At 39.7% G+C, this 141,102-nt stretch overlaps 11 protein-coding genes and 1 non-coding gene across 19 annotated transcripts; 7 read left to right on the top strand and 5 right to left on the bottom strand.

Moving 5' to 3' along the window:
* Positions 1-2,702: 2,702 nt before the first annotated feature.
* dnajc4 (DnaJ heat shock protein family (Hsp40) member C4) lies at positions 2,703-8,357 on the bottom strand. 2 transcript variants are annotated; one of them, XM_022760231.1, is made up of 8 exons: positions 8,289-8,357; positions 7,697-7,758; positions 6,948-7,069; positions 6,666-6,756; positions 6,079-6,260; positions 5,219-5,386; positions 3,966-4,052; positions 2,703-3,831 (listed from the first exon to the last, which is right to left on the bottom strand). In XM_022760231.1, the coding sequence occupies exons 3-8, from the start codon at positions 7,037-7,039 to the stop codon at positions 3,735-3,737; spliced, it is 717 nt and encodes a 238-aa protein (XP_022615952.1). In that variant the 5' UTR covers positions 7,040-7,069; positions 7,697-7,758; positions 8,289-8,357; the 3' UTR covers positions 2,703-3,734. The 2 variants fall into 2 exon arrangements, with proteins under 2 accessions (XP_022615952.1, XP_022615953.1); XM_022760232.1 differs by lacking the exon at positions 7,697-7,758.
* Positions 8,358-9,924: 1,567 nt separating this feature from the next.
* Positions 9,925-14,529, top strand: nudt22 (nudix hydrolase 22). The gene is made up of 7 exons (XM_022760131.1): positions 9,925-9,996; positions 10,571-10,741; positions 11,230-11,935; positions 12,014-12,112; positions 13,278-13,375; positions 14,114-14,207; positions 14,356-14,529. The coding sequence occupies exons 2-7, from the start codon at positions 10,653-10,655 to the stop codon at positions 14,500-14,502; spliced, it is 1,233 nt and encodes a 410-aa protein (XP_022615852.1). The 5' UTR covers positions 9,925-9,996; positions 10,571-10,652; the 3' UTR covers positions 14,503-14,529.
* Positions 14,530-14,847: 318 nt separating this feature from the next.
* Positions 14,848-20,104, bottom strand: LOC111232555 (heterogeneous nuclear ribonucleoprotein U-like protein 2). The gene is made up of 11 exons (XM_022760130.1): positions 19,480-20,104; positions 19,175-19,251; positions 18,828-19,052; positions 18,573-18,685; positions 18,201-18,467; positions 17,515-17,637; positions 17,204-17,305; positions 16,688-16,856; positions 15,875-16,102; positions 15,735-15,787; positions 14,848-14,947 (listed from the first exon to the last, which is right to left on the bottom strand). The coding sequence occupies exons 1-11, from the start codon at positions 19,971-19,973 to the stop codon at positions 14,870-14,872; spliced, it is 1,929 nt and encodes a 642-aa protein (XP_022615851.1). The 5' UTR covers positions 19,974-20,104; the 3' UTR covers positions 14,848-14,869.
* Positions 20,105-20,769: 665 nt separating this feature from the next.
* Positions 20,770-25,402, bottom strand: LOC111232341 (transmembrane protein 179-like). Its single transcript, XM_022759805.1, has 4 exons — positions 24,873-25,402; positions 23,737-23,874; positions 23,262-23,340; positions 20,770-22,823 (listed from the first exon to the last, which is right to left on the bottom strand). The coding sequence occupies exons 1-4, from the start codon at positions 25,193-25,195 to the stop codon at positions 22,626-22,628; spliced, it is 738 nt and encodes a 245-aa protein (XP_022615526.1). The 5' UTR covers positions 25,196-25,402; the 3' UTR covers positions 20,770-22,625.
* A 2,869-nt stretch (positions 25,403-28,271) lies between these two features.
* trnaf-gaa lies at positions 28,272-28,344 on the bottom strand. Its single transcript has one exon. It is a non-coding gene; the product is annotated as a tRNA-Phe (tRNA).
* A 1-nt stretch (position 28,345) lies between these two features.
* On the top strand, positions 28,346-31,360 carry LOC111232639 (heparan-sulfate 6-O-sulfotransferase 2-like). Its single transcript, XM_022760244.1, has 2 exons — positions 28,346-29,485; positions 29,968-31,360. The coding sequence occupies exons 1-2, from the start codon at positions 28,905-28,907 to the stop codon at positions 30,794-30,796; spliced, it is 1,410 nt and encodes a 469-aa protein (XP_022615965.1). The 5' UTR covers positions 28,346-28,904; the 3' UTR covers positions 30,797-31,360.
* Positions 31,361-32,531: 1,171 nt separating this feature from the next.
* On the top strand, positions 32,532-61,048 carry LOC111232641 (muscleblind-like protein 3). 6 transcript variants are annotated; one of them, XM_022760245.1, is made up of 10 exons: positions 32,532-32,620; positions 32,878-33,002; positions 41,023-42,050; positions 49,235-49,399; positions 49,905-50,108; positions 50,202-50,444; positions 51,588-51,741; positions 54,688-54,798; positions 57,068-57,162; positions 58,710-58,810. In XM_022760245.1, exons 3-10 carry the CDS (start codon positions 41,877-41,879, stop codon positions 58,725-58,727), a joined length of 1,164 nt encoding a protein of 387 aa, XP_022615966.1. In that variant the 5' UTR covers positions 32,532-32,620; positions 32,878-33,002; positions 41,023-41,876; the 3' UTR covers positions 58,728-58,810. The 6 variants fall into 6 exon arrangements, with proteins under 6 accessions (XP_022615966.1, XP_022615969.1, XP_022615972.1 ...); XM_022760248.1 differs by lacking the exon at positions 32,532-32,620 and having other exon boundaries at positions 32,731-33,002; positions 58,707-58,792; XM_022760246.1 differs by lacking the exons at positions 32,532-32,620; positions 32,878-33,002 and adding an exon at positions 40,559-40,649.
* Positions 61,049-66,819: 5,771 nt separating this feature from the next.
* On the top strand, positions 66,820-70,768 carry LOC111232452 (ras-related protein Rap-2c). The gene is made up of 3 exons (XM_022759981.1): positions 66,820-67,755; positions 68,591-68,876; positions 69,456-70,768. Exons 1-2 carry the CDS (start codon positions 67,483-67,485, stop codon positions 68,867-68,869), a joined length of 552 nt encoding a protein of 183 aa, XP_022615702.1. The 5' UTR covers positions 66,820-67,482; the 3' UTR covers positions 68,870-68,876; positions 69,456-70,768.
* A 3,810-nt stretch (positions 70,769-74,578) lies between these two features.
* alg13 (ALG13, UDP-N-acetylglucosaminyltransferase subunit) lies at positions 74,579-78,154 on the top strand. The gene is made up of 4 exons (XM_022760316.1): positions 74,579-74,764; positions 76,131-76,293; positions 77,566-77,704; positions 77,800-78,154. The coding sequence occupies exons 1-4, from the start codon at positions 74,684-74,686 to the stop codon at positions 77,909-77,911; spliced, it is 495 nt and encodes a 164-aa protein (XP_022616037.1). The 5' UTR covers positions 74,579-74,683; the 3' UTR covers positions 77,912-78,154.
* Positions 78,155-82,797: 4,643 nt separating this feature from the next.
* LOC111232723 (sestrin-3-like) lies at positions 82,798-95,630 on the top strand. The gene is made up of 9 exons (XM_022760357.1): positions 82,798-82,980; positions 89,725-89,922; positions 90,165-90,347; positions 90,681-90,926; positions 91,846-91,960; positions 92,153-92,277; positions 93,078-93,244; positions 93,379-93,523; positions 93,665-95,630. The coding sequence occupies exons 1-9, from the start codon at positions 82,915-82,917 to the stop codon at positions 93,752-93,754; spliced, it is 1,335 nt and encodes a 444-aa protein (XP_022616078.1). The 5' UTR covers positions 82,798-82,914; the 3' UTR covers positions 93,755-95,630.
* A 1,628-nt stretch (positions 95,631-97,258) lies between these two features.
* On the bottom strand, positions 97,259-106,331 carry LOC111232497 (forkhead box protein O6-like). Its single transcript, XM_022760054.1, has 3 exons — positions 104,070-106,331; positions 101,340-102,867; positions 97,259-100,651 (listed from the first exon to the last, which is right to left on the bottom strand). The coding sequence occupies exons 1-2, from the start codon at positions 104,508-104,510 to the stop codon at positions 101,368-101,370; spliced, it is 1,941 nt and encodes a 646-aa protein (XP_022615775.1). The 5' UTR covers positions 104,511-106,331; the 3' UTR covers positions 97,259-100,651; positions 101,340-101,367.
* Positions 106,332-110,677: 4,346 nt separating this feature from the next.
* On the top strand, positions 110,678-120,384 carry LOC111232761 (ubiquitin-like protein 3). Of its 2 annotated transcripts, XM_022760407.1 has the most exons (7): positions 110,678-110,834; positions 111,405-111,515; positions 115,130-115,270; positions 115,398-115,506; positions 116,053-116,139; positions 118,005-118,082; positions 118,464-120,384. In XM_022760407.1, exons 3-7 carry the CDS (start codon positions 115,223-115,225, stop codon positions 118,514-118,516), a joined length of 375 nt encoding a protein of 124 aa, XP_022616128.1. In that variant the 5' UTR covers positions 110,678-110,834; positions 111,405-111,515; positions 115,130-115,222; the 3' UTR covers positions 118,517-120,384. The 2 variants fall into 2 exon arrangements, with proteins under 2 accessions (XP_022616128.1, XP_022616129.1); XM_022760408.1 differs by lacking the exon at positions 115,130-115,270 and having other exon boundaries at positions 118,464-120,383.
* Positions 120,385-141,102: the final 20,718 nt, after the last annotated feature.

The following is a 141,102-nucleotide window of genomic DNA, read 5'->3' on the forward strand; positions in this document are numbered from 1 at the left end:
CCGCATATTCCTCTTCCCGGCTCGGTCACAGTCTCTCCACACTGTCGCTCCCACTGAAAATGTGACGTTTCCTCCCCAGGCGCATCTTCTTTTTTTTATCCTCTTATAAATAAACCTAGAATGATATCCTCCACTGACATGGCAGCGCCGCTACAGCAAAGCAGGGTGGCCCACAGACAGACAGACAGACAGACAGAGAGAGGTCTGGAAAGGTGGGAGTCTTCATTTGTTGTTGTGATCGGTTTCCTCATTTCCTTTGCCCTTGAGACGCAGGCGGCGTAACCATTGCGCTGCCAACTTTTTCCAAACGGGACAGGCGCACTGCATACAGGTGTAACGTCTCCTCTGGTCCCAAAGTGAGGGGTCGGGGGGCCTCCAGGGACCCCTTACAAGTGGGGCACAGGGCTGCAGCTGTCACTGAGGACATTGAGGTCATGTTCCCAGCATTTCTCTGTAAATTTCAGGGGGTTTAGGATGGTTATTTTGTATGCTGATTCTCGTATTTAAATATGAATATAGATAATTGATTGGTCAAATGACTAATGTTTTGATAATAGGTTAATTCTTTATGACATTGACTTCATGACATTTTAATTAGTTTTCTTACTCATCTCTAATAGTAAACTGAGTATGTTTTTAGACTGCTGCTCGGACAAATCAAGCAATGTGAAGATTTTTCCATATTTTCTGACATTTTATAGACCAATTGATTATTTGAATAAATAATTGTTAGTTGGAGCCCATTATGAATATATTTAAATTCGACTACATATTGTCAAACAATTTAAAAAAGGACTCTGTGCTGTATTCCTGGCATTGTCAGGAAGGCTGTTTCAAAGTAATGAAATCTGGTAGGACTTTGTGTTTTCCTGATATTACATAATTTCCCAAGGAAGTTTTCTGGAGAATGCAATGTCATTTGTTAAAAAGACATTTCTCTGGAAAACAACAACTTATAAACTAAATACAACTATCAACCAGACTGTAGTGAAATAGCAGAACCTTGCCTCTGTAGGTTTTATTCACAGCAGACATAGTAGTAAAAACACAGGTGTTACTAATAACATTAACGATGGCTCTGTTCTACTCATGTGTCCCTGTAAGACATGACAGTGAGTCAGCATGTACAACACCACGGCCCTGTAACTGCTAAATGGGATTCAGCCATCATTAGTTTTATTATTCACACCTGTGCTTTTTCTCCTGTGACATGAGAAAATGTCACATGTATAAAAAAGGCCTGTTTGCTCTATAATTGGTATCAAATTACATCTGGAAACCTCAAGGGAAATTATCAGGAAATTGACCCATAAAACAAAATTGTATCAATTTTGTAAAATTTATAGAAAATATAGTTGTCCAAGTTGAAATATGAAAACCCAACCAATTAATAAAGGTTAACCTTTTGATGTCAGGAAGTGGGCTGTTGTTATTATTGTTGGGGAGACTTCAGCATACATACATCCTGACTACGGCCCTGGTGGAGAAATATTATTATGTGCATTATATTTAGACTCTGAACATGTGAACATCCTGCCCCCAATCAACATATTCAACTCTCACAGGTTTTTCTGAGACAGAATCACATCAAATAAGACAGCATGGTGTAACAGTCTGAGGGTCAATTTGTTGTCGACCAAGTCAATGATTTATTTTTCCACTCTGTATCACTGTCTATTGTTTTCCCAAATAATAAATCGGAGGGCATGTAAGAGTATTATGTCATGTGCATGATTTGACAGTTTTCCTCTGCAGCACATTAAACTAGATGAAAATCAATTGAAATTGTCTTCATAGCTGGTTTTCCTGTGTAATAGCTCCCTCTCCCATGAGCCTTGTCTTCCACCAGAGTGTGTGTGTAGGTATGCTGACACCAGAGTCTCAGTCATTATGGTGTGTTTGGGTTATGACAGGGCACTCACACGCCACATGAGGGTGAGGGTGTCTGTATGCTATGCGGGGATAAGTTATCTCCTGCTGAAGTCTCAGGACAGGGGCCGTTGGTGACAAGAAGACAAGACTCACTGTGAGAAGGAAAAAGGCAATAAACAGTTTGCACACGTCTAGGACTTTTTAAGTTCAGTCCATACTCTTACCATACTCTTTAAAAAAAAAAACAAAAAAAAAAAAACTATAAACCGAGCGTTTTCTTCCATGTCATTTGCAAACAAATGCCATGTATGCAGGGAAAATTTATGAATTGCTTCATAACCAACATGAATAACAGCTTTCATGTGAATTTAAATATGTAAATAAACAAGATATGTTCTGTATCAGCAGAGCCAGTTTTCAGAGAATCACATCTGCAGCTCCAAATGTGAGTTTAGAGGTTTAAAAGAGCTATTCAAATTCACATTCTCAAATCCTGACCACTGAGATAATGGAAAATAAACATTTGAATTCTAAAGCAAAGCAGATAAATAATTATCTTTTCTGTGTGGTTGCTCATTAAAAGATCTGTCTACAGCTGGATGTTGAAGCCTCTCGTTAATGCTGCCAATCAGTTAACAAATTTCACCATACAAAGATGTCACTATCATGTTTATTTCCCCAAAATAATCTTAAATTTATTGGAGTAAAATAAGCAAAAATGTAAAGGAATACATTAAGTTTGGAACGGAACAACTGCAGACTGTTCTGTATCGCAAAACCAAAGCATGAGAGAATGAGAGATGGAACAAACCGTAACAGGAAGTAATGACTGATGAGAAAAAGTTGATCTTTTAATCATTTCACTGACATCCCCCCAGGGAACAGACAAGGCAGTCAAGAACAGGAAAATAACACACTCTAATATCTAAAAACTAAAAGGCCAAATGGTAAATGTTGGCTATGGAGGTTGAAATAACTTTCATTCAATTTGTACATTTTCATAATCTCAGTACTATTATTAATATTATTTGTCTACAATTGAATGACGCAGTGTCGCTCTTCAAGTCATAATATTGATCAATTATAATTTTTGTCTCAATCACATGCGTACTTTTATCATGAGGAGCTGAGCAGCAATGTCCCAAAATTCAGGCCAAGTAGCTTTTCATATTTCCGTCACATAACCTGGAAGAAGATGAATGCTTAAAATACTTTGCATGTGTTATAAAGCACCCTTCGCAACTGTCCCCCTAAACCAGTGAGGCTCATAAAACCCAGGAGAACATTAAACTGTGTCCTCTTGTGCGCAACCCAAGACATGATTTTAATCAGTATCAGTTTCTTTTAGCACCAAGAAATGTATTGGTGTTACAATCAATTACACATGTTTGCCGTCATGTGCCATTAGTCACTGTTATCTGTGAGCCCTGCATGCTGTGTACCACTAACACAGACATGAGGCTGAGAACAATAAATAACATGGTCCTGTGAGTTCATTAGAGGTAATTTGATAGTGTTCATTGTGGCTCCATTGGACAAACAGAGGACAAGGTCTGAGAACATTCTTCCAACAGTACAATCGATGCTATTAACTACAAATGGTTCAGTCCAAGCTGATATATAGCTCAGCCTGGTCAGGCGTTCACACCTCTGTGACCAAATGAAATCCTCCTACATCACACCCACGCTCTCGTCTACCTTCAGCTTCTCAGTATCACATCTGAAGACAAACTGTGGTTCTTTGTCATGTTTAAATACGCCAGAAAAACCTTTAAATCCTAAAACTCATACCACATTCACTCTGCCACCTTCCACCTGCTGACAGTTCAAACTCCCTCATCATAGAGCACAGTTGGAGACTCCTACTTGTCCTCTCCATTGTTCTGGTTTTTGTATTTCTCCAGGAACTCCGCATGTTTGTGCCGGAGGATTTCTGTCTGTTTCTTAAAACCGTTGATCCTGGAAAACAGCAGAAAAGACACCTTCAGGCTCAGCTTCATATTCAGGCATCACAAAGCTCAGACAAATTTACTGTTACCAGACAAATGTGCCATGAAAGAGAAAAGAAAAACTCATTGATTTGGAGGACTTACTTGGCTCTCTCTTTGGAGTCATTATAGATTTCTGTGATGATTCTATCTTTCTCGTCCATGAAGTTAGTGTGAATGTCTTCCAATTTACTGAAAGAGTCGAGAGAGACATTTGATTAACAACAATCTTAACAGAATAACTTTGCTTAACCTAAAAACTCAGAGCTCAGCAGGCGCTCTGTATGCTCAGTTGTATTTATGAGTTTGTGCAGCTGTTATAACAGCTCTTCAGACCATAAAGAAGTGAATCTCTACAAACAGAACTGGCACAGAGTCAGTGTGTGAAAACAAATACGACGACACAAGCCCTGAGGTTGTGTGAAGACACATGGCAGAGGGACGTGTCCACAAACAATCTCATTCATCTGGGTGTGAATGTGCAGCAAAGAAAAGTCAGGAGTGCAGTAAGGGGGAAACATACATTAAGGAAATAAGATGAAGGGGCTGCTGTGTTTCCCCTATATCCATCCATTATGAGTGCCGCTGCTGATTCTTTAATATTCACAGTGAAACGTAACCACTGCATCGTGTGCTTTCTACACTGTGCTCAGCTGACTGGGGTTAAAACAAAGGGGACCCAATAGGGGACCCTTATCACAGACCCACATAGAAATACACACATGCACAAACATATACACGCACACAGGGACGTCACAGGAGAAGCAGCATATGGCAAAAAGATAGACCTACCTACCACCTAATGACCGACCACACAAACATGTTTCTGACAGTCCATGGTGAAGTGATTGTTACTGTTACCAGTTCATTCTGTGAAGCTGCTGTACGTATTAACACCGTTGTGCAGCCTATTCTGTACACTTCTGTAATACCTGCACATTTCGCATTAAATGGGCAGATTGGGCGTCTGATTAAACAGATATTATGATGGTGTATCGCTTTTCTGAATTCTGTAGGGAAGATGTCACTTTGTTTGTGCACACAAAATAAAAATGTGTGCTCGCACCATTTTTGAAAAAGTAAATATTCACATTTTAAGCATAGGACTATTATCTCGGCAGCCCATGAAAACCCATGACTCTCAAAGGTCAGATGGCCTCTCAATTGTTATAAGGATTTATTTATCTGATGTGTAATTCTCATAATTTGTTCAAGTTCAAGAATGATTATTACATACTTTAATGTTACATTATTTCCGACTAATCTTGTATTTTATGATATTCATCTTTGAAAACTAATCATCTCTGTTTATAAAATAATGAAAACATGGTGAGTACCACATTGTGTGGGTTTTTTACCTGAAGAAGACTATGTGGGCTCCTATGCTGAGCACCATGGTTAAGACACAGTAGCCCACCAGGCGGAAGTTCCTCCTCCTCTTCTTCTGCCTCTCCTCTGGCGTCATCTGAGCAGTATGAGACTGATGAAACTGCTCCCAATAATAATTGTTGTCCTGGTTGTTGGCACTGAGGATGAAGTTGTTGAAGAGGGATCGTGATTGGTGACATTAAACACAGAGGAGGGACAGACGGTACAAAGTAAAAAACAGACTATACTGGAGAATTCTTGTGGCGAGCCTGAAAGACTACGTCAATGTATTACCAATAAATACTTTTATGCATTTTACAACTACATTTTTGCACAATCCTACTTGCTGTGCAACCATACAACGTACATATCTGTATCCATCCGTATATTTTTGTTTTGGACTCTTTCTGTATGTTTTTACTAGCTTTGAACTGTATGTTTTTCCACTGCGCTGTGAAGGACAAATAACTTCTTCTTATTCTTCCACCTGACTGTTGAAAGACTCACAGATTTTCTGGTTTCCCTCAAAAATGAGACAGTACATCTCAAGCAGTTTACCCTGAAATATAGTCAATTTAAACAAAAACACACAATCTGCTAAAGAGTGATTCTACAAAATGAAGACGAATTCTTCATTCTGTGTTTCTGCAGAGGTGGAGGTTTCAGGTGTGCAGTACTTTCAAGAATATCATGTCCTGTGTGTGTGTTACAACAAGCAAACATAAGCCACATGCTCATTGTCTTGAAATGAATTATACATCTTCTCATAAGAACATCAGAAAAGGTCTTTGTTCTTCTCCACCCTAACAGTGTCGGAGTGTGGAAACTGAGAGATTGTATGTATCTTCACCTGGCTCTGTAGGTGGTGTGACTGGAGGAAGATCTGAAGGTCTGGCCCCCACTGTATCGATGTCTGATTTTGAAGTCGTACTCTTTCCTACTTGGCTCTTTGCTCAGCACACGGTAGGCCTTGTTCAGCTCCACAAACTGGCCGTGCAGCGCTGGGTTTGATGGGTCGCTATCTGGGTGCAGCTACAGTAACATGGGAGGAGTGGGTCAGTCATCATCACATGTACAAAGCAAACCATTCAACCGAGAGATACTCTGGTGCTCTTATGAGTTTATCTGGATATGGATACTTGCATTAACACACAAAACTCTTCTGACTTCCTCTGTTGAACAAATGCATGCACATACTGTATATGGTTTGCACTCACAACCAAGCTTTTTTCTTTGAGGGGTGAGTTGCCTCAACCCTCAAGGTAAATACACATGTCACATCCATATTTACATTGGAAGCCACAACATGAAAACAAACAGTGAGGAAGCCCACTGTGGGAACAGTTAACAAGCAGAAACCAGGCTGTTAAAGGCTGCCCTCAAGTGGCCAGACATTTAATATTAAATGCACAGCTTGTTAACAAACAAGAACCATACCTTCCTAGATTTGTCAAAAAATGCTTTTTTAATTTCCTCCAAGGTGGCATCAGATTTCACTCCCAGAAGATCATAGTAGTTCACAGCTTTTCTGTGGTGAGAAAGGAAGTAACTCAAAACCAAACATGCATTCGGACCTGTTCAAAGCAGAGTACATCACCATAATCACTCAGTTGTTTCAGGAATTCTGATTAACTTCAACACACACACACACACACACACATACACACACACACACACACACACACACACACACACACGCACACAAACACACATACACACCTGTGTGCAGAGCTCTGAGAGAGCAGACGCAGTCCGCTCTTGCAGCACCAAAGACAACTCTGACATAGTCGCAGCTGAGCCTCCAACTGCATGATGGGAAATTTCTAAGATTCCACACAGACCTGTGCATAGAATTTAATATTGTTTTAACATTGCAATGTTACAAAGACATACCATTATAGGAGAAGCAGAAAGACATTTAAACCAAAATATGAACTACTAAGTGGGCAGATTCCAGACCAAAGCCTCAAGGTGCATTTTTTGATATGTTTATGTTGCACTTGAAGTATACAAATCTTAGAAATCTACTTCATATGGAAGGATATAATCTGATGTTTTATGACTCTGAAGTTGGAGGCAGTGGGCTTAAAAATGGCTGATCATTTTCATATTTTCTAGACTTGCCTATTAACTTTGTCATATTGGCAAGAGGTCACCATAGAGATAATTAAATTATTTGTTATATTAGTTGATTGTGTTTTGCTATATTACAGTGGGGATTATGGCCCAGTGTGAAAATCTCTTTTAAAAAATTTTGGCTGCTAGAAACAAAGCCATGTCACTGAAATAGTTTCAAGCAAATCTCCCAACCACGTACAAGTGGAATTCAATTGTCAATGCAGATATCAATTAAAGATCATTGTACCATGTCAACCCAACCAGTTTGTTTGAAAACATATTGATCAAATTAGAGTTAAATAAAGACGTAAGCTGTTAGTGGAGAAAAAAGGCTGTGTTTCTGTCTATACCTTTCAGTGTGTTTCCATTGAAAATGTGGAGTCAGCAGCTCATCCGCTAACATGTGACCTGTCTGGGGACCACAACAGATGAGAAGGTGAGTGAAATATTTTTTAAAAGAAGGACTTTAACACTAACCAACTAAAATTACTTCTGTCATAATCTGCTGAGAGATAACACACACAGCCTTTCATTCACTCTAACACCATGCAGTTATGTTTTTGGGGGCGTGTTCATCCTGTAAAATTTTAGTTCGTTTTATACACTGTAGATTAAAAAGCACCTTCATTAGCTATATCGACGGCTACAAACTGGCTGCTAGCTTTGACCGGCTTGACTGATTATATAAGTAGTCAAGTTAAAAGTAGACAGGCCTCTTGAATTTCCAGGAGGAACACTTTGTTCTGCTACCTGAACGGACAGGCTAGTGTTAGCCGGGGTTAGCTTGAAGTCAGTCTCTGCTACTGTTATTGCTAAATGCTAATGATTATCTAATAAAGGTAGAAGTGATGGTTCTGGTAAACATAAAAAACAAACATAAGATCTTAATTCAAAACTGGATCAAGTATAAAACCAGCATTTAAAGGAAGAAGAGTGACATACCACAAATGCTCAGTTTCACAACAGTACAGTTGTGCAGCGAGACCGTTGCATAAACTCAACAGCTTCAAGCTAGCTGAAACTAAACCGGAAGATGGGAGACTTTCCTTCAAAATAAAATAAAAATAAAATAAATGTTCATTAACGAAAACAACTACAACTATAAAACACAATATTCATCAGAGCAGACAATTATGTTTAATTACTGTCTTTGTCAAAGATCACAAAAGCAAAAGTTTGGACTCTCCTAGGCAAATGACATATTTTGTTGATTTCCAAGTGAACAGATGAAAATACAGCCTCTGCAGCAAACAGACATAGATTGAGCTTTTCTTCGAATACTAATGCACTGTTACTTTTTATTTCGTGAACTTGAAAAAATAAAAAATGTTATGCATAGATATGGAAATTTTGTGCATTTGGCAGCCAGTAGCACAGCAAACATTGCACGGATGTGAAGGAATGGGAATGAAGTGAAAGCTCATTTTTAATATCTGTTTGCAGCAGGGTTTACTTCTTTCTTCTCAGAAATTAACACAGTTTTAACAAAAGTTTTTCCAGGGTTTTAACCCTGTGGTTGCCGTGTTCACCTATAGAGTGTGATTTATGCCAAGTCCTAAAAAAAACAACAGTATACCTCGAATTGAACATAACACATGCGCCGTTTCTAAAATACAGTCAAAAGTTTGGTCGCACTTTCTCATTCAAGGAAGGCGTGTCAAAACTTTTGACTGGTGCTATATGCACATTCATTTACATTTTACACAGACGCAGAGGTGGGATGTAAGTAGTACATTTACCCAAGTGTAACCCCAATATCTTGGTTGGTAGCGTTCTCCGTTCCCTCCGGGCTGTGGGTGACAAGCGGGCTAGAATTTTATTTGAACTGTCTTCTACAATCACCACCGACATGGCAGGACAGTTGACACAGCTTTATTCTGCTCTCTTAGCAAGACATGTTTATCTAATAGAAGTGAATAATATAATAAACTCAAATAATATTACACCAGTTAATGTACAACACACATTTATATGGTAATCTTATAATTAAAATACACGTGCACAATAATTAAGGTTTACATTTTATGCTGCTTTATACTTCTACTCCACTATATTTCAAAGGGAAACTCAGTAGGCTACTTTTTATTGCACTACATTCAACTGGCAGCTTTAGTTAGTTGGTTTACAAATTAAGATTTTTACATTCAAAACATATAAAGAATTTACAAAATATGAAATTTGTTGTAAATTAAACTATTCAACAGTAAATACAAGATCTGTTGTTCCCGTTCGCGGAACGTTCGCTGCCCCTGAACTTTCCTGAATCACCTCAGGGACGCTCCCGGAACAGAACATTGTGAGCTAGGCTGTACCATAGACTGCATATAAAAAGAGATGTACTTAAAGTATTAAAACTAAATGTACCTGATACAGAAAAATGGCCCTAGTGAGTATCATGCTCTATATTATTAGATTAACATCACTGTTGCATTAATGTAAAAGTAGCATTTCACTGTTGGTTGAAGTGAAGATAATTTTAAATGTTGTAAACTGATTTTAGTACTGTTACTTCAGTAAATGATCTGAATGTCTTCCACCGCTGCAGTTCGTACTCTTTGTCACTAGGTGGTGATAAGTAACACACCGTGCAATCTGTCAAAAAAGAGGAAGAAACTGCTCCGTTGTTTTGCGAATACTTCCACCCAGGAAGGTAAGTAAAACATTTTTTTCAGCTTTTATGTCAAAATCTGACCGTTGATAATCGCTGTCTAAACTGCTTTTGTAATGATGCACGCCACTAAAGACTGGCGGGTTTACATAATGATAGTCTCTGGTTTCTCTGTCAACGCTAAGGTCCAGGATGAATTAATTGAAGTTGTTTGTGATCAGTTAACAGTCCTAAAGTTTACAACATTTAGACTAATTCAAGCGACTCTAACAAACAGCGCCAGCACTGTCACTGTCACCGGTACGAAACGTGAGGTGTCTCTCATTTCACTTTTGTCACATGTTGAATCTTTTCACAAAACTAAACACTTCTTCTCCCAGATAGCTGTTTCAACTATTATCCTTTAAAGGTAAAATAAGCAATTAACCACATTCTGCCGCTCTAGTAAATGTTGAAATGTCCAACATTTCTGCACTGCTTGCAACACCATCCTGTTTTATTTTGAAGTTACTTCCATATGTGTCTGTTGGTTGCTGATCATAACAGATTGTGCTTTTTACATGTGCTCTCTGATGAAGTCAATTTATTTATATTTTTCGTGTGTAATTTTCATAAGGGAACCTCCAGAAGTGAAACTATTAAAACTGCAATGCTAGGAGTGAGGAGATAAGCGAAGACTTTGATGATAATCTGCAGAGATGATGGACCCTGAGGTTTCTTTGCTGCTGCACTGCGCAGACTGGAGGGGGCTGCTGGAGTCCCAAGTAAAAGTGGAGCTTTGTGAAAGGTAAAGTAACTCAAGGCCTCTGGACTGGGTTCAAACAAAGTCAAGTGTAACTTTTTGATCAATAGTGACACTCAGTAAGTGAGGAGCGGCTATATTAGGGAAAGGAAAAAAGGTGCAAAACAACTCATAGACACTATACCCCACACATTATGTTAGGGCTACAACAGTTATTTTTATTCTCAGTTAATCTGTAGATTATTTTTCTTGATTAATCATTTTGTCTATAAAATGTCAGATAACCCTAGTGCTTGTTATAATTTCCCATTTTCAGATGTTTTGTCTGACCAACAGTCCAAAACCTGGAAACAACAAATGTTTAGCATTATTTGATTGTAGAAATAGTTGCAGAATAATTTTCTCTTGATTGACATATTAACTGTTGCAGCATCGCATTATATACAGTCAGTTCAACATGGAAGTTGGAGGGGGATAAAATTTAATTGCAGCAATCTGATGAGTTTGTTTATCTTCCATTTTCCCCTCCTCAGATTTAACAGGCAGACAGATCCAGCTCTAGAGCTTCACATAGAGGAGGTGTGGACAGAGCGGGTGTCCAGGGAGCCGTGGCTTTTCAATGGGGCCAAATTCAGGCTACACTCTTTCTGCTTCGCCTCCCTAGAGTGTCCCTCATCATCCTGTGCTGCTTCTGAACATCTGGCCTGCACTCAATCATCCGAAGAATGCTCCTTAGTCTGTGTGGAGGATCAGGAAGGCAAATTACCTGTCAGACAGAGACAGGAGGATTTGTGCGATTTGGATCCTCTGCATAATGGTGCTCAAAACAGTTTGGACCTTAGAAACACGTCTATAAATCAGACAGAAAATATGGGGGATGTCATCCAACAGACAGCTAGTTCATTGGAACAAGACTCCTCTATTTGTAGAGCAGCTCAACTTCCTTCCCACTCTGATAAGAACACACATGACAAAGACACAGGGCCACTCCTCACTCTGAGACTTGGCCTTACGTGCTACAAGGACTATCTGGGAACCAACTGGTCTTGCAAGGTGGCAGAGCTCCGTCAGCGTGGGGAGGCGGAGTTCAGCGATTCTCTGGCGCTGCTGGCTCAGCCTTTGGGTGTGGGCGGCGTCCTGTGTACAGATGACGGACAGGTGGTGTTGATCAGGAGGAGCCAGAGGGTGGCAGAGGCAGGGGGGCTCCTGGACATCCCTGGAGGTCACCCAGAGCCAAAGGTGAAATGAGATTTTAAAAAAAAAAGAATGTCATGTGAATGATTGTTGTGTTATTGACACCATCACTGCTCTCTTCAGGCGGTGTGTGAGGAGGTCAGCATGGTCATGATACAGCAGAGGCGGGAGGCCGTCGTCTTGGAGCTGTTCGGGTCAGTGTGCGCTGAGATCAGAGATGAGGTGGGTTTGTCTGCCAAAAGAAGTCAACTGCCAACCTGTTAATCCAGGGCTGATATTTAGCTCTGCAGGGAGTTATTGTCTGGCTGGATTTAAGGATGAAAGGGATGTGTGAATGCTGCAAGGTGCATAAAATAAAAGGGAAAACGGGTAGATCTAATGTCACATCAAAGACAGACAGAGTAAATCTGAGATTGCCAAAATTTTATAGGCTGGGACCAGCTGAGCCCGACTCACCTGCAAGACAAAAGTGAAACAGTGAAGTTAACAAGCGAGGTTACAATCAGTATTCAGTATTCACTCCTCTTAAATTTCTCTGAAGTGCTGCAAAAGGCAGAGTTTGGCAAAATGACTTCACAAAATAAAAATCTGAATTTACAGATTTTTGTAGTATAAGTGCTTATACATTATATTGGCTGATGGTTTAGTCTATAAAATGTCACAATAGTGAAAAATGTCCATCTAAAGTTTCCATAGGTGATATTGTGATATGAAGTGATATCACTTGTTTATAGTGATATAAAATAGGGAGAAGCAACAAAGCAGAAAATATTTGGTGCTTTTAGCTCGGTCAGGCTGTTCCTGTCCTTGAGTGATAAACTATGAAACCTGCACATGAAAGAAAAGCTCAAAAGACTCAATAAAAGATCAATAAAACAGGGAAGAATAACTACACTGCTGAAAAACTCTCTGCTGCATTCTTAAAACTTAAATTTGTATAATATTAAGTGATTATAACATCTTTCTGGTTTGTTAAAAAAATAAAATAGAGATAACTCTGGTGAAAACTGGTGCAGAAAATCATTTTCAGATCCTATGCATACTGGTTTTATGGATCATGTCTGTGTTGATATTTTACTTTACTGATTGTTGAACACTAACTAAATACTTGGTAATAGCCATTTCAACACTGTCACCACATATACCCCTGACAGTGTCTCTGCTATGTCGATTATGTTATGTAACGTTAATAAATCAACCAGATCTTGAATTAACACAAGGAAAATGGAAAATAATATTCACTGAATTAGCTTTTTCCAAAATCCTTAGGAGCTCTGTCAGCATTTGAAGAGAAAGCCAAGACTAAAGTCATGATATTTACTTTAGAAAGTCTTTGGAAATGAAATGTTGGACATTTCACTTCTCACTTCCCTCCGTCATCCTCCAGGTGAATGTTCCTCTGAGCTGCCTCGGAGAGCCTGTCCTGATGGGTGTCGCTCTGAATCACACCAGTGCAGGAAGACCAAGTGCTGAGTTCTACGTCAGGTACTTGTCTCTCCCATTTTAATCCTGATGGCGAACTGTAGCACTGTTTCCACTTAAAGCAGTGTTTCCTCACAGTGGAACCGAGAGTATAATCTGTATTGTACAGTGGCCCCGGGGTGCAAAACACAACAAAGTTTGGAACAAAACACAGAAACAAAATAGAAAACACAGCAGCAACAATGATATTTCAGAAGGCAGAACAACAAAACCGAATGTGCAACTTTTTTAGAAAACATAATAAATTAGAAAACAAAACAGCATTTTAGAAAACACAACAGGAAACAACATACTTTAAGAAAGCACATTTAACCAAACAATTAAAGGAGTAAACTCTGAAATGACTCGGGTTCTGTCCAGTCATGAGCAAGGATTATTGTTTCTACCATATCCTTTTTGTGTAATGTTGTTTTCACTTTTATTGTTGTGTTTTTGTTCTGTTGCTGTTACTGTTTTCTCCAATGTTTTTAATCTCAGGGCCACTGTAGAAATTTTCCTGTCAAATAAACAAATGTTAAAAGGAGGTTTTGAGCAAATGTATTTCTACTTAGGGGTGTATAATATGAAAATATGAGTATAATATGAGTAATCTTGCCTTCTGGCCTGTAACACACCATCTGTTTAGAATTAAGTGTCAAAAATGCAGCTGTACCTATTCTTAAAGTAACGTCAGAATCTTTACCCATCAACTTGATATCAGTACAATGCAATACCGAGTCAGATGTATCTGTGTGTCCTCAGTTGCTCACTGACATCAGACGAAGTCAGAAAGTTGTACTGGAAAGGAGGAGCAGAGGCCCATGAGTCCACAGACATCGTCTTCCTCAGCAGAACAGTAAGTAAACTGTAGTAACAGATGTGTAAATGTCTGCATAGCAACTCCAGAATGAGCTTTCTTGTTTTGACAGCTGCATTAGGAGAAGAGTACAGTTTCAGAGTCACACCATAGTAGTAGTTGGCATTTTTGTTGTCTGTTTTTACAGGAGGTGTTGCAGCTGGACAGGAGCAGCCCTCTGTGGTTGGAGCTCTGTCCTTCAGCTAAAGGAGCAGTGCTGCTTTATCAGACAGTGAAACCTGACGCAGAGCGAGACCGGTGCAGTCGACAAGACGCTCAGCTGACGCACAATTGATCCAGTGTACAACCACAGACTTTTTCATCAGAGTTCAGGGATTTATTAACATTTTAAGCACTCCCTGACCAATACTGCTGTTAAAACTGTGCAAAAATACTGTATATTTTTAATCATTTGTACATTAAAAACAAATTATAAAGTTTTTTAAATGTTTTGAATAAAAATCCTAAAAGAGTGACCTGTTTTTTATTTTTAAAATTATTAAATACTACAACACTGATTATCATTGACTGGTCAAAGCAGGAAGTACAACACACATTCTGTAGTCCTCTTGATGATTTAACCAGCTCTTTGTTTTTAAATGAAATGACTGATCAATAGACTTGTCCTTGTAAACACAGGTAATGCAGCAGCATCGGTTTCTTCACCAGTAACCCTCATAACCACTGGAACCAAAGTCTCTGTTGTAGTTGTAGCTCTGGTCCTGATGAGCCACGTTCCACTGAAATGTAAATGACACAAAAGGACAATGTGATTTTGTTTACTCTGTGAAACAACAGGCTGTTGCTGTGTCACTAAACGTCTGACAAGCTGAGTTGAGGTTCAGAACGGACTCAACAAACCAGATATAGCTAGGTGTACCTTTATAAACTGGCAACTGACTACATAATAAAGAAGAAATGGTAATTAACCTAATTAATCAGTCTACTCACTGCTGTGAAACTTGTACCCAAACTCATTGGTATATCTCTCTGTCAATCAACATATCAATAGCCCTGATCATTATAAGCAAAATGAGCTTGTAACCCCCTCGTGAGTTTTTACACAATCCAATCGACGTGTGAGCATCAAAGTTTAATTGTGTCTAATTCTGTTTAATGGGGAAAGAGGCTGTAAAGACTTCACTGAATAGTTTCCTCTGTTATGTAAATGATTAGCATTCCAATAGTTGACCCTAGTTGTAGTGACGGTTTGATTTGAGTAAAACCTGAGTAAAAGTTACACAGGATAAACCTTTGTTTATTTTATTTATTGATTATATTAGCATAATCCCCACAGACATCACTGTTCAGCTGGGTTACTGTTCTGTAATGAGCTTTCATATTTGTCACCTGCTGAATTCTGAACAGTATACATTGCAAGTTAAACAGATGCAGTGACACAGGAAGAAGCAATGATGTTTAAGAGACCACGTGATTTTGTCCAACACAGGTTTAACCCCCAAAGAGAAATGATGTTACTGAGACGTTTGGCTTGTTCGGTGCATTGTGTTGCTGCAGGGTACTCACATATCTTGGGTGCTGTTTCCATGACTGCATGTTGAGTCTTGGGTCATTCCACCCTACAAAGGCAGAAATGAAAATCACGTCAACTATCATCTTAAAATACCAAGTCTCCCAAAAGACTGTCCATCATTTTTCATGCTGACCATTTATCTGAGTCCACTGGATCCTATGTGATGGTGGAGGGCCGTAAGGGTGGGGTCTTTTCTTGTGAAGTCTGGGTTTCTTCTTCTCCTGTTTGGGGATGGGGGGGAGCAGCCTGCGAGCACAGTCTTTGTACTCCTGCAGCAGTGTCTGTGCTTGTTCCTGAGGCAGCTCGACATACTGCAGCTCCTCCAGCAGGTCAGTCTGCTGCTCTGGAAGACTGCAGCTCACTGGAGTCACAATTGAAGAGGCATTTACACAGAGCGTAATTCTTAGCCTGCAGTGAACTCATTTGAGCTTTTTCAGGTTCGTGTCTAATGGAAAGCCAGCTACTAAGCCCATCTCTCACCTCACAATGTGCTTGGGAAGAAGGGGCCAGTGTTGATGAGTGTTAAAAGACCTTTTAATACTTTCTAGGGCTTTTTTTTAAAGGAAACCAAATTCAAAGCTTTTGAGGACTTTTTGAGAACTACAGATAGTCTGGAAAATGCATCAGTAATTCAGTCTGAATATCAGGCTAATCCACCTCTGTTCAGTCACTAAATTACACAAAATTACATAAGTACCTAATGAAGTTAAGTATCAGTTCTCGGTCTGTCATCATTAAATATCATGTCCTCATTTAACCCACTCCACACGGAGAGAAAGCAACAGAGAAACAGGAGAAAAGTTTCCATTCCTAATAGAAAAGACTTTCGATCAACTGCCAACAGACGATTACCTCACTTCACAGTTCTGCTCTTAATTGGCAATGAGCCATCCTCTCATTAATCACTTAGATGTTAAATTTCCAATAAAATGTGCACAAGTCAGACCTTGGAGTTTAAGCAGGGCCGTCTCTGGGATCTGCTCCTCATCACTCGTCTGGTGGTGTGACAGTCGCTTTTTCCACTCGTCTGCAGATGGAAAAACCACCACCACCCGCCGCCTGAAGCCTGTGAACAGCTGCAGCTTGTGACGGCGTGCCGAGAAGAGGATGTTGCACTGGAGAGACGACAAAGAGAGGAGAGTAAAATAACTGAGGGGGCAGAGTACAACATAATGGCTGGCCTGAATTGAACTACTGCTGTTATGTCCAAACATTTTTCAGCGCTTTAATGACTTAATTAATTCCACATGCTTATGAGGACATGCACAGTGATGTCACTTTCATAGTCATGTGACACAGTAGCTGACATTCTGTCTCACATTCAGGTGCTTTGAGGTACGAAATTAAGAAAATGGTATGGGGATAATAGGTAGATACATACAGGTCAGTTTCACAAGACAACAATGTGAATTAACAGAGTTTTCAGAGTTAAACTGATACATGTTTCGAAGTGAAGGGTTACCTGGTCCAGGATGTAGTTACCAGGAGTCTGAGCAGCCAACTTAATTAAATCAGTTAGACACTGAGAGGCCTGCCGCTGCCTGCTGTCCCTCTGTCCACCACTCTTCACACACACACACACACACACACACACACACACACACACACACACACACACACACACACACACACACACACACACACACACACACACACACACACACACACACAACACAACACAATGGTATTTAGATCAGTTGATCAAAGGTTGAACATGATGATCTTTGAATGTGGATATAAAACATGAATAGAGAGACAAGAGGTTTGACTGACAATCGTACATGCGAGCAGCTCCTCTGTGCCCAGAAGCCTGTACTGTTTCTCTGGATGCTGCTTCATGTGAGTTCTGGCCCAGTGGCTCTTCCCAGAACCAGGAAGACCCACCATCAACAAAACCTGGAGGGAGGAAGAGAAACATCAATGTTTACAGGCTGTACTGTGCACACAAATAAAAATTCCTTAATGTGATAAATTTGAATTTTGGTCATATTGTGCCATTTTGCCTTTCCATAATACACATAAAAATACTTTGGAGAGACCTTTTACAGCAACAGAATATTTTCATCCTTCAGAAATCCTTTTGGTGGACCTAACACACACACCCAATACACAACTTGTTCCCCTAATCATCCTTCTGAGTCTCCAATAGATAGAAATTATCTTGGAGCTCATTTCACTACAAAACTCAACTGTTAATCTGAGAATCTGCTGAACTCGTGTCCAGTTATCTGTTGATTAAACCAAATTGTTTGAAACCTTACAAACTTTAATTTTTATCACCCTGATCACTTTACCTTCTCCTTTGTTTTGTTTATGTTAATGTTTTGTTTTCAAAAGGCTGAACAGGGTGGATGCATGTATATGTATGTCTTTTGTATAAGTATTGACATTTTAATTTAATTTGTAGAAGAAAAAAAAAAACTTTGCATGGAAACCCAACTATTAACCCCATCTCTCACCTCACAATGTGTTCGAGAAGAAGGGGCCAATGTTGAGCGTACCCTCTGCCCAGCAGGTAGAGCTGCCAGCGGTGTAAAACCTGGAGGCCCAGGGTACCAGGGAGGACTGGTGGGGTCAAGGAGCAATCTGACTGAACAGCTCTTACAGAGGACGTGAGGGACGAGAGCACGACCCTGCAGCACAGAGGCGCCCAGGGAGAAGGCCACACCCATGAAACGACCGTTCTTATGGAATGAGAGCTGAACAGCACCATCTGTGGAGAAAGACTGTGGGGGTATAAAACACACAAACACACACGCACACACTTAGATCAGAGAAAACTTACCCTACAATTGTATTACAGAGATTATAGAGAGAAAAGTGTAACTCACAGCGTAACAGCCAATGATATCCCCCTCTGAGAAAGGTTCTCCAAACTCCTCTTCCTTTCCATCTGATACTTTTTTACTGCGCCCATCATAAGCAAAAGAGAGATCATCTTCACCTGGTGTGAGACAGATTGAAAACCAATGGGAAATAAAAGCATGTTACCATTAAAGAGATATTAACAAGAACAAAAACAACTCCAGAAATGGGGCCTCAGTTCAACTGACTTATCCTGAGAAAGAGAATGAAATCCTCCTCACCCAGCAGCAGAGAGGCGTCGGCCACCGACCAGCCGACTCTCAGACCACAGGGCTCCATGACCTCTTGTTCCAACCTCCTGTCCAGCCTGACCTCAAAGCTCACCCTACCCTGCAGCACCCCGTGGGTGAGCCTGGAGCCTGACCACAGTGAAGGGAACTGAGCCCAGAACCGTGGCTGCCCACAGGATCCATCAGGATCCACCTCAAAATGGAGGTGACTGTCATCTGTGAGAAACAACAAAGAAAGATTCAAAATACTGCTGTTATGGCTTTAATTTTTATTCCAAGAAACTACATATTTCATTTTTCTCCACCAGGAAGGTGGTGGGTGTTCTCCAAAGACTCACATGGATCTAGTCTAACTTTATCTTCATCCTTCTCCTGTACTTCTTCTCTGTCCACTGGAGGTTGTGGTGATTTGGCTCTGGTTGAGAGGAGATACACCGCGAGGCATGCTGTTTTATAATACCCATTTCATAGAAAGATATAAAAACTCTCTCATGAGATATTCACAGTCCAAGTTCAGGAAAGTTTCACAATTTTTTCTCTAAAATTTGGGCACAGAATGTACTTGTAATCTGAACCTGAAGCCTTCATCTCCTCTGTGGCTGCTTTCTCACAATACTATTAACTACTGTGCAGCTTGCATTACCTTTTATATCGTATCTCCTCTTTGAACTCGTAGAAAGCTCTTCCCCTGCCCGTCTCCTCTGATGACAGAGCTCTGTCCTCTCCGGGACCATCCACCTCTCCCCCCTCAGCCTGGTGCCCCCTCACGGGCTCTGACACAGACTCCGAGCCGTGTTGTAGTGTAGTTACACCGGCATCAGTCTCAGTCTGTGTACCGGCGTCTGTGTAATCTTTGGTGCTGTCTGGACTACATGGGGCAATGACACCCGCTTCAGTCGGTGGTGACGGGGACTGAGCGCGTGCCTCAACCGTCTCCGTCGCTGCTGAAGGTGTCGGTGAGCTGACACGTTGTAGTGTTACCTGTGTTTCACCGTCTCCCCCGGTGTGTCCGCTCTCTAAAGCAGACCACAGCCGGCCAACCAGCTCAGCCTTCAGTCCTTTACTGTCCAGCCCAACTTCTTGAAGTCTGAACCGCAGCTCCGCCACTTTTAACTTTTTGATATCCGTTAGCTTCATTGTTGCCGTGTGGCAATGGATTCAGGTGTTCTCTTATTCAAGTTGTGACTTCTTTAAGTGAAAACAATCGCCCAGAAAACTGTAGTAAAAGAGCAAATATTCGGATCAAAACAACAGTTCAATATGGTGCCCTGGTTTGTGATTGGCCGCTTGGATTCGGAACACTTTACTTCACCCTTATAATTACTGGCAGGTTAAACACTCGCAGGACTCTTTACTGCCACCAATGGCAAGAAATGACACCTTTCGTTGAATCACGAGGATCCCCTTTTTTAGGCTTTCTGACTATCTTTTTCTTTTTAATTTCATTAAAGCTGCAAGACTTACAAGGAGGTGATGTCGTCACCTGTGTCTGTTTATTTGTCAGCAGGATTAAACAAAAAGCACTGAAATAATTTGCACCAAATTTGGTGGAGGGATGGGGCATGGGACAGGATAAAACCTTGGGGCAAGTCAGAATTATTTACTTTTAATCTTAATACTTTAAGTACATTTTGCTGATAATACAAGATTTTATTACAACACTACATGCTGAATTTCTTTGGGTTCCTGACTGTTATTTGGACAAAATGCAATGTCACCTTTGGCTTTGGGAACTTTTAATGGATGTTTTCATTGTTTCCTTGGACTTTGGGAGGGTGTGATAGGCGTTTTTCACAACTTTTTTACATTTTAGATCAAACCATTAATCGAGGAAATAATTGGCAGATTAATCAATTATGTAAATAATCCTTAGTTGCAGTCATATTTTAAAATAAAAACTTTTCCGATATACTTTGTTCACTACTTATGAGTTAGGACAACATTCTTTTATAATGGGAAGCTCTTTATTCAATGAACAAGACAAATGCAAATACACAAATATGAATAAGCACAAACAGGTATAAGAGGTAAAAAGCAAGACCATTATCAGTTATAATACAAAAAACATTTCATATGTTACAATTCAATTCAAGTGACAATGCTGGCTCATCTCTACTTCAGATTTCTTGCTCTGCTGCCTGTGTGTCATTACAACCACTTGGGTCAAAGAGAAAAACCTTAAAAACAACTTAGAATCATTCATTTAAAAAAAAACTCTTCAATGACCCTTTTGCGCTCCACATAAATCCCTCTTAATTGGAAACTCTCACAGATCCTTGAAAGTTTACCTCCTAATTATTCTCTACAGACTCTACACAGATCATTAGAGAAGAGTTCATTGCTTCATTAACGCCCTGAGAGCGGCTGTGTCCACACAAACAGCATCATAATAAAAATCGTCAAAAGAAGAGAGCAGGTCAGCAGCAATTTTTCTGTTGCGCAACAGAACATTCAGGTCATGCTCACACAGTGAGCCTGTTTCACGTACACGGTGGCTCAGTCACACTCTCACCACATGCTTCACAATAAAAGCGCCTCAGTACTAACATCTGAATATTACACTCAGAACAAGTAAACAAAATGTATTCTCCCTGATGAGGACACAACTGTGCAAAATGTCAAGACCCCAGCAGAACTGTAAACAACCATGCATATTAAATATATTGAAAACAGAATGTAGGATAAACACCACCTGGTTGTGTGTAGTGCCATACGTCTAATGCATGAATTCACAAAGTCAGGATCAAATGACAAAGATAAGCAATAGCTTCAAAGTAACACTGTGGTTGTTAGATCACTGAATACAGATGCTTCAGCTATCCCAGTGTGTGTTTCTTTGCATGTTTCTTCTTCTGTAAAATCCCTTTTATCCCAAGAAAGACTTGAGAATAGTCCCAGTTTGTGCCTCACATTTCCAGAATCCTTTAAGACTCTTCTAGCCACATAGATAAAAAAAAGAAATTCAGTCGAATATGAATAGAAAATCCAGGAGTCACAACTGGAGAAATTATTTACAAATCTTTTTTTATCGTGCAGGGGACAGAATATTTTTTCATCCAGATGGTTAAAAGAATCTTTAAGAGTTTTAGAAATGGATTTTTGAGTGTTCAGGAAGGATCAATTAATATTTATCAGAACAATGGATGCTTAATTCTGTGACAAAAATGTAATAAATACATAAGAGGTACAAACTGGTGCTAAGTCATGGTGTCACTATGAGGTGATGGGTACTTGAGTGAGGCAGTGTTATGTAATCTAAGTGATGTTGGGCCTGCTCAAACATCATATCATTATATAATATAGCCTGTTTGATACTGGATTTCTGAGGCAGATACTGATATCAGTATTCCAGATTTTCAGATGACAACAGATTCTTAATTTGCCGAGAACACACACCATAAAAAAATTCTCATGAGTATTCCTCATATTTGGTTATCAAAGTATTTTGACCTTTTTTACAGTTGATACATAAACTTGCCACGGCTCTCTGGAAGTCAAACTACCTCAAAATGTCTTTGCCTGTTCTGCAATGTATCATTACTTATTGGCTGATACGAACTCCAATATGATTTATCACTCAGGCTCTATTATATAAGATGCAGGATTATATCAAAATATGATGATACCTTTAATATTATGTTGTAAACAATACGTAAAACATTCACATTCTACATGCAGGAGCAAGAACTGTCGAGTGGACATTATCAGTAGTGATAAGGGGAAAAACAGAGGTTTAAAACTTAATTTTTATAGTGTAACACCTAATATCACTACCTCATTCACTCTCAGTTAGACGAAGATGGTGGGTGTCGCTGGAGGATGTGGAGGTGAGGGGGAGCTGCTGACAGATGTACTGTGTCCCAGCAGCAGCTCCTTCTCTCGGGGAAGACAAGGCCCGCTGATGTGCTGGCTGTGGGAGTGGTAGAGCCGCAGGAAAGCCAGGATGGACTGAGCCAGCCACAGAGCCGTCACACACCACAGAGACGCCTGAGGACACAAGGTGTGACTGAGTCAGTCTTACAGTTAACTGACACAAAGATGTACTTTACATGGATGAACATTTCAGAATATATGAGTCAGGCAATAATTCAATTGTTGTTTAATTGTGGCTGTGCTAATTATTGTACCACATTTTTTTTTTATCTGTAATCACTATCATTCAATTTGTTTTATCATTGAATCTGTGTACTGACTTACATAGTGAAGGTAAGACCTATTGAATGTTAATAAAATAAAACATTATATAGACAGAAAATCCCAGCATCATGCCTCAGCATTTTAGAACTACATTAAAGAAAAAAAAATTCACAAATACATTGTCCGATTCAGGCTACTGGAATAGAGGCTAGGTTGAAAAGTGGGTGTGACCTTGGCTATCCATTGTGCACAATGTGTATGTTTGTGTGCAATTGTAAGCACTCCTACCTGTGCCAGATTGAGCTCTGTGTAGAAGAAGGAAGTATCCACATCCAGGTAAAGTGGAACAGACTGTGACTCTGCACAGCTAAACACAAAAAAACACGAGGGAATGAAAGAAGATTCCCAACCACACTCACAATATGGTAACAAATATTAATGTAATACAGAAGCTATCCCTTTTACCTAGTTAGTGTTGTTACAATTAGTCGGTTAATCAATTAGTTGATCGAGACAACAATAATCAGTAAGTATTTTAATAATCAATTTCAGTTGTTTTTTAAAGCAAATACGTCAAAATTATCTTGTTTCTCTGGTCTTCTTAGTCGTCTATGACAGTTGAGTTCTGGACTGATTATCGGACAAAACCAGAAATTTGAAAACATCACTTTGGACCATCTTGTCGCGATATCACTCCTGCAACATTTACAGTATGATGATCCACCAGGACAGTATCAAAGAGGTTTAGTACCAGACTACTTACCTGTATGTGCGTGTGTTGTCATCAGTCACTGTGTCACACCATGAGACCAGACCCAGAGACAAGATGACACTGGCCCCTCCAGACAGGAAGAGCACACACACACTCAGCAGCACCGTCAGGAAGGACGAAAACAAGGTGCTGAGCAGAAACACACAATACAGATATTAGACATACTGTGCAAACAACAAACGGACACTAATGATTAATTATCAATGAATCCGTTGATAAGTTTCTTGATTAAGCGACTAGCTGATTGGTCTATAAAATGTTAGAAAACTGTGAAAAATGCCCATCACAAAAAAAAGCCAAATCCCAAAGTGACATCTGCAGTTTCTGTATCAAAACTTTAGTGGGTATTAGCGCTCCAATGACTTATCATTTTGACTATGAAATGCAAATAAATTGTGATTAAGAGCACGTTGATATGTGAGTGATAAAATAAAATGATACTACATTTTCTGTCGATTAGTATCAAAGAACAATCAATTAGTGTACCCACCATTTTTATGATTTTTATGAGCGATGAATTGTTTGTATCATTTTTCTAGCAAAAATGCTACAAAATTCTCTGGTTCCTGCTATTCAGTGAGGATTTACTTTTCTTTGTCTTTACTTTTCCTTGTCTCCTAATTAACTGAATATGATTGGGCTTTGGGCTGTTAGTTGGGTAAAACAAGGAATCTGAAGACATCACCCATTGGGCTGAGAATTATTAATATGCACTTAATTACAATTAATTTTCATTTCACAGACAAAACACTGCAAACCCCACTAAAGCTGCAACTACTACTATATTAGTTCAATACTTGCAGCAAATACCACTGCTGCAGTAGTAGATGTAGAATTAGGTCGGTAGTACAGTTATCATATCAGTAATAGTAATCAAAAATGCAGCCACCGTCATTAGTGTTACCTCTATAATAACTGCGTGTATATTTGTGGTGGAAGATGCATTCAAATAATAGTTTAGTAAGATTTAGAATATTTCCTTCTGAAATGTAGTGGAAGATAACATAACAGGGAAATGCTCAAGTAAAGTAAGTACCTCAAAACTGTACTTATGTACAGTACTTGTGTACTTAGTTGCTTCCCACCTCTGTGTAAATATGTTGTTTATGTTGTGTCAGCGAACTCACTCGTCATGTCGTCCGTGCAGATAAAAGAGGCACCTCCAGCCCTGCGCTGCACCGTACAGCACTGTGAAAATACCGACAAATGTGGCGAACTGGCAGGCTGCCGGTGGACCCCACTGCTGCACCACCAGGTGAGAGATGTCTCCGGGCTGCCCTGTCAGCTCGGCCCGGTCCTCGGTCCTCCAGTAGCCGGTGGAGAAGAGTGCGCAGCGGCCTTTAAAAGCGGAGCCATTGAGAGCCATGGGGACGACCACCAGCAAGCCCGCCACGATCGACAGGGCGTGAACCGCACAGTGGGCCAGCAACAATCGCCGGTCCAGCTCCATATCAGAAGTAAAACTAAACTAAACGGTGAAAGTATTCACGTTGTTTAAAAAAAAAGTATCAAGCTATATCAGCACATCCCCGTTTATGTCCCATATAACGGTTCACCGTGGTGGTGGGTATTTAAAGAAGTAAGGGCGGGGACGGACTCCTCCGTTACACAACAGAAGAGGAGCCGAGAGGTCTCACTCCGCCGCTATCTCCAGGAACTAGAAAGAAAGAAGAAGATTCATCATAATTATTGTCATCATTACATAATAATAAGTTGTAACATTATCAATAAAAACTCCGTTTATTTGATAGATTTGCAAAATTCAGAATTCATGTCTCCTCTCGATAACATCAGAATATAAGAATAGAACAACAGTATATTGAATCCAGAATATTATGATATTACCATAGTTAACTAATCCTGTTTAATGCATTTAAATTCCAAATATGGGCACTTGTATGATCCACAGATCAGTTTCAATAGTGAGGTCCCTTTTGAATCACTGGCATGATGGCAGATCTAGTTGTCATTAGCTGGAAGCTTTCCAGTGGCAAACCTGGAGGACTGCTCCCTTTTCAATTAGTGCTAGGCTAATTTTGAGCAGAGTGATATATCTGTTTATACAAGCCATCGTTTGGACTACAAATTCCTCCACTAGTGACGTAGGTCGCGAGGACCTGACGTCTGTTTTCACCAGCTGGCCTCTTTATATCAGCTCACGCAGAAGAGGATTTAATCAACCTGCAGATTGCTGTGTGGATGATCTCACTGATGAAAACTCTGATCAGTTACGCCAATCGGCAGACATTTAAGGCCTGACAGCAGTCAAAACTCACCGCTATAACCTTAAAAAAAAAAAACTAAATGAACATTAAAAAAAGGCTAATTTCCATAATTTTCTTAAATAACCAGCTTTCTTGTACTTTAACTTGTACAGTTAAATCATGAACTAAACATTTGGACTTTCTCTCTGGTTGCTTACATTAATGTTGTGTTTTATAATCCTGATTACATATAGCGACTCATCTGTTACAAGCAATGTTTTCCCACCCCAGCATCCCAGGGAATCATGCTGGTTTCACTGCTAACACAGACATACTGGGTCACCATGTGAGTCTAATTTCCAGCTAAAGAATCTGGTAGGACAGAATAGCAAAGGTGCTCTGGGTTTAGAGGACCACAACTGACCATGGTACTGGAAAGAACACACTGCATTTTAGGTCTTTTAAATTTGGATGTCACAGTTTAGTAGAGAGGAATGTGGGGTGGAGCTGGGGTGAAATTCTTCTCTGTAGGAGAGACACTGGTATCCACTCACTGCGCCCCCACCCCCTTCATCCTACTGATAAACAAGAGTTGCTGAAGCTTTAATGCATATTCTTCTAAAATTATATGGAGATGTCTTCGGTTTTCATAATGTCGCAGACCAGGGCACTCAAAATCACTGAGTGAAGTACACAACACAAACTGTGCAACTGAGAAAGGCTGAAAAAAAAACATAAATTCAGGAGCTGAGTCAGAGGTGTGGTCGAAGCCACCACCCCCTTGGATCTGTGTTTATGAGCTTCTGAAAAAGCTTCTCACTTTGACTGATCGTTCTTTTGTGCCCCCTCCACCAGAGTCAGAGGGTTGGAGGTAGTTGGCCTATTAGCATGATAGGTGGATTACTAAACAAGACAAGACTCTGTATGAAGTGACAGTTAAGATTTCCAGTTGGAAAGTCAATAAAATTACTACAAAGCCAGAAGCAAAATAACCACAGAGAGACGCATATCCTGTGCAGAAAAAGATGCAAAAGAACCACAAAGAAATGAAAAACGAATACACACGGAAAGAAAATTCCCACAAATGACACATCTCATATAGGAGGTGTGGGAGGCCTTTTACATATTGGTCTGCAGGACCTTATTACCTCATGGTCCATCCATGGCTATAGGCTATTTAGGGTAAAAAATAGCAGCTGTTTATTGATATTATTTAGTTTTTAGAATATGTAATGGTATTTATTTGGCATTCTTTATTACACTGAATAAACAAACAAACCACTGATAATGTAGAGTTTATTAATGCCAAGAACCACAGGCCAAGTCTACTAACAAAATTACGCTATGTGGAACAGTTGTGAAAATCATGACCATATCAATCATGAAATATGTAAAAATTGGGCAAATTGATGAAGCAAGTACAAACAAGTTAAAGGTCACCCTCAAGTTGACCTTAATGGGAAACTTACTGCAAGCCAAGTTTTCCAGATTGAATTAACACAGAACTGACTGAACACGATGTCTGTTTAACAAAAGGGAGTCTCATGAGGTTGTTGTCATAGGTTGTTATATAGGGCAGGCAGCCATTTTAGAACAAGGCCAATACACATAGCTGTATCAAAAAGTCAGCTGAGAAGTAAGGAATAGTGGATTGAATTGAATTGTTAACAACCTGTCAATTGATGGATTTTTTAATAGATTATATTACTTTATGTTAGGTTAATATGATTTGTATTTATTAATACAAATGCACATAACTGTGCAATTTACATGGCCTTTGGTCAGTTTATTACATAATAATTTGTTCATAGTGTTGCTTGTGATGGCTTTACAGTTTGTTGGGTTTTTTGCAATCACTAACATGCATTTCTCGGTACTGAGTTCACTTTTTTAGAGCAGTCAGCACTACAGAGGTCAATGTGGACTTAACTGTGGATCACTTTTCATTGCTTTGATACAAAATGCATTGAATGATCAATGTGAATTTTTTTCTCACCCAAGTCAACCACAACCAAAACACAACACAAAATTACTATACACTAGATTGCAATTTGTTACATTCTGGTACATCTATATCAAAAGAGAAATAGAAAATAAAAATGCAGAAACCTATCTACCTGTTTTCAATACATGATGACGTTTAATGTTTAAAGATTTCCCCTGTACTATCATATTTTTTTATGTATTCATTTCGAAAACCAGTTTCTCTACATGTTCATCTACCAAAACTGTATCTATTCATCTGTCTGCTTATAATTTGTCTAATTAAACGATTTAACGACAGTTGATCTCAAAAACATGATATTTGTTTCGAAACGAAAATGCCGAAACCCGGGATCGAACCAGGGACCTTTAGATCTTCAGTCTAACGCTCTCCCAACTGAGCTATTTCGGCGGTGACCACATGAAGATGGACATACCAGATTTAATTACACACTAAAACTGACAACAACTGTGAATAATAGTTTTTAGTAATTAACAGGCGCATAAATGGTGACAAAGCCCTAGCCGGTAATTGGGGTAACTTTGTGTCTCTATGGCTCTTGGTCGGCAGGACGTTACCCTACATGATGACGTAACTTCACACCCACATTCAGCGAGCGCAGAGGCTGATGGGAAGAAAGGTCAAGAATCACAAGCTGTTGAAGACACGGATCTAGTGCTGCGACAAAGATTATCTAATACTCCAGGTGAAACTAGTCTGTTATTTTAAATGAGACCTGTACGCTTTGCTGCTAACAATACAGCAAAATTACAATACGCTATCGCACGGTTCTGTGTGACTCGCCGCCGATACAGCACTCTGGCTCAATAGCTAACGTTAGCTGGCTAGCAGCTGCATTGTTATTGTTTTCGCTTTATTTGGGGGCAGTATATACACACCTCACAGAGGTTCCTCAGCCGAGACAGGGGCCTGGACTACCTGAGTGATGGTTTTCTGTCCGTCCCGGGACAATGGATGAGAAATCCAGCAGCAGCAGCAGCCACCACCGGCTTCTCATCGTCCTACTCATGGCGTTGCTCTTTGGCGTCATGATGATCCAGTACGTGTGTCCGAGCAGGTCTGAGTGCCAGATGCTGCACCAGCTGGGATCCTGGTTGAAGGTCGGTGGTACAACTGGTTCCCACAGCAGTGGCAATGAAGTCCAAGATGGGCTCTTAAAGGATCCGTACATTGCAGAAGACGGCGCTCTGGTCCGCTTTGTCCCTCGCTTCAACTTCACCAAAGCCGATTTAAATCGTGTTGTAGACTTCAACATCAAAGGGGATGATGTTATAGTTTTTCTGCACATTCAAAAAACAGGTGGCACGACGTTTGGTCGACACCTGGTGCGGAATATTCAGCTGGAGAGGCCGTGTGAGTGCCACGCAGGTCAGAAGAAATGTACCTGTTACCGGCCAGGTAAAAAGGAAACCTGGCTCTTTTCACGTTTCTCCACCGGCTGGAGCTGCGGGCTTCATGCGGACTGGACTGAGCTAACCAGTTGTGTCCCGTCACGCATGGACTCACGAGAGGCTCCTAAGAACCTGCCCAGGTTGGTGACTTCACATTTCTCTTAATAATGATTATGTAACTGCACAAATGTATAGAATGCAGGGATGTGACAAGGTGTAAACTAAAATGTAATACAAGTCAAAACGTTTGTGGAACAGTTTACCCTGGCCCGTTTGACCTGGTTTTAACACGATCTCTGAGTAGAGAGATTTTTTTTTTTAAATCTACATAAAAATTGTGTGTGTGTATTATGTCAACTTGAACCTACTACACAAGTGCTCCTCCACACAGCAAATAAACAGTTCACATAATTGCAGGACTTCTCAGTTTCTTTTTGTAATTTTTGCCAAATCAGAACCAACTGAATATGAATCAGTTTCTAGTATTTAACACCTCCTTCTCTGCTTAGTCTACCTATTAAATAATTGAAAAGAACATTGAACGCATAAATTGCAATGACTTAGTTCAGTTTAGTTACTTACTTACTTTATTGCAGGCCTAACGTCCTCTTTTTCTTTCCAGAAGGAACTATTATTATATAACCATCTTAAGAGACCCGGTGTCACGCTACTTGAGCGAGTGGCGTCATGTGCAGCGTGGTGCCACATGGAAAGCCTCCTTACATGTGTGTGATGGACGTTCACCAACACTGTCTGAGCTACCAAGCTGCTACTCAGGAGACGACTGGTCAGGTTGCTCCCTGCAGGAGTTCATGGACTGCCCCTACAACCTGGCCAACAACCGGCAGACCCGCATGCTGGCTGACCTCAGCCTGGTGGGGTGCTACAACGTCTCTGGTACGAGTGAGGAAGAGCGGTGGGCAGTACTTCTGGAGAGTGCTAAACGTAACCTTCGGGGAATGGCCTTCTTTGGGCTAACTGAGTACCAGCGTAAGACCCAGTACCTGTTTGAGCGAACCTTCAACTTGGAGTTCATTGCACCCTTCACACAGCTCAATGGCACACGTGCCTCCAGTGTTGACGTACCTCCTGAGACGCAACACAGAATCCGCCAGCTAAACCAGTGGGACGTAGAGCTATATGAGTACGCCCGTGACCTTTTCCTGCAGCGTTTCCAGGTGGCGAGGCAGCAGGAGCGCAGGCAGGCCAGAGAGAGGCGGCAGCAGGAGAGGAGGCGGCTCCGTGGACGGCTCACAACAAAGCAAGGGAGGCAGCTGAAGCCCACAGAAACACCTCATCAACATGACAGCCACTCTGTAGTAACTGAGGAGCAGCAGAGGGAGAAGGCTGGTGAAGACAGTGTGGAGTCAGAAATGCTTCTCCCAGAGTGGTGGGATCTGGATGAGAATAGTACCATTGAGGACTATATGGACAATGTGGAACAGTGGTAGTTACGGGAACAAGCAGTAGGGTCTTAATACTAAGTGTGCCAAGTTCTGCCTTGTCTGTTGTTAATTAATCCAAGTTAATTTTAGTATTTGCCTTCCACTATGATTTTTGTCACTATGAACTGTTTTAAAATGACACATTTATTTATTGATACCAATTGTATTTCTTTGCCTCAACTGACATTCATAATGGATACATTTTCTTGACAAGAAGAAAGGCTGCTCTAGTTACCTGTTATCTCATACCTTTTAGTGTTCACACAAGCCTTCTAGATTGTTCTCTTGGCTTTTAAACACATCTGAAAACTTGTGATGTAGCTTGAAATGAGGGTAAATAATTTTCTTTGTCAAAAGGAACAATGTGACACTTGTTTCTATTTAAAATATGCTACTGTTTGTGATTAACAATCTATATGTTTGCCAGATTGTTGTCTTGTATGAAATATGTACATTTTGAAATGTACCTGTGTTTTTAAGTGTCTCTTAAGTTACAGAGGAGAATGGAATTTTCATAGATACCTCAATGTGTTGCATTAACTGCTAATGTTGTAAAATTACTGAATGTGTCCCAAGTCTTTATATAAAATCCTTTTACATTTACCGAACTGCTGTTCTATTCTTGCCACACAGATATCTTCTTATTGTAAATATTCTTTTGTCTGATCATTTGCAGAAAAGACTGCAAGCTTTTGTGTTGCACTTGCAAGCCTCTGGAACACCAGCAGGGAGTGCTGAAGTACTTTTAATGAAATCTAAAGTTACTGAATGGGGATACTGAGGTGATAGTTGACATCACAGCTTATTCTTAAATTTGGTTGGGTAGGATTTGAACCATTTATCAGTCTGATCCTCAAAGGATTTAATAGAGGGATCAGATTTGACAGCTGCGCCTAAATTTTGAAGAATTATTCTGCAATGTAGTGAAAATGCTTAAAATTTTATAGAGGTTATTGGATTGTTAATGGCTGGGATTATTTTATCAGTAGAGTTGTATTGCCAGAAATGGTTGAAGGATTAGAACATTTTATATATGGTCTTAATTGTCTACATTATACTAAAATATGAAAACTAAATTTCAGTCGATGTTTAAATTGGGATTACAGCATGAGAAAAGTGAATCGTGTACAGATTTGTTAAACATTTTTTGGTCACAATTAGAAATTGATGTTATTAACCAGTAATAGAGCCATTGATTATAGCTTTAAACCCTCTACACAATAAATTAGAAAGTGGTACTCATTGTCCAAATTGTCAAAGAAGTGATTGCTGGTTTTATTGTGAAAAACCATACGGCGACCGGAAATACTGAGTCGGTATAAAAGCAACGTCCTAGCATCAGGTAGAATAACTAAAGAGCGCTCCTGTACTGTCATATTTTGACTGACATTTAAATGTAAATACTATGTACTGATTTAATGTGTGTTATGTTTTAAAGTGTTAAAAGATCGAGAAACACAGACACCCCCGTCTTTGTTTACATGTATTCTGAACGGTTGCTGAAATGTTCAATAAGGCGGACGTTAAGTTTTAATTTTGAATGTTAGTTAACGTTAGCTGTTGCAAAACGCTAACTTTAACGGGTCATTTTAGCCCAACCGCTATCCTGATGCAACGCCTTTAAGTTAAATCTTTAAAACGGCAGCACGTACTTTGACTAACATAATGGCTGAATCTTTTGGCTCTCGTTTGTTCTACCAGGTTGGCACAAGGCGACATATTATGTATATATACCTCATAAGCTGTACCCACCTGCGACGTCTTCACGGCAGCCTACCTTTTTGTCGTGACTCTCATTTCCACCAATGCTAATGATGTTATCTTATAAACGTAAGCAAACACACACGCCCTCTCTGCCAACTCCTCCCTCACCATTTTGCCCTGCCTCTGATTTTTTTTGAATCTGTCATTCTGCTGTGTTGCAGCCGAGCATATTTAGTTGCAGCTAACATTTCAGCTGCAAGCTAGACCCCTCGCCTCTTTCTTTCTTTCAGTTCGCGACGGCAACACGTTTTTCTTACCTGCTACGATTTTATTATGTCTAGCTAGCGATAACGCGCTTTTTCTTTTTCTTCTTTCACTTCCAGGTAATGCTGAGTGTACACTAGACCAGCAACGCGCCTTTGTGGAAAATAACCACCAAATAAACATTTTAACCGACGTTCATTTAGGAGAAAACATTTGAGTCTCAATCCGATTGGACTACAAACAGGTAAGAGGCTGAGCACGTCTGGCGCAGTTGACTTTGCAGCAATATTAATGCTACCTGACGCATTTAAATAACTAAGGTTAGCCGTGAATTTTATATTTCATCCATATCAGTTAAAATGCTTCTTACAGTCTGCCTGTTGCGCAGAAGCTCAAAGCCGCCTTTGTTATTCTTAATAAGGGCGTAATTGTTGTGTTACACATAGGCAAAACTGTAACAGTATTCACATTTAACATGCACTGGGCAGGTCTGCTGAGAGCTGGCGGCCATGCTCTGTAAAGATGTAAATAATGCTGAAGCAGCTGTCATATTTTAGTCTGGTATCTGCACACGAGGTTTTGATTGAATGCAATATTTTTTGGATTTTATTGGATGGCTTTTGATATCATGCCAGAGAGTGAAGAGCAAAAAAAATCTATGTTAAATTACTTTCTGGGTCACTCAGTTCACTGTAATAGTGGGTTTAAATCTATTAAGTGAGGGGCACTTGCAGCTTGCCTCCTGGTTATCTATGTATGTGTGCAGGATTTTGCAGACAATATTAATGCATGTGTGCAATCAGTGCAGGAGTTTGAGTTTTGTCCTTGGTTTACCTTTAAGGGGTCAGACACTCGAGCCACCATGCTGTGTTGTCACTACTTGCCGACACACATTGTATGCATCTACAGTGGATGTATTGCCAACATCTTGTCTTAGTTAACAATACAGCCAGTCAAGACAAGTTCACACTCCCTCCAGGCTGTGGACTCACCACCAGTGTAGCTTGTTTTTCTTTACTTAATATAAACACAGATAAACTGACACACACTCACACTATAGTTATGAGGACACTTGTTGGCATAATACGTACCCCAAACTATTACCCCAACCGTAGTCTAGACCTAATGCCAACCTTATTCTTAAAACCAAATCTTAACCCTAAAACAGCCATTTTAAGTTGTGAGAATTTGCCAGAATGTCTTAGGAATTACAAAATGTCCTCACAAAAATGGGTTTGAACTAAAATTTGTCCACACAACCATAGAAAGACGTGTATACACATACACAAACAGACACAAGCAAACAGTCATATTTCCCGCATAACCTGTTTTCATTTCCCCTCTGACACAGACAACTACCTGGGACGCTCCATATTTTATGGTACAAATAAAACCATTCACTAACAATGTAGCAGCAATAACAAATCAAAAATATTTAGCTGACAATGCATTATTGGCTCAGCTATAATATGTACTGCTTTTCCACACAGTTGACTTTCATTATTTCACTACAGGGATGTGAAACCCCCAGCTGAAACCAGTATTACAGCAAGTAAAATGAATTCTACACTTCATTCAGTCTTTTCTAAAGTAAAACTGTTAAGTGCAACACCCAAGTTATGCTGCATCATTCTAAGTATTCATGCTTTGTGTAGTTTATATGGTCCTGTATGATGGAATAGGCTTGTTGTATGCTTGCTTGAATGGGAGCTGTGGTGCTTTAATGAGCTGAAAGGATTATTGATACTTAACCTAATTACTTTGCTCCCTCCCTTCAGGCTGCTGGCTTTCACTCTCACTGTGATTTATGGTTCTTTCACCTTGTGCTTTTTAATCAATCACCTGGTCATTGATGTTATCCTGTTTCGCACTTGACCTTGTCACAGCTCTCAAAAGAGTTGTCTGTTTAGTGAACTGTAGCACATCAGCGATCAGAGTTGTGTTTTCACAACTTCAGTATTCGTTATTAAACTACCTGTGCTTCTAAAAATGGAATTCACCAGACTTTTGGGAATGGGGAAACTCCATATTAAAAAAATATTCCCACAGGAAACACCACAGATTCTCGTGTGAAACCAAACTGACACAAAGATCTGAGCTCAAGTGTTTTTCCCAGTGTGTAAATACTAAAATCCCTCACTGGCTTTCCTCAGTCTGTGAAAACTGAAGTCCACAGTTTTAGGGTCCTTTTGTCCTCTCTGGAGACCCACTGTATAAGCCTATAACACTTCACATTCCCATTTTACACATTGGCACAATAATCTAAAACAATTCACCAAGTCTAACAGTAGAGCAAGCTTAAATTTCTAGACATTGACATTTCAACTTGTTTCAGTGCTTGAAATTCAATTGAATTTTCTACTTTTTTTCAGCACTTTCACTTGAGCTGATACTTCCCCTAAAGCCAGTGCTCACACTTAAACTTACACTGTCAGCTCTTCCATTTTAACTGTCATGTCAATATAATACTTCCAGTGTTTGCATTTAGGCTTTCGCTTCAGCCCAAATAAAATCAGTATCTCAACTATTTCAAATATTTCAACTGCAAATGTTAATTTTTCTCAAATTTTCCAGCAAAAGTGAGGTGTTAACCCATAATGCCTCACATTCCCGATTAATACAGAGCAGTTCACAAGTTCACCAGTAGAGCAATCTTAAATTTCTACGTAACATTTAAACTTGCTTTTAATTCAGCTGAAGGGTTAACTCTTCTCGGCATTTTCACTCCAGCTAATGTCAAATTCACCCAGGACTCATGTCATTTCAACTTTTTAAAACACAGTAATTGTATTTCACTTACCACTTCCAACATTTCAGCAATTTCAAGTGTTTCTAGTTTTTTGTAGCGAGCACACTTCCTGTATTACCCTGTAACACTTTACATTCCCATTTATTGCATTTGCTCATTGCTCTTAATTTAGAGGAATTCAAAATAAATGCGACAGCAGAGCAAGCTAAAACTTCAAAACCACCAAAACTGCCATCGGCCACTGGCAGATAATCACACAAGGCACTTAAAATATCCCCCTGCCTATAGAATGATTGTGCAAAAGAAAGGACTAAAAAAAAAGATCCAAAATTAGAAATAAAAGGGATATATTTTCCTCACAAGTGTTATTGTGTAACCCTGCCTTCCACTGAATGCATGTCTGACACTTTCCAGTTTTATTGGTATAAAGCTGTCTGTTAGTGTGAGCAGATAAGGTGCAGGGCAGTCTGTCTAGGTGGCATACAGCCTACTCACCAGCCATAATGCAGACGTCAGAGCTCTGGTGAAGGTTACACGGTCGGTAGCCCTTTGGTGCACTGTGTTTGATGAGGGACGCAGTGCGCTGGAGTCAACAGCAGCCAGACCCATCTGTCCTCCTATACTTTCCCACATCCTGTTCCACCCACATGTTGACCCCCACCTACTGACTACTGACTGCTGGAGCCCCTCTTCTCCCTGCAGACACCTGGAAGACAGGCAGCAGCATAAGGGCTGTTATAACTAGGGCAGTCTATATTTATTCATCATTCTGCATCCCTGCATTTGACTGTTTACTGTAAAGGTCGTACAAGTTCAAGTAGACCAAAATTATGTACAGAATGTAGACTCTTTAATACAGCTGGATTTAAGATTAAGTGGGAATTAAATATAAAGTTTTCAAGCAAAAATGTGAAAGTTCTTCTGGTTCTAGCCTCTGAAATGTGAGGATTTGCTACATTTACTTTATGATTTATCATGTGATATTAGATTTGATATCTTGATTTTGAGATCTTGGTCAGATGAAAGAAGCAACTTGGATTCATTAAAGTGGGCTCTGAGAAATGCTGACCAGACATTATGAGTAATTGATTCATCAAGAAATAATGAGAATATTTATCAGTACTGACAAAAATCTGCAACAATTTTGGTATTTTGGATTAATTGTTTTCATTCATTGATTAAGTGTTTTCTTTAAGCAAAAATAACAAACATTCACTGGTTCCAGCTTCTCCAATGGGAGGATTTGCTGCTTTTCTTTGTCATATATCACAGTAAACTGAATATTTTGAGGTTTTGGACAGCTGGTTGATTGAACAAGATATTTGAATACATCTCCTTGAGCTTATAATAGAAAATTAGAACAGGCACTTTTATATTAATATTATTAATATATTAATTGTTAATTTACTATCCTAACAACATATCTAAAGCTTATTTTCATGCTTTCTTTTATATATTTTGCTTTTACTTATGTGCTTTAATCCATTCATCAGACTTGCAAGTTACTGAGATAGCGGTGTTGTGTGGGCTGCAACTGCACAGTAATGCAGCCTCAAGCATGTGGCATCAAAACCTTGTCTTTTGAACAGTTCTTGGTCAATATTTAGCTGTAAGAGTTCTTCAAGCAAAACTTCTACATCTTTCTTTTTTTTCACTCCTATCATTTCTTCGTCTGCACCTTAATTAGTTGCTCCTCAGCTGTTTGCTAAGGTCTGTTTGCTGGCCTCCTATGCTTGATCTCTGCTGTGGTAGGTAGTGGTTGCAATATTTCAGCTTGGCAGTAAATGTCTGAAGGATCTTTTTTTCTAAAGAGTGCTATCTTTAAAAAAAAGACTGCTGATGACAGCACATAAAACATAAAATAAATGCAATTAGGCATATTGTTCTTAATACACACATTTCATGTGACTGTTTTGGTACATTTTGGGAAACTGTAACTATATTTGTTGGGTTTTTTAAAAGTTTGTGACATCTTCAAAGACGGTCATCTGTATGTTTTTTATCCTGAACCCTGAATGTTAGGTAACTATGCAATGTACTGTTGGATTGACCCCTGGTGGTTATATTTGCCTTCTGCTGGTGCTGAATCATTTATCAACTAATGACAGATTAGTCACAAGGTGTACTTTCACAGTGGAGTCATCAAAACTCTTGGTGGGCTGCCTGCTTTTTAAACACGCTCGAGTCATGGCTCTATGGATGTCGGTCTGTCAGTCTGCTTTGGTCTAGATTGAAATATCTCAGCAACTTTCAAATGGATTGCCATGAAATTTTCATTGTCCTCAGACATTTTAATCCCAATGACCCTTATGACCCCCTGACTTTTCATCTAGCGCCACCGTGATATCCTGTGGAATATCTACTCGATAGACTGGCACAAAATTTGGTACATTCATAACATTCATGGTTCCCAGGTGTTGAATCACATCGACTTTGGTGATCTTCAGACGGTTCCTCTTGTGCTAGCATGCAGTTCATATTTTTGTTTTTTAATTTTTGCATTTATTGAAGCTTGATTGACGAGAATATAGATAAGTTAGATACGATAGATAAGTTACACAAGTTAACTATGTGTCAGAGCATATTTTAGCCCATACAAAACTCCCTACATGTCCAAATAAGGATATTCTTCATGGGACCACAGCACCTATCCATACATGTGTGAAGATTCTGTTGGGTACCAAATCCTCAACATTGAATCATGTTCCCCTAAGACACGTTGCATATTTCATGCAATACTCTACCAAGGTAGCCTATCCTGGAGCTGGAGGGCCCCTGTGTTATGACTGTTCACTCCCTCTCCCGGAGGCTCGGTCCATCATATCTTTATGACCTTGGTTGCTCATAGCAACTGCTTCTGTGGACTGGGCCAGCTTGACTCTATCAGTGTCTTCACGGCTATCCATGAGACAGACAATGAACTATTGCTTTTAGGGCTTACTTGTAAGTGACCTGTGAAAACGTTGCCTAATACTACTACTACTACTACTACTACTACTAAAGACCTAAGAGAAGGAAAAATTCCTTAACAGCTACGAAATTTGGTACACACATTCATGACTCCCTCAGGATGAACTGTAATAACTTTGATGATCCCCTGGCTTTTCCTCTAGAGTCACCATCGGATCAAAATTGGATTATGTCCAGTACTTTGGTTTATGACCAAATACCTGCAAAACACATGACATTCCCATCAGCTTCAGCCGTATTTTTCTGTTCTAATTAGCAAATATTTGCATGTTAACACACAAAACATCAGCATGTTGGCATGCTGACATTCATATTTTGCCAAAAGTGCTTAAGTATAGTCGATAGTCAATCCTTAGTACGAACTTTGTACTGTGAGTCATCTGTCCATATTCATGTCCCTACATTTCTGCATTCGGGAATAAAGAGGCTGCAACCACTTATGAGTAACTAATTAATAAAAACGTATTTGCTGTCTTGTCTGAATGTCTGATCTACTTAATTACTTATAGCTCTCACAGGTCGCTCTGTCTGTTCATGAACATGTTGTAACAAACACAACCCCCAAGTAGGCATGTCACATTTAACCTACTTACACATTATGCCATGGCATGATTTCTCTATTTTTAACTGTCCCCATTGTCTTCCAGTAGCCGTAAAGGCCCTGATAGAGGCCAGAGGCAAAAGCTAACAAGGAAAAGCTTGGTTAAACAGTTGGTGAAATTTTCCAGGAGGGTGAAACTCCTGGAAAGCATGTATCAGTGATAGGTCATTGCTGTGCATATTCAAAGGTACAGGATGCAGTATAAACTGGAATGGCTTTGGAGGAGAGCCAGTTCTGCTGCGTAGCTTTCCAAGAATGGTTGTAATGGCAACTGTGCGCCATTTGGTGTCTGGTGTGGCAATAGCGAGGAGAGGAAGTGTGGAGCGTTGCTGAGGAGCATTTTGATGATGCGGGTTGCATATTGCTGAGCTGCGTCGTCAGGGCGTGCGTAAGCAAGAGCGCTTGACACTGATGTGGTCGTGAATGCAGGACAGGCAAAGCTGCAGGAGGAGTGCTTGTCTCGTCCCCCCAGAGAAAAGTTTCTATCGATCTGTAGGTAGGCTGGGAGGAGGAGGAGGAGGAGGAGGCATAATGGTTAAGCAAGCAAAGCAGTTGCTGTACCTGCTCATCTCTCATTCCTGCCTCTTTTTTTGGGGTTGGGATGTGTCTTTGTTCTTGTGTTTGAAGGTGGGTGTATCAATTCAGTTCCCACCTCCCCCTTATCCCTCCTTCTCCCACTCCACTGCAGTGTGCTCCTACTGGGCTGTCTAGCTGCATGCTCTCATATACACACACACACACACACTCGTTCCCTCACACTCTCCCCCCCGTCGCTTCCTCCGTCTGTGTCTGCCGCCATCAGACACAGGGACTGATAATATCTGCTCCAACCCCCCTCTCCTCCTCCTATTTTTTTGTACTCCTCCTCTCCTGCATCTCGCCTATTGTTTATTCACTTTGTGCATTCATGTACTACCATGTATCATAAAGGGTAGCCCTCCTTTCTCTTTAATATCTCTCATGTCCAAAATGCAGTTTGGACTTTGCCTTCCCCTGGGAAGCTAAATTGTAGTTTCTCCTCTGTGTGTATCTTTATTGAGCCACCTCACTGATTGTTATCTGTATTCAGTTAGTGTCCGGACACGTCACTCTGCTCCCTCACAGCACGCGTCTTCCTTGCATCACACTGCAGTATAATCCACTGATTGAATAAGACATAACTTACTCCTCCTTGTCTGTGAGGAGACAAAGCTGTTTGGAGTCAGCTCAGAGTTGTTGTACAGTTTGAATATTACCATGTGGCTCAGCCATGACTGTGCTGTACCAGTGAAAAAAGCCTGGGAGGAACAAGGACGGGCTCTGTGGAGGGAGGAGCTGCTGTGGAAACTGCCCTGTCATTGGTTGGTGATGTGTACTGCCTGTCTGCAAAAGTTTTCCCGATTGGCTGTTGCTCTGCATTGAGCACAGCAGCTGCAGTTGTGAAGAACTACCTCTTCTCTTTCCACCCTGTCTCTCTCTTTCCTGCTTCTTCCCTTCACATTAATAACTGTCTGGGAATCACTGGTGTCGACCACACGTGCCACTTCAAGGACACCGCTTTTCACAGTATATTGCAGCATGATTCATATCAAGTTAGTCAATTACTTTCTGCTTCGTGGACCTCAGGGGAGTTGAAGTGACGTCTCTGTCCTGCCTGCAATCTCCCTCCATCCCCTCTCTCCCTCTCCCTCTCTCTCTCTTGTATCACTTAATCAAGACATAGCTTGCCCTTTGCCGTTCATTGCTGCCTCCCTCCCTCCCGTATGCTCTGCTCCCGTATTTGTTTGTCCTCGCTTTATTCTCTTTGGCGCTTTCCCTTCCACCCTCCTGCCTCGTGGTCCTCATCACCCTCCGTTTAAACAAGCTCCACACGAGGTTGTAGCTTTACATTAACAACGTTTTCTCTTCAACAGGCTGCTGGTTTGTTAATGCCTTGGATTAATGTTTGCCCTTCTGTTTTTACAGTCCACAGCAAGACAACAAGCAAGGACATGCAGAAGAGAGGTCAGTGAGGAGGATGACAACAGAAGAATAAAGGATGGCGAAGGAGGGATGAGAAAGAGACTGAAGTAAGAGGAGGAAGTAGAACTCTGAAGTGCCTACTGCGAGGGGTTGTCTGCTGCCGCTGTCTGACTTTGCTGGATGAGAGCAGGACGGGGCTCAGTGTGTGTTTGGCCTTGAATGGAGGCTATATTTTATCCAGACAGCCACAGAGTCATCCATCCCATGTTGCTGAGCTGCAGTCCCTACATACCCTGAGCTGGGCTGCCACCTCGTCTCATCAGTGCAAGGAAACCATCCCTATAAGGTTCTGCTTTTTTGTTCTACAGAAATCTTCCTTTTCAGGCTCTTGAAACATAATTAGCTCTACAGAGACTGCCACAGCCTTGGCCATGTTGACTTGAATGTAACAGTGACTTAGGGTGGGTGTCAGTTGATTCAGGTGAAGGCACAGATGCTCAGCGACATATCCAAGCACTGTAGAGTGATGTCCTCAGAGTAGTCTCTGTTTTTTCTCTTTTTTTTTGAGACAGAGCTGGCCTCTGCTCACAACCAAGCCCCTCTATCTCACCCCAGTGAAACCTCAGCTGCCACATTTCCCAGGAAAAACTAATAAACATCCCCCAAAATACTTTGACTAAAAGGACTCGCTGCCTGTTTGCGCTGAAGGAAAACTGAAAATATTTTTTGCTTCTGTTCTTCCTCTCTGTTTTGCTGGGGATTTCTTTTTTTGCATCACTATTAGTCACCCTTGCACTCATCAGACAGTTTTCCGTCCATCTATCCCCACCACTGTTCCGTGTTTGTGAGCGTCTCTGATGGCTGTCAGCATGACCATGGGACGGGACACCAAATGGCTGACCCTGGAAGTGTGTCGTGAGTTTCAGAGAGGTACCTGCTCAAGGTCTGATGCAGAGTGCAAGTTTGCCCACCCTTCCCGGAGCTGCCATGTGGAGAATGGCCGAGTCATCGCCTGCTTTGACTCACTGAAGGTAACAATGCAACAGACATTTCACTCACCACCAATCCTTGCCATATTATATCATGTTTGTTTAGACACATGCATTATGGTTAATGTCAGGGTAGTTGGTTCCTTTTGGCTCTGCGTAGTATTGTATAAATACTGAAGTTAAGGTGGTGCCCGCTTATTTAACACTTAAACACAAACACACCCACATATAGGCCCACACACAAACCACAGTTCCCTGTAGTGTTTTATACTGGAGGTGGTCTTTGTTTCAGTCGAAGTGGCCCAGATTTAAGGAAACAACAGAGGTTGTATTTCACGTATCAAAAGCCATGAGTGTGACCATGGTTAGGGGTGTCATCTGCTAGTTAAATTGTTCAAGTGAGAAAGATGCGTCACAATAAGCTCAACGTTTTCCTGGGGTAAAACCTTGCAAACTATGTCAGTTGGTCAGTTGATCCACCCTTTTTACTGCTACTAAAATTTTTAAACACTATTTTTGTCAGAATCTTATACGTTCTTGTGATTCTGGGACTGGGCACTACAGGGGTGTTCATCATTATTTTATGTCCTTGTGATTATGTTGTTACTTTTAAATCCCATGAATTATCATGAACATGTTTGTTATCTAGGTTTATTATTTAAAAAGTCACATTTAGCCCAGAATGATTTTTAAATTCTTGAGAATACCAGCTGAAAATTACATTTTTGACCTGTCATCATGCAGTCTGAAGCAGTTAATTTCAGCTAAGCGTAGGTAATATGGATATAATAAAAAAAAATATCACAGTTTAGCAATTCTATTTCATGATAGCAGTATATTTTACTGTCATAGCACGTATAAAAATTTTAGATGAAATATCTAATGCAAGGGCATTTTTCTTTGAGCTGATTTTTGTCTTCATCAGACAGAATACTGTTGAGAGACAGGCAGGAAATGTGAGAGACAGGGGGATGATATACAGGCCAGATCATAACCAGCAACATTGCAGCTACACGGTACGTGTCCTGCACCACTAGGTTACAATGGTTTCCAATCAAGGTACTTCATTGCACCAATTAAAAATCCTGTAAATCCAATATTGCCAATAAGTGGTCTTGCTCACTGATTTGCAACATTACCTGCAATGATAGTAATAATAATGATTAGTAATACAAGCACATATATTAATGGGATAGTTACCATTGTATAAATGGTGGACGAATTTTGTCTCATGGTATATGTAAGGGATAACTCCCAACAAGTTGTATGTCTGTAATTGCCTTGGAATAGCTTACATTATTTCAGAAGTCTTCTCTCTTCTCCTACTGTTAGTCTACTTAGATGTCCTGACTCATGACATGTTTGAAATTAATTTTTCATTGCTCTCACTGTGCAGCTATTAAGCTATTTTTTTATTGGTTACACAAATAACCTAGCTCTAAGCTCTTTAGCTAAGCCTCATTGTTGCTATCGTTACTTATGGTTTAATATTGTCACATTAATTTAGAACTGAAATCAAACGTACATCATAGGTGTCCACTCATACTCTCTGTTCACTAAAGGTCAATCCACACCTTTCAGCCAATCAGAATGGAGGATTCTCAGTGGCCATGGTATAAATTGTCACGTAGACCAACTTCTATACCTAAACACATATAGATGCGTATTACAATGTCAGAAAAATGTCCTCTGTTATCTAGATATTTATGGTTAGTATTATGCCCAGACATAATCTGCTGCTCTGCTGATGGTCTGGTTCTCCACCACTGATGTGGGCTAGTCGGTTGTGCTGCTTCAACATCGCTGCAGCTGCTGTCCTGACTCTCATCCTTTCTCCGGCACAGAACCACAACACTAGCACTACTCATACACAGCAGAAAAACTAACAGTCTGACAAGTGATGATGCTTTACTGTATTTTAGAAGAGCTCCGACTATCAATGGCCGATTGTGCTGAAATCGAGAATAGACGGTTGCTGTGTCGGCGTGTGCATATGCGTCTGGATGCACGTGTGTTTACGAGAGGTTTTGCTCAAGCAGCTTTCGTGCAGCAAAAAAGTGAGACCCAGACAAGGGGCTTTCTGTCTGAGTGCAGCTGCTGTCTCCTCGTTTATTGAGTTAGAATTTATTATTCAGCCATTTTTCTGTGTTATGTCCTCCAGAGCAGGAGGGAGATGGAGAGGGAGAGAGAGGGAGAGAAAAAGAGAGGGGGCCTAGCAACAGCACAGGAGTGCGTACCCATTGGATAGTTTGATCTTCCTGAGTGGCACGGCTGTTTTTAGCACAGAGCAACAGCCTGGCTCTGTACTGGTTGCATTGATGGGAGAAAGAGGCGAGCCGCTTTGTACCAAAGGCAGTGAACAAGCATTAAAGGCCATGTTTGGCTGTTTGAAGCCCTGGGGTCATGTTGTTAGTTTGAGAAAGAACTGAAGTTGGTGACAGTTGAAGGTCAAAGCGGCTTTATTTATCAGGGGCTGCAGTAGGGCTTTGGTGCCAGCACAGTGTGTCAGCAACCACCTCTTTACAACAGTGTTTCTGTCCTCATTGTTGTTCAGGATTATACTCAGCTGACAGTCGTTGTTTTTGGTCCACTGACTAGAAAAAACAAAGAAGCACCACACGGTGTCCCGAACAGAGCCGCACTACAGCATCACTCCTTCCCCCTGCTCCCCGCCCGAAGAAGGGTGTTTGTTAATTTCATGGATTTATCTGCTAATGGCTTCCCTCCTCACTTGTCCCTCCCATATCTGGCATCTCCAGCCCGGTCCGAGCCGACCGCTGTCATTCCCGCTTTCTCCTCCATTAGCTCTGTCTGGTTGGTCTGAACCTGCTGCAGGGAGGGAGGAGGGAGCTCACCGCCTAGTTCTTTTTACCTTGTTAACTGGAGTGCTGCTGTCATCTCACATGATTAGTGTGGACATCACATCTGCGCGACATACAGTAGATTTAAGAGCAATGTCGATTTTGAATGACATGACGGTAAGGGCTGCATCTAATGATTATTTTCCTTATCAATTAATCCACAGATATTTAATTTTTGGTCTATGACATGACAGAAAATAGATTTAAAGAAATGGCAGATCCAAGTTCTCAGACACTTTTAAAATGCTTCTTTTGAACAACCAACAATTCTAAACCCAAAGATACTCAGCTCATATCGAGATTGAAATTGAAATTTGAGAAGCTGATACCAAAAATTTTCGGCCTTTTAATCTGAAGAAATAGCGTTTACAGCCATGCTAGCAGCTCTTTGAGGCTGTACGTCAGTGCTTTGATCTAAGGTTTGCGTGTTAGCATTTTAGTTCTAAACACAAAGTACAGCTGAGGATGATGAGAGTGCCATTCATTTTGCAGGTATTTGTCCATAAACCAAAGTAATGACTAAATGTCTTTTTTTTTAGTCAGGGAAACATCATCATTGGAGCACCTGATGTCATACCAAATGTCATTGAAATGTGTCAAATACTTGTTGAGATATTTCACAAAAAGTACCCAAATGTCAGCCTTAATGTTGACACAAGATGAAAACTCAAAGTCAGTAGGAGTCATGTCCTGAGAACCATGACTGTCTCTGCAAAATTTCATCTTAATCATCCAATAGTTGTTGACATATTCAACTAATTGATTAAGCAAAACTTTTTTTGAGTTCTCCATCACTGTCACATACGAGAATAAGCCTGAACTTGAGTGTGGTGAATCTTTAACTGCAGAAAAAGAAACCCATATTAATAATGGAAATAATATGGCTTTAAAAATGTGTGTAAAGGTTTAGATCTATGCAGCGATCCTATCTATCAATGTTCCATCTCTCTCCTCTCACTGAGTGTACCGACAACACACTACTGTACTTACAGGGACTTTTTCTGTGTTGTGTAGTGTGTTGCTATGGTTACCAAAAGGAGATTCCTGACCCAATACTCTCCTCAACACCACTTTTTACTGGCCTCTTTCTCTACGCCAGATTGTATAGCTTTTATAAAGCTGCTCAATATTTGTGCTTTCAGAGCACAAAATTCAGACAGTAATTTGGTCAAACTTTTGTGTTTTGGAGCACACAATGCATAAAGTTCATCTTTAGGCCCATTAATAGCTACTTCTCTTTCCCTCTGAGCTTGAGCAGGCTTGCTGGGCTCATGGGCCTCACTCTTCATTACAGACTCATCCCTATACACGCAGCTTGCTGACGCAAAGTTAGTTTGCATCTCCAGTGTAGGCGAGAGTGTTTGTGTAAGCCTGTGAACCATCCTGAACATTTTTCAAGCTGCTACATGTTGTAAGCTTGTATGCTTTCTGTCTGGTGTGTGAGGTCATGTGAATCTCTCCTGGGTGCTGGTATGGGAGACAGGTTTCTTCATGCCCTATATATGTAGTTCTGCTGCTGCTAAATGCTTTTTATGTGTCCTCATCTCAGCATGACATCATCCATCACCGTCAGAGTATCTGCACCATGACGTCAGTTTGCCCTTAGAGTTTTTTATTTTCTGTTGCTTTAGTGCTCTGTCAGTTGTGCAGAATGCTCGTGATCACCTAATGCGAGCTGTCTTGTGTGGGTGTGGTGATTACGAAGCATGTGGCTGATGCTCAGTAGAGGTAGTTTAGCAGGTTAACAGCTCATCTGCAGGGGCAGACAGCTGCTGTCGGCCCAGGGGTTTAATGGAGACTGCAGTTCCTCCACTGAGTGTGTGTTGACCTGCAGTGTTCCTGCAGCACCATCTTCACCTTCCCCACAGACTCTGGCAGGGACGAAGGACACTGCTTCAACGACATTCTAGGGCAAAATGAATTGCTTTTAGATACGTGGCTCAAAATCTGATTTAGGATTTGTCAAGCAGCCAAAAGTGACAAGTAAAAAGGAGTATGAAGGATTACTTCTGATCAAAATGGTTTGTGGCAGTGACTGCTGATGCAGGAAAAGCTTCAGCTGACTAAAATATAGAATTATATCAACCTAAGATAAGATTCATTCTTTGAAACATTTATTTTGGATCCATAGTTTCATTTTTGGATGTAAAATATTCAGAGCTGAAACGATTAGTTTATCAACAAACTGGTAAATGAATCAGCAATTATTGTGGTCATTGATTAATTGTTTAAGTCACCTTTCAAGCCAATGCCAAACATTCTCTGGCTCAGTGTAACGATTTGCTGCTTTTCTTTGTCTCAAATGATTGTAAACAGATTTTTGTTTGGGGGTTGGACTATTGTTTGGACAAAATAAGCAGCTGAGGATTGGTTGTTTGGTCTAAGAAAATTGTAATTTTAACTGTTTTGATTGATCAAGAAAATCAGCAGATTACTGGGTAATGTCTTAATCATTAGTTGCATCCATAATAACATTGCATTGATTACAGGGTTTAAGTACAGTTTCCCATATCACTGGAAAATCTGAGAGTTATATAGTTTCATCATCCTGCATCGTCCTACATTGTTCAGCTTTCATTCAATAACCAGTTTAATTTATAATCCGAAACATTTGTTATCTATGTGACCTCTGGAAATGTTTTTCATAACCATTTCCTGCTGTTTCATTCACATTTATCATAAAGGGCATCTAGTTTGCTCAAATATGCGTATTACTTTGGTTTTAGTCATACTATCTGTCTGCTGTTATTGTGTAAGCCTGCATGTGTTGAATGAAGCTTTGCATAAAGGAAAAATAGAAAAGCTTGGACTTTGCGCACACATGCAACAGACGAATACAGACTGTTCAACCAACATGTTTCATGATGTATTTGCCAATGCACACTCATGAATGGTGCCGTGTTCGTTAGATTAACATGTTTGACAAAATCATGTTAGAGCAGGTATTTTTAATATCTAGTAATAAAGCTACCACAGCTGTTTGTGTGTGTATGCGTTTTGAAAACTCCTTCATATGACTGCAGTTTAAACCTCAGCAAGCAGTCCCCCTGCTTATGTATCATTTAGCAGGACATTTCTTCCCGGCTTCAGGTGTGCTGTTTAACCTTGTTCTGACCTCCTGGAGGCGAGGAGTGATAAAGATTACGAACAGAAACCAACATATATATGCATACACACACAGTACAGTAGAATGCATTTACTCAAATACTGTCCTTAGATATTATTTGGCACTTTATGTGTTTTACTCCTCTACAATTATTTGACATTTTTAGCCATTAGTTACATTACATATCAAGATATTACATACAAAACTTATGATGAGTGAATAAAATATGTTTCATTGTGATTTAACTGTACAACAGTATGTAAGATTGTTTAAATTAATTCCAGCTAGATTAGCGAGAACATTAAGTCTAGTCTAAAAACACTATGCTAATATGATAATATACCATATTATTATGAAAAGAGTAAATTTACTCCATATTCTTCAATTAATCCCATCTTAGCTTTTCTCTGAACTAATCGAGTGTGTGCTGCAGTTAGGCACGAATACGTTGAAGTATTTGCTTTTTCTCTTTCTAGAAAGTAGGTTATTTATTGGGCTGATAGCTACCAGGTAGAGATACAGAATCGGTCACACAGGACGGTGAGAGTCGAGCATATGTTTTCACTCTCCAGCTTTATCTCTTGTCAGTGTGGTTTATTTGATTTCTGCTGTGCCACTGTGGAAAATCCGAAGCTGGCTCAAATACTACACCGGTCATTCCACATTGCATTGAAAAAGACTTATGAAATCAAATGAAATGTATAGTTTGATTGAAACTAAATGTTACAAAAGGTTATCTTCAAATGAAATGTGAAAATGTGTAATTACTGTGTATATTTATCCATAGAAACAAAAAACAACTTTAAATGAGTGGTGGTTAAATTTGTTGTTGATTCCAGTGTAACATACTCTTAATGCGATGAACACTTTTAGAAAGTGTTGCATGAATTATGCAACATAAGATCTTCTGGGACTTCATTAGTACTTTATTTCAACATGATTTACAAGACATAGTTCTTAGACGGTTTGGGAAAACACACTTAACTCTTGATTTTTATCTTAACAAATTGCACTTGATTGTATAGTTCTCTACTAAACTTAGATCAGCTGCTGCACTAAGGTGAGCTTTTTATGTTTGGCATTAAGTGGTCATTGTCGTCTGCGTAAAGGCACACCCCTTATTGATTTAGCCTCTCAATCACATTATTCTCATCTCCCAGCTGTGTGACTTCATCTCCCTTCACTAAGAGTCACTATAAAGTGTCACTCCATCTGTCTGCTCTCACACTCATCTACCCTCCCTCCTCTATCCTCCTCAGGGGCGCTGCACACGTGAGAACTGTAAATACCTGCACCCACCTCCTCACCTGAAAACCCAGCTGGAGATTAACGGGAGGAACAACCTGATCCAGCAGAAGGCCGCGGCAGCCATGTTGGCTCAACAGATGCAGTTCATGCTGCCTGGAACACAGCTGCAGCCCATAGTGAGCAGCCCACTCTAAAACAACGACTTTTTAATTAATGCAAGTGCCACCGGTCATGCCTGCAGGCAGAGCTTACCGGCAGAAGCTGAATCTTTCTCAACAAAAGGAAAAAGAGGATTCTTCTGACTGTTTAAAGATGAAAGCTAAACTTACTTGCTTTAGCTTTCTGTTCATTTACAATGAGAATTATATTTAGAAATCCCTGCCAAATATAACCACTGGGTATTTCCAAATAAAATGAAATTGTTAATACAATTGTTCACTTGGACTTCACGATAAACTGAGTAGAATTTGGTGGTCAAAGGTCAAGGTTACTGTGCGCCTTATTCAATTCTTTAAAAGGAAGTGTGGACTTGCCTGAATGTCAAAAGTGACCGTTCTTGTTCTCATTACTTTGAAAAAACCCATAGTACCGGTTATGTTACCGCCAAATCTTCTCTAGCTTTCATTAGCTAGTAACCGTAACTTGTTGTCTTGCGTCTCTGCCATTCCCTCCCTCCCTCAGACAACATTCCCGGTGACACCCTCCCTGGCAACGAGTCCCAGTATGGCGTTCAGTCCATATCTGAGCCACATGGGCCCAGGCATGGGCTTGATGCCTGAGCTGCTGCCCAGTACTCCCCTGCTGGTCCCTGGGAGTCCCACCAGCCTGGCAGCCATGGGCAACGGCACCTCCGCACAAAAACATGTGCGCACAGACAAGCTGGAGGTATGCAGCCTGCGTGCAGTTGTTGTGTTTCTATGTTTGGCCAAAGTATGATGACAGGTAAATGTTGACCAGTGCTCCCGCTCGCCCTGCCAGGTTTGTCGAGAATTCCAGCGTGGTAACTGCACACGGGGTGAGAGCGACTGCCGCTACGCTCACCCCCTGGAGGCCGGCATGGTGGACTGCAGCGAGAACTCCGTCATCGTCTGCATGGACTACATCAAGGGCCGCTGCAGCCGAGACAAGTGCAAGTACTTCCATCCTCCTGCTCACCTGCAGGCCAGGATCAAGGCTGCACAGCACCAAGCCAGTCAAAACACAATCACCAACACAGGTTTGGTGAGTCCTTCTCAACACTGTGACAGGAACAGAACTCTATTTTCTTTTTACCAAAAGTAAACATTAGGCAAGGGGTTGAACATTTTATCAACTGCGTTTCTGATATGTAAAATCGTACAACAGAAAAACACAGGTGTAAGCCAATGCTCACCTTCGCAAAAGTTACAAATCTACTTTCATCATATCTGCTTAAACTGCAGTGAAACAGTAGAAGTTTTTCTTGTTCTGGACTTTGATATTGCACTGATGCAATGAAGGATCAGGGTGTCACAGTATCCCTCAGCTAGCTTGAAATTTGATAATGTAGTCTGCGGATTATGTTTTTCATGAACATCTGCTACTCTGAATGTTGCTGAACCTGTATCAGTGAAGCAAGCTACAAGGGCTAAAGTTAGCATTGTTAGCAGCTGTAACTTAATCAGGTTGATCTGCTGTGCTTATGCAGAAAAACAAGAAACACAATATTCAAAAAAGATATGAAATGAAGTCATAAAAAGAAAGGAATTAGAAACAAAATGGGTCCAAGGTTTATACAGTCTGGCATTATTCAGTTGTTGCTGCTGTGGGTGCTAATACTGTATGCTATTGACATGCTGAACTGTTGCTGTTACTACTATTCTGTATAGTCACCAGCTGTTCACATTTCCACATATTTAATCTGAGACAAAGGTTGTACAGTTAAAATCATATTCCTGCATCAGCCTGGGATCACATCCTACAATGCCATATTGTGCCATTTGTTTTCCCACACTCATGTTATATTTATATGTTGCTAACATAAGTCCAAAGTTGTCTTGCTTATCTTCCACTGCAGTTTGATGTTTCAGCACCGGGCCCATTAGAGAATGAAATCATAGCAATCCTGTTTTGCTCTTGGCCTGACCTCTGGATTGTCCCACATCGTCTCAGCTAATCTTAGATGCTGCAGTGTCCTCTTGTGGTGGTAAACAGAAACATCCACGTCAACACAATGTTGAGTCTAAAGAGCACTTAGAAATACCACAGTATATTTACTCTAAGAGAAAACCAGAAAATGCAGTTGTTTGTTGCATGGAAAGTGTTTATATATTGCAAGGGCAGGTTTTGTTGCCCCTGCAGGAGCCAGTGATGAAGAAACATTTCTATTTTTCTCCTGCTGGCCAGGCTCTGCCTCCAGGGGTCATGCAGCCGCTGCCAAAGAGGCCGATCTTAGAGAAGAGCAACGGAGCCGCTGCCGCCGTTTTCAACCCCAGCATGTTCCACTACCAGCAAGCCCTGGCTAACATGCAGCTTCAGCAGCCAGCCTTTATCCCCACTGGTGAGTCTCTGAACACATCAGCAACACTGAGACACAGTCCATCCATTGTATACACATATAGGGGCTAAATTATTGGTCATGGACCCTTGGAATTGATTCAAAAGTGCTACGGACCGACAAACACAAGGGTTTTTATGTTAGACGACTAGTTAATATTATGGGATACGGGAAGTTACAGCTGTAGTGGTAACAGTATGCATGCTATGTCCGTGCAAGGCTTCTCAACTGTGTAACATGCACGCTTCTTACTCTGCTATCACAGCATGCTTCCCTTCCTACAACTGTCTGTTGTGTTGCTTGCATTTGATTCCCTCTGGCTTGATGTGTGATGAGAGGGGTTGAAACCATAAACAAAGTTAGAGAACACATGTTACAGTATCAGTACAAACATGGTCGGTGCATGGATTGCTGGGTGCATGCTTTGCATGCAATCAGAGAGCTTGGCAGTCATTCTAAGTTGCATGTGTTTTTGATTAAAAGCAAACAAATAAGGTAAGACAGAACAAAGTACAAAGCCAAAACAAGCCCTGCTGTTCCTAACAATATTAAAAGTTTAAAAATGTCATGATTTTGTCCATGGTTTTCACGTGTTTGTGAAATAAACTGGATGTTTAGTTGTAATTTAAGATCAGGAGAGACTTGATTTTAAGGGTTTCATTTAGATTTGAAACAAGGACATTATGGCTGGAAATGTATAGTCACATTTCATTGACGAAACCATTAGCCAATTAATTGATTAGCTGATTGACAGAGAAGTAGTTGCCACCAGTTTTTAAAAATTGCTGAACTCATTTATGAAGTAAAAATGCCACATATTTGCTGGTTACAGCCTCTCACATGTGAGATTTGCTGCTTTTCTCCTTTTTATATAGTAGTAATTAACTTGAGTATCCAGATTGTGTTGGTCATAAATTACATACAATTTGAAGGTGTTGCCTTGAAATGTCAAAATTTATGATGCAGTTTCTTTCCACTATCTTTTGAGTTGTCATAGGTTAAACAATTAATTGATTAATTTAAAAGACAATGAAAATAATCAGTTGCAGCCCCGGATTAAATTTTTATACACTGAAACACTAAAACACCCACATACTCTGTTCTTTAGGGAGAATAATACTGATTACTCATGCATGTTTATTACACATTCGTTTTATCTTAATTTCTTGCTGCTTGGATTTACAGTACCACCTCTACACTAATGCTAATGCTGATCAAAGCTTCAGTGTCTTGTCTATGCATCAGCTGAAAGCAGTTGGCTTTTGTGCTCTTATCTTTCACTTATCAACAACTTGTTTTTGTATCTTTATGTATCGGCACACATGTGTACCGACTGTGGCAGCCTCGGAGTCGTTTGTGTTGTCTGCACTTAACCTGAACCTGTTCACTTGCATTTACCTGCTGTTGCCAGTTATTCTTCTTTACCACAAGTGTTTGTCCTTGTTTTATTTTTGTTTTCCTCTTGCTGTCTTTCTTGTCTGCTCTTCTTGTTTTTAGTACGTGTCTGTACGTAATGTGACAGGCTCTGTTCTGTGCATGTTGCCCTCTGGAGCCACCGGTACGCCAGCTATATTACAGCTGGGAATCAGCTACTATACTGCATGTGCACAGAAGAATTTATTGAGTGAATGATTGATTAACTGGACGACAACATGGTTGAACTGGATAGTATGTCTGAGCCAATTAACTACAAATCATGTATGTTTTGCAGTATTGCCAACAAGTCATAGTACAGTGCATTCAGAAAGTGTTCAGACCCCTTCAATATTTTCACATTTTGTTATGTTGCAGCATTTTGCTAAAATAAAAAAAAAATGCATTTTTTCTCTCATCAATCTCCACTCAATACCCCATAATGACAAAGCGAAAATTTATCAAAAAGGAAAACTGATATATCACATTGACATAAGTATTCAGACACTTGAAATTCAGCTCAAGTGCCTCCCATTTCTCTTGGAACAACCAGGACTCTTCCTAGAGCAGGCTACCTGGCCAGACTCAGCAATCATCGCAAAAGGGCCTTGGTAAGAAAGGTGACCCAGAACCAGTGACATTGCAGTTACATTGTCAGTGTCTTAAACACTTACGCCAATAGGGCGCCCTACAAGGATAGATAATATCTTTAAAACTCTCTCCTATGCATACAAAGAAGTTCTGACAGTAAAAATTTAAATTTTGCTCCTGAAAAGAATCTGAAGCTCAGAAAATGACATGGTATTAAAATGCAGATGCAGATGTGGTAGTTTCTTTCCTGAGAAAGGTTGGTGTTTGCTGTCATGTCTTTGTTGTCAGAGGTCTTTTCAACAAACCAGCAACGAGGAGTTTTAAAAGCAGTCCTTGCTCACAACTACATTATGTGATAATAATGTTACTGTGATGGGGAGTAAAGGAGAGTGAGTAAAGGTGACTAAATGTTCGCTGTGATGGTTTACCTCTCTCTAACAAACACCGTGTTTCTCTAAGTTGATTTTTAAACCATCGAGTATTGGAAAAAAAACAGTAGTTGCTCTGCAGCTGTATGAAGTATATGAAATTTTCAGATAATGAGCTCAGACTGCTGAGCTCTGTCAAGGTTATCGATATAGAAGTTCATTCACGGCTTCGGGAGAACGTACAATCGATTACTGTGTCATCTGCAGAGACAATATTATAATCATCCATTTTGGAGCATTCAGACTGTTTTTTTCATCGCATCTTGTCCGTATGTCATCATGTCTGTCCATCTGCAGTCGCATTAACATGATTTGTGTGAGTCGTGTTTTGTGTTAGCAGTTCATTAATTCATTTCAACTCTGTGCGAGCATGCGTGGTGAGTGTGCATGTGTGTGCATGTGTGTGTGTGCGCTATATGTGTGTGTGCAGGCGTAGCCAGCTCAGGTAGTTCAGGGTTGCAGGACAAGGGCCATCAGTCGATGCTCTTGCTGTAAGCCTTCCTCCCGTCTCTTGTAGGGCTTATGAAAACCCCGGCCCCGCTGCCAGCGGAAGGCTGCTGGGAAAGGAGGGAGTGGAGCAGCTTCAGGCAAAACCCCAGCCGCTTCCTGTCAGTACCTGGATTCAGTGGTGAGGGGATCCCCTGTAGGTTATCCCTGTCTAGACAACACCTGTACCAGCCCCCTTTAACTTCCCAAAAACTAAGATAAACAGGTCTGAATAGAGCGTGTGTAGAGTAGTGTTTCTCAGTTTTTTATTATAGCTGTGTGTGATGAAAATAAAGCTAGTTTTTAGACTCATTACAAATATATTATACTGAAATATTCAAGATCTATTAGAATTAAGAATCTACCCCCCACACACACTCACACACACATAGAAAAGGAAGACAGTGTAATTTGTGGCGATGCAGATCTTAACTGCAGTCACAAATCTTTTGGATGTAATCATGAAGGTTTTCCTGAAGATGTTGTCACGTGTGTATCTGAGTGTGTGTATGACCACTCTTTATGCACTTCATGACTTTGTATTCTCCATCCATAGCGCATTTACCACTGCTGCATGCTGATATTATGACAGTAATATACAGCATTTTGAAAATAATTTCAGGGTCAGTAAATGGAGAAACTCAGGAGACAGAATGAAGAAAAAAATGTTTTCATGTGTTTGTTGCTTTTAGTGAAATGAGTTTCCAGGCTGCCTTGTGCTGCTGTTGGAAAAAACATGTCTTTCCTTTGGTCCAGTTGGGAATTTAAAGGTTTAGTCCTCCAGTTCATTAGAACTGCACTTTCATAATGTTGAGGGACTCACAAGAAATTAAAAAGGACATAACTGAAGTAGCAGAGGTTGAAATATCATGACTTTTAGTTCCTTATAGGGATCTCACACCGAACACACTAACAAACCAGATCCTACATTTCCCATAATGCAACTAAAAGCAACTTCTCATTAGATCCTTCCCACCTGGTAAACACACATGCCTAAAGCCTCTGCACACCCACACAGGTGTTTTCAATCACTCTGCTTGATTAGGCCTCTTGTCAGGCGTAGGTTGGGTGGAGCTGTGCTGGGATTGGGAATAATGTGATGTCTCTAAACTCTATGTACTAATAAATGATAATGTTGTATGTACCAACAGGTACAACAGAACCAGCAGAGGTGTGAGTGAGATGACTATGAAGCACAGTGTACAGGCTCACACAGTCCTGAGAAGAGGTCTAATTAGCCAACATAAGTGAAAGCAGATGTGTGGGTGTTCACAGGCTTAACAAATATCAAAGGTCTGTCCCAATACTCACACATTTTTAACATGTTCAGGTGGCAGCAGGTCAGCAAGTTTGTCCCATGTCTGAAAAATGTCAAGACACAGTACATTTAACCCATACTTAATGTTTAATATTCCTTCAATTCACCAAGGTCTACTGGGTCACACCAGTCTAGTTGCTGGAGGTAATGCACCTGTAAACAATCAGATAATTGTTCATGTCCAAACACGACAAAATTATGGCAAAACCTCTACAGATGGTTGTCTCATAATATTAACAATCGGTTCTTCTTGATGGGAATGATAATATTGCTGATATGACTCTGACAAAATAAATGTTAAATATCACATCCTTTTTATCGAAGGTTTTGAGAAATATTTTCCCTCGTGTAATGTTTGGTATGTATGTTTTACCTGTCTGATTTGGATAGTGATTAAAGATGCTGATAAGATCAGATCACACCAGTGTAAAATTATGCAAATATCTTATAGTGAAATTAATGTATTAGTGTTGTCTTTGTCCACAGCACCTTCACCACAGGACATTTATGAGTTGAACTCAAAGTGAGAGTGAGATGTTAAAATTTATCTTGCAAAGCCAGTCACTGAATCTTGCACAATCACAAAATTATCAATGAAAATAAGTCACATTTCATCCGCAGATTTCAATCGATATTATGATTATCGAGTTACAGGACGATTTCTAAAGAAGAGATAAACTAGTGTCACACTATACCTGTGACATTATTGAAAAAGCTTTTGTTCTCTTATGGATCATTTGCTCCCTCCATACACATGCTCTGTCCATTGAATACAATTATCAGATACTCCAGTCTGATTAGATTGTATGACTGTGTATTGCCTTGTTTGTTTACCTACCATTTGTTAGTGGACAATTTTTTTTTTTTATTTTGTAACTGGTTGGCTAATTAAATATGTAATTTTCTTTTATCTCTTATTTTGTTTGCATGTGTCGTGATACTTGTTCAAATTCATCCTGGCAATATCACTTGACTTGTGCCATGACTTTTGATCCTACGCATTTTGCCATGGTAACCATATCATTCCTGTTCCCCCCTCCTTCCCGCCCACATCCTCGTCCTCTGTCTTTCGTCTGACTCGCCTGAATAAAAGTTCCCATGATGCACGGTGCCACCACCTCCACTGTTTCGTCGGCCTCGACCCCAGTCACCAATGTTCCTTTCGCTGAATCTGCCGCCTCGAATCAGGTTTGCTCTTTCATTTCAGTTCTCTTTTATTTTAGCTCTGTAGGTTCTGAGTCCTTTTCATCAGTTTAAAGAAACGCCTGCTTGTAGCGTCACATGTATCATGTTCACATTTCATCTGTCTTCACTGATGTGAGCAAATGAAAACAGAATTTATTTTGAGTGGAATCTTAAGATAAGTGACTGTTTTCATCTGAATGTCTTAGTTTGGTGTTGAACCATATCATTACTCACTGTCTGTCCCTGTGTTCATTGTTGCTCTAAGTCATCTATGGACATACAGTATGTGGTGTGGCAACCCTGCTGTAACAATAATACAATGACTCTCCTCCTGTTTCAGTGAATTTCCCTCTATATACGGTCTTTATCATTTCATGGTGATTTACAAACATCAGGAGAATTTAGCATCTGAGTTACTTTGTAATAGTCTGTTCACTGCAGTATTTATTGGAGTTTTTTTCAAAACAGCAGATATTACTTTCCTCCAGCAACAAATGCTTTTGACCGTTCACTTCATCTTATTCATTCATTCCTAAATTATATGCAAGAATCCAAAAGAGACACCTGCTATTTTTTTGTGAAACAGTTTAGTCTGAGAATGATTGTGATTGGTTATTGGTTATTAAAGCTGATATAAAATAATAATAATGTAACCGTAGTTTTTTACAGTAAAATACTTTATGAATTATTAATGTAACCGACTACTGGTTGTTATAACGTATATTAGTTTTCCAATATTAGTTTTCATTATCAAAGATCTGAGTATAATCAGAAGCTTCAAAAGTGGAAAATATAAAACTTGTTCAGAAAGAAAAACCTGTAAACATACCTGCTGCCACACAACATTCCAGTGGTTTATCTAGTTTGTGCTTGTCTCTTTTCACTGTCTTGGTTTCTGAACACACAGTTTTTTCCGCCATCTAGAAGACAACATTTTCTGCTGTTCATGTTTGTTCATTATGACAACTTCCACAGACTTAAACACTGGCCAAGCTCCATGATATATCACAAGAAAACATGAGCATCATTTTGGTTTTGCCAGTATTTCTGTTCACACATTATTTTACAATGCGCACTTATGTTCACTTCCTGCAAATGACCTGAGAACCACAGGAAATAAGGATTTTTATGTGTTTACTACAACCTCTAATCCAGTTTCAGTGCAAAAATATTTCATTTTTTCTGTCCAATTAAGGTCTGATGATTTTGCACCCAGAATAAAGAAAGTATCTGAATCCTCATAATGTGACATTTTTTTAAAGTTCAGTACAAAATAGCTCAAAATATTGGTTGCTGGCTGCTTCAGTCGAACAATGATGACAACACTTATTCAGTACAACCTAAGCGCTAACCTGTCGTAATTTTTAAAAATTAATATTGTCATGTTTAGGCTGAATTGTTAAAATCTGAAAAATACTGGCTTTACTTACTTATTTTTAACACTAACTTTATCTTATAGAATAATCTACTGAAGGTTATTAAAAGATGTTTGTGTCCGTTTGAATTCATCATTCCTCCTCTCTCTCCGCCCTCTCTCTCGCTTCCAGTAGATCCCTCGGAGCTTCTGACTTCTGATCCAGTGGAGCTTCAGTGCGTTCCCATGGAAACTCATTTCTGTCCCATCCCTAAAGTGCTGGTGGCGGCTCCAGTGGCGCTAAACTCAGTAAGCCTTTCCCGAAACCCCAGTTAAAGCCCCTGAAACATGCGCAGTACCAGGGTGGTCATCTTTCTGAATGCAGCAAACATGTGCCTCACCTACAGTGCACACTGACTGAGTGGCAATGTGAAACTTCTTATAAGATATTATGAAAGTAGGAAAGCTGCGATGGTTCACGCAATACAAGCCTGGACGTATTACCGTTGCTTTAAAGCAGCCATCCTGATGCATACTGACTTGATCAGGCTGAGCAATAGAGCTCCCTCGTTCTTACAGCCATACATGCCCACACCTTAAAAGTGCAGCATACATATGCATACAAACACACACACAAATGCACACATACAGATTTGGGACTAAAAGCCCTTTATGGGTTGGAGCCATCATATGCGGCGACCCAAAACATTTGACTGTTCCAAAGTCAGAAACTCTGAAAAGTTAATTCTGGAAATTCAGACCATTTAAGTGGCACTTGCGGACCTGCCACTGGTCTACAAACATTACGTGTTGTCAAAATGAAAGAGTGTTTCATATCATGTCATGTTTACGTTTCAAGATGGCTACAAATGTAACATTCGTGCTGTACCATGTATACCATTCAGTTTGTTCTCAATCTCATCTTGCCTGATGAAACGCCATTGAGTTGTTGTTAATTTGTTTGTGCCTTTGATTTATCAGCTCGGCTGCAGAGGAGACTTAGTTTCCCAAAATATTTCAAAACATTTAACAGCATACATAGAAAGATGTTGTTATTTGCAATTACAGGCCATATCTGTTGTTACAAAAAATACTGTGTATTAGCCTATAGTTCCTATTGTAAGAAAATCTAGTAATTACAGTGATCACAACTTTATATTGTTTCATAAATGTTAAGGAAAACAGTTGAAACAGTTTTTGTCCCCCGGTGTCCAAGTCAGTAACTGGTACTTACTATAATAATAGCAGCAAATGAGACATTACTTTTCTCATTACTTACTTTTAATACAACCACCCAAAAAACAAATGGAAAGAATGACATAAAATTAGGATACAATTGTTTCTGTACTAAAGGGGCTGAGTTGAGAGATTTTTCTTAATGTGGCTCTTAATTTCTGGATTTAAAACACAAACTGCCTTAAAGCAGGTGAGTTCTCTGTGTGAAGGCTCAGCTCAAATGATTGAAACTGTTGAATTTGAGTGAAGTATCTTCATCATGACATCTAATCAGTGATTCTTGCCTGCGCTGGGTAATTGTCTAATGACTGAAAAGGAAGGTTTGTTCGTCCCGTTTTCACCATGATTTCATAGCCAAACATGGTGTTAAAAAAATGACAATCTACCAGCGCAGTCATGTTGACCTCCTATTACAACAATGAGTCCTGGCCTCAGTCACAAACCCAGATTTCCTGTGTCCAACTTAGCTGAAACCAAGACAAAATGATATTTGTGAGGCTTGGATCTAAGAGTACAGACTTTTATCATTGGCACTTGTTAAACTTTTACACCTGATGTCAGAGATGGAAGCTGGATTTGTTTCCTGATGTTGTGCCTAAAGTCTGTGTGTGCCAAGTGGTGGTATATGCAAGGAGCTTCCCCATTTAATGCAATACCTGAATAACTCCTCCTAATAAATGTCTCCCTCTTAAATGCAGATATGTATTTTAAAAAGGCAGTTCGTGTAATTGTCTCCATTAGTGGAGAATCTTGGATTGAATGAGTGGCACAAGATTTTTATGTTTTATGGCTCTTCAGGGAGAAAGCTTAGAACTTGAAAATGTCCTGTCTGACTTTAAAATGTGTCGTCTTTTCTACTGATGTGTCCTTTTTGTCAAAAGTCGTCAGACTCTAAATATTGCAGCGACAGTTGTTATAACCAGAACTGAGTTGTGGCAAAGTCAGGAGATGGAGGAATAAATCACCCGTTTGATGTCTGTTGGTAAAAAATTACAAATCAGTTGGATTCCTGGTTTTCAAATGTCTGTAAGGAATTGCTCTGTAGGCGTGTAAAATTGAACGTAACAGCTTTGGAAACTGGGCTGAAATAACTTTTATCCAAATTCAAATGTGCCTCTTTCAAGTCTCCTCAAACCACAGCTGTCAATTACACTGTAAGAACAGACCAGTGCTCAAAGATAGATGTGTTATTTGGTACATTATTATAATAGTAAATCATATCTGTACTAGTTTCTTCTCTGAGACAGCTGTGCTGTCTTATTGTTTATGTAAAGTAAATAAATCAGTGAGTTGTGTGCATAGTTAAGTGTGTTGAAAGAGACAATGAATCACATATTGGTTAGTTGTAAATGCTGCAGATATTACAACATTTCCCACTGAACATTATTCATTTTAAATAATGTCATTGTGTCGTGAATGTATCTAATGCAAAAACTCTATACATGCCCCTCTAAAAGACAGGCATGTTGAAATGTAATGATTCACTATATATAGACTAATTCTGAGGTCACACAGGTACCATGCTGATACTGTGTTAAGACATATTAAAGTATGTGTATTGTTATATAGATTTATATTTAATGTCAGTGGGTGGTGTGACTACTTTTAGAAATATCTTTCACTCTCAGAAAAGGTATAGCTGAATTGTACTTTTTGAAGTACAAATGTACACCCTACAGGTACATTACAGTACCCTTTCTTGCTAGTCAGTTTTTGTACCCCAACCTTTGAAAGTACCCAAAGTGCCCAAAATGCACCGAACAATGATATAATCATTGGGCAAAATTGAGAAAATTGTTTCTGCTAACTCCCACTCTTGGTCTTAGAGACTGCATACAAAAGTAACAGTGAAGTAAGACCATCCAGTAGGAGTTGCTAGTATTGCAACAGGGATGTAATCCCTTACTGGCTCCCCATCCATTAACACATCTGTGTTCAAGGGGAAGTTGGAAACAACACTTCAGCTGAATTGGTATAAATGTGTCCCTTAAAGAAACAGTATGCTTATTCGCTGTCTTTTGAAGTCGTATGAGAAGTCGAATATTGCTCTCATGTTTGTGTGTTAAATGTAAAGCCAATTAGTTTAACACAAAAACTAGAGGCAGGGGGAGGTAGCTAGCCTGGAATTGTCTAACTCTGAAACTCAATAATTAACACATCGTGTCTTGTTTCTTTTTTGTTTTTTTTTCATCAGTACAGAAACAGATATGTAAAAAACAATTTGTAATTTTAGTCAGAACTACTACTTGGTGAACAACAGCTAGGCGCAATGACATTCTGGAATCTTGTTGTCACAGTGAGGTTGCCAGGCAACCAGCACGAGAGCCAGGAGCAGTGACATTCCGGAATCTTGTTGTCACAGTGAGGTTGCCAGGCAACCAGCACGAGAGCCAGGAGCAGTGACATTCCGGAATCTTGTTGTCACAGTGAGGTTGCCAGGCAACCAGCACTATAGCTAGAGACTTAAGTCCTGGGTGGTTGGATAATGAGCAAATATGCCAATAGTAATTTTTTAAGACCTAAACAATCTTGGAAGAATTGTGACCAAGATTCATATATATGTGACATTTACAGTTACAAAATCAACTTGTCAACGCTCTCTAGTGGACAAACTATGTAATTTTTACATGGTCTCTAAATGACTTTAAACCCATTTCTGTAATGCAGTTTCTTGCTACTTATTGGCCAACATAATATTTTCCCCTTGTTTCTAGTCTTCATGGTTCGAGCTTCATAATATGATACAGACATGAGAGTGATTTCAATCTTCTCATCTAACCCTCAAAAACAAATGAATATGTGTATTTTCTAAAAAAAAAAAAAAAAAAAAAAAAAATAGCTGAAGTATTTATTTAAACTATCATTTACTTTTTATCTACATGTGTATCAAACAGTATGTAGCCTGTTATATGCCTGGTGTCGTACAGCAATGTACTTTTTGTTACAGAAATACACTTCTCCTTTACCTCTGTTTTTCAGTGTGTTTAGCAGCTACATACAAGTCTCTGAAGAATTTGAATGGTAATGTTCCTCTCCTGCTTGATGAAATTGATAATTAGAATGTCCAGACAATTTGTCTAAATTTTACAGCTTTGGAAGACTAGGTTTGTCGAGCCAAGAAAACCCCTCCCTCTAGCCTTCATTTCTTCCCCCCATCACATCATTATGCCTTTACTAACTGCTGTCCAGCTGAAAAAAAACAGAATACTTGATTAAAAAATGGTGCCTCTTGAGGGCATTTGAACTTTAAAGTACACGTAGACATATGTATTGATGCACAAGAGTGTGTTAGTTAGGGGATCTGCAGTGTGGCACGAGAAAAATTACGTTTTACCTCTTTCCCTTTCTCATTCTTTTGTATTTTATTTCCCTATATGCAAAATGCTCTGATCATTGTGTCCAGTGATCAGATCCTTTAGCATGTGGACATTTAATTAAGTCCTGAACATACTTTTTCCGGGGCACAAAAAAAGGGCCTTATCTCACGATCACTGTATAAAGATGTGATAGCTGTGTATGAACATGACATGTATTAATGGTAAGTTAAGCTTTTTTTTTTTTTTTTTTAAATCTGACTTAAAAAAAAAACAGCATGAAAATAAAAAAAACTCATTTATATATAGTTAATAGTTTGTGTAGACCAACAAGAAAAAAAGATATAATATGAAAATCATTTGTATACAATGATGGAGTCATTGGTAATAGTTGCTGTTGCTATGGCAACAAAATGACAACATGGCTACCTTTCTATTATCCTAATTGTGAATTTTTTCACATTAATTGAAATAACATACAACACTAACTTATTCAAGAAGGGAATGTCTAATTAGTTTGTCTTGTTATTGCGACATGATTAAATATTTTGTATGGAAAACTTAAATCCTTGTAATATCCAAAGGTCCTTAGGGGAGATCAGGTGTTTATTTTGTTTTGTTTATTTGACCTTAATTATTTTTTGTTCTTGTACATGGTGTTTTTGAGAAATAAGAATGGACTTTGGCTTTTAAAGCAAACACCTATCTGTCAGGGAGGTAAAGAGGCTTTTGGACTAATTGAAAGATCTTCATCTTTTTTTATATAAAGTCAAACTAGTCAGCAATGCTCACGGTTCTCCTCCTGCCTGCAGACTGGAAGGCTTCGCTCAGTTGTCTCTGTATGGAGGTTTGAGGTTTCATTAGTGAGTTCTCTTTCTGTTTTGGCAAAGAATGTGGTCCAGAAGTCTCTTCCTGCCCAGCTGTGCTGGGTGATGTCGATCCTTACTGAGGTGTATATGAATGTGTGACGTTCACCTTGTTTGCACTTATGTACATAACTATGTCAAAATACTCAAAATTTATTTTGAATAAATATAGATAAAAGAGTTGATTAAAAATCAAATCAATGTATTGTTAATGATATGTCTATCATTTTATTACAGTATAAAAAGATCGCTTTGAGGGATCTGTTCTTTTGTTTGTTTGTTTTGCTAGAGCCCTGTTCTTCCCCAAGCATGACATTGCCTTGCTGTAAACCATACCAATAGTTTGCTTTAAAAAAGCTTTTTGAGTTTATTTACAGCGGCATTTTTGGTTCAGTAATATCTGACCCTGACATCTAAGAATAGAGGTGGATTTGAAGAAATAGTCAGTCTGGAATATATGTAATAAACCAGTACTAACATTGTTATTATATGCTCATCATGATTACACAAATGCAGGTGCATTCCTCTCTCCAGTAATGCACCAAAAGCACAGGGTAGCTCCACCTGAAGGCTGCAAAACAGCCAGGAAAAAAAGAGGAGCAGATATAAAAATCAGACTTTAGAGGGACATAGATGTAAGATGTTTTCAGAAAGTTTTAAACTCACTTTAATTTCTGTCATTTTGTGGAATGGGTTATTCTTTGCTCCCTTGTTGTCATTATCCAAAACAACAATAAATCTGAATTCTCCTCAGGATTTTAGTCAAAATTGCAAACAACCTGGTTTTCCAATGTTATTCTTGCAGCAGCAGCAACATCCTTACGCAACTGTGTTCCTGCAGATTTGGACATTTGATGCTCTTCAATTGCTCTCGAAGCCAGCAATTTTGTTGCCATGGCACTTGTCCTAGTGGTGGACTGACTGAGTCATCCTGGTGAATCGGTTCACAGCCCTCCGACTGTTGAATATTGACTTTAAAGTGTATGTTCACAGAGATGGATCTCTGTACGACGTGTACCCAAAACTCACCAAAGCTTCTCTACTGTGACTCACCAGCTCCCATAATCACTGCAGTGTCAATGTACAGATGGGAAAAAGTACATGTGAAGTTGTCTGAACATGCTGTGGGTATTCAGTCAACAATAACGGTGATAGGAAAAGATTGCAATTTTGTTTTGAAATGGATTTTTTGTTTTGTTGTTTTTTTAAAGTTATTTTTTGTAATAGTCACATGACAGTGAGACAGGAAGGCCAGGATGAGGGAGGGGGGGGGGGGGGGGGGGGGGGGGTGACATGCAGCAAACGGCTGTGGGTTGGACTCGAACCCATGGCCGCTGTGGTTAGGACTAAGCCGACGTGGCACTCTACCAGGTGAGCCACAGAGGCGCCCCTGAAATAGATTTATTGTTACCATTATTTCAAAACAGTTCAGTTGTAATTGTGCCTTTATCATTCAAAATGTAGTTTACTTTATACGTTCTACATGTGAATTGACTTAAAACAGCACACGTGTAGAGTGTGTATAAAACTTATCCCTTTATTTAAAATCCTCTGTTGGTGAGTCGTTATTACATTGGGTACAGTCGCAGATTGAGTGGCAACCTGTGGAAGGTGATGAGGGCCAAAGACTGTTCAGGACTAAGCCATATGAAAAACTCTCTCTGACACTCTAGGACAGACTTGAAAGTGACTGTTGTTTCTTAGTCACCTATCGCTTCACTCTGTTTTCTGCTTGTGGTGCTTGTATGTGCTGCTGTGCTACATGCCAATTTATTTTGCAGTGTATCGCTATTAAGAGTAAGTTACTGTGCCTATGATGAGTTCTGCGATTTCTGTTTGACCTTTAATAAAACACATAATTGTGATCCTCTTGTTGTGAGTTTTGTTGTTTATTATCTTTTTGTGTCACCTTTAAAGAGAGATCTTTTACCTTTTGTATGACCTGATATTTTGACAACTTAACCTTAGATTTACAGTTGAAGTCATGGATGTCTAATGAACATAGACTTTCAGTATATTGAAATATTGCATGCAAAACTTCAATTCTACCGCAATTAAAACAAGTGTTTTGATTATCACTTGTCAAAAGATGCCAATACTTACACCTTCTGTTCCAGATTATAATCTTTAGATTCGATCATGGCCTTTACATATCAGACCAAACTAAACTTTTTTAGTGTCAAAATAATTGTATATAATTTTGGGAGTACTTATCCAGGCATCAACTGTTCTGCGAGGAAAACCAGAATACACAAAAACATGAATCATACCTTGATATCTGCACTCAAAATTTAGATTTTTAATTTTGTTGAGTAACAGGTTGAAAATTATTGTTTCACCAGCCTCTCTGATTTAAAGTGTCAAGACTGTTGCACTTGTAACCACACCCGACTGCAATAATAAAATTTTTATTAGCATTATAAGAAAAATATCACTGTTGGCTGAATGAATACTTTGAGAAAGTATTTCTTAAATCTATACTAATATTATAGGACTAGATGTACCAAGTAATATTTTTTATGTTCAGTTTACTATAGTGTCTAGCACTAATGAGCAACTTGTCAACAAAACAGAGAAATGAAATATAACAAGACTGCTTAACAGGCAACAGCAGGGATGTCCATTAAGTACTGATTTAGTAGGGTGCCAAAGCATTTGCGCATTAATACAATTATTAATTTATTTTAATTATTATTAATTTAACAAGGGCAGTGCACAATACAACGTTTGGGGAAGCTTTTTATGTCTGTTTCCTGCAGCGGTTGTATTTACTTCTTTGAAACTTTTGCATACAACTGCATCAGACCACTGTTAGTAAAGCTCTGCCAGTATTTAGGCCCGCAGAGAGGAGGCTTTTATTCTGAAAAGGAGTCCCACCGGAGGTCTTGTTCTCGTTAGCGGAAATCAGGCTGTTAGCTTCAGGAAACCCACTGGTGGAGAAAAGCTTTTCTTTCTGTTATCAAACCTGCCCAGCACGGAGTCAAACACACACCGGAGCTGCAACAAACTCCAGCCAATGGACCCCCGGATTGTAATACAGAATCTGCGGGTGGTCCATCGATAGCACGCCCGGGTGCCGAGGCGTTGGGCCGGAACCAGAACCAGGCCCAGACGGACGGACAGACATAACCAGCGCTGCGTTCTGCGACGCCGGCGGGCTGGTGTGTGTGTGTGTATGTGTGTGTCGGAATTGGCATGCTGTCTGTAGGGGAAGTGTAATGTGTATCTTGCTGTCTGTAGCTAGGCAGCAAGTCCCCGGTACCGGTGGTCGATGTAGAGGCTTGAGGCTCGAGCATGGGACAGCGAGCTAGCTTTACCGCTAGCTAACACCGGAGTTAACGGACATCAACTTTTACTCGCTATCAGCATAAGAAAAACCACAAGTATGAGCGGTAGACTTGGGTTTAGTGAATGAAGAGGGTTTATTTTATACCGTGTAACATTTGTCAGTTCGCTTGTTTGCTCTTGTAAAGGCCTGATAAATGTTTCTGGAGCGAGTACAGCAGTGTAGCTAAATCGTTAGCTGCTAAGTTAGCCTACCTCCACCGCCCCAATGAAAGAGTACAAAGTTGTCGTGCTGGGTAGCGGCGGCGTCGGCAAGTCCGCGCTGACCGTCCAGTTTGTCACCGGCACCTTCATCGAGAAATACGACCCGACCATTGAGGACTTCTACCGCAAGGAGATCGAGGTGGACTCATCGCCCTCCGTGCTGGAGATCCTGGACACGGCGGGGACGGAGCAGTTCGCCTCCATGAGGGATCTGTACATAAAGAACGGGCAGGGGTTCATCCTGGTCTACAGCCTGGTCAACCAGCAGTCATTCCAGGTACCTGTGTATGCAGGTCACTTTATCTGACTTAAACCACCCTACGTGGAAATGATTCATAACTATAGGTAGTTAATACGGTTATTTGTGACTGCATGCATCTCATGTAGTAAGTGCTGCTAATCAAAGCCCAGCACCGTCCACATGTAACGTCACTATTCAAAAACAGAAATACTTTTGGTCAAAAATGGAAACATATAATCTAGTGGCTCTCTACAGCAGGCTGGAACTAACGATTATTTTCTCAATTAATGTCAGTCAGTCAAAAACGGCAATCCGAAACTCAAAAGTTATTTCTACTACCATCATATGTGGTCAGTAAAAGCAGCAGGTCTTCACACTGGAGAAGCTGGAGCCAGCAAATGTTTGGAATGGCTGAACCGATTTTGCTATATGATTATTATTAAGATAACTCTTAATGATAAATGAGCAATTGGCATCATTATATAGTTGTGTTTTTGTGCCTTGTGTACAATAACTGACTATATCCTGTCTTTCCAAATGTAGAGAGAAAATTGGAAAATAATTCTGAAAAGGAGGAATCAATGCTATATTTATTACAGGGTTTCAACTAAGGTGTATTTGTACAACTAAATATCCTTTTTGTATTGTGTTGTGGAAAAGGGTAATCAACGGTGTAAGCATGCATGCAGACCTTTTTTGTTTATGCTTAGTTTTTCTGTTTTTCACAGTTGAATATCTGATGATAAGAAATCATATGTAGTATGGAACTAGGACACAACTATAGTGTCATTCTTGTTTTTGTCCCTTAAAGAAAGCTTAGTGGTTTTCAAGAGAAATTACTCTCATGCTCCTCTCCCTCTTCATTTTTCAGGACATCAGACCGATGCGAGACCAAATAGTGAGAGTGAAGCGCTTTGAGAAGGTGCCATTGATCTTGGTCGGGAACAAAGTCGACCTGGAGTCTGAGCGTGAGGTCGCCGGGTCGGATGGACGAGCTCTGGCTCAAGAGTGGGGCTGCCCCTTTATTGAAACGTCTGCCAAAAGCAAGACCATGGTGGATGAGCTGTTTGCAGAGATCGTGCGACAGATGAATTATTCCACACTGCCAGAGAAGCAGGAACAGTGCTGCACAGCCTGCGTGGTACAGTGAGGAAGAGGTACGAGTGCTGCGAGTGCCATCCTCTTAAGGTTGAATTCATACCAAAGAGCTCACAAGCACAGCACAGTTGGCCACTCTCTAATTTTTTACTAAATGTGATAAAATGTCCCTCCAGTGCTTGTGTAAAAATGGTTCACAAACTGAGGAGAAATGTGACACATGGATGACTGTGTGGCGTTTCAGTGTAGTGTGAGGGAGAGGAGATTCGGCTGGAAGTGCGAAAGACAAGTGGGTGGTGCTGCTCCGCGCAAACCGTTGGTTTAGTTTGTTATCATAAGATCGCAGCAAGTATGCGGCATGAAGAACACAACTGTCTGAACAGCTCAGGGCTGGGAGAGGGAAAAGACCCTATAGAGCAGAGACTAATGAAGCTGGCAGTCCTGTGAGCCGACCCGTAGAAAGAGGAAAATGTAACATCCTGAAAAAGAAATTATGTTCCAAAACAGGAAGTTCACTTCAGATTCAGTGAGAGATGTGGCCTGTGTTAACCACTGCAACACAGATGCCAGTTTTAAGCCCTTTAAACCTGTTGTATTAATCACTTATTTTGTATTTTTCTCTTTTCTTTTTTTAACAGATGTATCGTATGTCTGGATCACCACAAGCATTTTGATGAACCGTGGAACAACCTGACTTTGACCCTACTGACAAAAACTTACCAGAGCTGGTAACGTTTTTGTTCACGGTGGTTTCTGACTGTCGATCACAGAGCATCTGACAGGAAAGACGTCAGTCCTATTTTTGATATCACAACTGATGAAAGACGTTTCTGCTGCAACCTCAACGGCCTTTGTGATGACCCAGGATGGAGTCAGACAGACGGACTTGGCCATCTGTGAAAATTTCTGTCTTTTTTTTTTTTTTTTTTTCTCCTTTTAGTCAGAAGTATCCCAGAAATAATAAACAGGAGTGTTTGTGAGGTTGCAGCTTCTTTTTAAAGCTGCTTTAATCACTATTATATACTTTATTACTATTACTTGTATTATGTCTCAAGTTTGGAATTTGACAAAGTATTTCATAATATTGAAACATTTTGACTTTTAAGCATGCATACTTCAAACAGTTTGCTGCCCAGGTATACTGCTGGCTTTACTTTGAAAATCTTGTCAATGACAGTTCCTCTAACTGACACAAACAGCACTATGTATTAAGAGTTTTTTTTAAACTTCAGGACACTTGGACAGTATGTATGACTGTGGATTAAACTGTTACTTTATCCACCAGTCCACTCTGTCGCCCTGTGGTCTAAAACTTACCGTTTTTATTCTTGTAGTAGCCTGAAGCAGCTAAACTCATCTGAAAACATGCATGCTGAAAATTGAAAATGTTCTACTAAATCAACTTGAAGTGATAAGGAAGAGCCATTTTACTGTTTTTAGCCTGAATTCTGTCAGTCTCTACAAGGCATGAATCGCGTGGACGCAGGTCTTCCATTTTCAATTTTCTCGAGGAGTCTCGGTGGGAGAATGATTGTGGAACGACCAAAGAAAGCTCACATTGCATATTTGTGATTGACTACATGATGTGTGTTGCTTTAAATCCAGGAGACGCTGATTTCATGTCATTAAATAACTTCTGCCGCAATGTGGTTTGATAAAAGTTCTGGCACAGTTAATCAGATTTAACTTTGTATTTTTCTTTCTTATAGTAACCTATTTATTAAAAACTAATGACATGGGTAGCCAGTTTTAAACTTTTAATTTTATACTAGTTTTTGCTTTTTGTGACTTTTCACAATTCATGGTATATTTGTTTTTTTGAAGCTGAGAATTTAACAGAGCCTTAAATAATTTCTGTTGCACCCTGGTCTCATGTTTCTTTTTTGTGTCCTCAAAGACACAGCTGTCATCTGGTAATAAACATGCTGCCCTTCCTGCTTTTATCATGGGACATAGTTACAGTTTTATCTTTGACTGATACACAACAAACGCTAGTTTTCCTCCTGTTGACCTCGATCTGACAATTTCTCATTTTAGCTTCAGAAACCAGTAACAAAATGAACCAAGTTCAGTTTTTGCCTTTTCATGCCTCATTTTTCCCACTGGTTATGTGCAATTCCACAGCACCCTCACATTGCAGAGACTGGTGGTCACTCTGATTTAAATGAAATATAGAGCTGAAACGAATGATTGATAGAAAGTAAAAAAAGCCAAACATTTGCTTGCACCAGTTCCTCAATTTTGTAGATTTGATGCTTTTATTTGTCATATATCATTGTGAAGTCAATGTCTTTGAGTTTTGGATTGTTGGTTGGACTGAACAAGGCATGTGAAGATCTTACCTTAGGCTCTGGGAACTCATGAAAGGCCCTTTTAATTATTTTCAGACATTTTATTTTACTAATCAATTAATAGAGGAGATAATCGTCAGATGAAGTGAGGATGAAAGCAACTGTCAGCTGCAGCCGTATGTATGTGGCTGTTCCAATGTGAAAGATAAAGTAATGGTTGGTTTCACATTTTTTTCAGCTGTCTTAAAACAATTCTTACCTGTTTCTCTGTCATGAGAAAAGGCAACACTCCATATGTTAAAAACAGCAAAACAGTCACCTCATGTTTGATCCTTTATTTATTATTTGCAATAAATGACCTGGAAAAAAAACTTGCCCAAATTATGAACGTGAGGCATGACTGTTTTTGGGAGTAGAGGTTAGTGAGCTCAGAAGAGGTTACTGTTTTTAGAGGCAGAGCATCCAAGTAAAGTTTAGTGTAGGGGAAACGCACCTGTTTCCTCTTAAGAACTCTACTCACATGCCCATATATATGCTGAAGAAGCTTTTAGTTGGTGTAATTGTTCCTCTTGTCCATACCCATTGTAAAAACCACTTCATAACATAATTCCAAAGTAAGTGATGGGAGACAGGTTTCTTTTTAGGAAGATATGCATTTAATACGGTGAGCTCTGCTCAAGCCTCGTGTTTGCTGCAGATAAGCCTTATGATGCATTTTTACAGTAAACGAGGGCTGTGAATTTTAACTGCCATCACTTAACTCATTAGAATCACAATATGAAGTGATCAATCCACAGGTGGATAGATGCCAGAAATAAGTGCTGTGATCATTAACTTTTTCAGTGTACATATGATGATTGTTTTAAGACAGTTGAAAAAAATGTGAACCTTTAAACTCTTGTACCCATTTTTTCTTTTTCTTTTTTTTCTTTTTTTTTTTGTGCAGTTTTGTAAAACCCATTATCAGCAACCTAACTGTAAATCCTCATCTCATGTAGTATGAGCCCACATAGCGACATGTAATGTTTCTGGTAAAATCTTGGTCAGAGAAACAGTTAAAACCTTTTCTCAAGCTACATTGTCTAAAAATACCACCACACTTTTCACTTCCTTGTAGCTTTGTGTGTGTGTGTGTGTGTTTTTTTTTCATGTACCAGCCTGGCTGAACGCAGTTGATGTGCGCTTTGCAAGTTTTTTTTTCTCTCGCATTTGTCACACATGGTACCGCTGTAGATTTCACATCCCACGGAGCACAAATCTGGCTCTTCTTCCTCTCGCTCTGCAGTTGTCAGGTGGAGCTGCTGGGTTCTCGCTGAGCCACTGCATCCTTCACTGAGCTGGCAGCAGCTGCTGTGTGGGTGTGTATGGGTAGTATGTTAAACAAGACACTTTAAGTGCTCATACCTTGAAAAACAGTGTTTGTATCCCTGTAGAGGCAAGCAGATGAGTATGATGGCCTGTCAGCAGTGAAGAGAATAGTTCCAACCTGTTCCTTCACACTGTCTGTGGTTAGAGTTAGTTATAAAGTAACGCCTGTGTAAAACCTCAGCCAAAGGAATTGGCTCACGAACTGGACTAATTTGACTATTATTGTTTATTATTTATTATTAACTATTATTATTATTATTATCGCTAATGAGCTGCTGGACACCTGAATTTGCCCTGGGGGATAAATAGAGTATCTATCTATCTATCTATCTATCTATCTATCTATCTATCTATCTATCTATCTATCTATCTATCTATCTATCTACCTATCTATCTATCTATCACCATTTAATTAACTCTAATTGGACAATAAAAATAGGAATTAATAAAAGATTTTACAACTGAACTAATTCATAAATAAATAGCGAAATTACTTAAAGCAGCTATAATCACTATCTCTATAATGACAAAGTGAAAATGTGAAAGGGGTTGTCATAACCTTATTAAATACAGGGACATTTCCTCCCTAAACTTCTCAGGTCAGATCAGAGAAAATTCCAAAAAATGAATACAAATGTGTGAACAATGTCACAACTACTACTTTTCTTCTGTCCTCCTCCATTAATCATCTCATTACCCCTCTTGTGACCCTTTGGAGGGGTCTGACCCCGAGGTTGGGAACCACCACACTAAACTATTGACCTTTATGTATAAAGTGGTTAAAACTCGCCCTACCTCAACTTGAGCAGCTACAACAGTAAAATGCCACTTATGGATGGGCGCATTAGTGTTAAATAATCTAATAATGTCATATATATTTTAATGCATCGGCCACAGGGGCCATTTTATTGCACATTGAACAGTTTTACTATTGATACTTAAGGCACACCAAAGGCGTATGAAGTGAAAGTTATTATAAGCGGTGATGATGTGCCCCTGTAGCCCAGCTTTCAGTGTCAAACACAAACCTTAATGCTCTGATTCCTCTGTGGAGCTCCGTCAGCAGGTTCGCTGCCGTACACCTGCATGTTCCAGCTACACAAAGTCTTCACATCACATACTGCCCACACTCAATTTGCAGGCATGCTTGCTTAGCATAAATTGAAAGCATAGCAACTCTTTGAAATAGACAAAGACTCTTATTCACTGTCACTTAAAAATGAGGAGCAGATGCTCAACTCAAATGCATCTAGTGGCGAACAGTTCGTCTCAATCAGTCGGTGGTGTGTCCTTAAATTCCTCATAATGTGGATGAATTTCAGTGTTCTCCTGAACTTTCTTCCAGCTTTTTATCCCCCTACTTGTCTTGTGTTTCTACTTGTCAGGCGTGAACAATGTGAGCCTCCATCCTGCCCTTCTCTCTACAGTCTGTAAGTACTGTCACCTTCAAGTCGAGCACACAGTACACAGCAGTTTGCCAAGAGCTGCAGGAACCAGCAAACACCCCATTAGTGACACACCTGACCCGAGCTTTGTTTTATCAGTCTGTTTTCAATTAATTAATTAATTAATCAAACATGAATATGCACCATTTGAGTAAAATATCAGCTCAAATACTGACAGTCCTCAAAGGCAAGATCTGAATACTTTCTGATCTCACTCATGTAGGACTTTCTGTTTATCAGTACAGTGTAGTCACCATGTACCCTCTGTGCTAACTGCAATTTTAAATGTTTTTCAGAAACCACAAATTAAATGACATCAGCTACAAATATTTAAAATTTAAGATTTCTTTTTTGTTTTGGATTCTTTATTTATACGTGACTGTTTTGTATATTGAACATTTCTTGAAGCTAATTTCTCTATCTCAAGGGATATTAGATTTGTATTATATTGTAGAGGAGTCATGATGCTTTACTGTTGTAATTCATGTATTACTGTGAAGCTCAGCAGCATTAAAACAGTGATCATATGTGGACTGTTACATTACAACAAGGTGCAAACTCAGACACATTACAGTGTGCATAGAGGACGTTTCACCTCCAGACCTGCAGGTGGCAGCACGAGGTGTTTTCTCACCAGGACTGTGGCGTGAAGCGGAAGTAGCTGTCAGATCTATGGCTGCAGGATGGAGAGGAGGCTGCACAGTGTTTGAAAAAGAAACTCAACAAACAGGCTGAACACTGACAGGTTTTCACCGAGCAGACATGAAGACAGTGTTTGTGACTGTCGGCACCACGAGTTTTGATGAGCTCATTACAAACATCACGTCCTCAGAGAACGTCCAGGTGAGGGAGGTTAGAGAGTAAAGGTTCAGTTCGTTGCTAATTGTTACTGTGTACAGTCTCTGTGTGAAACTCAACACGAGTATATGATGGTGTCATGTATGTCTGTGTCACTGTTATTGTTTTGCCTTTTGTTCAATTTTGTCTTTGACAGTATCGGTGTTGTAAATTAATTTAATAACATTTACTCAACTTCAGTACAAACATGAGGTACTCATACTTCATACTCATATCAGAGGGAAATGTTGAACACTATGCAGTATATTAAACTAGCCAACAGTATTTTAAATAGTTGAAGTTGGGTAAGTTGCAATGATTAGCTGATTAATTGACAAGTGTAACTACTTTGATATTTAACCGGTCATTTAACGTCATTTTCTAACCAAAATACCAAATAGTTGATGGTTCCAGCTTCTTGAATGTGAGAATTTGTCACTTTTCTTTGTCTTAACATTACTATAAGTTGAATGTCTTTGGGCTTTGGACGGTTGGTTGGACAGACATTTTAAGACATCACCTTGGACTCTGGGAAATTGTGACGGGAATTTTTCATTATTTTCTTACATTTTATCATGAAAGTGATTAATCAAGAAAAAACTGTTAATTACTCACTATATAAGCTATATCAAATATATTATAGTGTCATAGAATTAGTATGTTTCCTCTACAGATGCAGGTGTAACTAATAAGATTAATGATGGCTCCACTGCACATTACCAGGACCCTGGAACTACAAGGAATTTTGCCATAAATTATGTTTTCAACTGTGATTGATGAAGACGATGGCGAAGTCAAAATGTCTGCCAACAGAATGGTCCATTATATTTGAAAATGTCAAGACGCACACTTAAGTAGTTAGACTTTTTTTCTCCTTTGGTTTGGTATCGATGGACAAGTTGTCCCACATTGTAATTTACATGAGAAATTGAGGAGCTACTCAAGAAAATTAAAAATTCATTAAACAACTTAAATAAATTTCCCACTGGCAGTAGTGTGTCAGAGTTGCACGTTCATTGACGTCTCTCAGCACGTCCTGTATTATATTCTGACAAAATGTGGCCAAAAGTTGTTCAAACTCTCAGAACTTTATTTTAACTTATATGGAGATCCCAAATTTCCCAAACATAGCAAATATTGCTGAGCTGAATTTGGAGAAATGTGTATAAAAATGACCAATCCTATGATGTATCAGGTTTTGAAGCTGTCTCACACCTGTTCTTTCTCATGAAACATGTTCAAGAATTCATAGTTGTTTTTAATATTTGAATTAAAACCTGTTTCCCCCTGAAAATGGCAGCAAATAGCTTTATTATCCAAAGGATGAATTTTTTCAACTAGTGGTGACCAGTTATTTTTCTTCCCCCCACAGGCTTTAAAGGCTCGAGGATATGAGCGTTTGGTTCTTCAGGTTGGAAGAGGATCCCTCCTTCCAGCTGCTGACAGCTGTCCTCACATCAGACTGGAGGCTTTTCGATTCAAAGACTCTATAGCAGAGGACATCAAGCAAGCTGACCTCGTCATCAGCCACGCAGGTGAGTCCCACCTGGACACTTCCTCCTCTTAACACAACACACTCAGGGTTGACTTTGCCAGGTGTAAATGGAGGATACACATTAGTTTAACATCTTTTTTATTCTGTCACACTCATCTGGTGCCGTTCCACAAGTCAAAGATACTGTCTAAAGTAGGTTTTCTAAAGAAAAACATGATGCATTTTAACAGTCTGTGTCAAGCCAAAACACGTAGTTTCTGTATTCATTGCCTGTCCTGAAGATAATCATGACTATGTAGAATTCGAAGGAAAAGTAAATACAGGTAAGTGAGCAGTGTGCAAACATTAAACACAGAAGTGATGTTTAATGCAGTCGAGCATCAGCAGCAGACGGATAAAACATGAGGGCATCAGACAGGATGTAGCAGAGAGTTCAAGACAAGATGATATTCAAGCAGTTAATAAAACATACACACACTTCCCTGTAACAAAAACATTCACAGGGTTGTTCTTGCACAGATGCTTTCTGTGCCCTCCCACTGCAAAGTCCATAAGGAAAAGATACATAATGCACACTAGCATTACAAAGGGATGAATGAAAAGCAACTTACATAAATAAATAAAAAGTCAAAATACTTTTGTTCAGAAAAATAACAAAAAAAACACACACACGCTTATAAACTCATATATATGTAGTTGTGAGGAAACAAAACATTCTCTTGGATAAATGCACCTGTGTAACATAATCAGCAAAATCACTAAATACCCCAGGCTGAAAAACATGGTCCGTTCACTTTAGCATTGCAAACTACACGACAGCCCCGCTTCTCCCCCAGTTAGCACATTTATGCATATAATGAAAGAAGTTACTAAATACGACTGTAGATATAAAACTTAAAAATGTCAATACATTGACTTCACACCTGTTTAAAGTCTTAACGTCACATATACAGCAGCAGAAAATGTGCACCGTCTTCTGGAAAAGTCCATAATGAAATGTGATGAGTATAGTTTATAAAATAAAGATGAGTCATAGTAAAGTGTCCAATCTTTACATTAAACCTTTACTGTTCATGACATAGATCAGCAACATCACACTACTACAAATTCACCAAAAGACCTTTTTAAATTCCTTCATTAATGCAACCAACATTGGAAAAAAAAAGAAGTAGATAATAAGTTCAGTTTTAAGCTTGTATATCAGGGTTTTCATATTTTCATAAAATCAGTAGAAGCCAGCAGCTGCAAAAATACAGACCGACCTCAGCTCCAGACATGAATAAAGATCTTGATCTTGTTTTTTTTTCCTCAGGGGCAGGAAGCTGTTTGGAGGCGCTCGGTGCAGGCAGACCGCTGCTGGTCGTCGTCAATGACAAGCTGATGAACAACCACCAACTGGAGCTGGCCAGGCAGCTACACTCGGACTCCCACCTGCTGTACTGCACATGCACGTATGTGTTCCTCACAGAGCTGCTACAGTTTATACACGTGAGATTATGTAGAAAAAGAAAAGTAACAAACTTTTCTCTCTTGATAAATCTTTCAGAACACTGACAGAAACGCTGACGACCATGGACCTCTCTGTTCTTCAGCCCTTCTTGCCTGGACAGCCGAAAAATTTTGCAAACTTTCTAGACAAAGCCCTCGGCATTCAGTGAAAGTTTAATTTTACAGCGCTGGTTTTTTCCTGTTGCACTAAAATGTGAAGATTTTCAGAATATCATGTCGTTGCAGAACTTTGGAGTCTTTTCTATTTCTGTAATAATACATGTGATATATGTCTAATAATATTTGTCTAATTTCAAATTCCTGTTTGTTGTGAGTTATTTGTTTTAAAATGGGATGAACATAGGCTGCATTGGTTTGAAAACTGTTGACCTCGATAATCCACAGGCTTCAGGTTTTCTCAGTGATTTTTATCCTCATCAGAGTTCAAGGTAAGTGACTGCTGTTGGATTCTTTTTTAATTGTTATGTCTCTTGTTATATTCTGATTTTTTTTTTTTTATTTCAAGCCCTCCTCCAGACAGCTGGATTGTAAATCTAGAGATGGAAAATTTATGCTTAATGTCAACCTCTAATTTTAGACAAAACAACTTGTGGCATCTGTTTGAGGATGATACCAGCTTTCATTATAGCTGTCACTATACAAGCATGTTGCTCTTCAAAAGTTTATCTCTATCTCATTGTCAACTAGTAGAGAGCGAGTATAAAATGTCCCTCTCTGTAGCTTATTTGCTTTATTTTATCCATTTATACTGGTTTGTATGTGACCATGTGTATGATTTATTTATGGTCCGCTATGTATTTGTGTGTGACATAGAGTGGTGTCTCGACGGCTCGCTTCTCAAGAGGACCGACGTCTCGACTCACACCAAACCTGCTCAGCCTGTAAGTCTGTCATTTTGCATTTCTCTAATTCTATTGTTTCTTTCTAAGTCTATGCTGCAGGCTGTTCTTTTCCTCTTGACCAAAGGCTGTAGCTGAGCACATGCTGGAGGAACCCAAAATGTAAATTTATGTAAATAGAGGTCATTCTGTATATTTCATCAAAGGTGTCTATTATGAAGTAAAATCTGAATAATCCAACCGACACTGTACGTGGCTTTCTGATTATAGATTTACATAATTTCCGTCTACTCTCTACTTATTTAAAAGGCAGACAAAAAGCCAGTTTGGTGTAAACGGTCCTGATTTGCAGAGACACTAAAGGAATTTGCTGCATCACCATGAGTTAAGTTGTACCAATTCTTGCCACAAGGGTGAGATGATGTTTAAATCCATGACCTTGTAGGTTTCTTATCATTTGTCCTTCCAGCACATAGTGGAGTATGCACCCAGTGCTCCACTTACCATGTGTTACCAGCTCCCATCGTTCAGACCTGAAGTTTAATCTGGTAACATTTCACTTTAAGATCCTCTTTTCGTCATTTCTAGTGTTTATTAACGTACAGTATATGTCAACAATTATAACTTCTCTTATGAAGACATACTTTGTCTTATTACACGTGTGTTTTACTGTATTGCTATTCATTATCTGTTTATACACCAGCATCCGGCCACAGGAGGAGTTGTAGTTGTTGACAAATATATTAATACTTAGCCTATATGTACACCATCGTGTGTTATACACCAGTTATTAAATGTTTTATACAGTGATTACAAATGCTCGATAATTAATACAACGTTGCCTAAAATCCCTCTGTATGTTCCATGACCTTTTTTTTTCAACAAAGTCTACCTCACTCTGTTCGTGTGTCCCTGCACAGCAGCCAAAGAGAATATGTATCTTAGCTCGGGGAAGAGGTGCCACCATCTGCTTCAGTGATCAGCGTATGAGAGGAGTCATAAATCATCGAAGGTGCAGCGAAGATTTGTATACTGTGTTTATTGGACCAACCTAGGAACAGAAACTCTGTTAGGGGTTTTTTGTTTTTTTATTTTGAAGATAGGTTATTTTCAGTCTTGTTCAGCTGGTGTGGAGTGACCACTCTTCTTTTTATTTGTAAAAAAATCCTTGCAACACTGCTATAAGTGCTGATGTTGGTCAAACTCTGTTGATTCGTCATTTCTTGGAGTTACAGTTTCTTCACTAGGAGAGTTTTGTTAAACAGGAAATGTTGGAAATGAAAGGCAGCACGTAGTCTGGTTCATCCTCCGATCAGTGTTTAGTCATGACACCAAACATTTTTTCTCCTCTGCTACAAAGTCTGGAGAGGCAGAAAGATTCAGCAGAACTTTAATTGATTTACCAATCAGCTGTTTTTAGTGGAAAAAAAAGGAATAAAAACCTGATTTCACCACCATTTTGTTAGGATACTGTTGTGAGTTTCTTAACTTGCCTCGAGTATAGGTGGGCTTTCAGACAGCAGTCATTTTGATAAGGATATGTCAAATCTCACATCGCTCATACATGAGGAATAAATGTGAAAACTGCCAGACTTCCTTTTTAGGAAAGTCCCTCCTGTTTGTTTCAAGAAGAATTTCTTTGGAATCGCAAGAGTAGATGGGATAGGAAGCTCACTGGTACAGGTGACTTTCTTCAGTTCCTTCCTTTAGTCAAATGTGTTACAGCTTAAGAGCATAAAACATCTCCTTCCGAAGAGTGTGATAAATGAGGCGTAATAGCTTTCGTTTCTGATCTGTGGTAACATCAGTCAGCTGTTGTACGACCTCAGCTTGATTAAGGAAGTGGTTGCCTTTAACAAACAACAGAAAAGAAAGTACAGGCTCACATAACAACATATAGTGATTTTTATTAAAGACAAGGCACTCAAGAATACATTACTGGAATGCCTTTATGCTATAATGCTGCTTCTGAATGTTGTATATATTATAATTTGTTTGATATCACAACAGTCAGACTTAAACAACTGAACAGGTTCCAGCTAAATTCACAGTGGACACAAAATAACATTATGTAGTTTGGTTAACTTATTAGCGGTTTCCCAGACAAGTAACCCTGGTCCTATACTTTTTCTTTAAAATTCAATGTCTCCATTAAATAGTGTAATTATTTTAGGCAAAGCCACAACCTCGTGGGGCTTCCTTTAATTTAATTCAGCAGTAGTTATTTGGTTTGGACTGGTTCTGCCTGCCACTCCAGTGTGATTCACATGATGTTTGTCCAAACTGCATGTTAATCTAATAGAAATGGACACTCTTGTCTAGTTTGACTTGTTTCCCCCTCCCCCCACACTGAAGCATCTCTTCCAGCTTTATTTTCATTTTAAACTTGTGTTGTTTGATACACCGAGTTTCCTGCAATAATAATATAGTCGGGTGCCTTAATGTAGCATAAATTCATTTGCTTTCATGCAGTCTTTAAAACTGCTGTATTATATCTTATCAGTCCTCGGCCCCACTGCAGCTACAAACAGTCTCATCACTCACACAAAATCTGGTTTAATATAGAGAATATGATTGCCTTGCACATCAATTCACAGCTGATATTTAACTTTAAGTCAGGTTAGTGTATCAACACATTAAACTGTGTCAGGGTGGCACATTATCTGAAGTGTAAACTGGTCCATTAAAATGAATTTAAGAAGGCTTTTTAAAGAACCCACTGACAGTAATTTACATATTTAATTAACCTATTTCCTTGTGTTTTGCTCATTTCTGTGCATGTTTTGATTTTTGTTTTCACAAAACTGAAGTTTCCAAAGAACAGAGCAAACTTTATTTGGTCCGTGGTCGCTCTTCACAGGAACATAATGCAGTATTGAGCAGTTAATAACAAACTGTATATAGCTGATCATCTTATCCTAGGGGTTATTAAGAAAGTACAAAAACACAGAAAGGACTCTTGTGTGTAACTAATTGAAATAAAAGTCTCGACTCCTGCACTCAGACAGAGAAAACAACCTGATTTGAACCACTGCAACACCAAGATTTCTGATAAAGAACAAACTCCCCATTCATTAAGACAGGAATGGACTGAATAAGTCCATACAAGAAGTGACAAAGCAGAGGGTTAGTCAAACCAGCCTGAATGCAGTGGTCAGTTGTGGATATCACGTGGGAAGAGGCACTGTTTTCAATGCTTGTTGTGTGTTTGGATCAACAAACAAGCATGAATGACGCATCTTCTCTTTGCCTTTAGGACATTTAAATGATTTGATGTGTGACAGATTTGATTGTCTCTCCTGTTAAGTCTTGCACAACATGGATGGATGTATTTCAAAAAAGATAAGACACCTTTTTTTAATGTTATCGCTGAGATTTATTGATGGTTTTATTCCTGTTAACTACCTCTTAGGGCTTTGAAAAGTCAGATATCAATCCACCCTTCATTTGTTTTACTGCTTTAGCCTCAATAGTTTAATCCAGATTGATGCTGTAATCTTACTGGTTTGAGATCAGGGTTCTGAGCAGGGTTCTGATGCAAATCAACCCCATATTGCAATTCAATGACCACAGAAACACAAAAGATGATAAAGACACAAAAGATCCACAAAGATGAAAAATTACCATATTTTCAGAGAGGCAGGGGCCTTTTACCTGTCTGTACTCAGGGAGCCCATTTTCCCATGATTTGCTCATATCTATGATGGAATAAAATTACCTTGCCTGATGTTCTCTGTGTTAATGACTTGACACAAAGAATTAAAGCAGTTTGATAAAGCATTTCAACGACCACGATAGAAACTAAATCAATTAACGTCTTAAAACTAGATTTTGACACAGGGTCCCTCTTCAAAACTGGGTCCACAAGATGGAGGATGTGGGACCTGGTATAGTTGATATTGTACTGAAGTGGTGCAAATTTGCGATTTATCAAATTATTTAGACAGAAATAGAGTAAATCTGGTGCTTTTGGGGCCTTGTTTCCATGAACTTGTATGAAGTCGGTAGTCTGACTGTGTGAGTCCTGCTCTGTCTGCCTGTTTTGCCTCTGCGCTGTTGTTTGCAGATGTTCATTAGCATTTGGATATAACCCTCAGTCAGACAGCTCCGCCTCCCGTGCTTTGATTGGGCACACTGTTACCGGAGCTGTCAGCTCTGCTCCGGGAAGCTTTTCTCTCATCGCAGTCCATTCTTCAGCTAAGGACTGACGGACTGACTTCGGCCAGCGGCAGGCTATTTGCCTTTGTTAGCTAGCTTGGAAAGCAGCAAGAAAAGACAGAGCCGCCTCCATGCAATAGCACACTTTTTGGAAAATGATCATCTGTGCGAATAAAATGGAGTACCCCCTGAGAACCCAGTGCCAGCGAGTCCAGAAACAGGTAGGTTAAAGCTGACACTAGACGAAGCTGAAACACAGTTTTAACGCATTTAAAGCTAGCGGCTAACTGAATAGCCTGAGTAACGTTCATTCATTTGTCGAAGCGATTATATTATATCAAAGAAAAAAGCTATTCTCCCCACAAGCTGTTTGCTTTGCTGCTGTTTTAGTTTTAATTGAAATCTTTGGGGAGCGAAGGGACGACGTGTTAGATAAAAGTTAAGGTTAATAGTTTTTTCAGTCTATAAACTTTTCATCATAGTATCAGTCAGTAACGTTACAGCGACTGGAGTAAGCTAGCAAACAACCAAACTTCCCATCTAGCTAACTCAGCTAACGGTTTATCGAGCAAACGTACTGGTATTAAAACGGTATGAAAGAAAACACACAAAAGATGATTTTCGTGATTCAGTTCAAGATTAGGAGCTGCCACATTTCCTCACCATCAGGAAACATTTTGTTGTTTCCATTCCCAGCCGTTAAAATGTCACGTAAAGCTCGCAACCACTTCGTCAGTCTTTAAACCGCTAGTGTTTCTAAGCTACATTAACGTCAGTGCAACTAAATATGAACAGTTTCACTAAAATCAGCTGTGTGTTCTTGAGATTAACATCACAGCGACTGCTCTAACAGTGTAACATAGACTCTGCTTTTGTTCTTCCACCAGCGTTGATTTTAAGTGCTTCCTTGTAATATGCGGATATATTTAAGTTTTCAACCGATTTCTTCTTGCCAAATTCTATCATTATAATGCAGCGAGGTTCTGAAGTCGTTGCTGTATGAGGAGACGGCTGTAGGTGAGGATGACATCATCTGAGGATTTGGGAGAGATGTGTCTCAAGTAATGCAGTGTCACTTATTTACTTATAAATAAGATATAAGGTCTGGTCGAAAAGACACATCAGTCTATATGCTTTAATCCACGAGGACTGACGGGGATTTTTCCGTTTTTCCTGGTTGCGGTCCGGCTAAAGGTTGGCGACTTTTATTGTGCTGTTTTTGCTGGCTGAACTGGACTGCCAATCAAAGTTGTTTTTCTCCTCTGTCGCTGTTTTTTCATTTTGCAACAGATAGGGGGCGCTGTCTCAGGTCCAGTCCAAAAAGGCATGTTTGCTGCAGATTAGAGTCCAGAAATGGAGCAAAACAGGGAGGAATGCGAGCAGCAAGGGATTCAAAACCCTCTGCTGTGGTTTCAACTCCAGATTTGTGTTACTTTTCACCACCAGCTCTCACTGTTTGCAGTTCATCATTCTCATTTAGCTTGCATTTACTCTATTCTTGTGTTTTTGTCTACATAATTATCTGTAACTGGTGACAAACATTCAGTATGTGTATTGAAGCAAATGTTGTTGCAGAGGCAAATAATGCAACTTACACGCAAAGCTGTCTTTTAAAATAAACAGCACATATTTGGCAGGCATTTAAGCACCACAAAATGTGAGGACCTGACTGATATTTTTGTTTATGAACAAGATAAGTAATGAATTACCCTGTTATCAGTCAAAGTCTTTTGTGACTGCGTCTCTTTCTCGCTCTACCTGCCTGCCATGTTTTCTGACAGGTCCAATCACTCATCAACTGTATGTGGGTTTGGCTGTTGGGCTGTTTTGTTTGTCTTGGTTGTGTTGCATGTGCTGCCCCCCCACCCCCCACCCCCACCCCCTTCTCTCCCAAACCTCTTTGGGCTGCAGCTGGTTTTGTTTTGTGCTACTCCCTAAGTTCAGGTTGCAGAGCAAAATCGGCCCCGGCTGCTTGTGTTTTCTGGTGTTTGGGGTGAGTGGGGGGGGTGCAGGGGGGGGGGGTAATGCCGTCAGGACGCCGGTGCATGATAAGGAATGGACCCCTTCCAGGCTCAGTCGGAATGCAGATTGAATGTCCTTCTCCTGTATCTGCAGCAGCCCCCCTCCTGCAGCCCACCAATACTACCAAACACACACACACACACACACACACACACACTACATGCGCACATGCACGTCTCATCTCAAGCTGACACATTTACCCTTGGAAGACTGGTGGCATCATTTTTCCACTTCTTTGTCTGTCATCGTCCTGCGCTCTCCTTCGTATTCCTGCTTGTACAGTGCTGCTGTTTTGTTTGTCAGCCTGCTATCAAAGCCCGTCTTTGTCTCCATTTACCTTTCCTCCCCTCGCTGACGTCACCCCTGTTTTTCATTTCATCCCTGCCTCTTGGTCCTCTGTGATCAATAAACAAATGACCTCTCCTGTGTTGGGAAAGGAGATTTTTTTTTCTTTTTCTTTTTTTTTTTGAATGTCAAATGATCTGCACCTGTGAATTTTTGCTCACAACAGACTCTCTGTGAGCTGTTGTTATTTATCTTTTGCAGCCAGGCCACAAGTTTGAATTCATCTTGTGATTTGAATACAGCAGCTCTAATATCAACATTGCAGTCTCGCGATTGTCACCTCAGGCTTGTTTTTCTCTAGAAAAAATGGCTCTCTTTCAAAATCAGTTGCTGCTGGGTGTACTGTAAGCAGAATTAATAGGTTTTTGTGCACAAAGCCTCAATGTGCTTGTGCTTTATGAGACTGTGTGCATCTATGTAAAACCAAAATATGCTTTGTAATACCATACACCGTTGCCTAAATGATGATGTGTTCCTTTTTCCTCTATATCTCCACCCACACATGCTTGTTACCAGCTTTTTTTCTTTTCATGCGGGTGTTTTTTTCATGTGGGTGGATAGTAAGGAGTATATCGCCTTATCAAAAATACTCCTGTGTGCAGCTTTTGTGGCTTGTTTTCAGGCAACAGAGATGAAGCAGTGTGGATGAGTGTCTGGACAGATTTGACAAAGGACGTCTGCCTAAACCTTCTTCCCCTAGTGTATATTAATCACAAGTATTGATCAGTTCTGATGAAAATGAAGTAATGTGGGATGGATCACTTTTGTGGTAAATCACTGAGGTAAAAATTGCCTCTCTAATTGAGTCTGGCAACCATGAAAAAGGGAAAATGTGTCATTTCAGCTGAGCCTAACCTTTAAAAAGAGCTCAGAAAATCTAGAGGAACTCCTGGGAAATTTGAAAAAAAAAATAAAATACAAAAAGCATTGTTATAAACACATTGTTTGTCATCTTAAATAGGAAGTTGAGTTGAGTTTTAATTTTGCTTTCATGTTTAAGTGTCAGCAGACTCTGCAAAAAAGGGTAGGATGTGTCATTTCCTGCTGCACGACCATGCACGTCAGCTGTTGTTCCTGTTTCAGTTTGACTTTTGCTGTCGTATTTGTCCAGACATGTTTGTGGGATTACACAAAATACCAATTTCCTCTTTGATTGTGTGAGGCCAGTAATGGCAAACCCCATCTGTTAAATCTGCGTAAGAGTAAGTGTTGTCACTTATATTACTGTCTTTGTCAAAGCTGTGGACTTTACAGTGGCTGAAGATTCAATAAATGACAGAACCAGTCAGTTTAATGACTGGCCTGTTGAGATTTGTTGTGTTTTGTGTTTTTCTGTTTGTCTTTTCTTCTCTGCTGGTATTATATGTATTTTTCTCTTGATGAAAACTGCAGTGTGTTTATCACCTGACTGTGAAGCCTGGTGTGGGCACTGCAGTCTCAGACAGTGTCCTGTGTGGGCACAAGGTTCCCTGTACGATACACAAGACTGTCATTTCAGCTTTTACTGCTCTAACAACAGCAGTAACCTATTAATGAATTCATTGTCATACAGAAATCGGGTTTTCCCTTATTCTTTGTACGAGGAGCCACGGCACAGACATACTGGAGCTGGCTGTGCCTTGCTTAGGGGACACTTCAGCAGGGTGAAAGCCAGTGTTGTATCCAGGTTCGTTACATCACCTGGTCATCCCTGATGTCCGACTTTGATAAGGTTTTGTCCTAGCCCCAGTGGGATATTTGTTGTCTGACTTTTCATCTCACATATATCCAGCTTAAAATGTTTTCCATACATCTCTAAGAAGTGTGGTGTAGGTATGAAACCTAAAAGCCAAATACATTTATTGTTTTGGATTCACATTGTATGTTTGGCTGTGATTCTATTAGGACTGCAACTGAGGATTATTTTCATTATTGGTTATTCTGCTGATTATTTTATTGATTAATTGAGTAATTGTTTGGCCTAAAAAGTCTCTCTCTCTCTTACTGAACCACCACAACATATCTTTATATTAATTTATAAACACTATTGTTGCCAGTACTTACAGTAGTTTGTCCCATTGAGCACATTTTTCTATTATAAAATGTAATGCACAGTTCATATATCTTGGCCACAGTTCTTTAACAACCAAATGTAAGTGATCCTTAACAAAAGTGCTCATGTCAAAAAGAATCATATTTGCTCATTATATTGTCATCAAAATTAAAAAAAAATATCTGATAATCTGTATCTGCCATTAAAAATCCTGTATCGGCTAAACTGAAGAGAGAGCAGTTTTTGAACAGTTTCACATGGCTCGTTTGTAATCAGATGAAAGTATAATCACTTAATGTTACAATCCTAGCTTATTCTACAGTGATAGATGGGGAAAAATAGGTTAAGTGGTCTTTAAAGCTCTTAATAAGTCGCACTCAAAACATGTTTTCTGTATGGTGTAGGCTTCTGAAATGCTGGCTATTTAAACAGCCTTATTCCTTGTTTGATGGAGCAGTAACCTAGATTCTGCAGTGCAGCATACTAATCAGTAGCTCTTGTGTTTGGAGAGAGATACTTCTGTGAACATGCTCTTGTCAATAGGTCTTTGATTGGCAGGCACCTGTGTGCTCTACATTCCTCCTTCACCATTTCCCATGTATGTTGACAGGTGAGAATGGGTCAGGGTCTGTGTCCGAGTTTCATTTGGTGCAAACTCTCGTCCACTCATTGCCTTTTTTTTATCCTCCTGTTCCTTTCAGAGCCTTTTCTCTGTTGCTTTATATAAACTATAAGGAAATAAGGGAAATATAAACATTCGAATGAGACTCGAGATTTGTTTAATGTGTAGAATATTAACATGTCTTTTAACATCCAAGCTTGGATGTTATATAGGTCAAGAGGTGGGGCTTGTTGCAGGATCAGGAGGAAAGTCTCATTCACTGCAGGGAGAAGAGAAATATCACATGGAGCTACTAGCCAGATAAACATGGTGCTGAATGCTACTGAGCTGTACTGGCCTAAAATTAAGTAACAAGGCCCACTTGACGCTATTTGCTGCGACTACCTGTGACATAAGCTGAGGTGTCTGTGATTTGACAGGCCAGTAATAATCCTAGACAGCAGACTGTGCTGTTAAAAGGAGAAGTCTTTGCCAACATTCATACAGTTCAAACTGCAGTGAACCATTTGGCTTTGATCGGCGCCGTGCTCTCAGGTTTCACATACAGGGGAACTGAGTCCTCACCCGTGGCCGAGCTCCCAAACACCTTTTCCTAGAGGCTATTGTATGACGGCAAGAGAGGTAATAAATGGCTGTACCTATGAGGGTAGGCCAGCTTCCCTCTCCACATGGGTCTGTTGCTCTTGGCCTCGGGCTCAGCCTAGTCACTCCTATGTTTGTGTGTTTGGTCTCATCCGCTTCTTTGCTGCTGCTCAGCTTCCCTCTTTAAGGCCTCCTAAGCCCAACATTCACATTAGTTCCTTCATCTGTGGTTCCTCCCAGCATGTAAATCCCCTTTTCAAAGGACAACTTTGGGTGTTTTCTTGCCTCTGGTTTCAGCTGTGTATCAGGCTTTTTTTTGTTTTTGTTTACTTTCATTTCACCTAAGTGAATACCTAGTAATGCATGGTGCTTCATCTACATTTGAAATAACGTAGAGGAGTTGTATGAAGCATCAGACCCTGCTGCAGCCAACATGAGTTGGTGTCTGTGTGTCTGTCGAGCTCCCAGCTGAGCACCGTTGTTTGCTTGTTTTATTTGGAGTAAGAATAATGTAAGGAATGCACTCACTTGCCAGTGGCGCCGGTATCACAGCATCACGACTGCTACTCTTCCAAGACTGCCTCTCCTCGGCTGATTTAAGGTGTGGAACATGAGTCCAGTCCAAAGCACAGCCTGAGCCTGTCATCACATAGAGTGGACACTGAAGTCCAACCTTATCTTGAGACAGACTGCTTTGGCTACCAAATGAGTTTCAGTAATTCCCCAAAGGACGGTCTATATTACTGGTTTCTTCTTTGACTAATCTGCTGATTACTTTCGCATTTAACTGATGAATTGTTTTGTCTATGAACAGACAGAAAAATCTAACTGCTTGTTTTGTCCAAAAACACAAAGATACTCATTACAGTCATTACAGTGACGTAACAGAGAAAAGCAGAAAATCTTCATATTCTATTAGCTGGAACCAGCATTTTGTTGACTTAATTTTTTAATTACTGAAACAAATCATAGAGTATAGCGCTGCAACTACCTGTTTTTTTTTTGTTTTTTTTGATTAGTCAAAATTTTACAAAATGCTGGACATTGATGACTTATTTTGTGAAACCAACAGTCAAAAAACAAAAGCTACTCAGTTTACCGTCATGTATGACGAAGAAAAGCATCAACTCTTCATCTGAAAAGCTAAAACCAGAAAATGTTTGTCCGTTTAGATTAAAGAATGACCCAAATGATATTCGATTACCAAAATAGTTGCTGATTTAATTCTGTCGCTTGACTAATCAGTTAATTGACTTTTCAGAACATGAACTTCACGAAAACAACTTCCTCAGCTTGTACTGCAGTAACAAACAACCCATCAGAAAACAACCTTCTTTGCCCTCTGTGTCCTGGTTTCTGTAGGTGATGGTGAACGGTGAGAAGGAGCGAGTGTCGCTGCTATTCATGAAGGCTCTGGTCAGCAGGGGGAGCGTGGACGCTGTGTCTCAGCAGATGGCCTCTCATCCTCAGTACTTGGAGAGCTTCCTGCGCACGCAGCACTACATCCTGCACATGGACGGTCCTTTGCCGCTGCCATACCGCCATTACATCGCCATCATGGTCAGTGACCTGGCTGCTGTTGTTAATGCGTACCCAGGATCTCATCAGTTGTCATCCTAGAGTACATGAAGCTAAACAAACACATAATAGTTTGGGAAGCTCTTGCACAGTCTGTTATGGCAGCAAGAATCACCAGGGATCATACTAGTATTATTCAAAATGAAAGAACAACAAGATGCAATGTTTGAGTTGGTCATTTTTCCAAATCTGTCTGTTCAACTTTCTCTTCCCATGACCTCCAGGCTGCAGCACGACATCACTGCAACTACCTGGTGTACCTGCACTCAGCTCAGTTTCTGAGGGTGGGTGGGGACCCTCTGTGGTTGCAGGGTTTGGAGGCGGCGCCCCCTCGCCTTCGCCTCCTTGACCACATCAACAAGGTGCTGGCTCACCAACCCTGGCTCACAGCCTGCTCACACATCCAGGTACAGCAAAGCAAAACACAGACAAACCCCACAAAACAAAATGTTCATTAACTGTAACAGGACAGTATGAGATGAAAACCTATTATAGATTACGGAGATACTGATTTTTTTATCATCATTATTGTTATAATTCTTTAGACCACTCAGGATGTGGATAAACAAGTAAAAAAAAAAAAAAAAAAACCATAAAATTAGAGGTGGTTAAATTTGTAAAATGTAATTTTTCTGTGGTGTTTTTGTTTTTATTTTCACTGTGAAAATGATCATTATTTCTTGAAGTGTTTGATTGATCTGACCTGTGTGACCCTGAGCTCTCGTCTCTGTTCCCTCCAGACGCTGCTGAAGTCGGGCGAACAGTGCTGGTCGCTGGCTGAGCTGGTGCAAGCTGTGGTGATCCTGGCCCACTGCCACGCCCTCTGCAGCTTTGTGTTTGGATGCGACACTGACTCAGACTTTGTCCCTCTCTCCAAATCTCCTAACGGTACCCCACCAACCTTCTGCCCCTTTGATGCTGCCAACGGCAACACCAACGTGCCTCAGTCTCTCGCCACTCCCTCGGAACACATAACACGACGACGGGTAACAAATCAGGCCTCTTTTTTATTATCATAAGCATCATAGAGGATTGCAGAGCGAAATACAATCTGTTTTGCAAACAAATTCCTCTTGTCTTGCCTTTTGAACATTTGCACTGCCAAGAAACCTTCAAACTGCATTTGCTTTGGTTTCTTTAATGCGGTGTCTATACAGTAACTTTCTTATGTGGAAAATATGCTGTGGAAATAGACATGAAGGTTTATGTTTAATGTAACACTATTTCAATATAGTTTTTTCCTTGCTCCATTTGATATAAGCTGACGAGACATTCATAAAGAATTCATTAGGCTTTTATAATTAGAAGGCTTATACAGAAGGGCTGTAGCTAATGTTCAGTATTATGTATTATTGCTTAATTGCAGAATTATTTTTGCAATTAATTGACAACTATTCTTTTAGTTTATAAAATGTCTGAAATGGTGAAAATAGTCCAATTCTTTAAATATCATGTTTTGGCTTGTGGAAATGAACACATTGTAGAGGCTGAAGCCCGTGGACGTTTGGCATTTTTGTATAATACATGATTTTAATGACAACAATAATAATACAATATATACAGCAGAATTTTAGCAGTTAGGCATGTCTTTGCTTGAGAATATGATATTTACTAAGATGCATTTGTAATCGCAGAAAAGACTGAAATAAATTATAATTCATACTGTAGTGTGAAATAGAGGATTAATTTAGACCACGAATTTGCTATCTATCTGCATTAAATCTGAACAAACTTATCTTCACTTTGATTTTAAAGAGCTCATCTGTGTGAATATGAGATAATACCTGAAGTTAATACATGTATGATTAGATTATTTCCTTCCACATTAGTAATTGCTGCTGTCTGTTCCTTGTAAGATACATGAATGTTCGTTTAACTTCATCAGTCTGATATTTGTGTCAACAGTCTCTGGACTCCAGCTGTGATGTGGTTTGTCTAAAAGAGAGGATTCAGAAGTCCCAGGAGGAGCGTGAGAAGAGAGAAGAGCGCCTTCTGCAGACCCAGACACTCCAACAAACAGGTAACCTACTTGGCAGACGAACACAGAAACACACACACAAACACTGCTTAGATTTTCCCACTCACTTCTGATGGGTATCTTGAGCATAACATTTCATTCACATGGTGTGAAACTTGACAAATTACCACTGATCAGTTGCACTTATTGACGCACTCTCTCTACCTCCTTTGCTTTCATTGTCTCTTTTTTTAGATATGGAAGAAGAGGAGGAGATGATATGCTTCGCAGATCTGTCACGTTTTATCACAGACCCTGACTTTTGCTATGAGGAGTTTGCTCGTAGGGAGGAAGACCACTTCCAAGTATTTAGAGTTCAGGTACGACATGGAGTTTGTGCATGTATCATCAGACAGGTGGCGATGTCCCTTTTGTGCGATGGTCACAGAATATTTGTTCCTGATTTTCCGGCAGGTGTCTGTGAAAGTCATGGTCTTGATGTGTTTGTTAGACTGCAGCCTGTCACATGAGCAACCAAACAAATGCTTTACAACATGCTTTATGATTTTAACTACAGCAAACTCACATGTATGATATAACCCTCTATCACGTGCCAACGCTTATCAGATCTGGTAGTCGTGTGAGCTGATGCAGTCTGGAAGTGAGCCATTCAGTCAGACACAGTTTGAGTGGACTTCCAAGTGGTCAGCGACCAAATTAAGATGTAAATTAGTCGTCTGAAGTCAGGCAGCCCCAGGCATAGCAGGTTTATCAATATTGACTTTGACATTTTAATACATTTGTTTGGCTCCCAAACTCAAATGAGTTCCTCAAGAGAACATTACAAATAATTACAGGGGCCAGCGTTTGTTTATTCCCACATAAATTTGCAATTTTTATGTGTTTTTTTTCAGTAGTGCACATGGCTGGTTGATTAAATTAGGTTTAACATGTTTCACTGTTCCTCTGCCAACATGCCAGTTCTCTGTCAGCCAGTTGTTAGTGCCATTGAAGTGATTGCATGCTGTAGTAAAATAGAATTATAGTTATTTTTTGACACATTACTTCTTCCGACCCATTTTACCTCTAAAAACTATTCAAATAAGAAAAGCAAAAACTATATAATTCTTTTGTTGAAGAAGTCTAAAACAGCAGACATGTCGTTGTATTGACTCTGCAGGACTATTCCTGGGAGGACCACGGCTTCTCCTTAGTCAACAGATTGTATTCAGACATCGGGCACCTCTTGGACGACCGATTCAGGAGCGTGACCACCCTCCCCTCGTTGCACAGCCCCGACCTGAAGAGGGCAATCTGGAATTACATCCATTGTGTGTTAAGAATACGGTGAGACTGCAACTTTTATTTATTTTATTTGTGTGCTAACAATAAAACACACACCCTTTCTTACTCATACAAAAGCCCTACTTTTCATTTTAAGTTTTAGTAAATAAATATGTTTTGAACAAATATGTTTACAGCTATGATGATTATGATTACGGTGAAGTGAACCAGCTGCTGGAGCGAGATTTGAAGCTGTACATCAAGGCTGTGGCTTGTTTTCCGGATGCCACCAAAACCCCAGTGTGTCCGCTGAGTTGGGCTGTACTTAAAACTTCAGAAAGGGTAAGAAGGGTTTTTAACTGACCTCTTTTCATAGGAAAAATATGATGTTTCAGGCAAACAAGAGATATAACATGTTAGATAAATATAACATGTTAACCCTAGTCAACCCTCAGGACCCATTTCTCATTTTCTCTCCCTCAGATACATGTGAATTTACTAATCATGGAGGCCCGGCTGCAGGCGGAGCTGCTATATGCTCTGAGAGCCATCACTCAGTACATGATTGCCTAAGTGCTTGGAAAGGCACAAAGTCAAAACTCTTCGCCGGTACAGAGAGACCCAGAGACACGAGGATAAAGAAGCAGTGAAGTGGGACGAGAGCGGCACGTTTAAGGACACAGAGCTCCATTGTTTTGTGGCTGTGCCTCATGAATGTGCTTCTCTTTTTCTCAGAGTTAATGTATTTATACCATAGTGTGCCACAGTCCCCTCCTCACCCCTTTCTGCAGATTCTCTTATTGTGAAGTCCTCTTATCAAACATCTCGGCTCTCAAAAGGTTGTGTGCAATTATTACTAGCGTTGTTTTAATTTTTACCTGTTGTCATGTGTTCCAGCTCAGTCTGTGAGAAACTGCTTGGTTGTAGCAGAGTGTTACAGTGGCCAATGCTCTCCTTTTTAGTTCAATCAGTCTCCTTTTGTATTAACTATGCTTTCCCAAAAAATATCTTTTTGTACAAGTTGAATGAATGTCAATGGGAGACCAGGGCCTTTGTTTTTTGTTTTTTGGACAATCCTAGTCAGTGTTGGAGGAGGACATTAAGTGGACTGTGAAGGACGACCGCTTTGCTCTCCCTGACATTTCGTATTAATGCTGGTCAAGAACAAACACAACGGTGACACTGCTGGAAGTTATCACATCACTATAGTTTCTTTTAATAAGCACTTTTTAAAACTTTATATATTTATAATGCAAGGTAGCTCATTAGTAGACATTGAGACACACAGAGTGTGGGTCTGACGCCTTTCTTGTCACTGTATGATGTGTAACGAACATTTTTAGACTGTTTGTCCTCAAACTTTCAGACTTTGCTTTTGTGCTCAACCCCAGATGAACCCCTGAGTGAAGTTTCTTCTTAATCCAAGATATTTCAGTGAATTATTGGAAGGATTTTGATGTTTGCAAACCACAGAATTTACACCTGATAAGAAAATTTGTAACTAAACTAAACTAAACTGAAGTGGTCAGTGAGCTGTTTCCTACAGTGAAGATAAAGCTGAGCCATTTGCAGAATGATTGTTTTGTTTTTTTGTACTGACGTACTTCAGAAATGAATCAAATCAGAGACTGAATTTCAGACCAAAGGTCATTTAAAAACAAAAAAACTAGTAAAGTGATGAATTGGACAGATGAAAAGTGCACAGACGTAGATGTGCACTGGTCAAAAGCTGAGGTTAAGTTCGGGTTTTTGCTCAAAGCTTTATGCTAAAGCTTTTTTTTGTGTGAGCTGTATCAAGGCTGATTATCAAGTCAAAATCCATGGTACAGTTTGCAGAGCAGAACAATGTGCAAACTAGTCGTTAAATCACTTGTATCTTTTTTCTGTCTTTTTTATTTTATTTTTACGGTTTTTGTAAACTATAGAGTTCTTTTTTGTTTGTTTCTGGGTGTGACAGTAGGACCTGCTTATTGTGCTGCAGCCTGGGTAGATGTAGAGGTGTGACGGACTGTTTAGAGATTAGATTTAGATTTAGAAAAGAAACAAGTGCATATCGACAAAAGCAAAAGCGCTGTTAACACAGGTGCCTTCAGGCTAAAACTGGAGTGCTGCTGAAGTGGAGGGATGTGACTTCTGGAGGTTGAATGTGGGCTTTGGTTGCAACTGAGAAACACCTCCACCTGACGAGTGGAAAACTTGTGGTTTTTCCTGCATGAACGGGAACTGTTTTTCCTCATGTTGGTCAGCACGCTTTCTGATAAATATTACGGTTGTGAATGCCCGTGTTTTCTATCAGGCACCTTCTACAAGCCCCAGCAACTCAGTCAGAGCCTTTGACACAGATGGATGTTAAAAATGTTCAACTTTAGCAGATTAAAAAATGGACAAGTATCTAAAAATAAAATGACCAAAAAAAGAGAACAAGTGAAAAGACAAAAAAAAATGTTTTTTTGAAAATGTGAAGAAATGTTTTCTATAAAGATGCTCTATGAAAATAACTGCTGCCTACTGTCTTTTCTTTTTTCTACAGGATACCTTAAAGAACCATACCAACATTTTTTTTTCATGTTTTTGTTCATGTAAAAATCATATAAACCTTTTATATTATGGCTCAAGCAATCCCTTAATTGTTAGACTGAGTTTGTAGCCTATAGGCAGCGATTTACAATTACAGCACATTTGGAAAGTGTTCACTCAAAAAAATTTTTTTTTTACCTCATTAATCTACCCTCAATATCCCATAATAACATAGTGCAAACAGAATTTTAGATTATTTTGCAAATTTATTAAAAAGAAAAACCTAAAATGTCACCTTGACATAAATATTCAGACACTTTGCTATGACACTTGAATTTTAGCTCAGCTTCCTCCCATTTCTCTTGATCATCTGTGAGATGTTTCTACACCTTGATTGGAGTCCACCTGTGGTAAATTCAGTTGATTGGACATGACACACACACCTGTCTGTATGAGGTCTGAAAGCTGACAATGGGTATCAGAGCAAAAACCAACCGTGAGGAGGAAGGAACTGCCTGCAGAGCACAGACAAAAGGTATTAAGGATGTTCACATTTTTTCAGGTCAGCTTGAAGCCAGTATTCATATACCAATATGTACATGGAGATTCATGAATTGTTCCACACTGGCTGTGGGGAGAACCCTTCTAATTTAACTACAGCAGTCTGGGTTTCTTTCAAAGTCACAAAACTCAAAATGTCTTTTATGTTTGCTCAGCTTTTCTTTGTCGAGCTGCAAAAACACAGTAACTTTGGAAGGTTCCCATTTGATCTGAAATTAAACTGCTGAGGCCTTTTCACAGGTTTGGTAAAACTTTGAAATATATTTTTGCACAGACAGGATTTTGTCCTCTATCGCTGACACCGAAATTGCATTAGGAAAAGATCTCCTCGCAGTTACTGTAGAGGAGGAACAATCATAGCAACCAAAGACTGTATACACGAGCATGAGTATTGTCTCAAGACAGATTGAAAAGAATGTGAACCTGTCCTTAAAAACTTAAAACACTGATTGTCAGTATGTAACATATATAGGATTTGTTGTAAATAAGCCAAAACTGGCAAAAAAAATGTATATAATCAGTAGAGTTCATACGGCACATGTAGTAGGAGGGAAACTTGAAATATTTAAAGTGTACTTCAATTTTATATTTTCACAACTTCAGTCTATTAAGTAACATTTCTCAGGCTTTCATCCACATCTCAGTCTTACTCTGCAGATGGAGTTTGAACCAACCTAAAACACAGAAAATAAGCTAGTAAGTGGACCTCGAGTTCCAAAGCCAAGAATGAACTTGAATGCTCCAGTTTAATTTCTAACATGTTTTAATAACATACAGTACAAAGTACATTAATGTGCGACTGTATATATGTAGTTAGTGTATTTGTGTTTGGTTGAATACTTAGCAGCAGTATTCCTGGACAGCAGCACCCCCCAGTGGCAGACCTGCAGAACTAAATACAGTCTGACATTTAAAAAAAAAAACAAAAAAAAAAAAAAACTCAGAACTCAAGTCTGAAGCATCAACACTCTTAACTCTGCATCAACAGCTCAGACAAAGTGGGTTAAACAGTTTATTGAATTTATTTCTGCTGTTCAGAACTGTTTGTCATCTCTGGCTGACTTTACAATGTGTAAAGAAAAAGACTGAAGGGGGGAGAAGAATAAGAAAAACTATCGACATTAATCAAAAATCATAAACACAATTGGCTTATGCACAATTTATCATTCCCGTCCACCCCACCCTCCCCATGGAAAAAAAACCCCCAAAATAACCCTCGCTGAATACTAAAATACTGTATCAAATGGGGCAATTTTAAATTTCAAAGCAAACATAGAGGGACTAACAGCTACTTAACGAAAACTGAAGAAAAAATATGTAGATAGTTGTAATTACATAGAGGGGGAGATATAAGGGAAGTAATAACACCACACCTGCCCTTTTTAAGGCGGCAAAAGTAAACTAGAGACATCAAAGCCTGGTGCAGCCGATTCTCACCAACCAACCACCTTTACATGCTGCAGCCTGTACTATCAACTGTTAATAACTTTTCCAACACCTTACCATTAGTGAAGAACAGGGGCTTTGTTGCACATACAACTTCCTAAGATAATTACATGTTATGATTCAAAATGATAAGAAAATCATGCAGTTTTAACAAGGTGGTCCTTTGTTTCCAGATCTTTTCAAGTGACCAGGTTGGGGGGATTATCATGTATATAAATACATAAAAAAGAGGGGAAAGGACAGTTGATTGTGTGCTAACTTCTGCCATAACAACAAATCAAAATCCTTGTGCTGAATACAGAAAATTCAAAGATTCAAGGGCCCTGATATGCACCCGTTGCATCATGGCGTACTCCAGGATACGTCTCAAATGACATCTAGCACCATTAATAAAAAAAATAAAATAAAAAAAAATATTTGTGGAAAAAAAAAAGAGTGCTTTATATAAATCAAAAGCTAACATATCCACATATCTACAGTGAAATGATGAATATTACGAGTTTAAATTGCTGGGATGTTATTTCTGATCACAAAAAAGTTGACGATTATGAACGAAATAATTACATACAACACAAAACACAGAATTTTAAGGGGGGAAGATGACAAAATAAGTCCATCCTGCTACAGAGTAACATCATGCTATAGTGTTTTAAATATTGGCAGTCAAAAAAAAAAACAAAACAAACAAAGGATAGGCTAGCACTGATAAACATGGCTGGAGAGCTAAAATACTTTCTCTAGAAAGGGAAGTCAAATTTGAGATCAACTCTTTTCATGACAGAAATGACTCCAGGAAAACAAAGCAAAGATGCGGCGTGTTGGTTTCCAGTCTGTCGAAACAGAGAAAAATGTGTAATATAAACATTTTTTGCTATTGCCACGTTTTGTGATTACGCCTGTGCAGAGTTGTTTTCCTGTTGTTTTTCTTCCAAGTGACCCTGAGAGGTTAACGGTTGCATTAGTCTCGTTTTGAGATGAGAAAGTGGCAAGACGGAGGTTTTTCTTTTCCTCGTGCCACGTTTCAGCGCAGATTTTTTTTTTTTTTTTTTTTTTTTTTTTTTTTACTTGGATTCACAATTAATGCAGAAAATGATGAGGCAGATCATTGGGAATTTTTAGTTAAAATGGTCAAGTATTGATGCACTTTGCCTCGTTCAAAGTCAGATTTCATGTTACAGGCGTCTTTTGCAAAGCGTATGTACACTGAGATACTGTGTCAGGCTCAAGCGCTCCCTAAATGCCATGCGAATGCAAATATTAGTGTTCCTTTGGTTATGTAAAAAATCTACATGCATCTCATCCTTTACAAAAATAAACGTATAGAAAATTACCGTTAAAAATTATCTGAAAATGCTTCCTCCAATGTAAAAAAAACATCACTTGTCATTAGTAATATATTCATATGTATTAATATCTCATTTATTACCTCCATCTAAATTGTATATTAAAACTATAATCAAATATATTCTTTTTTGTACTTCTCACACTGTGAATTAATTTCTTGAATGTTAGTACTGAATAATTAAAGTGTGAGAGGATATTCTGACATTAAGCACCCCCCCCCACCCCGACAAAATATCAGGAAAATGTTAAATAGCAAAACCCTTCAAGAAGTGATTTTTTAAAATTTCCTTCAAGATTTCATTTTGTTCTCCTGATAAATCTGCATAGTGTGTCATCATGTACATGTGCAACGTGTACATTACATGTTTTTTTTTTTTTGTTTTGTTTTTTTTACAGGATTTAAACTCTTTTATAATGAAATGGCATAACCCTAATGTGGATGTATTCTCTTAGTTTGGGGTCCCTGTGTCGCAGGAAACCTAAGTGCTTTGAAAATGCACAGGCTCGAGAGAGAAGAAGAAAATAAAAAAGAAGGAAGGAAAAAAAAAAAAAACTCAGGTAGACCAACTGACAGTGGAGGCATATTGCTGTCGAAGACAATATAATACTTGGCCAACCAATCACTTGTTGGCAAATAAATTTACCCTTGAATGCCCCGTGTATGTCACAAATCACATTTCTTCATTTTGTTAGTTTAACTGCACATCAGGGATTTAAAAAAAACAAAAAAAAAAAAAAAAAACACCATCTAACTGACATCTACCATAACACACTGGATTGAAGTCAAAAATGCCAAACTGCAAATACATACCCTCTTAACTGAATCACCAAATATAACTGAAAAAAAGCATCATCTTTTAAGGTTTTTTCTCTTAAGTGAGAAATTTTATCGTACACATAATCATAGTCCAAGTACACAATTGGGCAAGATGTGTAGCCGATGTTCAATCTAACATTTTATACCTCCAATCGTCCAGTCTTTATCTTTTACCTCTTCACAACACACTCGCAGCCCTCAAGGTTTTTACCGACTTCTACGATGAAACTTTCCCTCTTGAGGCGAGGTGCTGGTGCAGCAGAGTGCTACACCTCGTTCACACGATCACACAGCATTTGGTCTGGCAGTTCCTGCTAGGCAAGTGACGATGGAAAAACTGGCCATTTCTCCAAAAAAGTCTTCATTACCAAAGCCATCGAGATCAGGGGTACCGTATCGACCCTAAAGCTATTCTGGTGAAACATAACTGTGATATAAACTCCCAGCAGAGGGGAGTTCATGATTTGTCTTTTCACTCTAAAAACATTATTTCACACGTCTTAAAAAATCATCAGTTCGGATTAAAAGATAAAAATGGCTAGCAGCCAAATTGTTGCAAGTGTTGTTTTTTTTTTGTTTTTTTTTTTAAAAAGGGAGAAAAATTGTGCATAGTAGCCTGGATCTCCTCCCTGTCCTCTGCATGCCTTGGCACATGACATGAGTGAGGTCTGGTTTTGTCTTTAAAGTCCAAAAGAAGTGTCGTGTTTGAAAATCAGCCAGCAGGGAGGAGGAATGCACCGGTTATTTTGTAATATAGTGAGGTCATCTTGATTGGAGATCAATTCCTGCAAGACAAGACGATGGAAATTATGTAATTGGTGTAAAAAAAAATAAATAAAATAAAAATAAAATTACATTTACATTTTTAAATAAAAACCACCTGCTGTAGCAGAAATTTTGATCATCACTTTAGGGCTACAACACACAAGACAATTTTTTTTCAGTATCGATCGATGTTTCTTTCTTGGTGTGTCTGGAAAAATGCTCACGACAATTTCCCACAGCTGAACGTCACGTCTTCAAACCCGTAACAACAAACTGTTTAAAACTTTGGAACATTTAGTTTACAATGATATAAAACAGTGAGAAGCAACAAGTACTCATTTAGTAAACATTTAGCTTAAAATTGTTGAAAATTGAACTAAACAACTTTCAGCTCTAAATTATTTACGTTGTTTATTGAGCCAAACTGCCAAATATTCTCTGCATTTCAGCCTCTCGAATGTGAGGATCTGCTGTTCTTCTTCTTTTATATAACTGTAAATTAAATATCTTTGGGTTTTTGACGGACAAAACACGACATCTGAAGTCGACACCTCAGGCTCTGGGAAACGCGCTGGACATTTTTCACAATTTTCTGACATTTACAGACTAAAAGAATAATCAATAGTAGATCAATCGGTAATGAAAACAGTCATTAGTTGCATGTTAGTATCTTTGTGTGATCAAAGAAGTTTGGAGTGACCAGCGTACCTGGCTAACTGTGTGTTCAGCTGAGGAATTAGCTGGGGACCCAGTTGTGAGCGGAGCCCTGTGTGGTGGCTGGGCCCGTGTAACCTTGGCCTCCAGGCAGTATGGGGTCAAAGTTGAAATCAAGGCCGTCTCCGTCCATGAGGTCACTGTTGATGATGTAGTCCACGTCACAATCCAGGTTTTCTGTGAACATGTCTATGTCCAAATCTGTGGGCAGTCGGTCCTGACCGGTGGGGAAGCAGGACGGAGCTCCAAACGGACCCATCGCCTGCAGACCTGCACCCGGATTGGCTGAGGCGACGGGCCCTCCGTGATGAGAGCCCACAGCCGGCACCGTGGCATGCTGGGCTTTGAGAGCTGAGAGCTGCGACAGGTCCTGAGACATACCTGAGAGGATCATCCCCAACCCCATCGGAGAGTGATGCTGGTGTTGTTGTTGTGGCTGTTGCTGCTGCTGCTGGTGAAGGTGGTGCTGCTGAGGCTGCATCTGAGGCTGCAGCGCCATGGGGGCCACCGTGTTCTGCTCCAGCCCTTTACCCAACAGCAGCTGATTGGGTTTGGACCTCACACCCACCACGGATGTGCCCAAACCCATCAGGCCTACCCCTCCAGGACTGGGCATGAGGGGGTCCACCTGGGTCATCATGACATCACTGGGAGGAGGGGAGTCAGAGGTGAGCAGCGCTTCCAGGCTGGAGGGCACATGTGTGCTGTAGTGGCCGCTCCCACGAGACCCGGAGCTCGACATGGGGTTGAAGAGGGAGTTGCTGAAGGTCGATGGCTCCTTGCTGCTGGGTCCGCACTGAGAGATGGAGGCCTGGGTCCCACTGTGGGTGGGGGCCTGCGGGAGACTGGATGGTTGCAGCTGATGGAAGGAAGAGAAGCTGGAGCCTCGAGGCAGCAGGGTGGAGGCAGAGGGCAGCGGAGTGGGAGGTGCCGGTGGGGCTGTGCTGGGGCTGGCCCCTCCCTGCTGCCCAGTCATCAACGTGAGGCCATCGATCAGATCCAGCTCTTCCATGAGGGTCTCGGTGAGGGTGGGGGTCAAGCTGCTGGCAGTGTATCTTCCCAGCAGCCCGTCCTCAGGGAGGTTGTCGTCGTCCTCCTGTCCAGGAGCGATGGGGGACAGGCGTCCACTCAGGGTGCTGGCATTGGAACTTGTGCGTGGACGGAAGGTGGTCCACATGTCAGTGTCGTCCAGGCTGCCACGGGATGAAGGGCTACTACTGTTGACCCCCCATTTGGGAAACTGCTGGGACGAATTAGGGCTGTCTGCGCCCGCTGACCCCGTACTGCCATCACCCTGCAGTGACCCTCCGGCGGCCGCTCCTGCCTGCTTCTTGGTCTGCTTCGCTCTCATGCGACTCTTCAGCAGTTTGCTGCTGTTGTCCATGGATGCGGCTCGACGGCGAGGAGCTTTCCCGGTCTTCCCTCCTTCTGGGTTGAGCATCCACCAGGAGCTCTTTCCTGTCGATTCATTGTGTACCCTCAAGAACTTGTTGTGGAGTGATAAATTGTGGCGGATGGAATTCTGAAAACAGGGAGAAAGAAAAAAGGGAATTATGAAAAATGTAGGTTATACAGATGAAGAGTGGGCTTCTATTCATTAAACATTTATTTAAATTACAGATTCATCACTATTAGCAAACATACTGCTTAAGTTTAAGTTATCCTACTGAAACTAAATCATGGATGCACCTGGAAATAAGTTACACTAAAAGATACTTTCATTTTGGAGAATCATGACACGGAATTTTGTTGTCTAAACTACTGATACCCAAGGACAGGAAAACACAAAACACTTTTGTCAGACTTTCCTCATATGTTTACTTCTTTCTTGTGACGCATTGGATAATTTTACATTCTTAAATTACAGTATAATAAGTTTTTGTTTTTGTATCTCAAAACGGGGGTAAAAAGTAAAAGACAAATGCAAACTGTGACGATGGGTCACAAGCAGTTATAGCTTTGGGGTTACAAGCTAAATAAAGGTTGGGAGCCACTGGTGTGAACTAATACAAAAGTATTTACTGTGTCAGATTTATCCCAGGTCATTTCAGATCAGATCTTTATTGCCCCACAAGACATAAAAAAAGAAAACACAATAAAAACATAAGACAAGCGAAGACATTCAAAGCGCTGCTATAGTAGAGTCTTCTTGCCTTACGTAAATTTAATATTTCTGGGTTTCAGTTTGTTGGACAATTCAAGACATTTAATGATGTCACCTGGCGTTGTAAAATATTGAGATGGGCATTTGTCACCATCTTTTGAAGTTTTTTTAGACCAAACAATTAATAAAATAAACAGCAGATTCATCAATAATGAAAAAAAACAACAAAGTTTTTCTTTGATGTTCTTCATAATGGACTGCATGATGATTCGAGGAGATCATTTTTCATACCTAAAATAAAGTTATTATAATAACAGTAATAAAATTAATATTAATAATACTAATGTGATATACTTTAATACTGGGATAAGTTCCTCTGGCTGCTGTGATATTTTCTTTAGGATGGACCATACAGATAAACATTGTTACATGGAGATAAGTAGTGCAACAGATGTTATGTATACAGCCACCCCACCACCACCACTTTAGGCTTTTAAATCAGTGCTTCTATGACGTAACATGAATTGTAAAGCTATAAATGTATGACTTATGGCACTCAAAGCATTAGAATCCACCTTGTTCAATGATGCAGTAAAGATGCACACACCGCACATACTCACCTTCCAGCCAGCTGAGCTGTTGCTGTCTCCTTTGTCTCTGAAGTAAGGCACTGTTTTCACCATCCACTCGTAGATCTGCGCCAGGGTCAGCCTCTTCTCAGGTGAGTTCTCGATGGCCTGGCTGATCAGGTCTGCGTAGCTCTGGTTCCCCCACGCGTTGCGCCTGGATGATCCTTTGCGGGGCGTCGCACCGGCTCCGCCCACGCCGGCCACGACCCCGCCCTCGGCCGCCACCGAAGCCTTCTCAGGCTCGGACGTGATTTGCTGCGGCTCGGGCTTATCCTCGTCGGCGGGCGGGGTACCGGCGGCGGATTCGGTGCCATCGCCCCCCTCCGGTTTGACAGCCGAGATGTCGGGTCTCGGTAGAGGCCACGTGCAAGAGCGGGGTCTGCTCTGCGGCTCAAAATCTGGGTCAATCGGGGGCACCGATGACTCCTCCATGGCGGTCCGCTTAACTTCCACTTAACCACAGAGATGGGAACCACTTAAAACATTTACCTTTAAACTTTAAAGTTAGTCTAACTTTGAACGGATGATGCGTTAAAAAAAAAATCCTGACACAAAAACAAGTCTTCACCCACTGAGGGGCCTAGAAAAGAGACGTAATAATCTGGACACACCAATAGCCTCGGTTAATCCTCAGATTGGAGATTAGGGAACCCAAATAATCTCCTTAATAGTAACTATCATAAACCTTCCGATTTATATAGAATGAAGGAGGGCTGAGACGAGAGCCCCTTTGTTTGAATGAAATAAAAACAAAAGTGGCAGAGTGGCAACGAGCACCAAAACATCTGGATCTACAGAGGTTTAGGCTCGCCTGAAAATGAATTACAAATTCATTAATGTATATGGATATACAATAATGCCATTCCTCTTAATAAACACTCAATTTAAATATTTGTCAAAGAGTAAATGTCACAAAAGTATACTTTTAACTGTTTCTGAAAGTATAACCAGGCAATGATTTAAGATAAAAACCAATATAAAGTTTTGTTTCGTACCAAATTTATCAAATTAAATATACATTTTTTGATTCAAACCTACTTTTTTTACTGTAACACTATGAAGGTTACAAACAGGGATTAGCTGGCTATGGTTACAAAGGCGCTTCTCAAGAGAGCCCCTGTCCGCCTCCACTTGTAAACAATGTGATGTCTGGGCTCTCCACAAGACAAAATACCTCCACCCAAGTTTTTAAAAAATCCCTAAATTACCCCCAAACAGCCACAAACCAGTCCGGTAGATCAAAGTGTAAAAACGGCAGATTATCCAAGCAGCGGTTTTGTTCATCGACTGTCTAAAAGTAAAAAAAAAAAAAAACCGGAATGAAACGCTGTGGCCTGTAAGTTAAAGTGTGGATAGATTTAGGTAACGGCTTAATAGTGTTTGAGTTGATAAAAGTGTGGGGGCGAGAGAAATGTGGGAAGAAAAGTCCGTGCTTCAGGTCTGCACGGTCCGCCACATTGCGGCCAGGCGCATGTCACCATCTGCCATGTTTCTCCACACTCCGGCCGCGGCACACGATGCTCGAAGAAGCGGTTATAAAAACCCTCCTTCGACCGCGGCCCGCAGCTCTGCCGATCGTCGGCCCGAAGTCTCGTTAAACGAGCTACGAAGCGGATCCCCGGGTGCTGGGTGAAGCTGGGTCGCCTCGGAGGTCTGTCGGCTCCCACTCGCAGCACTTTGAAAACAGCACGACAGCCTCCGTAACGTTAGCTGGTTAAGCTCCTGCTACTCCAGAGTTTACAATCCGTGAAAAAGTCCGCGAAAACCCTCACATACCTCCCTCCAAGTTGCCGTTTTTGATCAGTGGTGAGTTTTGTAGAAGTTCCTGTCGTCGTTGCTGTCCAAATATTCACTCCTTCAGTGTCTTTTTGACTTGTTTTGTTTTGTTTTGTTTTGACTCGAGGCGAAGACTCCCTTCTGACGTCTGTTTACCACTGTCAGGCAACGCGCTCTGCGCCTGCGCCAAGAGGACTTCTGGGAAACCGAGTAATTCATGTGACAGCGAACAGGCGTAAACAAATCAGCAGCTCAGGGTGTCAACATGTACCTGTTGTGGGGCATTATGTAACGGTTTATGAATGTGTGCTAAGCCCCAGGTACACTTAGTACATTTAAGGTATTACCGGTCAGTGTTGGAAAAAGTACTCAGACCTTCTACTTTAGTATCAAACAATGTAAAAAAACAAACAAACTACAGTACAAGTAAAAGTCCTGCATTCAAAATCCCACTCAAGAAGGCCTAACAATACAGACATATTATCAGCACCAGCAAAAGTACTTGCTGTCCCCTTTAATTGATATATTATTATATATTGAATTATTACATTAGTAGTACTGTTGCATTAAAGGATAAGTTTACCCTTTTCTTTTTGTATTTTAAATTGTTATTTTATTGTCTTTCATATAATTATTACAGAACAAAAACACGTCGTAAGTAAGGCACACAACTTGTTGATACAACTTAAAATATCTCAGTCCCCATCTAAAGGTTTTAGTAGTGCCTTTGCCATGGGTTTTAGAAGCAGTCTAATTTCCCCATTTTTAATCAATTGTCAATTCTCAGAACATGTGTGTGTCTTTCCATATCATATATCTCTTCAGCCATGTCCAGCCAGTGCTTCAGAGTAGGGGGATGCCTTGGCCACCACTCACAGAACTTTAAAAAGATATCAGTTCTCATGATGTGTATTATCTTGTGTCAGACTATCTAAATATAGTGCCACGCATGCCTTGAGTAATGCCTATAACATCACTGTCAACTCTATCCACACACCAGCCCCAATACTTTGTCACAGGGTCACAATTTTTCAAGTCTGTCTTAAAATAAAAGTCTCTTGCCCCTGTGAACAATGACACACATCTTGCTATAATCATTACTCTTGTTCATACTGGACATTAAAAGGCCTCTTCCTGTTGCTCCTTCAGTGTAAGTAATGGGGACAAAATGCATAGTCCTTCTTCCTCACAAAAATGTATTCAAAGGTTTATCTGCACCTAATATGAAGCTTTAGTCATCAGACAAATTAAGTGCAATATTTCCTGCTTTGAATTATCCTAATACCTGTTAAATGCATAGGGACTGTGGATTTTGTCACCTGTCACTTCCATTGAGGGGGTATTGGGAAGGGCCAGTTTGAACATGAGGAATGATTATAGCAAGAATTTGTTTGTTTGGCCACCTGACTATTGTTTTAAGACAGACTTGGAAAACTGTGAACCTGTCCTTTAATATGTTCACTAAGTAGCATTTTACTTTTCTCTAAACTGTGTATATTGAATAATTTAACCTTGAGTTGAGAGGGAAAATCTGAATTTAATTTGAACTCAGGTAGAGAAATCAATCTCCACCTCCCATTATTATTATTATTATTATTATTGTTTAAAAAATAAATACAAATATTCACCAAGAGACCCAGAAAGGAACCACATACTCCTGGTCCAGGGATATGTCCTGGTTTTAATTTACAGTAATTTGATTAAGCATGATATTTTGGAAAATGCACTGTGCGCGTGAAATAAAAAAAACTTAAAACTGCTACTAAATATTAGTTTCACTGAAGGACTCCAGATATTTAGTTGTACTGTTAACTTGTCACTGTTCTTATTTTTTCCAGGTATAATTAAGATCTGAGACTTGGCTGGAGATTTCACCCCAGTTCTGTGGATTTAGTTGATAATATAAAGATTACCAACTTGGTTAGAAACTTTTGTTGTAATACCTGATTGTCAGTTAATTATTGTCTTATCCAGAAACCAGTGTTTCAGACCTGACAGGGTTTCCCATGATTTTCTGTATGTTGTCTTTTGTTGCCAGGGCCTGATGAACAGGGAACAGTGAAATCAAAATATGCAGCAGATATGAAAAATAAATGAGAAAACCTGGACTGAAACAAACCCTTATTCAATGTCTGAAACTTAAGTAACCGTTGTACTGTATCAACAGCAAAGGGTTATCTTATTGTTCATTAAGTGGTTTTCTAAGTACGGTTAGTAGTAGCTGTAGTTAGGTGTTACTTACATCTATATACAGTTACATTAGTGTGTTGTAAACCATTTATTAAACAAGCTTATAAATCCTGAATCTCTATCTCAAGCTCTAAAGTTTGCCTTTCAGTCTGGCACTGTTCCTCATTAGCTGAGTCAAGATTAAGAAGACGCTGGCATCGTGATTAAAATGCTGCAATGGCTCCAGGTGTCTGATAGTGTGGACCCAATTTTCCTGTTGCTCCACTATGACTAACCTGATGGCTCAGGGTGTGGGATCAACATCAGGAACCAGAGAGCATGTGTTGTCTGCAGGTAACCAGGAACTAGGCAGGACCCACCACAATGCTGTGCTGTGTTTTTGCAGCAGTCTCCTCTGTGTTGATTAGCACTCATGTCCCCAGAACTGGATCGTTGTATGGGCACTGATATGTGACATCAGGTGATATGGGCTTGGCTGGGTGAAAATCAGTGGCTTTAGACTGAGGTTAAATAGACAAACACTGAGATTTAAACAATTTAATTTAGCTGCTTAAACTGACTAACAGATTTGATGAAGATGCTGAGCCTTGAGCCTGCAGCTTATTTTAAAAGGTGCACATGAAAGGAGTCAGAAAAGGCTCTTCAGTGAGATTTCATCCTGTCCTGAACTTATTCTATCCCTCCTGTTTTAATCCCCTGGTCTACTGCCAGTCAGTATTGCACAAGACTAAAATCTGATAACCTGGTTGAGCAGGAAATTTCAGTCTTGATGCTTAAATGCTGCAAGTGTATTGAACCTTTTGGTTGTTTTGTCTAAATGCTCAATCTGTTTGCTAAACTGTTAATTGTACTGATGTTATGTAGCCTATATGTACTGTATGTATACAAGTACTATTGATGCAACTTTATTTATTTGGAGTAGCAAATGAAGATTCGTGCAACTGGATGGAGGCAATTTATTAATCACCCAGACTATTCAGATCTTATCTTAGAAATTATTTCTTTATGGTGAGAGGTTATAGCAACAAGTCAAAAACCATTTTATTGAATCCCTTTTTTTTTGCACAGTGCATAAGCCATCTGTCCCTCATTATATCTTTAGATATAATTCAGAATAACTTTTGTGACCCAATGACGAGACACGTCTCCTGGCAAATAATGCCCAGTGAAGTGTAACAAATAATATTCTTACTTCGTTCTACAATACAAATTATCATATTATCATTAGCCCAGACAAATAATGCCTCTGGCCAAACTGCATCAGCAAGGCAATTTTTGTAAAACAGCACTATTTTAGATTGGGATTCACATTTAACCTGACTAAGACCAGGAGGACTGAGTTTTGGGGCATTTTGAAACCACAAGAATGTTGTGGGTGGATGACGTGACAGCTGATAGACCTGCAGACAACAGAAACCACCTGTGTTTCTTCCTCAGATGCTAACATGGAGTCAGTCAGTTTAATCTTGAAAAGGCCACAGAAGTCAAGGCACTTACTGTGTGTGCACTACATTGTGTGTGATGTGGCTTGTGTATTCATGTATTTGCATCATTTTTGGTGTGAGCATAAACTTTTAAGTGTCAACTGCTAGTGAATGATTTTTGTGCAGTACATGAGTAAAGTAAAATGTTAAATCTTGGAGTCATTGCTTTTAAGCTACATGACAACATTGTGGGCATGGAAAGATTGGTGAGTGGGCCTACCATAGCCTGTCTTTAATGTGGCTGTTCCCATTTCTTGCTCTGAAGTCAAACAATCAAAGAGAGACACAAAACAGCCACAAAGAGATGAAAAAATACCACAAAAAGATACAAAACAACCATAAAGTGATGAAAATTAAAATAACCACAAAGAGATGTTATCAACCACAAAGAGACACAAAAAACGGAAACAAAGAAAGAAACAAAAAGTGTTTTGATCCTATGTAGGAGGGTGGGGGCCTTGCCGTGTCTGTGTCCTGGGGCCCCATGTCTCACGATCTGTCCACAATTGTGGATTCTAAACGATATTTGGCCTTTGACAAAACAATCTCAACTCTAGGAGTTTGCTCAGTTGCCATGAAGATCATCGCTATGGCAACTGAGCAAACTCAAGCTACAGATGAAGACTGTGTGATATATGTGACGTATTAGATTATTAATACAGATGCATCAATTTGTAAGCAGCATTCTACTGATGTAGCTAGTTGGTTGAGGCGGAGGGAGTACTTATTACTTTATATACAGTTTGGTAGTTCAGTCCAGTTGTTAACAACCTGGGGGTTGGGCCCCTCCAAAGGGACACCAGATAAATCTGAGGTGCCATGAGATGATTAATGAGGGTTGACAGGAAGAAAAAACAAACTGCTACACAAATCTGTGGCCGTTTTATGGACTGTTTTCTTTTTTCTTTGCGAAAGAACAAGTATGTCAATACTTACATAGCCTACATCACTTGAGTAAATGTACATAGTTACTTTCAACCCCTGAGCCTCTCAGGCATAAATACATCAAATTAGTAATTATGTGTCATACTGAATGCAGTATTTAATGGACATAAAGGTTTTTCTAATTTATATAGGCCATGATGTCACAGAGGTGCTTACTCGTTCTGCACTTCAACTCCCAGAAGTATTTGCGGTCGTTCTGTGTTTACAACCAGCTGACATCCGGCATCTTCCCGTCCATTAGCCACCGATACCCACAGTCAACGATATCCGTGTACACTCGATATTTTCCCCACGAAAAGGGCTCCCTGCTGATTCGTCAACTCAACTGAATGCAAAATTTCATCATATTCATCCGATGCAGGTGAGCTCCACAAGCAAAAATCGCCTTTGCACATTTAGTTAGCTAGCCCGCAACTGGCCAGCGATAGCAGGATTGGCACAAGCTAACACAGCAGCTAATGCTAACATTAGCATAAGCATTCTCTATTAGCACGGCTCAGTTTCGACATCTGTCAAAACGAAACTCGATGGTAATTCGTGGGAGACATTTTTTCTAGCTATTTAACAACAAACACTACCTCATTATTACATGGTAGCTCATTAGCAGCGGTGGTTGAATCTAACAAATGTAGGCAGTGTTAGCCCGCTAGCTTTACGTTAACTGTTAACCTGGAAAAGCTGAAGCTGCTACGCTCAGTTTGTTATTTTTAATTAGCTAAACCACGGCGAAGTGAACCAGTTTGCTCACTGCCTATATAGCTTCAGGTAACTAATCGATCATGTGCATGGTTGGCGTTTGATTTATATCGCTGTGCTGTTAGGTGTTGATGTTAGCGACATATCAGTTCGATGGATCAGGGGAGATGTGCGGTGCCACTGCGGTGCCAGGCTGTGGGAAGCAGCCTCACAGTGTTTGTGTTGTTTGTGTCAGGGCTCTGGCCCCGTCTCCAGCAGCTGAAGCACACCAGTCCTGTCCTCTCTGCTCCACGTCCACGGCCGTCCTCATCCCTGAGCCATGACCACCCAGAGGGATCTTGATATGGTGAGTGAGGGTCTGCCACCTTTCTGAAGTTATTTTCTAATGTCACAAAGAACCGTTGAGTCTGTCACACCTATTGCTGCTGCTTTGATATAGCTACGGACTATGACATTATATTATCATGCTGATAACATTACATAAACGTTTCCCCAAATTAAAATTATTTAGGGTTAGGGGTGGGAGTAGGAAGGGGATCATGGATTAGCCAACGACCACAAACACTTAGCTTGGGCAGTGACTGCTGTTCCTGTGAACGCCATCTGTCTAATCTCAGTTAAAACGTTGCCCTACTTTCCTTTCAAGGTTTAGACGCCAATTGATTGTACCCTCTTACTACCCCCCACCCCCTCCTCCAACCATAGGAATGGACAACACAACACTCATTTAGGGACAGATCAGAAATGTTAGTAGAAGTTCTACAGAGAATAAGATTTCCTGGCAGCTGGCTTTCTAACCTGCAAATAGTCACTGTATAGTACTGTTGGACAAAGGAAGGTGACTGAGTTTTTGCACTTGTGAAGCTGTAACAAGCAGATCTTTGTGAGGATTTGCTTGGTAATTGATTAATACAGTTAACCATTTAATCAATTATCAAAGACAATTATACAATCAATTGTTTTAGTGCTAATAGGGAAGCATTTACTGTAGACAGAAAATTAATCTGCAACAATTGTGATGATCAATTAATTCATTTTTTGAGTAATAATTCAATTTTGTTGGCTATGACTTCCCTATTTGCCAATTTTCATCTTTTTCTGTTTTATATAATTATAAATTGAATATATATCAGGTTGTGGGCTGTTGGTCAGATAGAACATACATCTGAAGATGTCACCTTGGGCTCTTGGGAACTGTGATGGATGTTTTTATTTTCTGGCAACCAAACATTTGCTTAATTGTGAAAATAATTTTCAGATCATGCCCAATATTGAAAAGAATTTATAGTTGCAGCACTTGAAACACTAGCACCTTTGTATTTGTTGTACACATCAAAATAATATTTAAACAAGAATGTTGTTAAATGTTTTATGTAGGAGACGTACATCAAGTAAAAGCCCACAGCAACGCAAAATGCAATTTGGTGGATCATCCCTCTTGGCAACTATCCTGGGGCATGAGTTTGTGGTTGGTTAAGTTTTTAGGAAACTTGACCAACATTAAGAATGGATAAGCCTTTGATAGCAATGGTAACCCTTAAAAAAGTCATAATAGTGTTTGAAGAATTTAATGTCTTTCTTTGGACTGGACAACCTAGAGGACAGTTGTGATGCAGGATGTTGCCATGGGTAACCAGGCAGATTTGACTTTGTTTTTATTTTGTACGGGGGTGAAAGGGATGGAGACAAAGCTTGTTAATGATGACATGGGTATGTAACCTCACATTGAGGTTATTCAGTTCAGATGGGGGAGGGGAGGGAAGAGGACCACCGAGGGAGGATTGTATTTGTAAACAGATCAGAGAGTGGGGTTGTCCCTCACTGACGTCACACCTCGTGGTTAAGTCTCTTTGTTCTTTCCTCTGTGATTTGTGAACCAAAGAAAGTTCATCTTCGACCTTTTTAGGAAGGGCAAATGTCGGTGAAAATTAATTCCGATTTATCAATTCTTACTCTTGAGTAGAGGTGCCCTACTAGAAAGATTTAGTTGATTGGATTTTTTTTCCTCCAGAGTAATTTTTTGGAGTACCAACATGATTGATTAGAGATGATAGATTAATGGATTAATAAGGAACAGTACTTGCTGTAGCATACATTAGACAGCTAAAGTCCAAAACTGATCAATAATTCAGTTCAGATTGATGTATCACTCCTGACCATGAGCTGACCCTGCAGGCAGTATAAAATAAGTGGACAAGTTATCATTATATCACGATTTCAAATCCTTCACTGCCTGAAATCTGCGAGAAGGAGAAACATCTAATTAGAATAGAAATGTTCAGAATAATTGTAACATTAACATCAACAATGATGATGTTTATCACCCTCCCCTGATTGTCTGGTTAACCACTCCTGCCATCATAGAGTCTGTTAGCCTGTTGGTACAGCACGTACATGGGTGTGGTATCCATTTTTAGACACTTTAATCTGATGAAAATCCAACTGGGATCGAAACCTGGTCTATTCAGATAAATTAGAGGTTTGGAGTCAATGTGCAGTCGTTATTCTTCTCATCAATATCTGAAATCTGTGACCCATAGACATCCACTTGATGGATGCTCCACCATCTTCAAGTTGACACTGTTTGTACTTATTTCATGTGTCAGGGGAATTTTGTCTTCAGACTGGTCTTCAGCTTCTTTAAGGTCAGGAGATTGATTCTGGACTATGGTGTAGACGGAGATGTCATGTGGCTACTGCAAGAACTGTGACTGGCTGCTTGTGTTTCCCCCTACATGTTTCTGATGCCGGTTGAGTTTGTTGAGAGTAAAGACAGCATTAGGGAAGTTAAAGAAAGTCTTTCAATGGTCTTCCCTTTTCACTAACATCTAACAAAGTGATTACACTGCAAACCCTCTGCTCACTGTGATCACTGCTCTGTATAAATGAATGAATGTAACAACATTACGCTGTTTAGTGATGAGACACAGTGAAATAACAAGTTACCTGGATGAAAATCCAGTTCTATAAATCTAAGTTTGTAGCTTACTGTTGCTCTGTATTGGAAAGTAAATTAAAGAATGTAAACTCAGGGGAATATAAAGCCTGATGGGGCCTGATAACACATAGAACTGAAAGAATTGAAAAGCAGACTCCTTGCATCAAGTATAAATCCAGTTTTACGGCTGAAAGTCTGTACACCAGTCAGTGTTTCTTTTCAGTGCAAAGAAGATAAACACATTGTTGTGTTCTGTTGCTGTCATGTTATGAATCATTAATGTTATATACATTATACGTACAATTATACATGTATGGTTGTTAACTGGACTACAATATAGGGCTGCAACTATTGATTTTATCCTACCAATCATTTTTTCTAATTATTTAGTCTATGAAATGTCACACTTTCCTAAAGTCAATGTGACATCTTTATATCACCTGTTTTTTTCCTCTGTGAAAAGTCTATGTAAGAAAATCAGGGAATCATTACATTTGACAAGCTGCTACTAGGTGTGATGTTTGGCATTTTACTTTCATGTTGAATTTCAAAATAGTTGCAGATTCATTTTATGCTGATTATTTGATCAACTTATTGTGTCAGGACTACTTGAATAGGCTGTTTAATTATGTTTGTGAAATTTTAATATCTTGTAGAATGTGTATGGAGTGTCCCATGTGGATTTCCTGATGTTAGTGTAATATTTAGGCCTTCGAGGCATCTTAGACAAGCAGCTCTTTTTTATTTTCAATGTTTTTTTCAGACAGATTGGTTTGCGTACTTGCCCAGAGGATAAAATTTCAAGGAAGCCCCATTGTTAAATATCCTCCCACACACATATGCACAGTCCCCCTCAGGGCTACGCACTGGCCATGTAAATTTAATAACATGGCCCAGAGCTGTCTGGGACACCTGGGGTTATCGCATTAGGCCGACAGCCCGGAGAGGAGCTCGCAGCACCCTGGAACTAAGGGGCCAGTGTTCTCCCCCTCAGCCCCACCCTTATCTGTTGTCGTCCCCAGCAACAGGGGCTCACTTCAGTGTAAGCCCTCAGTGGATGAAGTCGCCCAGTCAAAGGGTGGAGATCTGGTGTGGATAAATCTAATTAGACTGGAATGCCCGTCTCTTCACAGCCTTCTGAAGGTCACCTCATGTCTGAAGAGGTTAGAGTATGTGGAGGGATTCCACCACCACTTATTAAGAAGAATTTTAATGCAAGTTTGGTGTTTGTGTTGTCTGATGTGGCGTTTCAATGGACTAACATTAGACTGTTGTTATTTGTTGTTTTAGGTGCACCTCCGCCTCATCCTGGTCAGTGGGAAAACGCAAGACTTCACTTTCTCCCCAAATGACTCGGCCACAGACATCGCCAAACATGTATTTGAGAACTGGCCTGCAGGTATGTTTTGCAGGATTTATTTTGTGTGTGCCCATTTGATTCAGTCACAGTCTTTGCTGACACACATTCTCAGTTTCTGCCAATAGTTTTTCCTTCATTTCCTATTTTGGCCCATCACTACTTCATGCATGTGATGAAAACCTTGTATACAATGTTTATATTATTATTATCATTGTTATAACAGTATTATGGTGAAGACTGATAAATAGGCCAGGCTTCACTTACGATATTAGCTTATAACAGATACATTGCCATTGATAGATATGTAACAAGACATTGCAGTGAGTGCCGAAATGCTGTATATACTGTTGATCGTTATAGTGAAAATAATAATAGTAATACCCACAGGTGTAATCGTGCAGTCAATAACAGCAACAATGATTGGAGTACCAAATAATGATTATAACAACAATAATGATGATGATGATGATGATGATGATAATGAGAAGAAGAATTTTCAGGGCCGAGTGCATGTGAATTTGGTTGAACAGAAACATAATGTGACTATACATTAAGTGATGCATTTGTTTCTCTGCTCTCTGACAGGATGGGAGGAGGAGAGGGTGAGCAGCCCCAGTATACTGCGCCTCATTTTCCAGGGACGCTTCCTTCATGGCAATGTTACCCTGGGAGGTAAGACTGTCTCTGAACAAAGACACCATCACAAAGACAATTCTGGCGTCAGTGAATGACAACACGAATAAATTTAACACAAATAATTCTTAGCATTTACTTCCATTTACTGGAAATCTTGTGGAGCCTTCAGCCACATTGTGAATGAAGTTTGCTCAGTTATCATGTGGTTCAGTTGTTATCAAGTGACCTAAGCATGGAATTTCAATCGCAAGGTAAAAGGTAATTTTATCCTGTCATTAAGGCTGTGAGATATGGCTGAAAGCTCCAGAAAAATTTCCAGTAAGTGGACTTTGTGCAAAGGATAATTTGTGAAGCTGCCTTTTCCAAGACAAATAATGCACCTTCAAACTCAGTTCTGTAGATTCTTACACTACTGTGAAACATTTCTGTCTTATTTACTTCACACTTAATATGAATTTTATTTTACTCAATGTGATCTAGACAGTTACTATTTCTGAGATGTTATAAACTACATGTAGTAATATCATGGAAGAAACGTGTGTGCCTCAATAATTAAAGAAATCTGAGAGAGAAACTTGTTCCTGGCCAAATACTTTTGAGTGAGTTGCTCACTCACTCTCTCAAAACTCAGGTCACAGTGTTTGTTTGTACTTCAAATCACACCAGAAGTCCACCCCCACTTAAAAAGTACTTATTACTAACAGCTAAGTTCCTTTTGTGACTGCATCATAAATTTACACAATAACTGCACTAACAGAGCGTAACTTCAACCACAGTGGTAATAACCTAACCCAGAATCACAGGTTCATAATATGACAAAATTAACACATTTGTGGTCATAGTGACAGGTGCTGGTGGAGTGAAGTCATTTCCCTTCACCTCACAGTCTTCCTAAACTTGACGTGTACACAGTTTGACAAATGAGCAGCTGAGTCAAAACAAAGCAGTGTAAGCACCACGTCTGATTTGATTATTTTAATCCTGTTAAACTTCTGACCTCATGGACTCTCTGCCCTGTACCTGGCTTGCACTTGTGCCATCAACAACTGGGATTTACCGACGACCAATCAGAAGGGCTGGTTCAGTGGTTCAGTACTACGTGGGCCAACCACTGGTGCACAAAACACTTTTCTTTTTCTTTTCTGAAGCTGCAGTCAGACCGAAATTCACGTGGTCTAATGAAAACAAGGTGGGACAGGAAATAGAGTGGGTTAGGTCGTAAACAGTTTTGTTAGCAGGCTGACAGCTGTTGTTAATTAAACAGCTTCTTATCTGATACTTGACTGTTATTTACCTCTATTTCACTACAGCCACTCAGCATCCTTTCTTCTCTGCTGCTTGAATTTATAAAAAAAAGAATATAAACAAACAATATTAAATAAAAATATCAATAAATGAAGGTCAATCTCACCCCGTCTCTCAAACTGGCTGACATTCTCCTTCAGTCATTTAAACTGGGTTAAACTGGAAACTGTTATTCACACAGGGGAAACTCAGTGACAGCTCTTGTGAAGCAGTAATATACAAATAAAAAGTGTTTATAAATAGTACTATAACACAAAATTGTCACCAAGAGTTAAAAATAAATGAATAAAATAAAAAACAATAAACTGCAAAATAAAAGTAAATGATAACAGAAATGGTGGAAATGTTCTGATGAGGGAAACAAACTGAGAGAAATTTCCTGAGTGCAAAGAAATTAAGGGCTGAGTGGGAAATACTCTTCTGAAGTATCATCCTTTCAATAATGTGATTGTTTGTCTAAAAAACTTCGTCATAGACACATAATAAGTCTTTCATCACCTCATAATCATTTTCATAGTGCTGGCCTCCATCTCCATATGATAAAATAAAATACAACAAAAAATAATGAATCATGAGGTATATTTCTGTGTTTAAAGCTCTAAAGCTGCCACCGGGCCGAACGACCGTCATGCACTTGGTTGCCAGAGAGACTCTTCCAGAGCCCAACTCTCATGGTGAGCATCTTTTCTTTCACTCATTTATGTACTTATTTATTTATTTATGTATTTATTTATTTGCAGACATTATAAACTAGTTATCATGTGTAGTATCTATTGTACTAGCCCTATTATAGGTCGATCCTGACTATAACATTTCATGATGTGGTTTAAATGTTGTAGCCTACTCCTGCTCTTACATTTATTTGAGTAAAACGAGCCACGAATATCAACGTATTAGGTCACAAATACGTGACCTGTCACATATATCATTTGGTGAGCCTTTGTCACTTCTGCCGCCAACGTCAGCCTCGTCCCACACAGCGCCTGTAACTGTGCTTCTAGTTTCAGCTGGTTGTTTTTATCTCACCTCACGTCTCTGGTGTCTTGTCTTTGTAGGTCAACGGAACAGAGAAAAAACCACAGAGAGTAACTGCTGTCTCCTCTTGTAAAGCAACAGAAACGGCCCCCTCCCCTCAACCATGACCTCACACGTAACACACACATAACACACAAATATAAACATACATACACTCTGCTCTCTCCTGCCCGTCGTCCTATCAGCTGTGGATTTGGATTAAATCACAGGAAGTCTGGTTGGAGGCTGTTACCTGCTTTGGTTGAACTCTTGTCCAATCTGAGGCTTTTTTTGTGCCAATATATTCAGTTTTTGCCCCCAAACTTTTATTTTATCGACAGAATTTGCTGTTGTTACTCCTTTTTATTTGAAGATCATGACATTAAACAATCCCTTCGCTGCTGGACAAGTTTTAAAGAGCTGTCGTACGTAGTGAAAAAGACCCAGGAACTCGTCGCTCTTCATGGACACAGAAGTGCTATAAAGGATGCGTGGGCTTTAACCCTTCCCTCCTAGTCACATGGATGTTTCCCCAGGTCTTACTCAATGGTGTTAACCCTCTCATTGCACTTAACCAGTTTGTTCATTCAGAAGTGTTTATTGTGTCATCCTGACTTCCCTCATGACATTTTTCTTTGAACAGACCTTAATTCCCCACGTGGTAGAAAACGTGCCATCCTCCTCATAGACTGTTTCTGCCTCTTATTAACTGAACCGTTTGGTCTGTATCAGCACCAGTGGCGTTAATGCCATTACCTACACCCTGTTTGTTCTTGGCAAAGGACCAATGGAGAAAAGACTTTTTGATAGGAGGATCTGCATAAACACCTGAGGGACGCACAGGTCCACGAGCAACAGGAACAGACTCCCATCAAGGCATGCAAAGATGGAGGCAGAGGATTGGCTTGTGTGCCACCGGGTGTCATGTTCACACTTGTGGTGGTGACTTTATTGACTAGACTGTCAACGTTCCCTCGTAATGGGAGCCAACATGGCGGGCCAGTTAAACGCAGACAGAAGGAGATGGTTGAAGATGGGAGGGGAGGCGTGTGGTCGGTGTGAGACCCTCCTCTACTGGACACAGAAAACAAGACGGGGAGAGTTATCTCCCACTGGGATAAAGAGTAAAAAGGAAAATTTCGGTGGTGTTTCACCTCCTTTTCATTTGGATGCTGTCTTTACTTCTTGTTTGCCTTTTATTGTGGAATTCAGTAATATCATTAATATTGAAATTTAAATATATCAATTTTTATCTTGTGTATAGGTATTTGTTGAATTTTAGTGTGGGTGAGTTTGTGTGTGAGTGTGTCTGAGGGTGTGTGATGCACGTGGCATACTGTGTGAAGACTAGTGAGGGCATGTGGTCTTAAAAAACAAGGTGGTGCACTGGGAGTGTTGATGGGCTGCGGTTTCTTCAGAAACAGTCGGAAACCTTTTGATTCCTTCCATTGAGTGTCCTTTGGTTTGTGTTTTTGTCAATCAATGTCACTGCTATGAAGTTTAGCTCAGTATGAATAAATGTAAAAACTAAAATGCAATGTGGTCTACATAAAAGCTTGTATTATAAATTAATAAATCTTTAAATAAGGCAACATCTTTTGATTCATTTTTACTATTTCTCAAAAGGCAACAAAAGACAGAAGTTGCAGAGTTGCAACTAAAGATTATTTTAATTATAGATTCATTTATTTTTTCCAGGTTTAAGGTAACACTTTCGAATGTCTTGCTCTGTCTGACCAGCAGTCAAAGACCCAAAGATATTTAATTTTCTATCACTAAAGACTAGAGAGTATTCAAATTTTAAGAAGCTGAAACCAGAGAATTTTTGTATTTTTTACTTAAAAATTGGCTCAAATGTTAAATTCATGATCAAAGTGGTTGCAGGTAAACTGGTGGTTGCAGGTAAATGTAATTACATGCATGTAAATTGTAATGAAATAATTGAAATAAATCAGTGGTCTACAGTTGCAGTTATATGCAAGAGAATCTGTGATTTTGTCGTGACCTAAACCTCAAAAAGAGAAAGCAAAAGAGTTTTTGAACAGATTTGATAATTATTTTTTGTTTTTATAGATCTTTCTGTACTTCTCTCACCTCTGTCCACAATTTATGAAAAAGTTTTTTAGCTGTGGACAGCTTTTCCTCTGTGCATGGCATCGTGGGACAGAAGTGTTCATCAACAGCACACTCAAAAATCAAAATTAGTTCTGTTTTAAGTCACAAGATCCCCTCCACACATGTTCTAGACGAATAAGAACACTGTGCTTTGAACAGTAATTTAGGTCTCATGGTTTTGCCACAAAAAAAGTTAAATGATCTTAAAATTACATCTGGTGTTCTCCTGCCTCATTGAAAAATAAGTTGTTTATTTAATTACTGTAGATAATGTTTCTTTCTTCACTGGGAAGTCCTTGTTCAGTGTCGGTGCACCAGAGGTCACACTTGTCTATGAGTTTCATATTGGACCATGGTTTGACCATGACTAGTTGTGATGCCAGATTCAGAATTCGTGCTTGTACATACATGAGTTAAACTCAGATTTAAGGTGAGTGTAGGGAAACTTTCCTTCAGCAGATCAATGTGAAAACAAACTCTGAAGCTCAAACATCTGTGTCAAGTAATGATAAATAAAATGTTTTTGAGTGGAGGGGAACATTAATTTCGTGTTAACACTGTAAAGTCCCTCTATGTATATTTTTTATATAATTTATGAGCAGTATATGAAAAAATTATAAATGGTTAATAACACACTATAATGTCATTGTATGCAGCTAAAATGACATTCAAGTGTTTATTAGTGTACTGAATTTGTTAACAATTTAACTTCTATGGAGATATTTTGTTATTACAACTGTGTTTTATTATATTGACATTAATTTCTGTTAATACATCAGCCTCCTCTTACTGGTGTTAAAAATATATTAATAAAGACTTATATCTTACAACTACATTACAGTGTGTTATAAGCCGCGTGTTAAATGTCCTGCTTATAAATTATACATGAGGGGACTACGCAGTCAACACCTGCATAGAATTATTTTTAAAAAAGTATGCAGTAGGGGCACAGTTAAAATGAACTGCATGTACTTTGAGAAAACATTTGTAGCACAAAATCCACTTAGTGTTCAAGAGAATAAAGAATTTTATTTCTCTTACTGTTATTTCTGAGGCCCACAATGATCCAACTACATGTAGTTTTATGCTTTGACCTTCAGGTGGCAGTGTTCCTCTGTAAGACTAATGAGTGGGGCTAATCATGGGCTGCTGGAGTGTTGTACAAATACAAAGCGGATAGGAATATGTGAGTTTATTTTGGCTGTGCCTAATGCATTGATGGGAACTAAAGTAGAACCATAAGTTTATAATTTGTGAACTACTATTTCAACACCAGGTATTAACTTAAAACTGTCAAAGCTAAAAGGAAACTAGATATATTTCTGCACAGTTTAGTGACACAGATTCCCAGCCTCACTCAGATCAGATGAAATAGTCATTTTGTTGTTATGAGTGGGTCATGACTTTGTGTTGAGCTGATTTTCAGCAGCCCCCCCCCCCCCCCCCCCCCCCCCATCTCTCTCAGGAGTCTGCTCCTGACCTGTAGTTGCAAGAAGTCCAGGTTTCCAGTTGACACTGGCAGTGTACCTTAGGAAAAGTGCAGTCAGCCCGGATCCCTCTCAACATACTGTACTTCCAAAACCTGCTATTGTGCTAAAACTATTTGTCATTCTGTGTCTCTTCACATTTTCCACTTGCTCTTATCTGAACCGTGTTATGCCGTCAGTGGGGTTCGACAGAGGTTAGTGGAAAGTGAAGTCTGAACAGAAGCGCCGAGCTGACCGCAGAGGCGATCAGGAGTCTTTAAATGAGAGTCCAGGGAGAGAAGCTGTTGAAATTTCTGCTACTTAAGTCCAGTGCGTTCAGAGCTGCTGCTGCAGGATGAATTGCTGTCTGCAGTCGACATGACTCAAAGCACGTGTGCAGCCAGTTTCTTGGGTGGGCTGCGGTCCAACCAACATACACTGCTGGTCTGTCTGTCCCAGGAGGGCGGCCTGCACTCTCAGCCACCTGGCCTACCCTAGTCCTGACATGAAGGTCTTAACTCCCACTCTGACAGCAGTATGTCCTGCTGTGTAGAGCACGTAGACGTGCCCTTAGTGGAGTCAAACTGTACTCAAGTAGGATTGCTTGGGTTTAAAAACAGTATAGTACAAAAGCTTGTACTAAGAGATACTCAATTCCACACTGTGAATAGGCCACTAACGTGTGTGCATGCTCACGCCTTACCAACGATCTCCAATATTTTTTTAAAGAACCATAGCTCTCATGTTTTAACTCATTTCTCCTAATCACTCTTACACTACCTGCATTGAGTAGATGTTTAATTGGTTAGTTGTTTAAGTTTAAAAAAACCTCACTGGTACCAGCTTTTCAAATGTGAATGTTTGTTGGTTTTCTTCTCGTCTGTGGCAGTGAACTGAAATTCTTTGGGATATTTGACAAAAATAAAAACAATGCAAGCTATGCTGTTATCATTTCCCAGAATGTCAGACAGTTACTTTAATGCAGACCTGATGTTCACTGTGGTGGATTACACCAATCTGCTCACTGTTTTTCATACCATATGAGATGAGTGGAAACCTGCTGATGGATGGAACCATCACAATAAAAAAAAGCATTTGAAATACAGCTCAGAACAAATGTGAGACGTAGTTAAGGAGCTAAACATTGATAAAGTGAAGAAGCTGCAGTTTCTTCACAGCGTCTCAGCTCTCAGTTTAAACACATAGAGACAGGAATAGATTGATTTTAGAAAATAACCAAATACCTATCTCAACAGGGGGTTGTAACATATGTGTTTTTTTCTGTTATGGTATTTAGCTCCAAATCCCTTTTTCCCTTCACTGCTTTTGACCATTTTCTTATTCGCCAGTTCTTCCAATATTGAAACCAGCTGTGAACACACACACAAAGGAACGCATATACAGTAGACTGAAGGCTACTGATACTACTGACTGCTGTCATTTTAACTCTCTGGAGTCCAGGTTGACTTTGACTTTCTGTGCATTAATTTTTTATCTTTGTTTAGCACCTTTTAAACTGTCCTCACCCGCTTGACATTCCTTTTTTCTTTTTTTTTTAAGTTTGTCCTCTCATTTTGTTAATATTAGTGTAAAGCTGCCAACAACCCCCCAAAAAACGACACGCGTCTATAAAGATGTACAAATGTTTAGTTGGTAATCACTCAAATTATCATTATGGTACAATTCAGGGTTGTAAAAAATATTGTTTCACTACTTACACACACAAATACAGCAGAAAAATGTAAGAAATAAAACTATAATAAAGTCTATTTACATTTTAAGTGATTTTATTGCGACTCATTCTTGTGCCTATATATGTCTTTAAATCACTGAAAATACCCCAAGCTAAAGGAATCTAAAGGCACTACAAAAGCAATAGAGATGAACATTTTAATTTGCGTTTCATGATATGTTTTGTTGTGTGTAAGATGGTGTGAATGTGCGGTCACGGCTCTATCATGTGTTCATTCCTTTGAGTCTATTTGTCCACACCAGAGGTCCTTCGATGGCCTGAAATGAAAGAGTTCAGTAGGCCAGTGTGAAAACATACACACTCATGCAGGGGTTGAATTAACCCAGCAGGGTGTTAGCAAATGAGCAGCTTTCATGCTGACTCCAGAAGCTGCTGCTGTCTCTCTTCATCTCCAGACCTCCTTTCTTCTCCTAATTGGGAAAATGACACTGGTTTATATGGCTGTTTGTTTCCAGATGAAGGGATCATAACCAGGAGGGCCAGGGATGTGGACTTTTGACCAGGTGTGTGTAAAGGAGGAGGAAGTGTTGCAGCCTTAGTATTTCCATAATCAATCTACAACAGGAGCGCGTAGGAGTGAGGGCGGGGTCTGTTAACCTCTTTTTATTTGACGGTTTATTTTCCCAGATGGTCTCCTGTTGCCTGTAACGTGCCACTGTAAAAGAGCCGCGGCTATGACAACAATATCAGCTCTGTGCACTGGAGAGAGGGAGAAATGGAAACTTCTAGAGTTCATACCCAAGATCAAATATTTCTCAGCGTTACTGTGGAGCAGGGGGTGGAAAACTGAGGGCCTTTGCAACAAAATGTACTGCTATCGGAGACCTCCATTGCTTCCTGCGAAGAAGACACAGTCGGGAAGAGTCAATAATTGATATTACCTCACCAACCCAGCAATACATAAATCCAGCTTCTATCTGTGTTCTGGCACATAGAGACTCAGAAGACTCTTTCTTTTTCAGGCCATCATTTTCAACGTGGTCTAGAACATATAACTTTGCACTGCCCTCATTATTGTATATATTTTCTCTTGGGCCCTTTTTGTATTTGTAATGTTCATGCTTCTTTTTTCTAATCCTTCTTTTTTCACACTATTCCCTTAGCACTACCGTAGGACACACTGCATGTTACACATTACTTGTGTATGTGACATATGAACCTTTGAATCCTTGAATGCTCTGTTGTAAACTGTCACTCACAGCAGAGCATCACATACACTAAGCTGTGTGAGTATAATTATGTAAAGTTAATCGTTTTTTACATCATAAAATCACTTATGAAGATTAATGGAAGGGACCTAATAACTGAAACATCCTGCTCCACTGTGAAAAGAAAGTCGGTATCACTTTTTATTATCACTTTATATTAGCAATAGTTGCATAGTAGGAATTAGAGAAGAAAACCATAATACTCAGCAACGTCCCTGTTAATATGATAAAATCTGGGCTTTACATTTATTCCTAAAACATGTGCAGAGAATTTTATTTTGGAGCTAAGAATTTGAAAATAGGCAAACACTTTAGACCACAGTGTAAATTACCCAGTACATATTTAATCAGGTCTAAACATCCTTTCACAATAGCTAGGTCATTAAAAGCTAATGTCTCGTTTCCCAGACATAATCTGAGTATATTATGATTTTGAAATTAATGATACCTCAACTAATTTCATTGCAGTACTGGCACTGTTACCCCATTTTTACTGCCTTGCTATCCAGTAATAATAGTATTACGCTTTGTAAAAAAAATCTAAAAAAGGTACTAAATGTGTAATATATTCAAGTAATTTACTCACTTGTTGTACAAATCCCTATTAAACACACAGACCCTTCCATATCTACATATTTGTCCTAGTATAAGTAGGCCTACTCGTTACCAAAAATAATGATTCAAGTCTGAAAGGTTAAAGGTGACAAGAACAGCAGTAAAGTGCAAATCTCTGCTGCGTATTCTCTACACACATAGCTCATACATGATGCATACACATCACAAATTGGAAAAAAAAAATTACAGTCAAGTTTTTCTGTTCAGTAAACTGTGTCCTCATTGTTTAGTTATGGGGCAAGTGGTCACTTGAGGGCAATGACTTCTGAACAAACTTTCCTCCTCGAGTTTCAATTTTAACGAAAAGCACAAAATAAACTATGAAGGGAAACATACTAAAGTAATTACAGACAGAACTGAAGCCAGATCGTGGTGAATGCAGTCCAGAGGAATTCAGGCTCGCTCATTACCCACTCCCTCCTACTGATTACAGACCTGTTTTGTTTGTGTACCTGTGATGATATAACAAATTGGATCTGGTTTGTGCCTATTATAGTGATCATTACATTACAATCAGTGTTTTTTTTTTGTTTTTTTTTTTCAATCATGAAAATTGATCATTAACTGACTCCATCTGCTTCAACACGTGATCAGTCCGTTTCTCTTTGCTTCCTCGCTCACGTTCAGGACGAAGGTTGCGATTTATGTTCAGGTGTCTCCAATTTCTTCATCTTCACGCTCTGACACCTGCTCTGATCGCTCTCCAGACATCATTAAAGTGAATAAATTTCCTGATCTCCGGATCTGGTAGTGGAATTATTTCACGTGTTCTCGTTGTGTGTGATTATTGCTCAGTGACACCAGATGCTGACCCAGGGCTATGTACTGTACTGTATGTCCGAGAAGAATGTAGACAAGGTTCCTACTTTCAGTTTCCTTTGTTTTTGATATCTGAGACTCACATTTAGAAACATCTTACTACTATTTCTTGCCAGTTTATAACACTCTGGCATCATGCAGCCTTTTTCCAAACAACTGACACTAGTTTTTAAAGTGTTTCTGAGGGTGAAACTCCATCCTCTCTTTACACTGCAAGCCCCCAAGTGTTTGGAGTGGTTTCTACGGCATCTGCAAATACTGCTGCTCTTTTCAAATTTATAGGTGCCCTTTATTGGACTTGTTGCTGTGCGTATGTTGTTCATTAAGACATCAAAATGCTTTACAGTTCATTGCTCTTTTACACTGCCTGTTGGAGCCGGAGCTGTAATTCCAGTTAGTGAGGGATCAGATGGAGGTCACTGCTGGCCTGTGGGGGTTGCAGCACACCACAAGTACACCGAGCCTCTCCGGACTACATTACAGCTTTTATCCTCACTAATGGGATCTCTTGGTGGGGAATCCCAAGGGTGATGGGGATTAAGATACCTGGCCTCGCTCCCACGCGCCGTTTACCATGTGGGGCGCAGCAAATATGTTGCACATGCCCAGACTGCTGCAGCAAACTTTACATCCCTAGATACTCAAAGAAACTACAAAAATCGGTGTTTGGAAGACTAACATGTGTTCACACCCAGACTGACAGTAATCTGTCTCGTATTCACCTTCTCTGCGCACCATTTCTGCCCCTCCACGCCTTGACCCAGTTGAATCTGACACCGTTTGCAACTCAGTGAGAGAGTATCAGATGATGGAGAGCTGGGAGCCGCTCAGGCCTGAGAGACGGCACTGAATGTTAACTTTCTACCCTGCTTGACTTGAGTGGCATTGTTGGATATGTTTTGGAGTTTCCCAGCGTTACAGCCACAGTAGAAGAAAGAGAACGGAGTGAGAAAAGCTTAACTTGGAGAGTGAATAAAAAGTTTAGGGTGGAATAAGTTCCACGTCTCTTTGTGTAGGTGTTTAAAAAGAGAGGAGTGAGAAAAAAACTGTGAAGGAGGAGACTGGCTTAGAAAATGAAGATATTATAAAAGAAAAGAAAGTGTAGGGTCTGAGATTTGGTCTCTGTACTCTCCTTCTCTATTTTAAACCTTTGTCACACTTGGTCACTGCAGTGCTAAACCGAGTGTCAATGTGAGTCATGACTTCACGCTCCATCTGTCTGTCACATGGCATCTGGGCGACTCTGTAAAAGCAACAACACAGCTCAGTAACCAGAGGCCGCATGAAATCAACTCCACCACCAGTACCACCTCTTCTGCTGCTGCTGCTCCCACACACCTTTTTTTTTTCTGTACATCCTCCCTGTGTTAATGCCAACTGAAACAGACAGATGTAATAAAGCACACCCAGACATGCAGTTAGAAGTGACTGCTACTTGTTTTTCTACTTATTTTGTGTTGTAACAGTGGTGCTCTTGTCCTGCTGGGTCGTACAGATCCTCAGACTCACACCGCCCTGCAGCAGCAGCAGCTTCTAGTGCTGAGAACAGCAACAAGGAAAGGTCAGGTGCAGTCCATTGTTACAGAGCTGTCCAGTCTCTGATTTATGGGCAGCAGGTTCACACTGTTTGCGGTGCATTAACCCACTCACTGTTTCCATATTTTTGTTTTATACACAGGAAGGGACAGATTTGATTTAGATGGGAAACAGCCAACAGCAGCCTGTGTCCTGCACAGTCTTCACTACTTTTACTTCTGTACCAAATGTAATCTGAGGACACTGCAGCTTTTAAGGCTGCAACTAATGATTTTTCCATTATTAATAAACCTGTCGATTGATTAATTATTTTCTCTTCTATTAGAGCTGAAACTTGGGATGTTTGGCGTTTTTGCTTGTAAAATTACTTGAAATGATTAATCAATTAATTATTACAACTGTATTTAAAAGTTAGAGAAGTAGATTTGTGGTTTCAGATTTGCTGGTTTGCATCTCTAGAATCACTGGTCAGATGTGAAATGACCTTGAACAAGGCACTTCTCCCTCAAACTGCTCCAGTGAAGTTCCTTATTACATGTGGGAGCTATAATAAGCAGCTGTAAAATGTAAAAACTGTGACTGTGAAACAGTGTGCTGGAAAAGAAAGCACATTCTTGGTAAAGCTTTTATGCAATCATAAAAGGGTGCAGGGTTTTGTTTTTTGTAGGAAGTGAGAAAAAATCTAAATATTAGGAGACCTAATGACAGCAGGTTAAACCCTCTGTGGTTTTCACATGTCCTCAGGGTGTTTGTTGTGGGTGACTAGAGGGCATCTGGGACTTGGCGGCTGAGTAGAGTTCCTTTAGTTCTGCGGTGGAGTTGGCGAACCGACGCTCTGTGAGCTGACAGTCATTCAGCACCCTGCCAAGTCACAGGCTCATAATTCAATAACACCTTCTGGCTACATGGCCCCTGCAGGAGAAGAGAAAGTGACAGCAACACAAATACTGTACGCAGCACAGGCGCTAGTAGAGAGACATTAAATGGCCTTGACTTTATGGGAGATATAAAAGAGAAAATATATATACAGATAACATTGAAGTACCCTGGGGAGTTTTTTATTGAAAATAAACATTTCTCACAGAAACCCTGAAAGGACAACTTAAACACCGAAAAGCAGTTTTTTTGCACTTTTGAACACACCCAACAGTGATGTCACAGTGTACTGAGACAACCTGTGGTACACTTCTACATCACTGAGCGAGGTCAGCAAAGACAGGATTTACAGGTGACAGTTGCTTTTAAAGGCCTTGCGTTCATACTGAATGAGTTCTCAGCCTCATAAACATTGCAAGACTTCTTTTGAATGTTTTTAAGCCTGCTTTGTTTACATTAGATTTGGGATATAGCTGGGTGATGTGGTTAAAAATCAATGTTATATGTAATACAACACTATAATATACAATAAGTTTCTACACTATTTTGATAAAAATATAAATCACCATGTGCTTAATCACACACTTTTTCTTTCTGGAGCTTTCAATCATATTGTATGATAAGACAACAAGATGTATTTAGGATTATTTGAATGACCTTTCACGCTAAATTCAAACTGACGCTCACTTCAGTGAACTGTTGCACTATTATGACTTAAATCAGACAAAACAATTTGCTTGGAATCAGATCAACTGAAGGTCAATAATTAATAATATTAAATTATTACCCAGCTGTAGCTTGTGGTCTTCTGCTTTTCCTCTTTTAATGGTGCTCTGCCACCTGTTATGGTATGTTGTAACATTACCAGTTGTCAATACTGTCTTCTGCATTTGGCATTTGGCAGGAGTGTGTGTCACATAAGCCCCGTGATTATGTGATTAGATGTGATGTATGATGTAATGTAATGTATGTAAATGCATCAATAAAAAGATAAAGGGTTCGACCTTGTGTTTACTCATGTCGAAGAGTCAGTGGGAGCAGGTCTTGGCTGAGTAATGGTGTTACTAATCTGGATCTAGATGGGAGTTGAATGTGAGGACACACAGCTGCAGCGCAGCCTCGTCTGTACTGAGATCAGGCTTTGGCCACCTCGGCCGCCTCATATGTCTCTCTCTCTCTCTCTCTCTCTCTCTCTCTCTCTCTCTCTTACTGTGTGTGATTACAGACTGTTGTCACTCGTCCCACTGCCTGCTCTGAGCCGCCAGACATTTGTGCTTCTTCACGTGCTTCATGGAAAAACAGGAACAATTGGTGCTAGATGTCAGATGCGCTGGATTAGTGTGTATTAAAATGATTACCATGGGTTGTAATTTTTATCAAGATTACGCAATGATTATTCTCTCAACAAGTTAATGAGTGAGGTAGGAGAGGACAGTGAAAGCAGAAGTGAAATTGTTAAATAAAAGAGTACATCCCTCCCTTTTCCTCTGTATTTTTTTTCTCCTTTTTGCATCTTTTCTTTCTGATTAAGATGTTTGGTGAGCCAACAGAAGAAAGACTTCTTCTTATTAAGTGTTTTTACTGGTTTTGCTGGTACAGAACGTTTCTTTCTAAGTATCCTTCAACTGCTTCTCTGGTATCACGCAAGTTTTTTTCCAAGTTTTCCTTGGCTCTGCTCGAGGTGTTTTGGATTCTACCATTTATTATAAACAGACATGCGTTTGCAAAGCTTTTGTGATCATCCCAGATTCACAGGCACTCATATCTTTTGGGCTTTTTGTTCATCTGGCTGTGGATAACCTTTAGATAAGTTTACAATTAAACAGTTGTCGCTGGAATGTTTTGTTAGGGCGCTGATGTCTTTTTGGAGCTGTAAATCCCCATGCCATCTCCTGTCTGTTGAATTTATAGACCCCAATCAACCGTGGATTAAATGCTGGTCAAAAACAATAAGCTCCAGCTGAGCACAGAGCAGAGATGTGCCATGCTGGAATCCAATTATGAGCGTCATTGCTTCATCAATCTGTCCGCAGCTGAAAAGAGAACCAGTCATGGGGACAAAACCCTGAACCGGAGCTTGTGGCTGATCTGCATGGAAAGCATTATTCTCAGGAAAATGAGCTCTACGGCTCTCTGGGTCTAGTTTCGGACACTGGGAATGGGGGCTTGCTTTGTTTCTGTGTGATATGCAGTGTTTAAAGGATTAAACAGTGGGTGTGGAGTTGCTCCGAGCACTTGGACAGCTCTGAAGCACAGTCTGCGGCTTCTCTGTTCAAAGTGCACAGGGACAAAAAAATGGACGGCCTTGTTATTCCCAGGCGAACAGGAAAAGGTTCCAGTAAAAAGTGCGTGGCCAAACCTCAGTGAATTCCTGATGAAGGAAAGAATGCAGCAAGAGAAGCCACGCTCCCGTCCTTTTTAGATATTTTTTCATAACCATGAAAACCTTCCAGTGCACTCTTTTGGCTTGCTCAGCTCCTCATTCAACTTGCACAGCTCTGGCAGAGTAGGAATCATAAAGCTCCCTAAATGTCTTTGGGAAAGAAGTGAGCAGGGGAAACATGCCTTAATTTCACTGTGGGAATGAACTTATTATTTAGCCCTTTCTTAGGATCTTCAATTTGTTTTTTGGAGAGAGTGACAGGGTGTGTCTGGCTGAAAAAGCCAGCCTTGTTTCTCTTTATTCACAGACAAGTTGTTTAGGATATTGCCTAGGAAGTGTCTGTTTAGTGAGCCTGACAGTGATTATGTACACTGCTATTTGTTTTGTGTTGAGGAGCAGTACCACCAAATTAAGACTGCATGTAACTGTGAGGATTAGCAGCTGCAGATAAGGACAGAGTGAAGAGATCTGGAATCCTGCTGCCTCCCAGCTCTGTTTGCCAGAGCTGTCTCTGGATCTTTTAACTTCATGCAGGGCATTGAGGACACCAATGCCATAAATTTAGTGGTTAATTAAAGAAATACAATGATATAATCAAATAAAAAACATACAAATAAACACACAAATTAAACTGGCCATAATCTGAAATACTATTTTCCTGCCAGGAGCAAGTTCCACCAGCTGTTTGTAAAAAACTTGGCCTAGTTCTAACATTAGTGTTTACTAAGTGGAGTAAGTAAGTGTCACTAAATTGAAACAGGATGAGCCACACAAACTTCTTATGTTGTTAAGTTGAGAATAGCTGTGATGGAATATTTACACCCTGTCCAGTGTAACTGCTTTATGTCTAACTGACCCGTTTAGAATGAAGACTAAAAGAGGTAATATAAATATGGTCAACATATCTTGAAGATTTTAAACGATATTTCACAAAAATAACACAATGTACATAAAATGTATGAAACATTATGCCAAAGGTATTTCACAAGATGCCTAAATAATGTCAATTAGACATTTCTCTGATTCAGTCTAACCTGTATGAATACTTCTTACTCTGAGCACATATTTCACTATGTATGCAGACACAAATAAAACAAAATAATAACCATATTTACAAAAGATGACAAAGAAAAGGCTAATTCTTTGCAGCTGTTTACAAAATCCGATGCTCTTCAGGAGAGTGCTATAAATGTTTCTTAGCAACTTAAATGTCACTGAAGTCTTTACGAGCAGAGACATTTCTTAAACTTTAATGGTGCAACCTAATTTAGTGAATTAACCCAAAACTAGCTACTTACTAAAAACTTTATATTCAAACTTAGTGATGGGCTTATGAATAGCTGGTGCAACCAAATCCTGTATACTTACAAGCATGAGTGGCTTTATTCCTCAAAGGTGATTTTTTGTTGTGTCCAAGGGCTAGGGTTAATACTCTCTCTCTCTCTCTCTCGCACACACACACGCACACACGCGCGCGCGCGCACACACGCGCACACGTACACGCACACACGCACACCCGCACACACACACACACGCACACACGCGCGCGCGCGCACACGCGCACACGTACACGCACACACGCACACACGCACACACACACACACACACACAGAACTTTCACACACACACACACACACACACACACACACACACACACACACAGAGACATACTACACTGTGGCCACTATCAAGGGCTTTTTTGTTACCTGGCAACCATGTTGTTCCTGTGGGTGGGGCCTTTGTCATTTCTCTGTAGCAAAGAACTGTGGTGATAACATTCCAGACCATTCCTGAACATTCCATTCAGGCCCCTTCAGGCTTGATTTTGTGTAGAGCTGTTTACTCTGATACAAAAGGCAAAAGAGAAAAAATTATAATCAAGCTAGCCTGTCTTAAATTGATACCTTTATCCAAACGTCTTATTTGGATGTGACATCTGTGCAAAAAATTAATGAGGAAGGTTAATAAAATCTTATCATAACCAACATGCATAGTGTAAAATAAAATATAAAGTAAAACTATATCTGTTATAGCTGCACTAACTGATATTTTCTATATTAACAATGGATCAAATTACTATAGGTAATGTGAAAACGGTCACTGGTAGTGACGTCTTCTAGCTTATTGTTTTGGTATCTACAAATCTGTTCTCAGCCCACTTACTTGTTTGCAGCTGCAGCAGGCTGTTTTCATCAAAAAAGCTCCAAGAAACCCACTGTACACCACCATCCTTGCATGAAATAGCAGACAAAGCTAGCTTATAAACATAATGGAGCATTTAGCAGCTAAAGAATCAGATATTCTTCTCAGGAGTTGGTGGAGACCAAACTAGAGCTAGAGTGAATGGACTTACATTCATCAGGTGGTAGAAACACAACTCGAAATTGATGCTACTCCATAACTGTAAATTCACACTTGTTTGCTAACACATTAACCTTAACTTAACTTAATTTCAGCTTGATATGCTGCCCCCAAGAGGCCACACAATCAATTAATTCAGCCTTAAATAACACAATTTCCTATAAGTTTTATGTGAAAGATGTTTATACATAAAATATGATTAATCAATATGAAAGTCATTAATTGGGTTTGGGGTTACATCAGTGATTATAGTTGTGATGAGGTGACAAGTTAGGTTGTCATGGAGTAATGGATTTCTTTAAAAACTTTTTAAAGTTTTCTTTTAAAACTTAAAAAAAAAAAAATCTGTGGTCAAAGGTGGTTAAAGAATAGGTGAAAAATGTTTTCTGGGTGGGAGGAAGATTCCAGCTTTTAGTGCAAGTACACTGGGATTTGCCAGAGAATCATAGTCACATAGTTAAATGGTCAAACAAAGATATGCAGGTGAGAGGTAAGGATATCTTTAGTAGCAAACTCATCAATAAAATTCAACTGTCTCTGCTACACAAATGAGAGACCACATAGGCGAGTGTCAGCGGGAATGTTCGCTCTGAGGCTGTAAATATTTGGGTCTGTTTACCAACTCCTTTACAGCAGATTTGTTACTCCGCTCAAATGACCTCAATGCTTTTTGTCTCTGTCGCCTTCACAGAAACAGCTTTAGGAAGTTTAATCTAGCTCATGTGGTTGGATAGTTTGCAGTCGCTGGCGTTGTGTTTCTATCATAGCCTCTTTTGATGATTTCTCGATATTCAAACCATATTGCTTTTTTGGAGGCTTTGCAGTGATCAGGCCTGTCATTCTACTGGAGGCTCACATGTTTGCATTTTTCCACAATGTGTAACAGCTGCATGGGGGTCTTGCCTGCAGACACTTACACTTCAGTTGTTACTGTTGATCACAGATGGAGAGGCAAATCTGTATTAGCTCCGGTCTCAACAAACAACTCATACATCCCAAGATTTCTAGCATTCCTTAAGTAATTTCTTTTCTCTGCTATCACTTAGCCATTACCCAAATATTAAATCCACACTTTGGTGCCTATTCTTGAATTTCTATGAATCATTGTGGCGTTGATATTTTCACTGTACAGGGAGGCTGTAAGGAAAGTATTTTTTCATGAGAAACTGAGGACATAAACTTTATTTGCTTTTGTTCATTTCTCTGTTGGATGGCATTGTTTCCAGGGTCAAGCTTTGTTCAAGGTCATGATGAATGTAACAAGAATAATGTTAGTGATAAAAATTAAACTAAAAACAAACAAGATAGTTCAAGATAATGTATGATTCTGGATCAAATTAAGAATTATATGCCAGTTTTTATTTTGCTTTTTGGGACCATAATTCCTGTTGCAACTATGAATCACTTGATTAAGCAAACAGATGCCCTTCTCCTTTCCATATATCCAGGCCAAGGTGATGTTTTGAGGTTGTTATGGGAGGCCAGAGGTTGGAGCAACAGAATACCTTTTGGGATGATTTCTAATCTCAGCAGCAGACTCCTTTCTACACTTCACTCTGCCCAGACTGGTTAAAGATATGAGGAGACACACTCTCCACCTCTCTCCTGATGGATTTCATCTCAGTCAGTCAGTTTGCATTCCTTAGTTCTGTTTTTGCTAACTGTGTTTTTCTTTTTTTTTCTTTTCTTCTTACAGTTCATGCAGCCAAACTGAAATGACATCATGCTGAGGGGAAGCCGGGCTGAATACGTACCCACAAGGCCCTGCAGGAGAACCAGGGACCAAAGGCAGGAGCGGTATCTGCTCAACAGGAGGATGAGATATTTATCCGAGGGGAAAATCTAATGTCTGAAAAGGTCATTTCTGGGACAGATGAACAAATGTGGAAAATATCTGTTCTGTTTTGACCTGATGATGAGGAGAGAAAGAGGATGGACAGATGGAACAGGAGGGCTTTGAAAAAAAAGGACAGAGTGAAGAAGCTATAAATATATCTAGATAGAAAAAAGGGGGACATAAAACAGTCAGGCATAAGCTGTAGAGGAGAAAGGGGACATTCTTTGTGTTCACAGTCCTGCTCTTTAAAGAACTTCACTTTAAAAAGGCTCCAGTTTCTGCAGTTTCTAAGTGACGAGAGGGTCCCGCCGACAGTGGGTTGAGAGCAACAGGATTCTTACCAAAGGTTTATTCTCCTGTTATAAGGCTCTGAAGCCAATTATCAGATTAAAGAGTCCAGAGAAAACCCAGTGATCCTGTTAATAAATCCCACTTTGCTTAGAGAAACTGACATGGAGCCTTCGCAGCTTGTCAGCTGAATGGTCACACAAGTCATGATCCCCAGGCCCACCATGTTGGCATTATAATGGGCAGAAGGGACCACGTCTTTGTTCACCACCCTAATGTAAAAATGTATTTAACTCAGTCTAATTTGTACATGAGGAAACATATATAAGGGATGAACTCTGTTTGTACAATGGAGCTATTACAGGCTTTGACTTGTGCTCAGTGCCACAGCAACATTTCCATGGAAATTTAAGGTATGCCTGCTCACACAGACCCAGCGTGAACTCACTCATCTGGAATCCTCCACACTGGTTTCCTCCAGGCTGAACAGCCCAGAAAGCTACCAGTTATGAGATGTATTAGAGAATCCTGCAAAAACACTGAATAATTATGAGGAATGTCAAACACAAGTGACACAGATGGCCAGTAACCCGATGGCTTTCATTTTTAGTTTCCCTCATTTGTTTTCCTCTCTTGCCCTTTATACACTGACAGACTAATAATTCACTTCCGTGAGAAGTGGTCAGATGTTAATGAACACGACAGCCATTTCTCCAGGGGGGAGGGGTGGGGGGTGGTGGTGGGGGTCTTGGTGCCACTTTTTTGTTTTCTTAAATGAATCATCTTGGAAAGTGTGAGTGTGGGTATGGGTCAGAGAAAGTGAGTGAGATTGTTGAGGACTGGGGGGTCGGGGGTTTAGCAGGAAGGTTAATGACCTTCAGGACCTTAGTTTTAAAGAGACAGGCATGAAGTTGAGAAAATACACACTGTTCACTATTCAGTGTGTTCCCAGAGTTATTTTGTGAAGAGGTATTGTTTAGTTTTTTTTCTCATCAACATGCCTCATCTGTCTACATTCCTGATAATCATTTTTGACAACCTTGAGAAAACAGCAGTGAAGTTGTAGTATTCATCTCTGGTTTATGCCTTTACTGAAAACTCTGCATATCTTTAGTGTCATCCATGCACTGGAAATATGTAAATATAGCATCATGTCATTTATGTTTGGTCAGTTATCTGCAAGCATGGCTGTAGACTCCTAGTCTTGTAGTTTTAGTTTTACACATAAGCTGTCATCTGGACTACTGGACACAAACATTTATGCTTTCATCATTCAAGATGAACAGTTTTAAAAGTAATAGCCATTTAATAACAGCCTTATAATCATCATGCAGGGAAATATAAGTCTTTATATTCCCTGGATTGCTGCTAAATAAGTACAAAACACATGTCCACATCTGGCCTGTTCAACAACCAGAAGGCTTGCTCAGTTGACCAGATGCTAAATCGCCAAAGGGTGACCAATAAAAAAAAACTGTCCCACCTGGTGTCCATGTATGAATGAGCAGAATTTTTGACATGGAGCGCGTGGTCTGCAGTGGGAAAAAATTACACCATCAAACAGAGGCAGCAGTGTGTCAGTGTCACGGGGTCGATCCCCAGTCCAGGAATTTTGTTTCATCTGGAGTTGACATGTTCTCCCTGAGTTCAATTGCGTGTCATCCCAAATGCCACAGACATGCAATTCAAGTGTAGACTGTGAGGGTCTGCATAAGTCCTGTGGTAGAAACTGTGTGTTTATTTACACTTTTCCACCAACCCGTGTCTAAGCTCTAGCCCCTTGTGACCTGGGACTTGAACAACTGAATGAACATTGTCAGAGAAAACAAATGGTTTTGCAAATGAAAGATTTACTACCAACAGATGTTTTTTCACAGTTTTAAGGCAGATTTTCTCCTTTAAGCTGTCAAATATACTACAGGTGCCTCTTCTGAAAACTGAGACACGAATCAACCTTGAAACACGTGTTAGACAAGGAACTGCTAATTTACCGTACAACAGACAGGAAGCAGGTGGAGCAATGGACCATTTGTACCATGAAAGTTCTTTGTTCTTTTGACATATTACCATATACACATCAATTCATACAGGTTGACAAATTGTCTTGGAAAGTTTCCATCATGTGTAAGACGCTTTAATACAGTTTGCCAAAATACAGGCTTTAAATGAATAACCTAAGCAGGACATAAAGGACATAAGCAGAACTTTTTGTGAGGAAGAGTGAAAAGAGAGTGGAAAGAGAGGAATCCACAGAGAAACAGAGGCCAAGTTGCTTCATGCCAACAAACAAAGGAAATGTCTTGTGCTCACTCCCTATAGCACAGAGACAGGCAGTGATACAATTATCACACACAGCATGCTTACAGAGTTACACATTTACACCTCTCTGGCGTTCTGCCTGCTACCTTCCTTCCCATCCACAATGATTTCCTTCTGTATTTCTGAGGGAATATGCCTTACAATTAATCTGTCAACACTACACCATTCACAGTGCAGGAACATTACTAGTGGAGATTTTATTACAGGGATGAGGAGCAGGTTCGGTAGGTGTCCCCTCTGGGGTGACATTTGTTCTGAAGACAACAGTGGTCACACTGTGCTTGACAGCCTGACCTGTGTCCTTGTTGGGAGATTCCTCAGCATTCCTAAAAACACTATCGCTGTGACTGGGAGCTCTGTTTCGGCACCCCTGCAGCTGCAACAAACCCAATGGGAGCATCAGTGCAAGGCTTTCCAAATTCCACAGGTTCTCAGAGATCCTGAAAGAGAGAGCAGAGACCTCATGGAGATCAAGGTCGGGTAGCAGAGGATGAGGGAAACTCTGTGGCCAACAAGCCCCAACAGTCAATCTGCCTGCCAGCTAAGGGTTGGTTGTCATTTGTATCTATTATGACTCTTGGCACACATGATAATCGGAATGCACTAATGCCAGAAACAAGACTTTTCTTGCTTCGGAGTAACCTTAGGCTAATGATGTACGTGCCAAATGCCTAATATGATGAATCGTAACACTTATGAATTGTAACTGAGAAGGAAAAGCAGTTATCTGCCATGCTTATTCATTGTGTTGGGTGTTAAATCTTTATGCCATAATGGAGCAAAACTGAAAATGTTGCAGTGGCTCAAGACCTAATTTGCAAAGTATGACAGTATAATGCCTTTAACATGCATTAGTATGATACATTTCTGAAGAAACAGCAGTTTTCTTGCAGCCTTGAACAAGTTGAAGTTAAGTAAAAGTTCTGTAATAAACCCAGTGACTGAACTTACAATAGGCTAAATAAATCAATATGTAGTTAAGCTGACTAGTGAGTAAGTTGACAGAGAGTTAACCAATTCCAATTTGAAAATGTATTAATAATATAGCACCCTTGGGTTGCCCTGTTGTAGAAAATCCCATTTGCTTGTATCCTTTATATTTTGATGCAATGCATTAATAAATGGTGGTAATTCCTTAATAAATGGTTGTGGGTTTCTCTTGCTCTATAAGTTCACACACTTGCAGTTAACATTAACATGCTACACACTAACCTATGATCTCATGAACATGGGAACACAGAGTAAACATAATACCTACTTAGAGTATCTTGAATGTTAACATGTTAATATGTTAGCATGTTGATTCCACCAATGTATTATTGGAACATGGTTGATTCTGACCAAATGATTAAAACATGACATCCCCATCAGCCTTAGCTGTACTTGTTTTTAGTTACTTGTGTTTAGTATTAATTGGCATATATTAGCATGCTAAACACAGAATAGCCCAGAGCCGGGGTTAAAACCCAGATCTTTCTCACTGTGAGGCAACAGTTCTAACATCTGTACTAACGTAGTGTTCCATCAAAAAGTCACAGGATAGTAAAGAATAAAAAATCCTAGTACTGCCCCCATGAAAGCATAAAAAATGTCATAGTATTGGAAGGCACAAAAATTCATATTATAGTAAGGTAAAAAAAAGTCATAGTGTAGTAAGGCATATAAAATATAATACTATAGTAAGGCATAAAAATGTCATAGTATAGTAAGGCATAAAAGAGTAACATTATATTAACGTATAAAAAGTCATAGTATAGTAAGGCATAAAAATGGCAAAAAAACATCATAGTATAGTATGGCAAAAAATTTCATAGTATAGTAAGTCATAAAAATGGCAAAAAACATCATGGTAATATATGGCAAAAAACGTCATAGTATAGTAAGGCATAAAAATGGCAAAAAAACATCATATTATAGTATGGCAAAAAACGTCATAATATAGTAAGACATGAAAATGGCAAAAAATGTCATAGTACAGTATGGCAAAAAATGTCATAGTATAGTAAGGAATAAAAATGGTAAAAAACGTCATAGTATAGTAAGGCATAAAAATGGCAAAAAACGTCATAGTATACTATGGACAAAAATGACATAGTATAGTAAGGCATAAAAATGACAAAAAACGTCATAGTATAGTAAGACATGAAAATGGCAAAAAACGTCATAGTATAGTAAGGCATGAAAATGGCAAAAAATTTCATAGTATAGTAAGGCATAAAAATGGTAAAAAACGTCATAGTATAGTATGGCAAAAAACGTCATAGTATAGTTAGGCATAAAAATAGCAAAAAACGTCATAGTATAGTAAGGCATGAAAATGGCAAAAAACGTCATATTACAGTATGGAGAAAAATGTCATAGTATAGTAAGAAATAGAAATGGTAAAAAACGTCATAGTATAGTAAGGCATAAAAATGGCAAAAAACGTCATAGTATAGTATGGCAAAAAATGTCATAGTATAGTAAGGAATAAAAATGGTAAAAAACGTCATAGTATAGTAAGGCATAAAAATGGCAAAAAACGTCATAGTATAGTATGGCAAAAAATGACATAGTATAGTAAGGCATAAAAATGGCAAAAAACGTCATAGTATAGTATGGCAAAAAATGACATAGTATAGTAAGGAATAAAAATGGCAAAAAACGTCATAGTATAGTAAGGCATAAAAATGGCAAAAAACGTCATAGTATAGTAAGGCATGAAAATGGCAAAAAACGTCATAGTATAGTATGGCAAAAATGTCATAGTATAGTTAGGCATAAAAATGGCAAAAAACGTCATAGTATAGTAAGGCATGAAAATGGCAAAAAATGTCATAGTACAGTATGGCAAAAAATGTCATAGTATAGTAAGGAATAAAAATGGTAAAAAAACGACATAGTATAATAAGGCATAAAATTGGCAAAAAACGTCATAGTATAGTATGGCAAAAAACGTCATAGTATAGTTAGGCATAAAAATGGCAAAAATGTCATAGTATAGTTAGGCATAAAAATGGCAAAAAAACGTCATAGTATAGTAAGGCATGAAAATGGCAAAAAACGTCATAGTACAGTATCGCAAAAAATGTCATAGTATAGTAAGGAATAAAAATGGTAAAAAA

Source organism: Seriola dumerili, unplaced genomic scaffold (assembly GCF_002260705.1).
Source record: "Seriola dumerili isolate Sdu_G_001 unplaced genomic scaffold, Sdu_1.0 BDQW01000331.1, whole genome shotgun sequence".
NCBI lineage: Eukaryota > Metazoa > Chordata > Actinopteri > Carangiformes > Carangidae > Seriola > Seriola dumerili.

What these genes read in the sequence shown, in the direction of transcription:
- alg13 (XM_022760316.1), top strand. Translation starts at nt 74,684, where the DNA reads ATGAAGACAGTGTTTGTGACTGTCGGCACCACGAGTTTTGATGAGCTC. An exon ending in CGTCCTCAGAGAACGTCCAG is followed by an intron (nt 74,765 to 76,130) that starts GTGAGGGAGGTT and finishes TTCCCCCCACAG; the next exon opens with GCTTTAAAGGCTCGAGGATA. An exon ending in CCTCGTCATCAGCCACGCAG is followed by an intron (nt 76,294 to 77,565) that starts GTGAGTCCCACC and finishes TTTTTTCCTCAG; the next exon opens with GGGCAGGAAGCTGTTTGGAG.
- LOC111232761 (XM_022760407.1), top strand. Translation starts at nt 115,223, where the DNA reads ATGCCCGTCTCTTCACAGCCTTCTGAAGGTCACCTCATGTCTGAAGAG. An exon ending in GTCACCTCATGTCTGAAGAG is followed by an intron (nt 115,271 to 115,397) that starts GTTAGAGTATGT and finishes TTGTTGTTTTAG; the next exon opens with GTGCACCTCCGCCTCATCCT. An exon ending in TGGCAATGTTACCCTGGGAG is followed by an intron (nt 116,140 to 118,004) that starts GTAAGACTGTCT and finishes CTGTGTTTAAAG; the next exon opens with CTCTAAAGCTGCCACCGGGC.
- LOC111232452 (XM_022759981.1), top strand. Translation starts at nt 67,483, where the DNA reads ATGAAAGAGTACAAAGTTGTCGTGCTGGGTAGCGGCGGCGTCGGCAAG. An exon ending in TCAACCAGCAGTCATTCCAG is followed by an intron (nt 67,756 to 68,590) that starts GTACCTGTGTAT and finishes TTCATTTTTCAG; the next exon opens with GACATCAGACCGATGCGAGA.
- LOC111232497 (XM_022760054.1), bottom strand. Translation starts at nt 104,510, where the DNA reads ATGGAGGAGTCATCGGTGCCCCCGATTGACCCAGATTTTGAGCCGCAG. An exon ending in ACAGCTCAGCTGGCTGGAAG is followed by an intron (nt 102,868 to 104,069) that starts GTGAGTATGTGC and finishes CCCTGTTTTCAG; the next exon opens with AATTCCATCCGCCACAATTT.
- nudt22 (XM_022760131.1), top strand. Translation starts at nt 10,653, where the DNA reads ATGATGGACCCTGAGGTTTCTTTGCTGCTGCACTGCGCAGACTGGAGG. An exon ending in GCGCTGAGATCAGAGATGAG is followed by an intron (nt 12,113 to 13,277) that starts GTGGGTTTGTCT and finishes GTCATCCTCCAG; the next exon opens with GTGAATGTTCCTCTGAGCTG. An exon ending in AGTGCTGAGTTCTACGTCAG is followed by an intron (nt 13,376 to 14,113) that starts GTACTTGTCTCT and finishes GTGTGTCCTCAG; the next exon opens with TTGCTCACTGACATCAGACG.
- LOC111232555 (XM_022760130.1), bottom strand. Translation starts at nt 19,973, where the DNA reads ATGAAGCTAACGGATATCAAAAAGTTAAAAGTGGCGGAGCTGCGGTTC. An exon ending in AGCTGCTCGCATGTACGATT is followed by an intron (nt 17,306 to 17,514) that starts GTCAGTCAAACC and finishes GTGTGTGTGAAG; the next exon opens with AGTGGTGGACAGAGGGACAG. An exon ending in GGAAACAGCACCCAAGATAT is followed by an intron (nt 14,948 to 15,734) that starts GTGAGTACCCTG and finishes TTTACATTTCAG; the next exon opens with TGGAACGTGGCTCATCAGGA.
- dnajc4 (XM_022760232.1), bottom strand. Translation starts at nt 7,039, where the DNA reads ATGCAGTTGGAGGCTCAGCTGCGACTATGTCAGAGTTGTCTTTGGTGC. An exon ending in CACACCACCTACAGAGCCAG is followed by an intron (nt 5,387 to 6,078) that starts GTGAAGATACAT and finishes CTTCATCCTCAG; the next exon opens with TGCCAACAACCAGGACAACA. An exon ending in GACTCCAAAGAGAGAGCCAA is followed by an intron (nt 3,832 to 3,965) that starts GTAAGTCCTCCA and finishes GCTGTTTTCCAG; the next exon opens with GATCAACGGTTTTAAGAAAC.
- LOC111232639 (XM_022760244.1), top strand. Translation starts at nt 28,905, where the DNA reads ATGGATGAGAAATCCAGCAGCAGCAGCAGCCACCACCGGCTTCTCATC. An exon ending in GCTCCTAAGAACCTGCCCAG is followed by an intron (nt 29,486 to 29,967) that starts GTTGGTGACTTC and finishes TTTTCTTTCCAG; the next exon opens with AAGGAACTATTATTATATAA.
- LOC111232641 (XM_022760245.1), top strand. Translation starts at nt 41,877, where the DNA reads ATGGCTGTCAGCATGACCATGGGACGGGACACCAAATGGCTGACCCTG. An exon ending in GCCAGCCTTTATCCCCACTG is followed by an intron (nt 51,742 to 54,687) that starts GTGAGTCTCTGA and finishes CGTCTCTTGTAG; the next exon opens with GGCTTATGAAAACCCCGGCC. An exon ending in GTCAGTACCTGGATTCAGTG is followed by an intron (nt 54,799 to 57,067) that starts GTGAGGGGATCC and finishes CCTGAATAAAAG; the next exon opens with TTCCCATGATGCACGGTGCC.
- LOC111232723 (XM_022760357.1), top strand. Translation starts at nt 82,915, where the DNA reads ATGATCATCTGTGCGAATAAAATGGAGTACCCCCTGAGAACCCAGTGC. An exon ending in GCCATTACATCGCCATCATG is followed by an intron (nt 89,923 to 90,164) that starts GTCAGTGACCTG and finishes CATGACCTCCAG; the next exon opens with GCTGCAGCACGACATCACTG. An exon ending in TACTTAAAACTTCAGAAAGG is followed by an intron (nt 93,524 to 93,664) that starts GTAAGAAGGGTT and finishes TCTCTCCCTCAG; the next exon opens with ATACATGTGAATTTACTAAT.
- LOC111232341 (XM_022759805.1), bottom strand. Translation starts at nt 25,195, where the DNA reads ATGGAGCTGGACCGGCGATTGTTGCTGGCCCACTGTGCGGTTCACGCC. An exon ending in CTGCACGGACGACATGACGA is followed by an intron (nt 23,875 to 24,872) that starts GTGAGTTCGCTG and finishes GTTTCTGCTCAG; the next exon opens with CACCTTGTTTTCGTCCTTCC. An exon ending in CAGAGCTCAATCTGGCACAG is followed by an intron (nt 22,824 to 23,261) that starts GTAGGAGTGCTT and finishes TTGTGTCCTCAG; the next exon opens with GCGTCTCTGTGGTGTGTGAC.